The following is a 144179-nucleotide window of genomic DNA, read 5'->3' on the forward strand; positions in this document are numbered from 1 at the left end:
TTGTCACGATCGTCGTCAGAGAAATGACCGGACCAAGGTGCAGCGTGGTGAGCGTACATTTTTTTCTTTAAATGTCCCCAACAAAACAATAAACCACAAAAACCAACCGTGACGCTCCGTGAGACTATACATGCATCAAACGAAGACAACTACCCACAACTAAGGTGGCAAAACAGGCTGCCTAAGTATGATTCCCAATCAGAGACAACGATTGCCAGCTGCCTCTGATTGGGAACCACACTCGGCCAAACACACAGAAATAGAAAACATAGAATGCCCACCCCACATCACACCCTGACCTAACCAAATAGAGAAATAAAACGGCTCTCTAAGGTCAGGGCGTGACATGATTCCTAACTTTGGGTGCTGTTAAGCCATCTGTCTCCTGTGTGGTTGATTGTGGATATTTAGCACCACCAACACGTTGGGGCATTTTCTTGTACATCTCCCATACTGTACATCATATAAATGTATTATTCAGTAATAGATTGTGTCTTGATCTTTATTTTCTGTCAAATGTATTAATCTCTTTAGCCTGTCATTTTTAGCAGGCAATGGCCAGGGATCTACGCATATTTTGTTTTTATAGTTTTCAGAAGCTGTAAGCTTTGATGTATTACTTAATAGGTACAAGGAGATGCTGTTGAAAACCGACTGACCTCCGCTTAAGGTATTCAATTACCCTGTACATGTGTCCAGAGAGTGGTAAACCACCCACCAGACCAATACACTGTAAGACCTCTTTCTCATGAGCCAGTCCCCAGAGGAGGCCAAAACTCCATGCTGAAATCATCAAGTAAACATACAATTAATGGCATGCCTTGTTTTAAAGCAACAGTGCTAAAAACACTTTAAAGATGATTCACACAGTGAACTCTGTAATTCATGGCACTCCAAACAGTGCATGAAATAATACATTGTTTCTGCTGTTTCAAATGATATGATAGTACTGTTACACCAATCATAAATATATTTGATTTTGGTTTGTCAGTTAAAATCTCTTATAAAAAACAGGTTATGATACAACACTTTTCTAATCAGATTTTGTCTCTCAGCCCCTAGATGTCTGTAGCCTACATTATCCATTATTGATCATAATGGTGCCATGTGGGAGTCAGTTAGTTGCCTTGGTAACCTCTGTAGCTAGCGAGCCCTCTTGAGACTTGGCGGGAGGTACAGTTCTTAGACTCAAAAACCTGACTCTGAATTAAGACACAATGATGATGTGTAATTACCAGTGAATAGCTAATGAACTCCCTTAGAAAAATCTGAGACTTAAAGTTATTTTTGTGTCTTGCTTGGATTAATCACTTTTACACTTTCATTTAGTCTGTTTGAAGAGAAGATGCAAACAGCCAACTTCATAAGTACTACCCTCCACTGCTCTTTTAAAGAAGGGATTCAGAGTACGAAAAGACAAGCTCTGCTCACTTACACAAAGGCAAGAAGGTGCAATTACTCCACACAGCTTTCCAAATGTAGCTGGAAATATGATAATATATTAAATTAGGTTTTGAAGATTTAAACAAGATTTGCATGTGAATGTGTCATTCATTTAATATCTTATTTGGGGGAAATCAACAGAGATCAAGGAGCACAACTAATGTAATCAAATGTTCTACATTCAATTTGTTCCTGCAGCCTTTATCATCAGCTACCTCCACATATTCAGAAATTATGAGATGGCAGCAGTGACAGATAGCCTGCTGTTGGAGATGATGAATTTTACCTATGGGGGAAACTGTTGCCTTCAGCAAGGAAATCTAATTAATACTGATAATCAGTGTTGACGAGTCATTCAGGGCAGAGCCACAACGTTTTTTTTGTTGCCTATTTTGCATGTTAGTTTTACATTAATACGTGTCAATCCAGCATGACTTCCAGCATCCAAAAAAACCTGGAAACTCGGGAACTGGGAAGTCTCAGACTTCAGTGAGTTCAAGACAAGTGGGAACTCAGATAAAACTAGCTCCGACTGGGAAAATACGGAAAATGATTTTGAACAGTCATCCAATTCAGAATTTCAACTTGGGATTTCGCTGTAAATTTCAAAAGTGTGAACAAATAGTTATATTGACTATGTCCGTCCTAGCTCACTCATTAATATCTTGATCGAAATTACAGATTGCTTCTTATCTGCTCGCTGTCCCCTTATGCCATAGTTTGTACATCTCAGCTGTCAGTAGAAACCACATTTGTTTAGGCAAGTCAGCCATATCAGTTATGTTTTTTTTAAAGGCAGTAAATGAGGATGAATGAACTGTTTTGCTGCCAGACAAGGCTCCGCTGATAGACAGGTGGAGCAGTGGTAAGGTGTTGGGACTACTTTTGGGACTCTGCTGTTGGGACAGCTTTATGTAGGCCCTAACAGTTTGTGGGCACCGTTTGTCATCGATATAGTCCAATTCATGTATAGTTTAGTGTTGTGTAGTGGCTTTACTGGCATGCATCTAAAAAATATATATCTCAAGAGCATATGGCATGTTGACACTTTTCAGAAATAGAACAGTAAACACAGTCCATCATAGAGTTTGGAGCATCGCTCCATCGGGGTAGTGTATGACATAGCTCTAGTCTAGTGTAAACCCATCTTTCTGTCGAGTAGAGGGGAATGGGATGATGCTATCCTAATATCAATCAAGGCCAGGAAATTGCTGTGTCTGTCTTCTGTTGGCACACACAGAAGATGTGATGTTACAGGACTTTGATGGATGACATGATGATTCACAGCTATGGACAGGGTTAAGCAGCATGTTGTTTTTAGTCACTCATTTTACATTTAAGTCATTTAGCAGACACTTATCAAGAGCGACTTACAGGAGCAATTAGGGTTACGTGCCTTGCTCAAGGGCACATCGGCAGATTTTTTTGGTCAGCTCGGGGTTTCGAACCAACAACTTTTCTGGTTACTGGCCCAGGCTAACTGGAGAAATATCTCAGTGTTCAATATTTCTATACTAGAGGCATTGTACATGTAATTAAAAAGTTATTGGCTGTGTTGTGTTATTAGAGTCAGCTTTCCTGCAAGAGGATGATATTAAAGCAAGTCTCTGTGTATGGGATACTTAAGCAATAAGGCACAAGGAGGTGTGGTGTATGGCCAATATACCATGGCTAAGGGCTTTTCTTATGTATGTCGCAACGTGGAGTGCCTGGATACAGCCCTTATCCGAGGTATATTTGTCACGACTTCCGCCGAAGTTGGTGCCTCTCCTTGTTCGGGCGGCGTTCGGCTGTCGACGTCACCGGCTTTCTAGCCTCCACCGATCTACATCGTTTATGTGATTCTGGATTTTCGTTCTTCTTGTTGGAAGATTCTTTTTGAGTAAAGTTACTATTATTACTCATCTCTGTGTCCTGCACCTGACTCCGCCTTACCCACATCACCTAGACTCTGACAATATTGGACATATACCACAAATCCAAAGGTGCCTTATTACTATTATAAACTGGTTACCAACATAATTAGAGCAGTAAAAATACATATTGGTATACGGTCTGATATACCACGGTTGTTAGCCAATCAGTATTCAGGGCTCGAACCACCCAGTTTATAATAAACTTTCACCCTCTGGTATTGCACATACTGTGGCATCCTTCTTGACAAAGTTACTGCATTTGCATTGGCGCAAAAGTAATATCCTTTGACACCGCCCATGTTTAATTGATGATGGGTGCAGTGCACATGAAACAGGAATTGCATTGCATCTCAGTGAAGGTGTGCTGTATTCAACTGAAATGGATGGATTAGTGATTTGAAGGCAGCTCCTCCCCTCTGCTCAGCTTTCAACCAAGACCATTTTCCACACTGGAAAAATAACTAACAAAACATCAAAGAAGTGGATCATGACATCTACAGTTTGATAAAGGGATTGTAATGTTTTAGCTAAGCTACTTTATTGGACGTGCTTATTTTCAAGGAAACATTCATTTTGTTTGATTTCATGCATGGTTGGTTGTTTTTTTAATCTGAAAGAGAAAAAACAATACTGTTGTGCTTTGTGTTCCGTTGCGCTCTAAATTTAGAAGTGCGGTTGTATCCAATTTTGATTTCTAGTAAATCCATACACTGTTCCAGACACTTTTGGAAATTTTGTTTTTTTTATTATTCAGTCATTCAAAATGTATTAGCAGAGTTACTTATAAAGATGCAAAATCTCTTATATATATACACACACACACACACAGACAGACTGGGCTCAAATAGCTGGAGGGGCTTTTAGATGTGGCTCCAGGCTGTGCTGACAGGCTGTGGCCAAGTGGCAGTGTGCCACAGTACTCTGGGTATCAGGTCAGAAATCCTCTCCCCTGTACCCGCTAACACTGCCTGCTGGGCACTGATAAGCCTGCTCCAGCCTCCTAGCTGGTTCACCCAAGCTGTGCCCCATCATCCTACTGTGGGCAATGATTCCAGGGTTTGGACATCAATAGATCACTGTAGGACTTACCTCAGAGGTGAAGCGCTTTCGCAGAGTTATCTTTAACTGCTCCAACAAAACCACTTGTAACATTTATCACTTTTAACATTTAAGATAACATTTATCTTTTGTAGACTTTGGCTGTTTATGTTTCTTACTGAAATATATAGACTTTCTGGAAAAACATGGCACTGCAGAACAACAGGTACTGAGGAGTGTAAAAAGGAACTATGCTTGCTTTTATCATAGTGTAAAGATATCCACTGCCAGTTCTATTCTGACACCTTGGATAGTGGGGGTCACGGCCGTCCATTATCAACGGCGACCCTAGAGCAGTTAGGGTTAAGTCCCTTGCTCAAGGGGACATTAGCAAACTTTCAGTTACTGGCCCAATGCCCTAACCTCTAGGCTACCTGTCGCCCCTTCATCACAGAATGGAAGTGGAGGCCCGTCCATATCTTCCAGCATAGCATGATGAGGGATTGCTTATTGTAACGGCTTATCTCCCAGTAGGGAACAAGTGATTAGTCTTCAGTCTGAGGCAGTTTCATTCCTCTACGCAAGATTAAAGCCCAGCTATCACCCTCTGTATCTCATGATACTCATGCTTTCATTAACATGTAATTTTCGCTTTACCCTAATTGTAAGGCATTGTAGAGATACAGATGCAGGAAATGTAAAACTTGTAGTGTATTTGAGGCTTAAAAAGGCTTATAAAGTTTTTCATTTCCACTTCATTTTCCCCTTAATTGTCCACGTAAAATGTATCAACCCCTACAAAAATGTCCATTAATTATAATCCACATAATAATTCCCATTTGATATTGATGCAGGATTTTTTTCCTGTTGTAGCAAACTTGTTCAATTTACGATCTGTAGAAAAACATTTTAAACCTGAAATACAGTAGTTCAATGGTAGTGAATACCAAACAGCAAAAACCTGTCATGGCATAACCAGATTCTTCAGGGGAAATGAGCAGGTGGTACCAGGTATCTTCAATGTCAAGCATGAAATTGTGTATATAAATCAATTTATGCATATGGGTGGGTGCAGCTTTGTGTGGGTATGTGTGAATGCACTTGTGTCTCTGCATGGAGGCCTGCTCTTACTGTAAAGTCCAAATAACTAGCGGTGACTGTCACAAGTGGAAAGGCATGGCCTATCCAGCAACCATAAAGAGCCCTTTCACAATCTCAGCCCCTCTCCATCACACTCAAGTGCTAAAAGCAATTACAACAGCACTCTGTTTGATTGAGCTCTCTGTCGATAGCCTGTCAGTCACAATCAACCTTTCCATTTCTGACCCCACTTTTACTCCCCCGCATCACATCCAGACCTGTTCAGATTTGGACACACGAGCAGCCCCTCTCATATAAAGAGATAAGACTTTGCCCTGTAGCACCATTCACTTAAATCAGTTAACTTTAAATGCAAAGTCTGGCCTGTACGTGCTGCATTTATGCCATTAGTACTTTCAGAGGTGTTGGTGATAGGTCTCGCTGGATATAGGACTCAGGGACCAAGACTTTTATGAAACAGACCCCAATAGTGATTAGAAATGTTAAATTTGATGGCTCAGGACTGAATCTCCTCTGGTGTACAGATGGTGGAAAATGACAGTTGGCGTAATGAAACATCATCTGACATGACACATCTCATCATGCCTCCCCTGTGCTGGATCACAGAGATAACAGAGCATATTCACATGCTGCCAGACTGAAACACTTACATCTAAAATGTATTCAGAGAGCCTGGTAAACTCAAGGTCAGCCATGTGCATAAATGAATGTGGAACCAACTCTGGAGGTGGGAAACCAACATGGCCCACTCCAAAGGACTGTGGGCTCTCATTCTCCGTGGCCGACGTAAGTAAAACATTTAAGCGCGTTAACCCTCGCAAGGCTGCCAACCCAGACGGCTTCCCTAGCCGCGTCCTCAGAGCATGAGCAGACCAGCTGGCTGGAGTGTTATATTCAATCTCTCCCTATCCCAATCTGCTGTCTCCACTTGCTTCAAGATGTCCCCCATTGTTCATGTACACAAGAAAGCAAAGGTAACCGAACTAAATGACTATTGCCCCATAGCACTCACTTCAGTCATCATGAAGTGCTATGAGAGGCTAGTCAAGGATCATATCACCTCCACCTTACCTGACACCCTAGACCCACTTACACTTGCATACTGCCCCAATATGTCCACAGACGATGCAATCGCCATCGTACTGCACACTGCCTTATCCCATCTGGACAAGAGGAATACCTACGTAAGAATGCTGTTCATTGACGATAGCTCAGCCTTCAACACCATAGTACCCTCCAAGCTCATCATCAAGCTCGGAGCCCTGGTTCTGAACCCCGCCCTGTGCAACTGGGTCCTGGACTTCCTGACGGGCCACCCCCAGGTGGTGAAGGTAGGAAACAACACCTCCATTACACTGATCCTCAACACAGGGGCTCCACAATGGTGCGTGCTCAGCCCCCTCCTGTACTCCCTATTCATCCATGACTGCTTGGCCAAGCACGCCTCCAACTCAATCATCAACTTTGCAGACGACACAACAGTAGTAGGCCTGATTACCAACAATGACGAGACAGCCTGCAGCAAGGTGGTGAGGGCCCTGGCAGAGTGGTGCCAGGAAAATAACCTCTCCCTCAACGTCAACAAAACAAAGGAGCTGATCGTGGACTTCAGGAAAGAGCAGAGGGAGCACCCCCATTTCCACATCAACGGGACCACATTGGAGAAGGTGAAAAGCTTCAAGTTCCACGGAGTACACATCACTGACAATCTGAAATGGTCCACCCACACAGACAGAGTGTTGAAGAAGGCACCTCTTCAACCTCAGGAGGCTGAAGAAATGTGGCTTGGCCACTAAGACCCTCACAAACTTTTACAGATGCACTGAAAGCATCCTGTATCACGGCCTGGTACACCAAGTGCACCACCCGCAACCGCAGTGTTCTCCAGAGGGTGGTGCGGTCTGCCCAAAACATAACTGGGGGCACACTTCCTTTGTGTGTATTGTTGTGAATTGTTAGCTACTACTGCACTTTTGGAGCTAGGAACACAAGCATTTCGCTACACCCGCAATAACATCTGCTAAATATGTGTATGCCTACCCAGTAAAGGAAAGGAACCCTGTGTGAAAAATGTTTTCCTGTTTTTTTATGAGTTTTCCTATAGATATTTTAGATTTTTACTCTCAAAACCACACCTTTTTTTTACAGAAAAATACAAAACTTTGGTCTAAGTCCACAACAATGCTTAAACCACATCAATCTGATTGGGTGGGCTTGTCAGGGCATGGCTCCCCAGTGGGTGGGCCTCTGTCCACCCAGGCCCATCCTTGTCTATGCCCCTGATGCAAACAGCACATGATGACAATTGTGCTTCTCAAATAGCCTAGTAATCAAAACTCTGGACTTTTTAAAACCTGGTATGCACACCCATTGTCACCTTAGTTAGCATTTACTGGTAGATATCATGAATTGAAATGTTTTTCCTACCCTACTAGCTACTGACGTATGCCTCCCCTACACTACTTTGAAACGCATCAGCAGGGATTAGTGCTTCGAACACATTGACAGCGTTGTTGCATTTTGGTACACCACGTATGAACGTATGCATCAAACTGCATGTGTAGATGGCTTGACAGAAATGGTAGCAGAAAGTGAATGTTGAACTTTTGTTGCATACATATCCAGATGATATCCAGATGTACTATTTTGCACAATGATGCTCTCGGTGTGTTCGAAGCATAACGCTTTGAACACACTGACAGCATCATTGCATGTTGGTACACCAGAATTACATTAATTTCCAGTGAAACGCTGCGTTTGCCTTGCAGCATTGCATTGCAGAGGCAGTTGCAGTGCGTTTGCTGTGGTGCATATGTTGGATTTATCAAAAGTATGCGTCCAACTGTACGCGTAGACATAAAAGACAGAAAAGGTGAATGTTGAACTTTTGTTGGATATATATCCAGATGATGCTGCGCACTATTTTGCGCAATGATGCTGTCAGTGTGTTCGAAGCGTAAGAAGTGGGTATAGGCAATACTCACTGAAGAAAAGTATTTCCTCCACTACACCACTGGCCCATTGGGTTTTTCAAAAAATGCACTCTCATACATGAGGGAGCTAGTATTACGGTTGCTGTCCTTTCAGAATCACAAACCTGTCACACACTGAAGACCTATATGTTTGCCACTGTGCAAAAAAATTCTATAATAGATATAAAGGCTGCTAAGATATTGTACAGTGGCTTGCGAAAGTATTCAACCCCTTGGCATTTTTCCTATTTTGGTGCCTTACAACATGGAGCTAAAATAGATTTTGGGGGGGGGTTGTATCGATTGATTTACACAACATGCCTACTACTTTGAAGATGCAAAATATTTTTGATTGTGAAAAAAACAAGAAATAACTTCAGCGTGCATAACTATTCACCCAAAAGTCAATACATTGTAGAGACACCTTTTGCAGCAATTACAGGTGCAACTCTCTTGGGGTCTGTCTCTATAAGCTTGGCACATCTAGCCACTGGGATTTCTTCCCATTCGTCAGGGCAAAACTGTTCCAGCTCTTTCAAGCTGAATGGGTTCCGCTGTTGTACAGCAATCTTTAAGTCATGCCACAGATTCTCAATTGGATGTCTGAGCTTTGACTAGGCCATTCCAAGACATTTAAATGTTTCCCCTTAAACCACTCAAGTGTTGCTTTAGCAGTATGCTTAGGGTCATTGTCCTGCTGGAAGGTGAACCTCCGTCCCAGTCTCAAATCTCTGGGAGACTAAACAGGTTTCCCTCAAGAATTTCCCTGTATTTAGCAACATCCATCATTCCTTCAATTCTGACCAGTTTCCCAATCCCTGCCGATGGAAAAACATCCCCACAGCATGATCCTGCCACCACCAGGCTTCACTGTGGGGATGGTGGTCTTGGGGTGATGAGAGGTGTTGGGTTTGCACCAGACATAGCATTTTCCTTGATGGCCAAAAAGCTAAATATTTGTCTCATTTGACCAGAGTGCCTTCTTCCAAATGTCTGGGGTAAATCCCACATGCCTTTTGGCGAACACCATATGTGTTTGCTTATTTTTTTTCTTTAAGCAATGGCTTTTTCCTGGCCACTCTTCCATAAAGCCCAGCTCTGTGGAGTGTACATCCCCAAAACATCACTGCTCTAGAGGAGATCTGCATGGAGGAATGGGCCAAAATACCAGCAACAGTGTGTGAAAACCTTGTGAAGACTTACAGAAAACTTTTGACCCCTGTCATTGCCAACAAAGGGTATATAACAAAGTATTGAGATAAACTTTTGTTATTGACCAAATACTTATTTTCCACCATAATTTGCAAATAAATTCATTAAAAATCAACAATGTGATTTTCTGGATTTTTTTTCTCATTTTGTCTGTCATAGTTGAAGTGTACCTATGATGAAAATTACAGGCCTTTCTCATCTTTTTAAGTGGGAGAACTTGCACAATTGGTGGCTGACTAAATACTTTTTTGCCCCACTGTATATATATACTGAGATCATGTGACAGATCATGTGACACTTAGATTGCACACAGGTGGACTTTATTTAACTAATTATGTGATTTCTAAAGGTAATTGGTTGCACCAGATCTTATTTAGAGGCTTCATAGCAAAGGGGGCGAATACACATGCACACACCAGTTTTCCATTTTTTTTTTTCTTTTTTTTTTTTTTGCAACAAGTAATTATTTTCATTTCACTTCACCAATTTGGACTATTTTGTGTATGTCCAGTACATGAAATCCAAATAAAAATGCATTCAAATTACAGGTTGTAATGCAACAAAATAGGAAAAACGCCCATGGACTAATACTTTTGCAAGGCACTGTATTCGTGTTTCAAGAAAGAAGTGTATATATTTGGCCTGGCAAAGCGGTTTTATGCGCTGGCTGAATGGAAGCTTTTTAATCCGCTGGTCTCAGCTGGCCTCGGGAAGAAATTAGGAGTCCTCACTGTCCAAGACCGAGTCAAGACCTAGTACAAATGTATCCGATATCGAGACAAGACTGAGACACTCAATATGTGGTCTCGAAAACGGACTGTCTTGAGTACTACAACACCACTCTTATTTACAATAAAATAATTCAAAATGACACAATACACCATTTACCATTAATTTCTATTGGGCACAAAATCATCTGAAACACAACCAAAACAAACAGCAAATGCATCCAAATAGCATAAAATTAAAGCTGACAGTATGCACTTTAACCTCATAGCCATTGTATCATTTCAAATCCAAAGTGCTGGAGTACAGAGCCAAAACAACAACCTGTTTGCCACTGTCCCAATACTTTTGGAGCTCACTGTATGTATTGTATTGTCATAGAGTAAAATTGTAATGATTGCATTTGCCTAGGTACTCACTTGGTGAAAGCCACATGCCTTTAAAATGAAAGAATTCAATAACCTAACAAATCACTAACAAATACAGTCATGGGTAGTAACTCTACAATTCACTCAAATAAATATGCAAATTAGGCTTTACACCAAACAGTGTTAAAATCCAAAAATGATATACTGTAACAGTTGTTAATTTCTTACACTGAGAAAGTGTAACAGCATCAGCAAAGGGAGTCCAGTTTACTCCAAATCAGGGCTCTCTAACCCTTTTCCTGGAGAGCTACCCTCCTGTAGGTTTTCGCTCCAACCCCAGTTGTAACTAACCTGATTCATCTTCAAAATCGAGAGGACGGTAGGTGTCCAGGAACAGGGCTGGAAAGCCCTGCTCTAAACCAAGTATTATGTTTTACACTGTAGGTGTTGCTATTTTTCTACAATAGAGCTATGCAAACACCACAATCAAGTTCATTTGAACACTTTAAGAGTTGAATGGGGAGCACTGCAACAGTGTTACATCTTTAACACTTTCAAAAGTGTTAATTGACCACCAGTTCAGTGACACTCATATGTTCACTGAAAATAGTGTAAATTTTACATTTCATAGTTAAATGTACACCATTGATTTTGCTGTGCAGGTTTGTGAAGAGATGCCACTTCGTTTATACTAAATCCTTCAGTATCACAGACCACAAATCTCATTGTCTTAGACAATCTCTGTAGTGGATATGGTACATTCTATGGTTCTTCGTAGGGATATGTATCCTCCATACTTTGTGATGACTTGGTCTTGAGGTGCTTGAGATGTTGAAGGTTGGTGTTAAGATGCTTTTGAAATTCCTTGACCTTTAAAGGGACAGACAACAGAGTCTATAGCCTCAATCCAAAGGAACACAATCTTTGTGAAGAGGATTGTACAAGTGCTACAAGTTAAGGATCCCATGTCCCTTTGTAGACATCAGCTGGCCTGTACATGGTGTACCTCCTTTTGAGTGTGAGACCACCCTCAGTGTCGTGGAGGTTTGATCCAGTTCCTAATAGTCCACTTCTGACCAGAGCATCTCTGGACCACCAGGCGCAGGCCGAAGCTGGCCTCTCTGGACATCTCTGCTTCCAAACAACGACCAGTGTCTCTGCTGATTATTGGGCCATTCTACAGAGGGAAGAGGAACAAGCGGTGATTATTATTGCAGTATTAACAAGCAATATATATTTGGCAGGCAGGATTCCTTGTTTCCCCCCCACAAGCCATGACATTTTTTACCTGAGTAAAGTCCCAAAGCCTCTGTGATGAGCGTGACATTCCCTCACATTTATTTAGACTTGGCGTCCTCCCTCGTCCCTCATCCACCAGACACTTGGTGTTGGGCAGGAACGTTGTGGAGCCCAGGGGACCTAGCTGCAGAAGCCCCACTGAGGTGTAACGGGCCAGCTAAAAAAAAAATCACGTCAATGCCCGGTAAACGTCAATATGAAAGGTTGTACACAAATTCTTCCTATGCAAGCACCCATATAGTCGTTGGACACAATTGTGTACATAATACTTGAACTGTCTCATGAGAAAGATCATTCTTGACGCATTGAGTACAAAGGTAAGTAATAGTGCCTCTTGAAATATTTGCTGCGTAATTGGCTGAAATAATAGCTAATGATAATGTATCCTTGGTATCACAGGAATGTGTGCAGGTATCAACACCATATGTATTTGGACAGTAAAGCAAAATTATACTCCAGCATTTTGGATTGGATTTGAATCTGAGCCTCGACACAATCCTGTCTCGGAGCTCTACGGACAATTCCTTCAACCTCATGGCTTGGTTTTTGCTTTGACATGCACTGTCAACTGTGGAACCTTATATAGACAGGTGTGTGCCTTTTCAAATCATGTCTAATTAATTGAATTTACCACAGGTGGACCACAATCAAGTTTTAGAAACATGAAGGATGATCAATGGAAACAGGATGCACCTGAGCTCAATTTCGAGTCTCATAGCAGATCCTCATAGCAGGAATCATTGTTTCCCCACAAGCCATGACATTTTCAAGTTTTACCTGAGTAATGTCCCAAAGCCTCTGTGATGAGCGTGACACTCCCTCACATAGACTTGGTGTCCACCCTCCTCCCTCGTCCACCAGACAGGGTCTGAATACTTATGTAAATAAGGTATTTCCGTTTATTGCAAACATAAAAAAAAAAAACGATTTTCACTTTGTCATTATGGGGTATTGTGTGTAGATTAATGGGGGGGGGGGTATTTAATTCATTTTAGAATAAGGCTGTAATGTAACAAAAGGTGGAAAAAGTCAAGGGGTCTGAATACTTTCCGAATGCACTGTATATATGGCGTTGACTGTATGTTCCATGCAGGGGAAAGCTCAATTGTTTATGAGTTTAATGGACCACACATACCTTTGTTTTGAGTGCATGTTTGATAAATGACACCCAGTGATCCTATCTGCCGAGTTAATTTCACACAACTCCTAATATTTAATTTCATAAGCTACACGTTAGCTTCAATCCATTCACAGTGAAGGGCACAGGTGATTACAGAAGCCAGGGTTTAATTATTCATAGTGAACAACACTCAGGAAACTAGATGCCAGAGAGGATGTTAGAGCCCATCACAGGTGCTGCTGCACTATTCTGAGTAGAGGGAAAGCCTAACCTTACAGTGTATAATTGGCTTGTGTCAAGCATATTAATTTGGAATTCACAGAAATACCATGCTAAAGCAAGCGAGATAACATCACAAACAACCACTGTGAGATGAACAATGGAAGGGCTTGAAAGCGAAAGTGCAGGGATGGATGATGTATTGTGGTTTTGTGTGAGGGGGCAGGGTGTATGTGGAAGTGATTTATGTTTTCTAATGTAAGCGCTTCGCTTGTGTAAGAGAAAGCCAGAAGATCATATTTTCCCCCAGCTATATCTAAACAGGAAGAATCCTGGAATATACCCTACCTGTGTCACAGTAAAAAAAAAATTTAAAAAGGAATTTATAGTTAAACAGCATAAGATCCCCTGACCTGAGATGTCATGCCATGGCACGGGTAGAGAATTGGACTGCTGTCATCATCTGGTCCTTGGTCTAAGCAATAGCCACTGGCCTTGCTGTTCCGTACCTCACCGTAGGTGATGGTGTCGTTGTACACTCGCATCTCTGGATACACATTCTGCAAGTACCACTGGAAACTGCGACATTGCAATTTCTTCCTCAAGGCGATTCTCTCAGAAACATCTCCAAAATCAACCCCAGGGTTCTGATTTGTTAGAAAACAATTCACAGCACCAAAAACAATGACCAATTAAGATCAGAAGTTAGTAGACGCAATTGAGCTGTAAAATATTGTTCCCGTTTAGGGAACTACACTAGACTTACATTGATGGGGATATTCCAGGCCATGTATACATGGGATTTGTAGTCATCCATCCATACCTCGGCTGCCCTCAAGGCATTGCGCTTGGCATAGTAATCAATGTCGTTGTTGTAGGGTTTCTTGGTGCGTTCAATGTGTGCCACCCGAGCACACGGTAAAACCTCCATACTCCCTCCGCACTGCCATACCTAAGCAATAACATAGACAGTTCAAGAAAGAAAAAGAAGGAAAGACCAAAGCCTGCCCTGAGCACAATAGCAATATAGTTTTGTATTCTAAAAATGAATATTGTTGAGAGAGTTGCAGAGGCAACTGCCCACAATTGCTTGGACATTTTTCAGACAAAGGGTCACTTTATTGTGTGTATTATACTGTGCTGGTGGTGTTGCCAGAGAGTTGTTTTTTAGAGTACCTCTCCATACTCCAGCGCTGTGAGCACATCACAGAGAGTTGTTTTTTAGAGTACCTCTCCATACTCCAGCGCTGTGAGCACATCACAGAGAGTTGTTTTTTAGAGTACCTCTCCATACTCCAGAGCTGTGAGCACATCACAGAGAGTTGTTTTTTAGAGTACCTCTCCATACTCCAACGCTGTGAGCACATCACAGAGAGTTGTTTTTTGGAGTACCTCTCCATACTCCAGCACTGTGAGCACATCACTGAGAGTTGTTTTTTAGAGTACCTCTCCATACTCTGAGAGGTACCTCAAAATAGTATTATATGGCTTAAATCTATTTTGATACAATCAACTCTCTCTTATTTATTGTTGTGCTGTCTCCCTCTTCCACTCCCACTGTCTCTTCTACCTGGACCACATTTTTTGAATTTTATTCCCCGCTGACAGTAATAGGTGCAAACATGGGCTCTTCTCCTCCTCTCCGTACCCCTCCCTCTCTCCACATCCATCTCTCTCCTGCTGTCTCCTGTGTGTCCTCTCGTTTCCCACACAATGCCTCTCACGTCATAACGATCATGTCTGGGGCAATGAAGTGTAAAATATGCCAACGCACCAGCCTGTGTGCCAGTGGGACGCTGGTAGGTGACTGCAGAGTTCTGGATCACATTAAATTCTCACACTGGGACACAACTTCCACACCAATGTCACTGCATACTTTTTGACTGTCTACAAAAACCAAAATAGTCCTCTCCCAAAAACATTAAACTATCTCAGTAATATTATTGCAGAGTAAAGGAATCCAAATGGGTACAGGCCTTTTGTGAAATAAAGAATTCACAAATCACTTGACAAATGTTTTTGGTGTACTACAAGGGCATGTTTTTGTTATTCAGCAGAATCCCAGGTGCCACGGTGCAGGATAACTTTCATCCATATTCATGCCAACTGGTCTCCCTGTATGCTTAGAGCCTAATGACTACTTAATGATCTCAGCAGAGCCACACAGAAAACATGATTGCAACATGAAGGGAGAGAAATTAGTCAGAACAGCCCCATATGTTTCAATAACAAGACATTGATGTCAAATCACCGGAAACGATCAGAATTAAGTTATTTTTGGACCTCCTCGGGTCAATGATAGGATGGATTTTTCCATTGTGCTCACTAGTAAAACTGAACTTCTTTTGAATCATACTTCAGATAATGGCAGCTGATCCCGTTTAAAAAGATTTTGAAATCTATTTGGATCACTCAAATGAAAATGAGGCCAAAATCAATAGAATAATTTGCTGGAGTTTACGTTCAAATTAAATCACACCCACATCCTTTTTACTGTGACGGAGCTTAATTGAACTTCATTCATGACTTCCAGCACACAAACACTTAAACTCTCCAGTCACAAAGACCTAATGATTTTCTCGCTCTATAATATATGTGTACTAGGCTAACACATCATGGATCACAGGGATTGCATTTTACCAAGCTTAAACTAACGGATTACTTTACACAACATTTTCCTCACTTCTTAGTTTAAGCATGTACCACTTAGAAACTTACCCTCATGCCCAACTCAATGTTCTCTCCTCCATACACCTCCATGCCTGGGTCTAGAAGGCCAATCTCTCTAAAGTATTCTCTGTTCACCACAAAGGAACAGCCAATCATGGCAGGGGTCCTGAACAGGAGAAATCACATCTTGTATAACTGCCCAGTACAAAAGCGTGTTGTAAAATATTGCAAATTTTAAGAACATGTTTTTCAAGCCATCATTTACAGTAAAACAACATACATCAGAGTATTGCACCAGAGTGCCGCCAAAGCACCTGCCCCCTGTCACGCCCTGATCTGTTTCACCTGTCCTTGTGATTGTCTCCACCCCCTCCAGGTGTTGCTTATTTTCCCCGGTGTATTTATCCCTGCGTCCCGGCTCTGAACTGGTTTTGACCTTTTGCCTGTCCACGACCATGCTCTTGCCTACCCTTTTGGATCATAATAAATATCAAAGACTCAAACCATCTGCCTCCCGTGTCTGCATCTGGGTCTCGCCTTGTGCCCTTATAGCCCCCAATAATATCTAAGATATATATTTTTCCCCACACCTGATGGGGGCCGTCTGATCTCCTCTGTCCAGCCAGGCCTGAGGGGGTATGATGTACATACACCACAGGCCCCAGTTGTAGCCATGGGCTGCGTTAGCATACTGCTGCACCTCAAACGTGTTGTGCTTGATGTTGTCGATCGACGGCAGAATAATACGTGTTCTATCCTCCCTGATTCTTGTTAGGATTGGCTCTGACCTATCAAAGGAGGAAAGGAGACACATTTTAGTTACATGTTATACCTCTATAAATGTTGTAATATCAGGAGTGTGAGATGTTTACTGGTAACTGTACAATATCAACCATACTCAACAAGTAGCCCGGATCCAGACCCAGAACAGGGTCAATACAGATGTTTTTAGGAACTCAGTCGGGCTTTCAACTTACTGCTGTTGAGCGTTTTAATAGTATCATGAACAGGGTGCAATTTCACAATGTGGTAGGCATGGGCAGTTTTCCTCTTGTTATGTCATTCTCTGACAGACCTTAGAGAGCTATTTATAGCCTGTCAGAAATGTCCATTTAATCAACTAGCTCATGTTAGATAGGTAGGCCTAACTTATCTTCATCTTGTAGGCTATGTATCATAGCCACATTGGCCAGATTAATTGCCCAGGAGCCTTGCCAGGGGACCTCATTGATTTTGCTGAGTCAGCCAGGTATCATGTCAACACACAAGATACGCAACACGCAAAATATGTAGAATTGCAGGAAATTAGCTTTAAATCTGCAACATTTTAAAAGTGGGGGTTTCATGACAGTAAATCATGTTTCTGTCATCTCATCTGTTCCCAGATGGAAAACGGGACCACCGCAGTCCGTTCAAATATTTCATCATCATCAAAACATCCTGACGTCTCACTGCTAGCAGAGGGAGGTGCACTTCTCATCTTTCCTTACACTTGACACCTCCTTTCCCATTTCACGCCTGTTTCAGAGATCAAAACCAAATCAATATTAATGTATGTAGCTAGCAGTTCTCTGTATTACGGCTGTAGTGAAACGCTCAGGCTGATGGCCTCACATGGGACACATGGTTCTGTTTTTTAAGTGTCAAACTAATTAACTGATGCATTCAGAGAGAATTTTCCAATGCGGTCATAACATTAGCAAAGAGTGCAAATAAGGAGTCTACATTTCACAGCTGCAATATCATTTTAGAACAAATAGGGATAACCTCTGAGAGTTAGTGTAACCTTTCCTGAATGAATTGCTCTTTCCAAAGTGGCGTGGTGAAGATGGATTGCAGTGACTACTGTACCTCCTTGTCTTGTTCTGTCAGACTGTCTTAAGACTCAGACGCACAAACTCTATCAGCAGGTCTCAGTGTAATGAATTCCAGGCTTATAGTAGTACAGTATGTTGCTACATATTGGAGGACAAATGAGTGTTGCACCGCAATGTTGGGAAGAATCTGCATCTGATTGATTGATCATGCATGAGATTATTTTAAACTCCTTTTCAATCTGTGGGAAAATGAGAATCTCTTTCTCACCATGCTGTGTTGAACTCAACATGTGCGTCAAAGAAGCCAACAACTGGTGCAGTGGCTGCTTTCCATCCAAGGATTCTGGCCCGTATAAGTCCCTCTCGTCTGCTATTTCTGACAATCTTCACTAGGCCTGGATAATTCTTATTCACATACTGATCCAGGTTCAGCTTTAGGTCCACTGAAAAAACAAACAAAGAATCAAGTGTTGGAGCAAAAACTAGAAAACAATAATTTCAGGTAGGTCTCTCTCACTCACCCTCACGCTTACACACACACACACACACACACACACACACACACACACACACACACACACACACACACACACACACACACACACACACACACACACACACACACACACAGTCTTGTATAACTAACCTTGTGGGGACAACCCACAACCCACTAACCCCTAACCCTAAACATTACCATAACCCTAACCTTAACACCAAAACCTAACCTTAACCCAAACCCTAAATCTAAACCTAGCGCCTAACCCTAAAACTAACCCTAGCTCCTAACCCTAAACCTAATTCTAACACTAACACTAATTCTAACCTCAACCCTAAACCCCTTAGAAAAAGCATTTGACTTTGTGGGGACTACCAAAATCTCCCCAGATGGTCCAATTTTTTATTAGTTTACAATTCTTGTGGTCCCCACAAGTATAGTTAAACATGTCCACACACATATACACACACGCGCACTGGAAAAGCCCTTGAGTTACCACTGTCACTGTTGTCGTCCACCAGGATGATCTCCTTGAGGACGTATGCAGGTGTGTGATTGACCAGGCTGTTGACTGACCGTAGGATCACAGACAAGGCCTCGTTTACAAAGATGAATACCACCGTCATCTGAGGGAGGTCATCTGGGTAAGTCATCAGCTTGCACCTGTCAACACAATTTAGTGAGAAGCTGTCACATCAGTTCCCTAAACTCAAATGTTATCTTCTTTGTTTTCAAGCTGTGAGGGCAGGGTTTAGGACCTACTTTTTCGGCCTGTAGTCGGGAATGGATCTATCCAGAGGGATTTGATTGCTCAGCTGTGCATTGTAACCATAATCTTTGTATTTTCCCCCATCTGGGTCACGGACAGGGTTTCTCAGGGTTGCAGGGTTCCTGGCCTGCCCCTGTCTCAGACCCATTTGTCCCTCCAGCAATCCAACCGGCTTTCCCAGCCCTGTGGAAATTCAGAGGAAAATGTTAGACTCATTTTGCTGCCAGCAAGCTGTTACACCTTTCATCTCAATTCGTCAATCATTTGAGCCGTCTCTTTTCCGTTGAGAAACTAAACCAAATGTGAGCATCTAGATGAATTGGAGAGTTGGCAATAGAAGTGTAGACAGGGGAAATAATTGACATGTCTACTGACTGACTCCAGCACCTTCCCTGTTAAAGATAGGATGCCGTTGGATGAAATAATACTTAAAATCATCTTCAGAAACTCCCAGTCTGACTGACAAACAGGAGGGCCAGGTAGAAGGAAGCTCAAGGTTGTTATTATTATTCTTTATCTAGACTCTACTAGTGGAGAGGAATACACAACAAGGGGACAGGATGATTGACTTGTAATGTGAGTAGAATGTCTTATACTGTCAGTAGTACAGCAGGACCTGGCATCTTGCTAATCCAATTTCTGAACTGATTATGCATTTAAACGCTGATAATAAGTGTCAAAGTGACATAGTCAAATCTTAATTATTGAATTAATTAATTGATTCAATTAGCTTGTCCCTTGAGGTGGATTTTAGAAAGCAAATGGATCAGACACCACATTGGATACTGAAGATGAATCTGTAAATGTGGTATACAAATGTAGGATCTTAATTTGACCTATATTGTCACAGTAAAATAATCCTGCAGCAACAGGATTTAAACACTTAGTCCAGAATGTTACTTGACCGGTGGTTAGGCCATTAGCTGGCCAAAAGTAGGCTACATGAACAGTGCAATACTGTTAATATAACCGTGTGTTAGTGCGGGTTTTCAGAGAATTTATGTAAATCCCGAAGCTCATCTGCATATCCTGCAGTTCAGGAAAATTCTCAGCTGCAAAAGAGTGATCAAATTATGATCCTACATCCTTAATAGTCAAACCCTTTGGATCCCACGATGCAGTTAGCATCAGTTGCTGGGACTGCTAATCTCTGTTCAGTGATCCTTCCCATCAAGGACAGGTCTGATGAGCTATTTGGCATTGCAGCTATGTGTTGCAGCTAGCTAGTTGCATATTAAGCTAGCTGGGTTTTCTTGAGGGCTTGAACACAGCCCGCGACGCGATTAGCCATTGTGGCTGTGATCGTGGAAAGCCCGGGTTTTGTGGCTGCCTAGATCCCTGCTGTTTGTTGTTTTCAATCTTCCCTGTGACCTGCCCTGTCTGGAACTGCGAGGAGTAACAGCATAATCTACCTTGCTAGCTACCATGACAAAGACCAAAGCCGGCTGGAGTACTGTTGAGGTCAGTGGTGTCTCTCTGTCACAGGTGAAAGTGACAAGAATCCCAGGTGAAGGTGACAAAAATATAAATTAATTGATTAATGGACAGCTGAATGTACATATTTTTTTCTCTTACTTTGTTTGCTCTTTTCAGTATTATATGCTAACATCAGATAACATTCATATATTAGCCATTTCTGAGACTCACTTAGATAATTAATTTGATGATACAGCAGTAGCAATACAATGATATAACATCTACAGAAGAGACAGAAATGCTTATGGGGGAGATGTTGCTGTATATAGAGACATATCACTGTAATGCTTAGAGAAGATCTTATGTCAAGTGCTATTGAAGTGTTGTGGTTGCAGGTTCACTTGGCCCCTCTAAAGGATTTTATTTTGGGGTGTTGCTATAGGCCACCAAGTGTGAACAGTCAGTATCTAAATAATATGTGTGAAATGCTTGATAGTGTATGTGATGTAAACAGAGAGGTCTACTTTCTTGGGGACCTGAATATTGACTGGTTTTCATCAAGCTGTCCATTCAAGAGGAAGCTTCTTACTGTCACCAGATCCTGTAATCTGGTTCAGGTTATTAATCAACCTACCAGGGTGTTTACAAACACTACAGGAACAAGATCATCCACATGTATCGATCACATTTTTACTAATACTGTAGAACAGTGTTCTAAGCTGTATCCATACCCATTGGATGCAGTGATCACAATATAGTGGCTATATCCAGGAAAGCCAAAGTTCCAACAGCTGGTGCTAAAATAGTGTATAAGAGATCATACAAAAGATTTAGCTGTGACTCTTACAGTATGTGGATGATGTTAAAAATATGTGTTGGTCTGATGTAATTAATGAGGAGCATCCAGACGCTGCACTTGAATTTATGAAATTGCTTCTTTCAATTATTGATAAACACGCACCTGTTAAAAAACTGATTGTTAAAACTGTTAAGGCTCCATGGATTGATGAGGGATGTTAAACTGTATGGTTGAAAGAGATGGGGCAAAAGGAGTGGCTACTAAGTCTGGCTACACATCTGACTGGCTGACTTACTACAAATTGAGAAATTGTGTGACTAAACTCAACAAAAAGAAGAAGAAACTGTATTATGAAGCCACAATCAATGATATACAAATATTGGAGTACTTTAAATGAAATTATTGTCGGAAAGACAAATTCAACTCCATCTTTCATTGAATCAGATGGCTTATTCATCACAAAACCATTTGATGTTGCCAATTATTTTAAGGATTTCTTAATTGGCAAAGTGGGCAAACTTAGGCAGGAAATGCCAATAGCGAACTGTAAGCCATTGTATTCATGCATAAAAAAACAAGAAATGAAAGAAAATCATTGCAAGTTGGAATTTGCAAAGTTAGTGTAGGATAGTTGGAAAAATTGTTATCGATCAATAATGTCAAACCTCCTGGCATTGACAACTTAGATGGAAAGCTACTGAGGATGGTAGCTGACTCTATAGCCACATTTTTAAAAAATAATATGTTTATTATTTTCCAATAAAATAAAATAATTTTAAAAAGACAGCAATACAGACATTTACATTCATTGTACTGTTGAATGGGATGGCTAATTTAGAGGACAAAACAAAACTTAACTCACACATATGTCAAATAAAACAAAATCCTATGAGGTGGTACAGGTATAAGAAGACAGCATATAGTCATTACAAGCAGTGTAGTTAAGCCAAAAATAAATATTGTGTGGAGTACAGCATATCATCAACCCAATGACACCATACCACCCTGCATACCACTGCTGGCTTGCTTCTGAAGTTAAGCAGGGTTGGTCCTGGTCAGTCCCTGGATGGGAGACCAGATGCTGCTGAAAGTGGTGTTTGAGGGCCAGTAGGAGGCACCCTTTCCTCTGGTCTAAAAGAACATCCCAATTCCCCAGGGCAGTGATTGGGGACATTGCCCTGTGTAGGATGCTGTCTTTTGGATGGGATGTTAAACGGGTGTCCTGAGGTCATTGAAGATCCCATGGCACTTATTATAAGAGTAGAGGTGTTAACCCTGGTGTCCTGGCTAAATTTCCAATCTGGCCCTGATACCATCATGATCACCAAATAATCCCCAGTTTACAATTGGCTTGTTCATCCCCTTCCTCTCCCCTGTAACTATTCCCCAGGTTGTTGTTGTAAATGAGAATGTGTTCTCAGTCAACTTACCTGGTAAAGTAACAGATAAAAAATGTATCCAGTATCAGCTGCCATATTTTGTAAAACATTGGACTTCTATTGGAGGTATTGTATCAAATATTTTCCATATGTATTACATTCCCTAAATCCTGTAACCACATTTCAAAGGTAGGTACATTCTCCAATTTCCAACATTGCAATATGAGCCTTTTGGTTTGTAGAGTACAAAAAGAGACAGCCTTTCCCTCCTGGTTATTCCCATCAACTGTACCAACCAGAGCAATCAATGGGTCTGGGTCTATAACTCTATTGAAGATAAGTAATCAAAAATGAGAGCCCAGTAAGCATGTAACTTAGGACATGTCCAAAATAAGTGGGTCAACGTCCCGTCATTCTGCTTGCACCTCTCCCACAGTGGTGAGGTGTCCAGGAATATTTTATGCACTTTTACTTTTGAGTAATGTAACTTGTGTATCACCTTAAACTGTACAAGGTTGTGTCTGGTATTCACTGAACTGTGGTTAATATTCCTGAGAGCTTCTACCCAGTCCTCATCTGGGATTTCTAAACCAAGTTCTTGTTCCCAAGCCCTTTTAATAGTGTCTGTGGATACCTCTATGTGGGCTTGTAGCACATCATACAGTCTAGAGACAGACCCTTTTGAATGGGGTTTGACAAGGATCAAGCTATCTAATGTAGGACTATTTGGCTTCATGCCATACTGTGGGATATGTGTCCTGAAGACATTCCTGATTTGGAGGTATCTGAAAAAATGTGTTGTTGGTATGTTAAACTTACCCTGTAAGTTGTTGAAATGAAGCTAACTGACCATCGATGCATAAGTTACCAATTGTTGTGAGCCCCTTCTCCCTCCAACCCTTCTCCCTCATCCAATGCAGGGTAGAAAGCGTGATTCAGGCAAATCGGGCTGTCAATGTATACAGTGGGTATGTTAAGAAAATATTTAATCTGTTTCCAGATCCTAAGAGTATGACAAATGACTGGATTAGAGTCATAAGTGGCTTTTTTTCACATATGATGGACTAGTGCCAGAAGTGAGGAATGTTGACAGGAGGCCTGCTCAATCAAAAGCCATAAAGGCATATCATTCTGTCGCATTCCAGGTAAACTTTCCCTCCAGAAAGACACAATATTCAGATTAGCAGCCCAATAATACAGTTTGAAGTGAGGAAGGCCAAAGCCCCCCTCTATTTTGTACTTGCATAAATGCTTCTTTGAATTTCTGGCTGCCTTGTTATCCCATAAAAATGGAGTTACTATTGAATCCAGTGTCTTAAAATTTGTGGTATGAATTTGGGTAGACATTGGAAGAGGTAAAGAAACCTGGGTAGGACAACCATTTTAATAGCGTTTATACGACCAACCAAGGAGATAGGCAGAGTTTTCCAAAAATCTGTATTTTGTTTAAGCTGATACATTTTCATTTCCCAATTCGTTTTCAATAGCTGATCAAGGTCTCCTGTCACTACAATGCCAAGGCTTGTGAACTTGTCCATCAATGTTGTAAATGGGGTAGATTGCAAAAATTGCATATCCACAGGCCGGGATATCGGCATCAATTCACTTTTTTGCCTGTTTATCTTGTAGCCAGAGAGGGAGCCAAATGTATTTATCAAGTTAAGTAATAGGGGAATAGAAGTTTTAGGCTTGGATAAAAACAAAATAATATTGTCTGCCTATAGGGACATTTTGTGCTGCGTGCCTTTTATTTTAACCGGAGCTATATCGGCACATGCACGAATGCGTCGTAGCAAGGGGTTCCATGGCTATAGCGAAGAGAGCAGGCGAAATAGGACACCCCCTGTCGGCAGCCCTTGAACAGGCGGAATGACTGCGACATTTCCTGGGTGGTTACCACGGACGCCATTGGATGTGCATAAATAATTCTTATCCAATTAATAAAATTCCTTTCCAAACCCGAAATGCTCTAGAACCATCATCATATACTTCCAATCAATCTGATCAAACGCCTTCTCTGCATCAAGAGCTATTACCACTGCCTCAACCTTATGATCACGATACATTACATTGAAAAGGCGTCTCAAATTGTAGTATATATGTCGGCCCGGGATAAAACCTGTCTGGTCAGGGTGTATGATGTCAGAAATATACATTTTTAATCGGTTTGCCAATATCTTTGTCAACACCTTGTTTTCTATGGGGAGTAACGACACGGGGCGATAGGGATTCCATGGAGATGTCATCTTATCTTTTTTCAAGATCAGTGCTATTGTAGCCTCATACAGTGTTTGCGGGAGTTTGGCATTTTCTTTGGATTGTTTAAACATTCGCAAAATAAGTGGAGCTAGACTGGCGCAGTACTACTTGTAGAATTCTATTACATATCCATGGGCCCAGCGGCCTTGCTGTTTGTAAATTGTGCTATCGCTGTGTTAATTTCCTCCAAAGTTATCCCTGCATCGAGTGCAGCAGCTGCCCCCCTGTCTCGTTTAGGAAGTTCACATTCAGCGAGAAAGCGTTCCATAGTTTGTGGATCAGTAGCATCGCATTTTGATTGGTATAGCTCTGAGTAAAACTGCGCAAAGCATTTATTAATATCCTGCGGATCTGTTACTATTTTACCCTTCTTGTCTTTTATTTTGTGAATAGCTCTAGATGCCTGTACATGCCTTAGCTGTCTTGCTAATAATTTATGTGGTTTGTCACCCAGTTCAAAATAACTTTGTTGCGTTCTAGCAAGTAAAGAGCCCACCCATTTCGGAAGGATGGTATTGTATTCATATTTCAACTTTGTGATCTTCTCAAGGACTGCATTCGAGGAACCCGTCCTTAAAATGTTCTCCTGTTACCCTTATAGCCACATTTAAAATCTGAACATAGAGGAAAGTCTTTGTCCTCAGGCCTGGAGGGAAGCCAAAGTAATTCCGCTACCCAAGACTGGTAAAGCGGCCTTCACTGGTTCAAACAGCAGACCTATAATTTTTCTGCCAGCTCTTAGCAAACTGTTGGAATAAACAGAACTTGCTTTTTGGAGTGTGGTGTCAAAAAAGCAGAGTAGACATTGTTAATGTTGTAAATGACTATTGTAGCTGGAAACGGCAGATTTTTAATGGAATATCTACATAGGCGTGCAGAGGCCCATTATCAGCAACCATCACACCTGTGGTCCAATGGCATGTCGTGTTAGCTAATCCAAGTTTATCATTTTCAAAGGCTGAATGGTCAGGGCGTGAGTTGGGTGGGTTATGTTTGTTTTTCTATGATTTGCTATTTCTGTGTTTGGCCTGGTATGGTTCTCAATCAGAGGCAGCTGTCAATCGTTGTCCCTGATTGAGAACCATATTTAGGTAGCCTGTTTTCTATTGTGTTTCGTGGGTGATATTTTCTGTTCTGTGTTTGTATTTCACTGCTCAGGACTGTTTTCATTTCGTTCTCGTGTTTTGTTGTTTTTGTTCAAGTATTCGTTTTCATTAAAAGAGAATATGAATACTTACCATGCTGCACCTTGGTCCTCCTCTCTATCTCCCAACAACGAGCGTTACAAGAAAACTCTTTTGCAATTGTGTTAGCACAGCTGAAAACTGTTGTCCTGATTAAAGAAGCAATAAAACTGTCCTTCTTTAGACTAGTTTAGTATCTGGAGCATCAGCATTTGTGGGTTCCGTTACAGGCTCAAAATGGCCAGAAACAAATAACTTTCTTCTGAAACTCATCAGTCTACTCTTGTTCTGAGAAATGAAGGCTATTCCATGTGAGAAATTGTCAAGAAATTGAAGATTTCGTACAACGCTGTGTACTACTCTCTTCACAGAACACAGCAAACTGGCTCTAACCAGAATAGAAAGAGGAGTGGGAGGCCCCGGTGCACAACTGAGCAAGAGGACAAGTACATTTGTGTCTAGTTTGAGAAACACATGTTAGTTTAACACATGTTAGACTGAAGTCGAACAAAACAACCCCCACAATCTTTTTATCATCAATTTCTCTCAACCCATCATCAGTCATTTGTGTAAGTGCTGTGCTTGTTGAATGTCTTTCTCTATAAGCATGCTGAAAGTTTGTTGTCAATTTGTTTACTGCATTATATCTGGTCAAATTTTTTCCAAAAGTTTACTAAGGGTTGGTAACAGGCTGATTGGTCGGCTATTTGAGCCAGTATCTTTACGGAATTTAAAATTACAATGCTTGTCTTTCATCATTTGGTCAGATATACTTGGATGTGTAGTGTCAGCATTTGCTGCTAGCATGTTATGCCTAAGTTTGCTAATCTTGCCAATTAAAAAAATCATTAAAGTAGTTGGAAAAATCAGTTGTTTTTGTAATGAATGAGCAATCTGTTTCAATGAATGATGAAGCTGAGTTTGCCCTTTGATCCAGAATTTAATTTAAGGTACTCCAAAGCGTTTTACTATCATACTTTATTTCATTTATCTTGATTTCATAGTGTAGTTTCTTCTTCTTTTTATTTAGTTTAGTCACATGATTTCTCAATTTGCAACAAGTTTGCCAATCGGTTGGGCAGCCAGACTTATTTGCCATTCCTTTTGCCTCATCCCTCTCAACCATACAATTTTTCAGCTCCTAATCAATTAACAGTTTTGACATTGTAATCAGAGGGCTGTTATAAATACTATGCATGCCAGAGACTGAGAGACTGACTGCATCACTTCTTATTTTTATAAGAAACATGAATGTGTTGAAAATCCTAAATTGTTTGCATAGTCCACTTACACACAGCTCTGACACACACACTTACACCACCAGACATGCTACCTGGGGTCTTTTCACAGTCTCCAAATCCATAACAAATTCAATAAATTATATATAGAGCCATTATTGCATGGAACTCCGTTCCGCCTCATATTACTGAAATAAACAGCAAACCTGGTTTCAAAACACAGATAAACCAACACCTCACAGCACAACGCCTCTCCCCTATTTGACCTAGATAGTTTGTGTGTATGCATTGATATGTAGGCTATGTGTGCCTTTAAAAAAATGTATGTAGTTCTGTCGTTGAGCTGTCTATTAATGTTCTGTATTATGCTTCATATTTTGTGTACACCAGGTTGAGTAGCTGCTGCTTTTGCAACAGCTAATGGGGATCCTAATAAAATACCACAAATACCAAATACCAAACCTGCTGCAGAAATGTCACCATCTGGCTTGAATTTCATCACTGATATATCAACTTAATATCTAATACAGTTGAAGTCGGAAGTTTACATAAACTTAGGTTGGAGTCATTAAAACTTTTTTTTTCTCAACCGCTCCACAAATTTCTTGTTAACAAACTATAGTTTTGGCAAGTCGGTTATGACATCTACTTTGTGCATGACACAAGTCATTTGTCCAACAATTATTTACAGACAAATTATTTCACTTATAATTCACTGTATCACAATTCCAGTGGGTCAGAAGTTTACATACACTAAGCTGACTGTGCCTTTAAACAGCTTGGAAAATTCCAGAAAATTATGTCATTGCTTTAGAAGCTTCTGATAGGCTAATTGATATCATTTGAGTCAATTGGAGGTGTACCTGTTGATTTATTTCAAGGCCTACCTTCAAACTCAATGCCTCTTTGCTTGACATCATGGGAAAATCTAAAGAAATCAGCCAAGACCTCAGAAACAAATTTGTAGACCTCCACAAGCCTGGTTCATCCTTGGGAGCAATTTCCAAATGCCTGAAAGTACCACGTTCATCTGTACAAACAATAGTATGCAAGTACCATGGGACCATACCGCTCAGGAAGGAGACGCGTTCTGTCTCCTAGAGATGAACGTACTTTCGTGCAAAAAGTGCAAATCAATCCCAGAACAACAGCAAAGGACCTTGTGAAGATGCTGGAGGAAACCGGTACAAAAGTATCTATATCCACAGTAAAACGAGTCCTATATCGACATAACCTGAAAGGCCACTCAGCAAGGAAGAAGCCACTGCTCCAAAACCGCCATAAAAAAGCCAGACTACAGTTTGCAACTGCACATGGGGACAAAGATCGTACTTTTTGGAGAAATGTCCTCTGGTCTGATTAAGCAAAAATAGAACTGTTTGGCCATAATGACCATCGTTATGTTTGGAGGAAAAAGGGGGATGCTTGCAAGCCGAAGAACACCATCCCAACTGTGAATCACGGGGGTGGCAGCATCATGTTGAGGGGGTGCTTTGCTGCAGGAGGGACTGGTGCACTTCACAAAATAGATGGCATCATGAGGAAAGGAAAATTATGTGGATATATTGAAGCAATATCTCAAGACATCAATCAGGAAGATAAAGCTTGGTCGCAAATGGGTCTTCGAAATGGACAATGACCCCAAGCATACTTCCAAAGTTGTGGCAAAATGGCTTAAGGACAACAAAGTCAAGGTATTGGAGTGGCCATCACAAAGCCCTGACCTCAATCCTATAGACAATTTGTGGGCAGAACTGAAAAAGCGTGTGCGAGCAAGGAGGCCTACAAACCTGACTCAGTTACACCAGCCCTGTCAGGAGGAACGGAACAAAATTCACCCAACTTATTGTGGGAAGCTTGTGGATGGCTACCCGAAACGTTTGACCCAAGTTAAACAATTTAAAGGCAATGCTACCAAATACTAATTGAGTGTATGTAAACTTCTGACCCACTGGGAATGTGATGAAATAAATAAAAGCTGAAATAAATTATTCTCTCTACTATTATTCTGACATTTCACATTCTTAAAATAAAGTGGTGATCCTAACTGACCTAAGACAGATAATTTGTACGAGGATTAAATGTCAGGAATTGTGAAAAACTGAGGTTAAATGTATTTGGCTAATGTGTATGTAAACTTCTGACTTCAACTGTATATACGTAACTTGGCAGTCAAAACATAATTTGTCCATCTAAGAAACATTGCATGGTTTAAACCATCGCACTCCCAGCCAGATGCAGAGAAACTCATCCACACCTTCATCATCTCCTGGATCGACTATGGCAACACTCTGATCGAGGTTTTCCAGCTAAATCATTTCAGAGGCTACAACTTTCCAGAATAGTGCTGCCAGAGTGCTGACCAGGACCAAGAAGTCAGCCCACATCACCCCCATCCTTGCTGAACTCCACTGGCTACCGGTTAACTACAGGATTGACTTTAAAATCCTCCTCCTAGTGTTTAAAGCCTTGAATGGATTGACTCCCACCTTTATCAGCGACCTCATTTCTATAAATTAGCCACCTCGCCCTCTTCGCTCTAGCAACTCCCTACTTCTTCAAGTCCCCAAGACACATCTCCATATTATGGGGGACAGAGCCTTCTGCTCCCTTGCTCCTTGCCTATGGAATGCTCTCCCTGACCATCTGAGAGCTGCTTCATCAATTGGATCTTTTAAAACGGGCCTTAAAATCAGGGGCACATCTTTGGTTTTAGAAGTGGGGGGACATACATTATTATTATTGTTTTTTATCCAGCCGGATAAACATTCCAAACAGCCTACCTCGAGCGCTCTGAGGAGTCCACATGGTCCTAAAGTACACCGTTGCTTCATTTTGTATCACATTCCAATGATACAACTGGGCGGGACAAAAATGCAATTTCAGAATGTGGGGGGGACATGTCCCCCCGTCCCCAGTGAAAGTTGCACCCCTGCTTAAAACAACATATTTCTACTGACTTTCTATTTTATAGTCCTAATCTGTAAAGTCCTTTTAGGATTCAGAATTGCTATTTCCTGCTTTGATTCTAAATGTGTAATGTTTATATTGTTTAAAAAAAATACTATTCATTGTTTGTATTTTTGCCTATGTAGAGCTTTGAGATAACACTAATGAAAAGCAGTAAACAAATTAAATGTATTATTATTTATTTATTATTATATAACCTCAGGACAGTGGGGTATAGAGATTTCTTCTTGGGTGACTTTGTTATTCATTAATTTTAGTCCTTAGTCCTTGTGCAGTAAAAGAAGAGGTGATATTGTCCTTTACAATTGTTTGGAGCAAGATTGAAACCCATCTATTAAGGCTGACACACCACCCATCCTTCTAAACTGCTTTGTAATGGATTTTAATTATACTCCTCAAAGAGAATGTTATTAAATATTTTCGGTGCTAAAAAGAGGGACCATGGACATTAACTATGGAGAGCTACTGGATGTGCAGGCTTTTGTTTCCAGACAGTCCTCTAACACACATCTGATTCAGCTAATCAAGCTGCTGATGAGCACCTTATTAGTATCTTCCAGTAAGTATTGGCCACTCCTGATCTAATAAAAACTACATAATTATGGCCAGTCACACAGTCTATATACTGTAATAGTTTTAATGATCCACAATTAATTGTTATATAAAACAAACTATAACTCTCCATATGGATTAGACTTGTATAATTCTAGTATTTTGGAAGGAAAACCGCCCTTTGTCTAGGTTATTTTTGGATGATTGAAAAGCAGGGTAGACATGTGGGCTGAAAGTGATGCTGGGAATGGTACTGTAAATATGGATGAGGTAGATGCAGGCCAGGTTGATCAGTTATTCCAAGATAAGAAAAGTACGATACCCATTGGGTTGTATGGCACCTGAGATGAGGCAAATCCATGAAACACTGTCAAATGCATGATTTACTTGAAGCACTATACAATTCATGAATAAAGCCCTGACATGGGGTGAAATAAAGTTACACCAAGCTGACTCTTGATGTTCATGATCACATCAATCAATCATTTACCGTTTAATTGATGGTAGACCACGTCCTCAAGATGTTCGAGCCTTTGAAGAATTGCCTGCTTGTCTACAAAGTTAGTGATTTTTCCATTTCTACGGTTAGATCTTTGCTCAGTAGTCCTGCTGTTTTTCATGAATTCCTCTGAGCGATCCTGAATTCTGCAGTAAATCGAGAACAGTATAATGCCCACAAAAACGCAGATGTTTAAAGTCAACAAAGTTTTTATCCGCCGTGCCCCAGCCATGAAACCGAGAGGAATCCGTCAGCATCTACCCATGAAAGAATAACACGTGCACTCCAAGTTTAGTGGCCAATATTTGTGTATGTGTATTGGCACGTAGTCTCGTCATAGCCACCTCAGTGCTCCCGCGCATCAAAGGAGCTGTCCATTCAGCACCATCCTCGGCGCAGCGATAAGAGTGGGCAAGAAGGCTGTCAAAAACAATAAGCCAACGTAGAATCACATGTCCATTCTATTGCCCAGGGCATCCTCTCCAAATTAGTTCAAGAGAGAAGATATGTTCGGGCGAACTCCTGCCCCCCAACTGATTGCTTACTCAGCGACTGATTGCTTACTCCTTAGCAGCATGGCAGTAAATCTCGCTCCAGTGCGCTAAACGCGGGGCTTGTTTCCAGATGCCAGCAGTACAATCGAGGACAAAAGAAGCGAGTGTAGTCTAGGCTAAGACCCCATCTGGGTCTCCTCAGTCACCCCACTTGATATCATAACATAAAATCATGAACAAAACACCAAGGCGTTACTAATGAGAAGTTAATGTAATCCTTAATCGCATGTTACCTTGCTCGCTTGATGAAGACTGTTACGCAAAGATAAAAGGACTGACATAGGCTACCAGTAACCAAGGTATGTCTGATATCGCCCCGATACACTCTGTTTCTGTACAGAGAGATGGAAAGCATCCTTGTTACAGTTCTCTCTCTCTCTCTCTCTCTCTCTCTCTCTCTCTCTCGCTCTCTCTCTCTCTCTCTCTCTCTCTCTCTCTCTCTCTCTCTCTCTCTCTCAATTGCTAAAACACAATTTCTGAAGCCTTGCTCCATTTCCTGAAAACATTAAACACAAATCCTCATCTTCAAGCCTCTGAAAATGAAACATTCGCCTCAAAACAGTTTTACCTGTATTCAAAATCAAACAATGCTCTCAAATCATAAACAAAGTGATCAAAATAATATACACTCTCAAGCAGTCAGTAAACCATACACCGACAAATAGAAAACACATTGTTCAAAACATACAATTCTCAGGGAGAAGTAAAATTTTCATCTAAAAAAATATTCATATTTTTCCTTCATTGTCTTCTGATGAACGAAAACATGTTCTATCATAGTAGCTCAAAATTGATCAGAAATTACTACTCTGCTTTGCTCTTCGCAATTTTGTTTTTTGTTCTTCCTCCTCCTTGTACCCCTATTTTTACAGTACTATACCCTGCATCTCACAAACTTGTCCTTTGTCACTGTGATACTGTAATTCTTGTTCTTTGTTGATATGAACCTGCAACCAGTCAAAATCTATTGAGCAGTCAGTACTGTTAATAAATGGAAAGCACAATGTTCAGGGCCATACAATTTGTCCATTGTACAGTATACAGCCTACTGTACTACAGTATACAATACTAAAAGGGACAAAAATCAAAGGAGTAAACATGTGATCAATGTGCTTCTTCTTGTCTTTGGGCTGGGTCAGGCCAGAGCACTTTGTCGACATCACAAGCAATATTGTCCCTCCTGAGGCAACGGGGGAAGAAGCCTCTTGTTTGCCGTATCCAGCCCTGACATGATTCCTTACCTATACAGTATCACCACAGGCTAAATCCATGGCTTGCAGCAGATTTACTCTGGTGTAGGGTTGTCTATCATACACTTTCCATCTCCAAGAGGAGAAAAACTCCTCAATCGGATTCAGGAAAGGCAAGTATGGAGGGAGGTACAAGTTCATAAACTGCCCATTGATGTTAAACCATTCCCTTACCTGAGCAGCTCGGTCCCACACTATCACATAGGTGGGAAGGGGATTCTCATTTAGCTCTTGACCCTGCTGCTCTTGAACCTGCTGCTCAAATAAAATATCTCTTAGATTGGCAATACATCTTAGAAGGTGCTGGGTGTCATATGGCCCGAGTATAACATGGTGATGTAGAACACCATGGTTGCTGATAGCAGCACAGATTGTGACATTGCCACCTCGTTGACCAGGGACTTCAACAATGGCCTGCTGTCCAATCATGTTTCGGCCTCTCCTTTTTGTTAGATTGAAGCCTGCTTCATCAACAAAGATGCTCATGGGGTCTGTCCAAGCATTCCAAGTCAAATATTGTCTGTGTAGAAATACAATATACTGTATGTAAGATTTTGTAAGTCGTACAGATACAGTGTTATACTGTAGAGTACAATTAGGCTTCTAATTCACATACATTGTATGTACTGAAGAGTAATGTCATTCACATAGTATGTGTTAATACTGTAGACAATCTGGATTACAGTAAATGTTTCTGAATGTACACTTACTTGCACATACTGAGCTCGCAGTTCTTTCACCCTTGGTGAGTTGCGCTCAAAAGGTGCTCTGTATACTTGTTTCATTCACATCCTGTTACGATGGAGGACACGGTCAATTGTGGAAATGCTCACACTGTCGATTCCCTGGAAGTGTGTGTTGTCTTGTATCACTCGTTCCTGGATTTCTCTGAGTCGTATTGCATTATCTTGAAGGACCATGCCAACTATAACGGCCTCTTGCTCCCGAGTGAATATAGCTGTCCTTCCACCTGCATGTGGCAGCCTTGCAATTCTACAAAAAGTAGTTGTGCTCGTAACCGGTCGCGACCGGGAGGTCCGTGGGGTGACGCACAATTGGCCTAGCGTCGCCCGGGTTAGGGAGGGGTTGGCCGGTAGGGATATCCTTGTCTCATCGCGCACCAGCGACTCCTGTGGCGGGCCGGGCGAAGTGCCCGCTAACCAAGGTTTCCAGGTGCACGGTGTTTTAGCGATGAGACAAGATAGTAGCTACTAAACAATTGGATACCACGAAATTGGGGAGAAAAACGGGGTAAAATAAATCAAATAAAAAATTTAAAATTTAAAAAGTAGTTGTGCAGTTACAAAACATATTCATGCAGTACAATACATACAGTGGTTAACTTTACAAATGTCTATTGAAACAGCTGCATATAGTGTAGTACAGTAAATTTGCAATTACAAAAATACAGTAGTATACTGTACCTGTTCTCTTCTCTGAATGTCCTCACTATGGTGGACACAAAAAATCGTCTCAAATTGGGTTGCACTCTAAGTCCTGCTTCCCTCATTGTCAGTTCATGGACAAGAAAATGGTCTATAACTGTTGCTCAAATTTCATCAGATATTTCCACTCTTCCTCTTCCTCTTCGTCCTCCTCTTCCTCTTTCTTGCCCTCCTCCTCCTGGCTTATATTGGTTGTGTTGCATCATTTGAAACAGGTTAAATACATTTTGAGTGGTTGTGTTCAATCAATGACATGTGTTCTCTATTTGTATTTGATTGTTGCCACTTGTGTTTACCAGTATGGATGACATGTGCATTAGAGTGCAGAATGTGTTTTGAGAATGAGAATGTGTTTAGAGTTTTGCTGAAAAGTCTAAGTGAGATCTGCAAACTGTGTTTTACCATGTGAAATGGTTTAAGGTATTGACAACAGACTGCATAATTAGCTAAATGAGTCCAGGCAACTGAGCACTTTGTTCAGCCAATGGGTTTTAGTGTTTTAGCAATTGAGAAAAACTGTAATCTGGTGCAATTTTAAATTTTGCAGCTCGGACTATTTAAAACTGACAATTATATTTCTAGGAAACACCAAGAATAAAGCCAGGAAGGTACACAATGTCATTCTGGGGCGACAGGTAACCTAGTGGTTAGAGGTTACTGGATCGAATCCCCGAGCTTGACAAGGTAAAAAAAATAATACAAATCTGTCGTTCTGCCCCTGAACAAGGCAGTGAACCCACTGTTCCCTGGTAGGCCGTCACTGTAAATAAGAATTTGTTCTTAACTGACTTGCCTAGATAAATAAAAGTCAAATCTGTGTAGTGGTGTTGATTTTTGCTTTATACTAATTTCCCAGAGCACCCCACATAAAGCAGGCGGGTGCTGAATGTGCGTTGCTATAATTACACAATCCACCCAGAGGCCCAAACTGTTCCTCAGGGCAACAGTCAATAGTCTAGACAGGGGGTATGTGGGGCCTCAAATCATATAGAATAAATAAAGCTTGTCCCAGGATATCCAAAGATAATAACAAACATCCAAGGAGGGAAAATAAATATCCCCATGTGTAAAATTGCATAATGCTTTACATTATAAAATATGTCAGCTAGAAGTAAATGACATTGCAGTAATGAAGGACTGAAGCCATGTCCTGTTAAATAGTGCTACAGTAGCATTATGCATCGAAGAAATAGAGACATGGCATAGACATGGCAATACTTCTATTTACTTGACCAGAATTATCCAAGAACTGTCATGGTGTGAGTGCATTCATGTCATGGAGTACATTCATGTAATCTTTACATTCTGATAGGTGGATCTGGCAAATCCCTTATTTGCATCCATAAAGAATATTAATGTACAGCTTAACAACCAGCAGCATAAATCTGACTTCATACGATCTTTTACATGTTGGGTAAAAACTGCTGAGGGCAGCTTAATGTGTCTAACAAAAGTTGATTTGGGACCAAAGCAGTATTTATTTTAAGCAAAGTGATGAATGAAAATGTCTGCACAGAACAGAAATGCCAACTGTTGATATTTTCTTACAGAATCATGCGATGAAGGGCACAGGACAATAGGCTAAGGCAAAGAATCTTCCATTAAACTTGTTGTTGTAAAATTAAATATATAATACACTGACCTTTAGCAACATAAATTGTCCCTTAAGATATATTTCACACTAGCAAAAGGCAGCCTGTCTGCACATTTTAAAGTTGGTTTGGCATTTCTATCTTAAACCATTCAAGAACAATATCCCGGCCCTTCCATTTAGGAGCTATTCTGTAAACCAAACTACACTTCATTGCTGAAGAATACCCCATGGAAACTCACAACACCACCCTGAGTATATCTTAAAAAGCCACAGCGGAGGTGACACTGGCTATGGCTGCTCTCTCTCTCTCATTGGCCTTCCCACTGAATCCATCCAAACACATTTCCCAGGCAATCCTGCCTCTGTATTAGGAAATGTCCAAAGCCATCACATCCTATTCAGAGCCAGTGGCAGCCTGAGTGCCAGACATGCTCTCTTAGCCAGATTAACAGCTTCATGAGAGCCATCAGGCTGCAGCTGCTGTGGTCATACAGCACATTATACAGCACATTATACAGCACAGGCAGGAGAAAGATGGTGTGAATAACAATAAAACAGGTCCTTGCCTCATTGCAATAGGCAAACATTGTTTAGGAAGTCTGCCTAACATGTTTCAATTACATGTTTTCCTTTGAACTCTGAGAAGGGGGTGGGAGACAATTGATACAGACAATCTGAAGTTCTTTCTTTTCCTTGATCAGAGTTTTGTAATAAATCTATTGTTTTTTTGCTTAGAAAATATTTCTACCATATGGTAACATTCCATATCGTCCTTAAAGGCCCAGTGCAGTCAAAAATGATTTTGCTGTGTTTTACATACATTTCCACACTTTGAGGTTGAAATAATACTGTGAAATTGTGAAAATGAGGCCTGCAAATTCAGCCTGTTTTGGGTGGAATGGAGTTTTGGCCTGCCTAGCAGTAAATGAGTTATTAGGCTAATAAGAGAGTTCCAAACTGTTCTACTATTGACAGCTAGTTTTTCCCACTCCGACAGTCCTAGCAAATTTCTTGCTTGAGAAATTGCCCTTTATTAAGATGGCATTTTTGTTTATTTTTTACTGTTTTAATTGAACCCTTGTGTGGTGGTCTATGGGACCCATTTTCAATGTTTACTAAAAGAAAAGTGATACAATCAATATTGTTTTTAACCCAGTTTCATTAGCCTTGGCTCATTTTCTGTAAAGAACATTTAAAATAACACATTTTCATTGAATGCACACTGTGCACCCCCTACACATTTATAGTACATATGTGGTTGTAACGGCTCTCGTCGGTGGAAGGAAGAGTGGACCAAAGCGCAAAGTGTTCATGATATTTATTTTCAAGAAACACTCAAAAAATAACAAATCCCCCCAAAAAACGAAAGCGAACAGTTCCGTCAGGCACAGACACTAAACAGAAAATAACACCCCACAAAACCCAAACTGTAACGGCTGTTGGAAGGAGAGGACCAAAGCGCAGCGTTGTACGTGTTCATACTTTTATTAATGGAACTGAACACTGATTAACAAAACGCCGACCGACCATGTGGGAAAAAGCTACCTAAGTATGGTTCTCAATCAGAGACAACGATAGACAGCTGCCTCTGATTGAGAACCACACCCGGCCAAACAAAGAAATACAAAACATAGAAACTGAACATAGAATGCCCACCCTAGTCACACCCTGGCCTAACCAAAATAGAGAATAAAATCCTCTCTATGGCGTGACACAAACGGAAAATCACAACTTATATATGATCCTCAATCAGAGACAATGATAGACAGCTGCCTCTGATTGGGAACCACACTCCAAAAAAACAAAGAAATAGAAAGCATAGATTTTCCCTCCTGAGTCACACCCTGACCTAACATAGAGAATAAATAAGGATCTCTAAGGTCAGGGCATGACAGTGGTGTTCGGGTCCACTGTAACCGAGGGTAATAAAAGTGTGGAAAAATGTGTGTGTAGGTGAAAACATGTGAAAATTAAACAAAAAGGTTTGCTGTGTGCCTTGACTCTTTCTTCCTCCTCCCAGGGCCTGCTGTTTCAACATAGCCCCAAGAACCTGCCTGTCTCCCGCTTTTCTCGCGCTCTTTACCCTCTGTAGTATGTGAAACTACACAATATCTTGCAGGAACTGTCGTGGAGGGTCGTTACAAAATATAACACTTACAATAACTTGTGAATTCAATGTAGGCTTTTAATACAAACATATCAGAAGCCTAGATGGTCCGCGGAACACACACTTTTCAAGAGCACTGGCTCTGTTTTTATACACATGCAACATATGAGTCCATCCCACATGCAAATGAAGTTACTTCCCTCAGTCCATCTGCCACCATTATATCCCAATCTGTGCATCCTGCTTGTTCACGCCCAATAACGCCCATATCTGCTTTCAGTTAAGTTATAATGGTGGCAGGACCTCTTCATGTCCCAAAAATAATACATTCCCATCTTATCCTATGGGCCCCTTATGTTTAGCTTGGTGTGTTCTTTGGTATGTCTGTCCTTATTAGGACTAGTAGACTATGTGTCTCTTCTCTTCATGTCCTAAAAATATATGCCCTATGTCTATAGTCCATCCGTTGGTCATTTGGCTGACCCCCTCCTTTGTGTGTCCCTCTGACCTTGGTACATCCAGCTGTCCTATGCTCTCATGGCCTTACTTTGGTTTCCTGTCCTATACAATAGACAATGCATTTTACCAGAATGGCAAATGCACTCTAAGTGTATCTTCCTCTTGTGGTACAGTATTATGTTTGTCCCTATATGTACAGCTTGCTCCCACAGAACCTGCACAGTGTTATTATAATACATTGTTTCAATACATTATAAGAAAATTCAGTATTTTTCCACACTCTACCCCAGTGATGTACAAATTTGGGGAGGGACACAACAAATAAATAGCTTTGCATGTGTGGCTCCTTACCACAGTCAATCAGTATGGCAAAAATAATCTCTGCTCAGAGGACCTGAGAAATAATCTTTGTAGAGAGAGAAGCTAGTGTGGAAAGAAAGTCTTCCACTTTGGAAGATGAAGAATTTTCTGAATATGAGGATCTTGTCTCTGTCAATTCGGAGTCTGACTCTCCGTGAGCCCCAGGACCAGCCCATCAGCAACCAGCTCATCAGCAGCCTGCAGGAGGAGAAATATGGATGTCAAAAAATTTGGAGATTGAATGGTCTTCTTGTCCAAGGAATGAGCCACCCGCATGGCTGTCAATATGATAAGGATGCAACCAGGGCCGACGCGGATGGTGGTTACTCATGTGCAGGACATAAAGTCTATTTTTGAACTGTTCATCCCAGACACCATCCAGAAAATCATTCTGGACTGCACTAATATGGAGAAGGTGTGTTTTTGGAGAGAGATGGAAGGAGATGGACCAAACTCACTTTCATGCATACTTTGGGGTTCTTATCCTTGCTGGTGTTTTCAGATCCAGTGGGGAATCCACAGAATCCCTGTGGGATGCAGAAACTGACAGCACTTTTCCATGCAACAATGTCTCTGGAAAACCTCCACATTATTTCCAGGATTATCCGCTTCGATAACCGAGACACCAGACCAGCTCGGCGGCAGAGAGACAAGCTAGCTGCAATCAGGTCAGTGTGGGACAAGTGGGTGGACAGCCTTCCCCTGTTTTACAACCCTGGGCTACCATTACTGTTGATGAGCAGCTTAGCCTATGCCATTTAGGGGCCGCTGCCCCTTCAGGCAGTACATACCGTCTAAACCCACAAAATATGGAATCAAGATCTGGGCTGCCTGTTCATATGCATGGAACTTGCAAGTGTAGATGGGGAAGCCAGATGGAGGAGCCCATGAGAAGAACAAAGGGACGTGGGTTGTCCTGGACGTGACACAGGGACTCCGTCACGTGATAACTTTTTTACTTTGTATAAGCTGGGACAGGAGCTTCTCAAGAGGAAACTGACGATGGTAGGAACAGTACGAAAAAACAAGCCAGAGTTCCCACCTCAGCTGTTGAATACACGGGACAGGCCTATCAATTCCTCTAAATTTGTGTTCACGGCTGACACGTCCCTAGTGTCCTATGTGCAAAAGAAAGGCAAAACTGTGGTACTCATGAGTACGCTGCATAGGGATGGGATAATCTGTGGCCAGGAACATGAAAAACAGAAATCATAATGGATTACAATGCCACAAAAGGAGGGGTGGACAATTTACAGCTACAGCTTCAAAATAAGAACCCTATGCCACCCACTTGTGATATTCTTCAATGTCTTGGACATCTCGGCGTACAACACATTTGTCATCTGGATGGCGTTGAACCCTGATTGGAACAGAGGGCTCCAGAGGAGACGGCTCTTTCTTGAGGAGCTGGGCAAGGCATTGGTGAGACCTCCAATCCAGAGAAGGCAACATATCCCAAGAACCCCAGCTTCTGCAGCCATCATGAGGAGGATTCAGGAGGAGGATGCTGGTTCTCCATCCGCCCAACCCACAGAACCAACAACTTCAGTAATGGAAGAAAGTGTGTGATGTTGTTGCATGTGTGTGTCTTACTCTCCTACCTGGGCCGGCTGTAACAATTTATGTGAGTGAGTGAGATGTTGGTAAAATTCCTGAACTAATTGTTTTGATCATTCTAGATTGTAGCCAGTAGCAACAAGAAGAAGCGCTGTGATGTGTGTGGATCCAAGAAGGACAGGAAGACGCAGTACACGCATCAAGTGCAAGAAATACATTTGCAACACACAGAGTAAAACTCTGTCCCTCATGTCGTGTGTAGACCGGCCTTCATTTGTGTTCTATGTGGCATCATTTCCATAAAATACTGTATGTAAAATTTGTCATTCCAATTTGTTCAGTTCAAACTAAAAAACACCAGTAGTGATGAAAACCTTGTTTCATTCATATTTGTTCAAGATAAACATGATTTATTGCACCCATGTCTTAATTATAATAGATTTTTGTTTACAAAAATCACATTATTAAAAAAAACGAATAGCGGTTTTATTGGTCAACATGTATGCTGTCTATATTGCTTGTAACTGATATAAGTCAACATCTAAGTATCAAGAATTTTTATATAAATTGTTATGGCTGTAATGTTTTAAAAACCCAATACTGTTATGGGTCCATCAGCCCCGCAAACGTTGCGTGAATAACAAAAACATGAACATCACACAAGGGTTAAAACAATCACAGTAAGGTACCTAATTGTTACCCAGAAATGATTAGATATTGAGATAAAAACATCTGCAAAGAACCTGTAACTAAATATGACAACATTATTTAGATGAGAGCGTTTCTGTCAGGTATTTCTGATCGATGTTGTGCAATGTGCGCACAAACAAAGATTTATACAGGATAGCGTGGAGGCTGTGGTTAAACCATCCATCCCGAAGTAAAATGTACAATTTAAAGGTTGTACAATTTAAAGGTTGGACAACTTGATCCAACAGCACAATAAGTGACATGGGATAGACCTGTGCTGCCCTCTACTGATAGGCATGTTTCTGGTTACTCAAAGGGTTTTCAAAGAGCCAGCTATTACACCAGCAGAGGACAGTGTAACACAACATGAAATGGCTGTGGTGACTGGACCCTCTTAGTAATGGATAACGTTGAACAATAGCGTTGCACAAATGTGCCCTGTGATCCCTCAGGTGTGAAGTACGACAGAGAACACAAGGCCCACTCCAATGTTCCTTGATGTTTCTCACAAAAGGTGGTTTCAGCTCTGTCCCTGGTTTGTTCTGTGTTTCATATAATTTCACTGCAAATCATCAGTCAGATTGGATTAGAAAGTAGACAATTGATCTCATCACAAAGATTAATCTGGAGTATGTTTTTATTACTGGAGTGTGCTTTTATTACTGGAGTGTGTTTTTATTACTGGAGTGTGCTTTTATTACTGGAGTGTGCTTTTATTACTGGAGTGTGCTTTTATTACTGGAGTGTGCTTTTATTACTGGAGTGTGCTTTTAGTACTGGAGTGTGTTTTTATTACTGGAGTGTGCTTTTATTACTGGAGTGTGTTTTTATTACTGGAGTGTGCTTTTATTATTGGAGTGTGTTTTTATTACTGGAGTGTGCTTTTATTACTGGAGTGTGCTTTTATTACTGGAGTGTGCTTTTATTACTGGAGTGTGCTTTTATTACTGGAGTGTGCTTTTAGTACTGGAGTGTGCTTTTATTACTGGAGTGTGCTTTTATTACTGGAGTGTGCTTTTAGTACTGGAGTGTGCTTTTATTACTGGAGTGTGCTTTTATTACTGGAGTGTGCTTTTATTACTGGAGTGTGCTTTTATTACTGGAGTGTGCTTTTATTACTGGAGTGTGCTTTTATTACTGGAGTGTGCTTTTATTATTGGAGTGTGTTTTTATTACTGGAGTGTGCTTTTATTACTGGAGTGTGCTTTTATTACTGGAGTGTGCTTTTATTACTGGAGTGTGCTTTTATTACTGGAGTGTGCTTTTAGTACTGGAGTGTGCTTTTATTACTGGAGTGTGCTTTTATTACTGGAGTGTGCTTTTAGTACTGGAGTGTGCTTTTATTACTGGAGTGTGCTTTTATTACTGGAGTGTGCTTTTATTACTGGAGTGTGCTTTTATTACTGGAGTGTGCTTTTATTACTGGAGTGTGTTTTTATTACTGGAGTGTGCTTTTATTACTGGAGTGTGCTTTTATTACTGGAGTGTGTTTTTATTACTGGAGTGTGCTTTTATTACTGGAGTGTGTTTTTATTACTGGAGTGTGTTTTTATTACTGGAGTGTGTTTTTATTACTGGAGTGTGCTTTTATTACTGGAGTGTGCATTTAATACTGGAGTGTGCTTTTATTACTGGAGTGTGCTTTTATTACTAGAGTGTGTTTTTATTACTGGAGTGTGTTTTTATTACTGGAGTGTGTTTTTATTACTAGAGTGTGTTTTTATTACTGGAGTGTGTTTTTATTACTAGAGTGTGTTTTTATTACTGGAGTGTGTTTTTATTACTAGAGTGTGTTTTTATTACTGGAGTGTGTTTTTATTACTAGAGTGTGTTTTTATTACTGGAGTGTGTTTTTATTACTAGAGTGTGCTTTTATTACTGGAGTGTGCTTTTATTACTGGAGTGTGCTTTTAGTACTGGAGTGTGCTTTTAGTACTGGAGTGTGCTTTTAGTACTGGAGTGTGCTTTTATTACTGGAGTGTGTTTTTATTACTGGAGTGCGCTTTTATTACTGGAGTGTGTTTTTATTACTGGAGTGTGTTTTTATTACTGGAGTGCGCTTTTATTACTGGAGTGCGCTTTTATTACTAGAGTGTGCTTTTATTACTGGAGTGTGTTTTTATTACTGGAGTGTGTTTTTATTACTGGAGTGTGCTTTTATTACTAGAGTGTGCTTTTATTACTAGAGTGTGCTTTTATTACTGGAGTGTGTTTTTATTACTGGAGTGTGTTTTTATTACTGGAGTGTGTTTTTATTACTAGAGTGTGCTTTTATTACTGGAGTGTGCTTTTATTACTGGAGTGTGCTTTTATTACTGGAGTGTGCTTTTATTACTGGAGTGTGCTTTTAGTACTGGAGTGTGCTTTTATTACTGGAGTGTGCTTTTATTACTGGAGTGTGCTTTTAGTACTGGAGTGGGCTTTTATTACTGGAGTGTGCTTTTATTACTGGAGTGTGCTTTTATTACTGGAGTGTGCTTTTATTACTGGAGTGTGTTTTTATTACTGGAGTGTGCTTTTATTACTGGAGTGTGCTTTTATTACTGGAGTGTGTTTTTATTACTGGAGTGTGTTTTTATTACTGGAGTGTGTTTTTATTACTGGAGTGTGCTATTATTACTGGAGTGTGCATTTAATACTGGAGTGTGCTTTTATTACTGGAGTGTGCATTTATTACTAGAGTGTGTTTTTATTACTGGAGTGTGTTTTTATTACTGGAGTGTGTTTTTATTACTGGAGTGTGTTTTTATTACTAGAGTGTGTTTTTATTACTGGAGTGTGTTTTTATTACTATAGTGTGTTTTTATTACTGGAGTGTGTTTTTATTACTAGAGTGTGTTTTTATTACTGGAGTGTGTTTTTATTACTAGAGTGTGTTTTTATTACTGGAGTGTGTTTTTATTACTAGAGTGTGCTTTTATTACTGGAGTGTGCTTTTATTACTGGAGTGTGCTTTTAGTACTGGAGTGTGCTTTTAGTACTGGAGTGTGCTTTTATTACTGGAGTGTGCTTTTATTACTGGAGTGTGTTTTTATTACTGGAGTGTGCTTTTATTACTGGAGTGTGTTTTTATTACTGGAGTGTGTTTTTATTACTGGAGTGCGCTTTTATTACTGGAGTGCGCTTTTATTACTAGAGTGTGCTTTTATTACTAGAGTGTGCTTTTATTACTGGAGTGTGTTTTTATTACTGGAGTGTGTTTTTATTACTGGAGTGTGTTTTTATTACTGGAGTGCGCTTTTATTACTGGAGTGTGTTTTTATTACTGGAGTGTGTTTTTATTACTGGAGTGCGCTTTTATTACTGGAGTGCGCTTTTATTACTAGAGTGTGCTTTTATTACTAGAGTGTGCTTTTATTACTGGAGTGTGTTTTTATTACTGGAGTGTGTTTTTATTACTAGAGTGTGCTTTTATTACTGGAGTGTGCTTTTATTACTGGAGTGTGCTTTTATTACTGGAGTGTGCTTTTAGTACTGGAGTGTGCTTTTAGTACTGGAGTGTGCTTTTATTACTGGAGTGTGCTTTTATTACTGGAGTGTGTTTTTATTACTGGAGTGCGCTTTTATTACTGGAGTGTGTTTTTATTACTGGAGTGTGTTTTTATTACTGGAGTGCGCTTTTATTACTGGAGTGCGCTTTTATTACTAGAGTGTGCTTTTATTACTAGAGTGTGCTTTTATTACTGGAGTGTGTTTTTATTACTGGAGTGTGTTTTTATTACTGGAGTGTGTTTTTATTACTGGAGTGCGCTTTTATTACTGGAGTGTGTTTTTATTACTGGAGTGTGTTTTTATTACTGGAGTGCGCTTTTATTACTGGAGTGCGCTTTTATTACTAGAGTGTGCTTTTATTACTAGAGTGTGCTTTTATTACTGGAGTGTGTTTTTATTACTGGAGTGTGTTTTTATTACTAGAGTGTGCTTTTATTACTGGAGTGTGCTTTTATTACTGGAGTGTGCTTTTATTACTGGAGTGTGCTTTTATTACTGGAGTGTGCTTTTAGTACTGGAGTGTGCTTTTATTACTGGAGTGTGCTTTTATTACTGGAGTGTGCTTTTAGTACTGGAGTGGGCTTTTATTACTGGAGTGTGCTTTTATTACTGGAGTGTGCTTTTATTACTGGAGTGTGCTTTTATTACTGGAGTGTGTTTTTATTACTGGAGTGTGCTTTTATTACTGGAGTGTGCTTTTATTACTGGAGTGTGTTTTTATTACTGGAGTGTGTTTTTATTACTGGAGTGTGTTTTTATTACTGGAGTGTGCTTTTATTACTGGAGTGTGCATTTAATACTGGAGTGTGCTTTTATTACTGGAGTGTGCTTTTATTACTAGAGTGTGTTTTTATTACTGGAGTGTGTTTTTATTACTGGAGTGTGTTTTTATTACTGGAGTGTGTTTTTATTACTAGAGTGTGTTTTTATTACTGGAGTGTGTTTTTATTACTATAGTGTGTTTTTATTACTGGAGTGTGTTTTTATTACTAGAGTGTGTTTTTATTACTGGAGTGTGTTTTTATTACTGGAGTGTGCTTTTATTACTGGAGTGTGCTTTTATTACTGGAGTGTGTTTTTATTACTGGAGTGTGCTTTTATTACTGGAGTGTGCTTTTATTACTGGAGTGTGTTTTTATTACTGGAGTGTGTTTTTATTACTGGAGTGTGTTTTTATTACTGGAGTGTGCTTTTATTACTGGAGTGTGCATTTAATACTGGAGTGTGCTTTTATTACTGGAGTGTGCTTTTATTACTAGAGTGTGTTTTTATTACTGGAGTGTGTTTTTATTACTGGAGTGTGTTTTTATTACTGGAGTGTGTTTTTATTACTAGAGTGTGTTTTTATTACTGGAGTGTGTTTTTATTACTATAGTGTGTTTTTATTACTGGAGTGTGTTTTTATTACTAGAGTGTGTTTTTATTACTGGAGTGTGTTTTTATTACTAGAGTGTGTTTTTATTACTGGAGTGTGTTTTTATTACTAGAGTGTGCTTTTATTACTGGAGTGTGCTTTTATTACTGGAGTGTGCTTTTAGTACTGGAGTGTGCTTTTAGTACTGGAGTGTGCTTTTATTACTGGAGTGTGCTTTTATTACTGGAGTGTGTTTTTATTACTGGAGTGCGCTTTTATTACTGGAGTGTGTTTTTATTACTGGAGTGTGTTTTTATTACTGGAGTGCGCTTTTATTACTGGAGTGCGCTTTTATTACTAGAGTGTGCTTTTATTACTAGAGTGTGCTTTTATTACTGGAGTGTGTTTTTATTACTGGAGTGTGTTTTTATTACTGGAGTGTGTTTTTATTACTGGAGTGCGCTTTTATTACTGGAGTGTGTTTTTATTACTGGAGTGTGTTTTTATTACTGGAGTGCGCTTTTATTACTGGAGTGCGCTTTTATTACTAGAGTGTGCTTTTATTACTAGAGTGTGCTTTTATTACTGGAGTGTGTTTTTATTACTGGAGTGTGTTTTTATTACTAGAGTGTGCTTTTATTACTGGAGTGTGCTTTTATTACTGGAGTGTGCTTTTATTACTGGAGTGTGCTTTTAGTACTGGAGTGTGCTTTTATTACTGGAGTGTGCTTTTATTACTGGAGTGTGCTTTTAGTACTGGAGTGGGCTTTTATTACTGGAGTGTGCTTTTATTACTGGAGTGTGCTTTTATTACTGGAGTGTGCTTTTATTACTGGAGTGTGTTTTTATTACTGGAGTGTGCTTTTATTACTGGAGTGTGCTTTTATTACTGGAGTGTGTTTTTATTACTGGAGTGTGTTTTTATTACTGGAGTGTGTTTTTATTACTGGAGTGTGCTTTTATTACTGGAGTGTGCATTTAATACTGGAGTGTGCTTTTATTACTGGAGTGTGCTTTTATTACTAGAGTGTGTTTTTATTACTGGAGTGTGTTTTTATTACTGGAGTGTGTTTTTATTACTGGAGTGTGTTTTTATTACTAGAGTGTGTTTTTATTACTGGAGTGTGTTTTTATTACTATAGTGTGTTTTTATTACTGGAGTGTGTTTTTATTACTAGAGTGTGTTTTTATTACTGGAGTGTGTTTTTATTACTAGAGTGTGTTTTTATTACTGGAGTGTGTTTTTATTACTAGAGTGTGCTTTTATTACTGGAGTGTGCTTTTATTACTGGAGTGTGCTTTTAGTACTGGAGTGTGCTTTTAGTACTGGAGTGTGCTTTTATTACTGGAGTGTGCTTTTATTACTGGAGTGTGTTTTTATTACTGGAGTGCGCTTTTATTACTGGAGTGTGTTTTTATTACTGGAGTGTGTTTTTATTACTGGAGTGCGCTTTTATTACTGGAGTGCGCTTTTATTACTAGAGAGTGCTTTTATTACTAGAGTGTGCTTTTATTACTGGAGTGTGTTTTTATTACTGGAGTGTGTTTTTATTACTGGAGTGCGCTTTTATTACTAGAGTGTGCTTTTATTACTAGAGTGTGCTTTTATTACTGGAGTGTGTTTTTATTACTGGAGTGTGTTTTTATTACTGGAGTGTGTTTTTATTACTAGAGTGTGCTTTTATTACTGGAGTGTGTTTTTATTACTGGAGTGTGCTTTTATTGCTTTCACATTGCATTGGCATCTGGGAATGACAACAAGAAAAGGAGACCCTCGGTTGATTAAAAAAAAACATATATGTAAAAGACCATAAACAGTTAGCATCACCATTGCATCCAATTCAATAGAAGGATGGAAAGAAGAGTACAAGGAAGCAAATTGACATTAAAAGCCCAGTGCAGTCAAAAAAGTGATTTTCCTATATTTTATATACAGTGCCGGTCAAAAGTTTGGATACACCTACTCATTCAAGGGTTTTTCTTTATTTGTACTATTTTCTGCATTGTAAAATAATAGTGAAGACATCAAAACTTTGAAAAAACACATATGGAATCATGTAGTAACCAAAAAAGTGTTAAATCAATCAAATGTATTTATAAAGCCCTTTTTACATTCGGCGATGTCACAAAGTGCTGTATAGAGACCCAGCCTAAAACCCCAAACAAGCAATGTAGATCTAGATGCACGTTGGCTAGGAAAAACTCCCTAGAATGGCCAGAACCTAGGAAGAAACCTAGAGAGGAACCATGCTCTGAGGGGTGGCCTGTCCTCTTCTGGCCGTGCCGGGTGGAGATTATAACAGAACATGGCCAAGATGCTCAAACGTTCATAAATGACCTGCAAGGTCAAATAATAATAATCACAGTGGTTGTAGAGGGTGCAACAGGTCAGCACCTCAGGAGTAAATGTCAGTTGGCTTTTCATAGCCGATCACTCAGAGTTAGAGACAGCAGGTGCGGTAGAGAGAGGGTGCAAAACAGCAGGTTCGGGACAAGGTAGCACGTCCAGTGAACAGGTCAGGGTTCCATAGCCGCAGGCAGAACAGTTGAAACTGGAGCAGCAGCATGACCAGGTGGACTGGGGACAACAAGGAGTCATCAGGCCAGGTAGTCCTGAGGCATGGTCCTAGGGCATAGGTCCTCTGAGAGGAAGAGAGAAAGAGAGGGAGCATACTAAAATTCGCACAGAACACCGGATGAGACAGGAGAAATACTCCAGATATAACAGACTGACCCTATCCCCCCGACACATAAACTATTGCAGCATAACAACTGGAGGCTGAGACAGGAGGGGTCGGGAGACACTGCGGCCCTGTCCGACAATACCCCTGTGACAGGGCCAAACAGGCAGGATATAACCCCACCCACTTTTCCAAAGCACAGCCCCCACACCACTAGAGGGATATCTTCAACCACCAACCTACTACCCTGACACCAGGCCGAGTATAGCCCATGAAGATCTCCCCCACGGCACAAACCCGAGTGAGGCACCAATCTTGACAGGAAGACCACGTCAGTGACTCAACCAACTCAAGTGACGCACCCCTCCTAGGGACGGCTTGGAAGAGCACCAGTAAGCCAGTGACTCAGCCCCTGTAATAGGGTTAGAGGCAGAGAATCCCAGTGGAGAGAAGGGAACCGGCAAGGCAGAGACAGCAAGGGCGGTTCGTCGCTCCAGAGCCTTTCCGTTCACCTTCACACCCCTGGGCCAGGCGACACTCAATCATAGGACCTACTGAAGTGATGAGTCTTCAATAAAGACTTAAAGTTTGAGACCGAGTCTGCGTCTCTCACATGGATAGGCAGACCATTCCATAAAAATGGAGCTCTATAGGAGAAAGCCCTGCTGCCAACTGTTTGCTTAGAAATTCTAGGGACAGTAAGGTGGCCTGCGTCTTGTGACCGTAGCGTACGTGTAGGTATGTACAGCAGGACCAAATCAGAAAGATGGATAGGAGCAAGCCCATGTAATGCTTTGTAGGTCAGCAGTAAAACATTGAAATCAGCCGTAGCCTTAACAGGAAGCCAGTGTAGAGAGGCTAGCACTGGAGTAATATGATCACATTTTTTGGTTCTAATCAAGATTCTAGCAGCCGTGTTTCTGTACTAACTGAAGTTAATTTAGTGCATTATCCGGGTAGCCGGAAAGTAGAGCATTGCAGTAGTCTAATCTAGAAGTGACAAAAGCATGGATACATTTTTCTGCATAATTTTTGGACAGAAAATTTCTGATTTTTGCAATGTTATGAAGATGGAAAAAAACTGTCCTTGAAATATACTTGATATGTTTGTCAAAAGAGAGATCAGGGTCCAGAGTAACGCCAAGGTCCTTCACAGTTTTATTTGAGATGAATGTACAACCATCAATATTAATTGTCAGATTCAACAAAAGATCTCTTTGTTTCTTGGGACCTAGAACTCTCTTTTGTCTGAGTTTAAAAGTTTAAAAAAATCTGCCATCCACGTCCTTCTGTCTGAAACACAGGCTTCCAGGGAGAGCAATCATAGCAGTGAAAGTTAACATTATGTTTCTGAATGACATCACCAAGAGGTAAAATATATAGTGAAAACAATAGTGGTTATAGTGATTTGTCAGAAGATAAACCATCCACAGAGACCAACTGATATCTTTCCGACAGAAAATATCTAAACCAGGCCAGAACTTAAACAAATCAAAATATATTTTAGATTTTAGATTCTTTAAAGTAGCCACCCTTTGCCTTGATGACAGCTTTACACACCCTTGGCATTCTCTCAACCAGCTTCACCTAGAATGCTTTTCCAACAGGAGTTCCCACATATGCTGAGCACTTGTTGGCTGCTTTTCCTTAACTCTGTGGTCCAACTCATCCCAAACCATCTCAATTGGATTTAGGTTGGGTGATTGTGGAGGCCAGGTCATCTGATGCAGCACTCCATCACTCTCCTTCTTGGTCAAACAGCCCTTACTCAGCCTGGAGGTGTGTTGGGTCATTGTCCTGTTGAAAAACAAACGATAGTCCCAGTCCCACTAATATATGCGTATCACTGCATAATGCTGTGGGGACCATGCTGGTTAAGTGTGCCTTGAATTCTAAATAAATCACTGACAGTGTCACCAGCAAAGCACCCCCACACCATCACACCTCCTCCTCCATGCTTCACGCTGGGAACCACACATGCGGAGGTCATCCGTTCCACTACTCTGCGTCTCACAAAGACACGCCGGTTGGAACCAAAAATCTCAAATTTGGACTCATCAGACCAAAGGACAGATTTCCACCAGTCTAATGTCCATTGCTCTATTTCTTGGCCCAAGCAAGTCTCTTCTTATTGTTGGTGTCCTTTAGTAGTGGTTTCTTTGCAGCAACTCAACCATGAAGGTCTGATTCACGCAGTCACCTCTGAACAGTTGATGTTGTGATGTGTCTGTTACTTGAACTCTGTGAAGCATTATTTGAGCTGCAATCTGAGGTGCAGTTAACTATAATGAACTTGTCCTCTGCAGCAGAGGTAACTCTGGGTCTTCCTTTCCTGTGGCGGTCCTCATTAAAGCCAGTTTCATCATAGCGTGTGATGGTTTTTGCGACTGCACATGAAGAAACTTTGAAAGTTCTTGACATTTTCTGGATTGACTGACCGTCATGTCTTAAAGTAATGATGGACTGTAGTTTCTCTTTGCTTATTTGAGCTGTTCTTCCCATAATATGGACTTGGCCTTTTACCAAATAGGGCTATCTTCTGTATACCAACCCTACCTTGTAGGATTGACTCAAACGCACTAAGAAGGAAAGAAATTCTGCAAATGAACTTTTACCAAGGCACACCTGTACATTGAAATGCATTCTAGGTGACTACCTCATGAAGCTGGTTGAGAGAATGCCAAGAGAGTGTAAAGTTGTCGTCAAGGCAAAGGGTGGCTACTTTGAAGAATCTTACTACATGATTCCATATGTGTTATTTCATAGTTTGATGTCTTCACTATTGTTCTACAATGTAGAACATTTAAAAAATAAAGAACAATCCTGGAATGAGTAGGTGTCCAAATATTTCACTGATACTGTATATTTCCACACTATGGGTTTTGGAATAATAATGTGAAATTGTGAAAATGATGATAATGCCCTTTTAGTGTAAGAGCTGTTTGAAAAGACCGCCTGACAATTCTGCCTGTTTTGGTGAGATCGAGTTTTGGCCTGTCTGGTGACATCACCAGGCAGTAAATTAGTTAATAGGCCAATAAGAAAGAGAGTTACAAACCTCTGCCAATTACAGCTAGTTTTTTTCTGACCATTTTAATTGAAAACAATCACAGTAAGGTACTTAACTGTTTCCCAGAAATGATTTGATATTTAGATAAAAAATAGCTGCATTGGGCCTTTAATAAGTATTGAATGGACTCCTGGTGCCCTGGGGAGGTTAGAACCTACTGTTCCAGAGCATACATGTCTCATTTGTCAATGCTCTCGAGCAGCCTAGTGGTGCACTCAACTTACAGGACCTTTCTAAATGGAGCACTTCATCAGGGAAAATCCACAGAATCTGTCAGTGCACCACTAGAGACCTAAGACACTTGGGAATGTAGTAACTATTGCACTATACTATACAAATACAAATATATATCACTATACAAATATAGGAAATCAAAAAGGTTTACTTACACTCAGAGTTTGAAGGGCGTTATGTGATAACAGAGCATCATGTAGAACCGCAATCATAAAGCTGTTATCTGATCAACGTTGTTCAGAAAGAGGACAACCAAGAGGATGATGAGAGCATATCCATGCTTCATGCATCTTTCAGCATTATGGTAAGGTTCCTAAAGGAGTGATTCAAACCACAATAAAGGCTGGATGTTACCGATAATGGCAACCTGGGGAAGCTTTTCTACTATTTCCTATTCCCAAGGCAATTGTAGCAGGACACTTTGAACACTACTTTCCAGTGAATATGTACTGTAGGTCCTACAGCTATGGGGGGTTGATTTGTTTTCTTGGCACGGGAAGGCCAAGCATGCTTGTGCATTAGGATTAAGTCTACATCATATAAAGAATATTAATTTAACTCTGCCTTTTAACACACACCTTAGGCTCCATTTTTCCCATTAGCAATAGGCTATTATGCAACATCAATAATGCATATAGAAAAACAGTTTTGTTTGCATTTATTCGTAACGAATTATGAAATATATGATTCACATTTCCTCAAAACCCTTTGTTTCACCATCATGAACAGATTTTTCCAAGAATCAATCTGTATGCTATTCTCAGCATAGGCTATACTCAGTTGTAATAACCTGGTAGTCATGATAACTTCTATGTAATACTGTATCAAGAACAGAACGAACTTTTTTAAGCAGTTAATATGGTAGAAGTAGAGTTCCATTACTCATCTCCTCCCGTCAGTGTCAAGTCGATGATCATTTCAGACACTTCCGTGCAGAGGTGGCGGAAATACGTCAGTTGTTCAGGGTATTGGGATTTACTCTAGACTACAAACGAAAATGCAATGTAGAGCGAAGTGGGGAGTGGGCTTTAAATCTAACGTGTCTCTGTAACACCATTTACCCAACGATTTACACAAGCTCAACGGGACATTTGAACCAAGGAACCAATCATATCAACTAAGGAACCACTGAAAGAAGAATTCGAGGCTGGATCTATTATGAAGACCGAACCAGGATAAAGGCGAATCGTTTTCAGGCTGAGGTTTGGTCACTTTGGCGTGAAGATTGACAAGCTTTAAACAAATAGCCTGCGCATGGATGGTTTTATCTGTCAATGGATGGACAATTATTCACTTCACGGAATTGATTGCGTTGTGTGGATTATTAATGTGGGATCTCGTTTGCATTTCAAAGCACATAAGTAACAATCAATCAGGCAATCAAAATTAAAAAGAGGAGTTATTTGGGCTATTTATATTTTAATTGGATTGACTGGATCCGTCTAGCCAAGCACAACCGTTTTGGGGGGAGGCTATGGCAGTGGACTGACCATGGATTGGGCGGTGATGGAAGTAGAAGAACCGTCGGACATGATACAGCGTCATAGCTTTGTCTGGCAGCTCGCTCTGTAGCAGCCAGACAACAATTGTAACAAAGTTGCAGAACAAGTCAATATTATTGTGACTCTTGGTGATGCCATTAGAAGGGCAGCCGCTGTTCGCATTCTAATCGAAACCATCCTTCGAGAATGTTCTTGTCTGTTTTTGTTATTGTTGGATAGATGATTCTCTCAGATCGTTGTCTGAATTGTTTATTTGATATTTGATTTGTAAAACAAAGCAAGGGCTCTTCTGCGCACTGTTACTTTCCATGGACATAGAACACATTTCGCACTGTCTTGTGGTATTCGCCTCGTCTCGGAGTTATAAAATGGACGGGGAAATAAAGCGCAGCCGGAGGTCCAGATCGCAACGAGACCGCGTGCGGAGAAGGGATGCGATTGACAGGAATGATCAAAACCGGAGTCCATCATCTGGCACCGACCGGGGGCAAAGTCCGTTCAGAAAAAATGTCCTGTGTAATTATGGAAAAATGACCAACTTGCATTATGTCCGACCCAAGCGTCCCTCTCGGAGAAAGAGACGGGGGTCAGTGTCTCAGGAGGAAGACATTATTGATGGCTTTGCCATAGCCAGCTTTATCAATCTGGAATCTTTAGAGGTAAGAACGTAGGGCTATGTGTGTGTGTGTATATATATATATATATATATATATATATATATATATATATATATATATATATATATATATATTGGCACATGTTTGTTTATTTGGACATGATTCATAAGTAAATACGTCTCTTAAATCACCCTGTGTGGGCCTCATGGCTCATGGTCTCTGACAGGTTCATGTGCAGTTTACCCAGTTGTCTCCATTGTGAGTTAATTTGCAAATCTTGTGTAAAGATGTATAATAACCATTGTAACAATGTGTTGGCTATCTACACTGTAATTACCTACCTGCCTATGTAACACGGTTTTAGGGACCTTGGATATTGCTGTCAACATACTGGTTTGCAGGGTCAATATGCTGTGAGGGTGACAGTTGATAATATGCTGTTAGGTTACTGTTGATTTATCCCAACATCAACCAGTATGATGCTATGAGGTGTCACTCAGTCCATGTGTTTCTAGAAATCAGACTCACTTTCATTCCAGCAGATGTGTTTCTGGAATACAGATAATTATGGATGCACACTGGCTGGTTTGGTCAATGTCATGATAATTGCTAGTGTTTTTCAGAGAAAAACTGGTCGATTTTGAATATGTTCTGATTTGCTGGTTGTACACACATGGACAACCAAATAACTCTAGGCCTACGCTTGACCCATTATAAAGAAAGCTGCTCTCTTGCTCTTAAACGCTCCCAGGTGCAGTATTCATCAGCTGGTTTTAGTTTTAGTGTGCCCCCTCCTGCCTCACGGCATGTCCACACACAGGGACATGTGTTTTGAAAATAGATGCAAAAGAAGCAATGATAAAAGCATCAGAGGCTTCTATGTTCAAGCAAACCAAGTGTGTGGAATGATTGAAAATGACCTTTTCTCTCAGTGCTTTCCGCCAGATGGTGACTACCAGTAAACATGATTAATGGTAGTTAAGTGACACTGTGTAAAAGACAAACTGGCAGTAAAAAGCCAGAGCTGACTCAAAGTGAATGGTGCATATGTACCAGACAGAAGACTCATTATCATTATGATACTGTCTGAATCCTGTTATGACATTCACATTCTAGAAAGAGAAACCTATTGTTATACCAAATGTCACGGGCGCACCACAAAACATAACACAATACAATTAACTCTCATTGATGGTGATGACGATCATTATCTATTACCGTCAACCCTTGCTTCTCGGAGTTGTAAACTCAAGGATTTGCTTTGCTACGTGACTACACTAGAGCATGCCAGTAGAGGAAATGAATGTAGAAAGAATGGAGTTTGGTATAGATGCCGGAAATTTGGTCTGAGGTTAAAACAAGTTTAGGTCTTATACATTTTGTTTTATGAGATAATATCAGTCAGTTAATAGTACCTTCATGAATTATGAAGGCTTTATGTGCTCTATGTGCTTGTTCCTCTGTGTCCAAATCACTAAACACTTAAAATGGTCCAAACACACACGCACAGTCGTGAAGAAGGCGCGAGCGACAGTGTTCATTCTCCCTCAGGAGGTTGAAAAGGTTTGGCATGGGCCCTCAAATCCTGGAAAGGTTCTACAGCTGTACCACTGAGAGCATATTGACTGGTTGCATCACTGCTTGGTATGGCAATAGCACCGCCCTTGATCGCATGGCGCTACAGAGGGTTGTGCGGACAGCCCAGTACATCACTGGGACCGAGCCGCCTGCCATCCAGGACCTCTATATCAGGCGGTGTGAAAAGAAGGCCCAAAAATCATCAAAGACCCCAACCAGCCAAGCCATAGACTATTTTCTGTGCGGCGCACAGCAAGAAGTACCGGTGCATCAAGTCTGACACCAACCAGCATTTGAACACCTTCTAACTCCAAGCAATACGACTGATAAACAGCTAAACAAAATAGCTACACGGACCGAGTTTACCTTGTATCTTTATTGACCTTTTATTTCAGTATTTGCACTGTTGCCTAGCCCCCTTATCCCTATACATATCTACCTATAAAAAAACTCATTCATTTCCCTGTGGTGGCAAACGAGCCATGGCAGAGTTAGTGCGTACAAACAGATGCCATTGCTATTACACTCACACTGTAGTGTAGTCACTGTAGCCATGATGGACCAGCTCACCGTACATGAATCACTGTAGAAACAGCTGCTGCATACAGCTGTTGCATATTGCCAACATGATTCCCACAACATTCTGGATGAGGATGACTGTAGACTTATGACTCCAGCTCAAAATGACCCTGACCTGGATTGTAATAGAGGAGGCTTACATAATTGTATAATGATTGTTGCAGTGACTGAGTGCTGTAACCTAGACGGTGTAACTCACCAGGGAGGGATTCTTGGATGTGCTGGCCCACTGTATGTTTGTTTGACTTCATTAGCTTTATGTATGAACGGGTGTCGCCTGCAAAAAGCTCTACCCTTTAAACTGTGAAACATTTCTTTGTCACACAGTCTGTTCCCTTTAATAAGGCACGCTTCTCTTCTCTAGCTCTGCTAACAGAGCGACTCTCTCCCTACTCTCCCACTTTTATGATGATTGAGCTTCTAGGATTCCACCAGATAGAATTTCATTAATACTAAATCTAGGATTAGTCATTTATAGTGTGAGCTGTCAGACTGTTACAAGTTTGTAATATCCTACTGCATTAAAGCCCCAGTAGACATTTTGACACCCTATTTGCGTAAGTAGAATGATATGTTTGATGTTCTCTCGGAGTCCGTCCTTCCGGTCAGGTGTGTACTTTACTGTACACCCCAGAGGTGATGTCCTCTAAGTAGCTGTTTGATAAGCACTACCAGTGTGTCAAAGGCTAAAGGTTAATTTAATAGGCTGCAACAGGTGAGAAACACTGTCAGAGAGCATTCTGCGCCCATAGCTCTAAGTTAATAAAAAAAATGTTTGTCTGTTTTGCTGTATTCAAGATTACGGCTAAACTTGTACAGGCAGTGGCACAGTGGTCTAATTTTCTCAAGAAGCATATAATTAAAATATTACAGCGGTTGATAGGTAAGTGCTTCTTTATGACAGCCAGGGCCCTGCTGCATAGTTAATGTGCTCCAGCCTCCCAGTCCTCTGGCCCAGCTCTTCAGGCAGTCAAGAGGGGGAAAGGCTGCTGCTCCACAGCTCCTTGTCTCTTTGTGGTGTTTGTCTGTCTGTTTGGATAACACTCTTTAAAAGCTTGTGTGGACAAGATTGAGGAAGGGATTGGCTTTCAGGGGCCCTACCAGGACTTTTAAACAAGTAGGTGTCACTTGTCTGTGTATGTGAAAGTGTTCACTTGGAGCTGATAATAGGCTGTGCTTTTGCTTTCATCCCTTTTTTCAAGTAGAATCAATGTTCAATGTTCTAGTTCTAGGAACACTGAAATGACCTCTCCATGGCCATATTCAGTGTGCCTGAATGTGCACTCATTGACATACCCTCTATGTTATCTGGCCTGCCATCCCCCTAGTCTCCACAACAGCTAGCCTCTTATGTCCAAGGATTACCCTCTCCTCTCTTAAGCATGGTGGTAGCACAATGACTTCATTCAGCCAGCTAATGCTGAACGTTTCATGTTTTACCCCTGTTCGCTGCAGTTCCACATAATGGGAAAACCCACCGTTGTAAAAGTGAATGCGTGTGCGTGTGTAAGACAGAAAACAGGCTGGCTCGGACTCAGACTCTTCCTGCCATAAAACCCCTCTCCTAGCCTTTGTTCTGCTGCTTGTCCGCTTCTGCTGTAAATAAACCACCAGTCGCCCTAAACAGCCTGGAAATGACATGGAACACCATAATGTCTGTCTGTTGCAGTGTGCTGACAGACAGAGAGGCAGCAAGTTTGATTTAGAAAGTGAATATGTAGAACAGGGCTGGCCCCAGGCATATCTTTTTTATATATATAAAAAATAGGAACTCAATCGGGGTCTCAACTTACTGTTGAGTTTAAGAATAGTATACACCAAGTGCAATTTTGAAATCAGCAGTTTTTCTCTTGTTATGTCAGTCACTGACAGTCACTCAATTAGACATGTCAACTACCAATGTTTTGATTCAGCTAAACTTATAGTAATCATGGCCGAATACCAACCCTGGCACATAGCGCACGTGCCCAGGGGCCCTGACCTCCCGGGAGCCCCCATTGTTTTTGTTAGTCATTCTCACTCAGATATTATATTAACATGGTAGAAGTCATGGCAAACTTTGTGGAATTGTTTGTTATATATTGCTAAATTTTCTCGCCGCCTCATGGCAAAATGTGTAGAATTGACAAAAACTTCAATTCAAAAACCTGCAGCATTTTCTCTATGCCCCATGGCAAAAATATGTAGAAGTGCAGGAAATTAGCTTTAAAACTGCAAAATGTCTCTCCACCAAATGGCAAAATGAGTCGAATTGTATGAAATTTGTTATACAATTATTACATTTTCTCTCCACCCCATGGCACAATGTGTAGAATTGCAGGAAATGAACTTAAACATTTTCGCACCGCCGTCAAAAGGGAGGCCACTAAAATGTTTTGCAGCGAGGTGGGGGGCTCCCGAACCAAATCTCACTTAGGGTCCCCAAAAGGCTAGGTCCGGCCCTGATGTAGACTGCTGCTACTTACTGCATGACCTCAATCCACTGGCTAAATAATGACTGTTGGCCCCATTTTGTGGATAGATACTATTTAGCCCTGATAAGTAGGGCTATCTGCTGAATATGGTACAGTTCCAAATGTAGTTTAGTTCCAATTCAGGGGCAGTGCAAACAACACTCTTTTGTTTTACACTGTCTTTCTATCTCTGTCCCTCTGTTTTTGGCCTCCCCTTTGTGTCTGTTGGATGTTGAGCTCTACTGCTTTGTAGTTAGGTTAGGGTTCCACTACAATGCCCATAGCTGAGGAGATTATCCCAGTATAATGTCTGGAGGCCACTGTGAATAGGCTCTCTGAGGAAAAGGCCTGATTAGTTACTGATGGTGTGTAATCTAATTGTCTTAGTACCTGGCAGGCGAGGAGAGCAGAGGCATTAATCAAGCTACTATATACAGCTGTCAAGGTTAGTCATGTTTTATTACATGTCCTTTTCACCCAAATATACACTGAGTGTACAAAACATTAGGAACACCTTCCTAATATTGAGTTTCGCCCCTTTTGCCCTAAGAACAGCCTCAGTTTGTCGGGGCATAGACTGCAAGGTGTCAAAAGCGTTCTACAGGAAGGTTGGCCCACGTTGACTCCAATGCATCCCACATTTGTGTCAAGTTGGATGTCCTTTGGGTGATGGACCCTTCTTAATACACATGGGAAAAACCCAGCAGCCTTACAGTTCTTGGCACACTCGTACCAGTGCCCCTTACTATGCCCCGTTCAAAGGCACTTAGATATTTTGTCTTGCCCACTCACCCTCTGAATGGCACACATACACAATCCATGTCTCAGTTGTCTCAAGGCTGAAAAGTCCTTCTTTAACCCGTCTCCTCCCCTTCATCTACACTGATTGAAGTGGATTTGTGACATCAATAGGGATCATAGCTTTCACCTGGATTCACCTGGTCAATCTACATTATGTCATGGAAAGAGCTGTTCCTAATGTTTTGTACACTCTGTGCATGTTGTTGCCCAGATTTACCCTCTACCACAGTAGCATGTGATAAGTACTTTGAGGTAAGATATGAAAATAATTTTTTCTCAATAATCTTGTCTGAAGAGTGAGTGTAATGAGGCTCTCAAGAATTCCTGATGTTATGTCGTTGCTTTTGTCAGCTGAACATCTAGTCAAGCTTCTGATCATAATCACTTGTCAGACTGTCTCCATCTCATTTTCCTGGGCTGCCAGTGCAAATAACATATTGAGTTGATGAACAGTAAGTCAGACAGGATTCTGATGACGAATGATATTGACCGATTTAGCGTACCTCACTCTTATGAATGGCAACATCAGTCTATAAAATCAGTGAGTGTGCTTGAATGGGTCTATACTGGGATGAAGAGTTGTAGCTGTGCTGTACTACACAGAGAAAGAGAAGCTCCACGATGAAATCACTAATCGCTTCACACAGGTATGTGGGGAATTTCTTCCTCTGAGAATGGAACACAGCAGCTGTCCAGGGACTGTAGATAGTCTAGATACTGTGCTATGTGGACAGAATGTACTGTAGTGTTTACAAATGAATCTAGGTGATAATAAACTGGATCCATTTCAGCCCCCTCGTCTTTATCATTACTGTAGGTTGAGACAAGAAAAGTGACATTTATGTTCTATTACAATTTCATAATGTTTATATTTTTGGCCACCAGTACCTCCTTTAAATATGTTTGACATTTATGTGACAAAGTACACATTTAGACTTGTACGGCAGAGCCATGGCAGTGTGAATTTATTCATGACATAAGTCCATTACTGGTAAATAGATTGCCCGACTCCCATAATTCAGTGGCAGGACCTGCTGTGACCTCAGGCTGTTGGACAGGCAGAACCTGTCGTGGGAATAGAGTGTTAAGTGTCTAATTACCTCTACCACTTATTTGTGTGTCACACACATTGTGGGAAATGACACGCCAACTCTATTTCAGCATTCAAATAATCCAGTCATTATGAACCTATTGTATCTGCAACCTCTCTACAGAAGTCAGGGCCATTTAAAGTGAATCATGTACCAGAAGATGGTGGCCTATAGTTGCTTGTGATTGAACAGTTCCGAATGACAGAAAGAGGTCTAGCTGGGAATGGATGGAGTGCTTGATCTATGGATAGGCTGTTTGCAGTATTATCTCTGTTGTGGTCAGGAGGATAAAGACATAAATAATCATGCATATCAATTCAGATTATCTACAGCCATGACTGTATCTCCTCATGCCTCTATAGGACTTACGCTGTTTAACAGCTAAGCAGCACCGGTGATATCTGTTGACCTGTAGCTTTACACACAGCTTAGAAATCCATCATGTACTGTATCTAATGGAGCAACGCCCATGAACATCAGATCTGCTGAGTCCACATTCATGCACTGTAGTGCTTTAATAAATAAACATAGGAAGGAATATATTTCACTATAACAGATCTATTACTCTAAAAAAGGCATGTTAGCCGATGCTATTAACTTTATACAATTAACTGACGGACTCTCTGTTGTACCCCTGCATGTGTTGCACCTTTGCAGAGCAGTTAATGGAGGCTGAAGCAGCACTTATTGTGCCATTAGCTGATTGTATGCCCTTTGCACTGTCTTCCCGCAGACACAAATTGGATTTGAATAGCATAACATCCCCCTTGTTTCTCTGGCCTCTTGTATCTCATGTCCTTTGTGGAACATTTGCAGGCCAGGGTTTGTTCAGATGCCTAGTGAGAGCTCTGACTGCAGAGGCTGTGGAACATGAGCTGTTAATAGCTTGATTCTCATGAATTCTGTTAATTGAGGATAGACTGTGTTATAACATGCATGTTACTGCTATATTCACTGGTGGCTTCATAGATGGTAAGAGTGAATGGATGGAGGTACAGCTGTGATAGTGGAACTTGATGAGAGCCTTCCATCCACTGAATCCTTTGTAAGCCACTGGACTTTACCTGGGATTTAGATCCAGTGTTCTTTCTCAAAGCCATTCACACCCCAAACCCTAACCTGGATTTAGCTGGATTCATCCTATTGTATTCAGTGTAGCTGGCAAAACGTATCTACACCAGATTATTTTCACCCACACTCTCTCATCCTCCCCTTGTTTGGTATTTGGTTTTTGGATATTTCTCTCTCCCTCCTTTCTCCCCCTATCCCCCTGCCTCTCCACAGATGTGTACACCTGATGCTAATTCAGAGTCAAGCTAACAGTGATTGTTTTTATCAGAGTCTTGGTAACAGTCCAGGGAGCTGGAGAAACAGAATAAGACATAATTTACCTCACGCCGCTAGTCTTTCAGCAGCATGAATATTAATATCACTATGGCAATGGTTCTGGAGATTAGCTCAAGGTAGGGCTTTACACTTGTACCATTAGATCAGTTGTTTTCATGGATAGCTGAAGCTGCAGGCAGGGGGGACGCTCAGCGGGGAATGCTCACAGTTCACACTTGATGATTAGTTCGTTTCCATTGAACAATAATACCTAAAAAGCCACCAGCGTAGGGGTTAATTTTAGGGGTTAATTTATAGCATCGCTCCATTCAAAGTTTTTTATTTTTTTATTTCACCTTTATTTAACCAGGTAGGCAAGTTGAGAACAAGTTGTCATTTACAACTGTGACCTGGCCAAGATAAAGCAAAGCAGTGCGACACAGACAACAACACAGAGTTACTCATGGAATAAACAAACATACAGTCAATAACACAATAGAAAAAGTATATATACAGTGTGTGCAAATGAGGTAAGATAAGGGAGGTAAGGCAATAAATCGGCCATTGTGGCAAAATAATTACAATGTATCAATAAAACACTGGCGTGATAGATATGCAGAAGATGAATGTGCAAGTAGAGATACTGGGGTGCAAAGGAGCAAAAAAATAAACAACAGTATGGGGATGAGGTAGTTGGATGGGCTATTTACAGATGGGCTATGTACAGGTGCAGTGATCTGTGAGCTGCTCTGACAGCTTGTGCTTAAAGTTAGTGAGGGAGATATGAGTCTCCAGCTTCAGTGATTTTTGCAATTAGTTCCAGTCATTTGCAGCAGAGAACTGGAAGGAGAGGCGGCCAAAGGAGGAATTGGCTTTGGGGGTGACCAGTGAAATATACCTGCTGGAGGGCGTGCTACGGGTGGGTGCTGCTATGGTAACCATTGACCTGAGATAAGGCGGGGCTTTACCTAGCAAAGACTTATAGATGACCTGGAGCCAGTGGGTTTGGTGACAAATATGAAGCGAGGGCCAGCCAACGAGAGCATACAGGTCGCAGTGGTGGGTAGTATATGGGGCTTTGGTGACAAAACGGATGGCACTGTGATAGACTGCATCCAATTTGCTGAGTAGAGTGTTGGAGGCTATTTTGTAAATGACATCGCAGAAATCAAGGATCGGTAGGATAGTCAGTTTTACGAGGGTATGTTAGGGAGCATTGTTGAATGATGCTCTGTTGCGAAATAGGAAGCCGATTCTAGATTTCATTTTGGATTGGAGATGCTTAATGTGAGTCTGGAAGGAGAGTTTACAGTCTAATCAGACACCTAGGTATTTGTATTTGTCCACATATTCTAAGTCAGAACCGTCCAGAGTAGTGATGCTGGACGGGCGGGCAGGTGCGGGCAGCGATCGGTTGAAGAGCATGCATTTAGTTTTACTTGCATTTAAGAGCAGTTGGTGGCCACGGAAGGAGAGTTGTATGGCATTGAAGCTCGTCTGGAGATTTGTTAACACAGAAGTACAAAGTACAAAGAAGGGCCAGAAGTATACAGAATGGTGTTGTCTGCATAGAAGTGGATCAGAGAATCACGAACAGCAAGAGCAACATCATTGATGTATACAGAATAATATACATTTGTGTCTTAGATTACCTGTAACTGATTTTTGTTCGTGTTTATTGCTTGCCTCCACTGTGCTTGATGACATGTGTATCAACACCAATGGTAAACCCCCTGCAGGTCACTGGTGTTATTCCGGGCACGGGGCATTTAGCTCAGACTGCCAGACCCCACATCCACAGCCTGACAATGGGCAGCAGCTGGCCGCCCACATTCTAGTCTCACAGGCCTGCCTCATAGGATATGAAAGCCTGCTCTCATATACTAGACATAACATAGTAAACATAAATCTGGGACACTCAAATTAGTATGATATGTTACATTTGGTGTGGTTACATAAGACAGATGGTTACTTAAGGCAAAACACAAAAGTAGAGTGGTTAGTCGGGGTGGAGGGGTGGGTGTATAGCACGTACGTCTAGCAACCTAAAGGTTGCGAGTTAGAATTTTATCATCGACAACTTTATCATTTTAGCTAACTTTTCAACTACTTAGCATGCTAGCTAACCCTTCCCCTAACTCCTAAACTTAACCCTAACCCCTAGCCTAGCTAACATTAGCCAGCTAGCCACCTACTGTAGCTAGAATTCATTAACATATCATACATTTCGCAAGTTCGTAACATATAATATGATTTGCAAATACGTAACATATTGTATGTTTTGCGAATCATAATGTATAATACAAATAGTAATTCTTAACATGGCATACAAAATGGGTAATGGAAATCCACAAATTAATACATACCATACAAAACTTAACATATAATACTAAATGGAGTGTCTCGGATTTCCGTACAACATAATACGAAATGCTCTGAGACCAGGTTGGATATGACCTCAATACACAGAGCCATGCCCAGAAGCATCATGAGTATGGTTTTATTTCCATTTTTTTGTCTTTAAGATTGGTTTTTATTTAATTCTGAGAGGTTTCAGCAAGGATTCCCTTGCCGCCTTGTCATATTGACTCATTCTAAGCATTATCATCATCCACACCAAGGTCTCTCTCTTTCTGTGCTGTAGATATTAAGCCTCTTTTGTGTTTGTTCTTTCGTAGGTGGCTCTGAGGAAGACCTCAAAGAGCCTGAGGTTGCAGGAGGGTAAGGAGAAGTGGGAGAGCCAGATGCTGAAGAAACGAAAGGCTTCGGAAAGGGCTGAGATCCCTGTGAATGTATTCACTGACAATGGAGCTGACTTTGAACATGAGCAGTATGGAGAGAAGGAGCAGGGGAAGGTGAAAAACAACTCAAAGAAGAACAAGCAGGTAGCCTATGGATCTGTGGTATTAACCTTCATTATATTTCGAATGAATACGCTCTACTACAAACCAAAACCTGTCTACCTGGTAATGTGTGTGTCCACATGTGTAAGGGTTTTGCCCAGTGAAGTAATGAGGTCTTACAGTTGAGGTATTATTTTTGGTTGTTTGTGTAGCTTAGAGTCTAGGCTTGTTTATTTTGAGTTCTTTCTTTCTGTTGCAAGTCATCCACTTTCAATCCCACAGTTCTATTTTTCTAATGGTGATCCTGTTTCAATCAGTTGTAAACAAACTGTCTCCATTATTAGGTGTTCATTGTTGGCACCAGCCAGTCAATGAACTCTATCAGGTTAATTCCCGAAGCTTCCCATCCTGGTCTAGTAATTGCCTTGCACAAGCCTGTCTGTTGTGCATGAAGTCAGGAGGGAGCCACACAGGAAACGAGGGCCAATAAAGAGCTATGATGAGATAAGGTGCTTTGTGAAGAGCTTCCTCCTCAGCCCAGGATGTGTCTGTGTTTGTAACAGAGAGCACACCAGGTACACACACACTTAGGCTCGCTTCCATATCAGTCTCTGGCCTAGCCAATTCCCCTACCCTTATCTCTGTGTGTAGACCAGATACTACTTGTTGTAAGGTATCGCCTTGTAAGGTATCACCTAGATGGCCCCTGGCTTGTGGATGTTTCCTCTACTGAACAGTATGCAAAACAGTATGTTGGATAGTAGCCTCCTTTGCAATAGAGGAGAGATCTATGATCATGTTTGTTTCAAAGAGTCCTTTGTTCCTTGAATTGATTGTTTATCTAAGCACATTGTAAGTAGATGGAATCTACTTTACGAAATGGATGAAACTTACGCACACTTGATTCAATCAAGAGCAGTTCAATTGTGTCATTGAAGAAACCTCTAAAGTGTTCTCTAGAAAGTAGAGGGACTTAAGATAACATCATCTCTTCTGTTTCACCTCATCACCAGAAAGATAGTGCATTTTACTGCAGCTCATTGCACATTGACACAGCACACTGTCTGTGTCAAATCAAGTCAGGACTTTTGCTGAAGGATGCTAGTTTGACATATTCGCAGCCACTGTGAAACATCATCTATGCTATTTAAATAAATCGGTTTCACACGAACACCCACACACAGAAATAGACAGTGTCCTGGGCTGGACAATCAAGGCAGGGAAGTGTAGCAGCCAGCAGAACACTACAGGAACGGGCTGAATGCTACAGTAGCAGTAGCTTTAAACCAGGGCTGCCCAACCCTCTTCCTGGAGATCTACCGTCCTGTGGGTTTTCAGTCCAACCCTAATTTAACACACCTGGTTCTACTTATTAGCTGCTGCTCAACAAGACCTTAACTAGCTGAATCAGATATTCTAAATTAGGGTTGGACTGAAAACCTACAGGACAGTAGATCTCCAGGAAGAGGGTTGGGCAGCCCTGCTTTAAACCATCAAACCTCAGATCAATACCACATTATTATACTGTTCCTGTGTCATCATCACCACGTGCTAAGCTTTCAGTCAATATCATTTGTCTAGTTTTGTACAGAAACAATTCGTTCTTTCCTGAATCAATGTTTGAATATGCATTATGCTTCATGGATCTGTCATTTAAGGTTTCCATTGCAACACAATTGTGTGTGTGTGTGTGTGTGTGTGTGTGTGTGTGTGTGTGTGTGTGTGTGTGTGTGTGTGTGTGTGTGTGTGTGTGTGTGTGTGTGTGTGTGTGTGTGTGTGTGTATTTGTGCATGTGTGTGTGTGTTTATGTGTGCTTATGTGTGCATGCGCCCATTTATGCATGCGCTGTGTACCTGCACCCATGTTGCCGTCGGCTCTCAGATGGGCCAGAGCATGGCCTAGTGCTAATTGCCCATCACGGGCAGTCAATGAGTCTGGGCATCAACTCTGCTTGTTTTAAATCAGGTTAACTGTGTCATTGAAATGGATGTCCTCACTGACGTGTAATCACTCACTGATGTCTGTAATACGATAGTGCCCTCTGGTGGTCCAGATTCTCTTCTGGGCTGATAAATGTACTGTCTACCAATTCAATGTAATATAGATAACCATGGACTCAAAGAACGGAAGATAATTAGTCTATCATGTTCCTCAGGTGAAGGGGCTTCTAGGAAGGCAAGACAGAGCTGAAGTCACCAAAACACAGGGCACACATCAGAGAAGCAACTCCAAAGGACACCATAGTGAGGTATGAGCAGTGTTGTCTGGATAAAGAGATGTTTGTGTGCAACAACATCCTATTGAGTGATTACAGAAGGCCTTTATCAGAATCTATCATAAGCCCTTGCTCATTAACATTATCCTTCCTTTCCACAGAGTTCATTCTCTGGTCGGGGATATTCGGTGAGTGACTTCAATTCTTTCTGACAGAATTAATGTCCAGGATCTGCCTATAGTCATTCTCAGAGTATGAGGGCAAAACCGGGTCAGTGATTATCTTTACCATTTTGAGAACAAGAACAGTCTGTGACAAAATGTTCTCAAAAGCTAACAGGCTGATCTTTAGTAATGTAGCTAAACAGGTGTCATGTCAACATGGATTAGTGATTTGTGGATCTGAGTAACCTTGACATGTTGACAGTGAGCAGGGCTTGAGTCAGTAGGGGAGTGAGGCAGAGAGACACGTGTTGTCAGTGGTTTCAGTATAAATTGACTGGCTGATACAGTAGCTCACAGTTGTGCTGCTGTGTCGTTTGGCATGATGAATCCCTTAGAGCAGACAGATCAGTTCCCACAGCAGTTAAACACATGCCTGTCACTAGGAACGAGGTAACAGACATAATGTATAATAATATCCTTGATTTGTAAACAGACTGTTTTTGTGATATTACTACTAGACATAACCACAGCTTTTAGTCCTAATCTAACCAGGATTATTAGTTGATCTCAATGTTTCTTTAATGCATTATTTGTAAATACAGCACATATTTATCAAGATTTCATTGAACATACTAAATTAAATGATTGGAGTCAAGTTTCTTAATCCACAATCTTGTTTTCATGGAATAGGATATTGTAATGAAAGCTTACTGTAAACACCCATCAGTCACTCTTATGACTACTGCCTCTAGTCTCGCGGTATCCTCTGCTGTTCTCTCCCTGCCAATAGAGTAGGAGTAAACACGGCATGGTCACTCAAAACACAGGTCATGACCTTGAATCAAGGTCTCCTTATAATCTCTAGACAAATAATAACACTTTTGTTCCTGTGGGTAATATTGATATGACTGTGGGGGCAGATAGCAGAAATGTGAACAACTCACTTCCAGTTTGAGTGTTTGTGATTGATGAAGGTGTTGATACATTCTCATGAATTAATGCAGTGTTTTACATCCTTTCTCTCGCAGTGTGACAGTGAGAGTGACATTGATGACAAGGCAAGATAAACATTCTCACTTTTCACAACTATTATCACTGATAATAAGGTATCAGTGCTCTACTATTCTGTCATTCAGCCATGTGTAACAGCTTCTGTCCCTCTCCTCACCCCAACCTGGGCTTCAACCAGAAATCCTCTGCACATCGACAACAGTAACCCTGAAGCATCGTTACCTATCGCTCCACAAAAGCCGCGTCCCTTGCAGAGCAATGGGAACAACTACTTCAAGGTCTCAGAGCGAGTGACGTCACTGATTGAAACGCTACTAGCGCGCACCGCTAACTAGCTAGCTATTTCACACCGGTTACACATGTATTCCCATCTGCGCTGTCAGCTGGCCAGGCTTTATTGTACTGAGAGGAAGGGGGTCCTCTAAATGCCAGGCAGGGTTGTGATGGGAGTCAGGTCTTTTGGCTGACCTTTTTATTTACATCAGGGCAGCGTAAACAGTGTGTGTGATGTCTTTAGTCTTGTGTTTTATTACTGCTTTGTGAGTGTTAGGTTCAGTCTGTGTGTCCCGACGACATTATACTCATTTAAACTTGTTATAGATATCTATATGTTAATAATACCAGCACTCTTTGATTTCATTATTGGATTTGATCTAAGGAATTTGCGGAAGTTAACTTGATTACACTGTGAACATCATTAGGCCTTTTTACGAAAGTCAAGATGTTCTGATAATAACAACTAGTCTCTGTTATTTCCTCCATATGATCTATTTACTTTGTCAACAACCTCAAATTAAATCTGGAGGCTCCAAAACTGAAATTGAACTCATGAGGTCATATGAAGCAGATTACAGTATTGTGGCATTTTGCTAGGTTGTTAATCAACTGAGGGATTCCAGGAATAGCTGTAAATAAGGTCTTTACATTTGCAACACCAAAGGAACCTCATGATGGTTTACCACAGCTGAATTTCAGCTGAGTTCAGACCCAGTAAATCAACAATTTGATGTAGCAATTGAGTCTGCTCGTTTTGATTCGTCTTTATTTGATGCCATTAGTCCATAATCAGGTGGTTTCACAGCGTCCATATGACTTTGCAAAGAACATAAAGTTTAAAGATGAGAAATACACAGAATATCATATATTCTCACCACATATATTATTTAAATGAAAATGGCTGATTAGTCTAGTTTGTGTGTGCGTGTCTGCGTGTGTGCGCGTATGTGTATGTGTCCTTTGCTGCCTGTTATTAGAATCTGGCCAATATTCAGCAATTTAATCAGAAACATACGGTTGGTAATGTAATTTATTGATTGTAATAAGATACTCACTAACTTAATTTGTCTCATCCACTTTCTAATTAGTTTTTCACAAGGTAAATGTCATGGACATTTATGTATATTTCTAGTGAGTGCTCTTACAGGGAAGATATGACTGATTACATGAATTACCTCTTAATATGTAATCTATGTTGAGATGCTTTTTACTATCCTGTCAAAAATATACTTGCATTGAGCTGTCACGTAATACATTAAATTATTTAAGAATGGTTTCGATTGAATCTCATTCAGTTTCATTTCGAAACTTTCCCTCGTGTCATTGGACTGGGTTCACCAAGATGTATGTCTCACCTTTTGTCCCTCTGTTCTCATTTACATTCATTGGGAACTTGAACACACCCCCTTGAGTGACGAAGTGCACATCGAGTCTGGGAGTGGAACAAGAGCCAGTATACCGAACAGTCCTGTTGATAGAGTGCTGATAAAGATGGAAAAGCAACCACTTTTCTGGACAGTTCCACTACCGGCACCTTCAGAATCCTAATTTAGCCTCTAGCTAGGCTAACATATTTGTTATTTCCTTTCTTTTCTCATTCTAACTCAGGTTTCAGGGATTGTGTCTGATAAACTCTTCACACTAAGGAAAACTACTGGTAAGAATATTTCCTCTGGTTTCTGGGGTATTCAGCGTGTATGCTTTTGACTCTCTGTCCTCGTTTAGCTGTTGCTATTTACAGAATAGATATGTGCCTCTCTTAGTGACAAGATTTTGACATGCTTTTTATGGCATTCCATTTCTGTTCACTCGAATAAGGGAATAATCCTCTTTAAAGCCACACAGTGGTCAAGTTGTTGGCAAAGTGTTATGGCCTTTGTCATTTTAGGATCCTCACACACTTGCTCTTAATTACACAATGTGGGTATAACATCGAATGTTACTCTACCCTGTGGAAAGTCTCTGCTCTAGAGGGATTTATTATATTTAAAGTAAAAACAAATAATGATGCAATGTTTTGTCAGATATATTTGTGCAATTGAGTTGAGTGATTTGAAATAGTTGATAAATGTTTTCTACAAAACATTTTAGCTATGAATTGGATTGAACCTCTACTCCCAGTGGCTTAGATGCTTTGTTGGGGCTAGGAACTGGTTAGTCACACATTGGCTCAAGCAATTTTGTAATCTACTGCAATGTTCCCTATTATCATCCTTACCATCGCCATCAATTCCAGATTGTGATCTAACTATAGCTGAAATTCACAAGAGGTTGGTGGCACCTTAATTGGGGAGAACGGGATGTCGTAATGACTGGAATTAGTGGAATGGTATCAAATACATCAAACACATGGTTTCTAGGTGTTTGATGCCATTCCATTTTCTCCGTTCCGGCCATTATTATGAGCCGTTCCCCTCTGCAGCCTCCTGTGCTGAAATTCAACAATGAAATACAATTTTCACCTAAAAGAATGGTGCTGAAAGCAACATCACTGAATGGTATTGTTCCCATTCAGCAATCTTTACCCGACTGAGGTGTTGGCCGTATAGGGGCAGCTTGATAGATTGTGTTCCCTTCAAAACCCACGATTTCTCAAACTAAAACTCATTTGGCCTGTAAAAGCCAAGAGGAGACGCACATCCAGGGTCAGGCAGCATAAAACCTGTTCTAATCCCACTGGCTGGCTGGCTGTGAGAACCTTTTAGAGCTGAGCTAGGGGTTTAATATGTCTTGTGTGAACGTGATTAGGAGCTCCCCGTTTAACTCTCACTACCTCCAAGCTGCTTGTGGTGGGCTTTAGAGAGGGCATTTGTTGTTTGCTTTGGAGGTCTCTTCAGTCTCCCAATAAGCCGCCTGGAGTTCAGCCTATTGAACGTTATGATTACAAATAATGGTAAACACACCACTAGTCTCTCCCCAGGGCCCTCAGCTCTTGTCAGAGCTCAAAGACTGCAGGGAATAGAGACTAAGGTTGTGTTTGGTGCTGGGAAAAAGGCAGTTTGTTGAATTTAATGATCATTTTCTGGCAGTGAATGGAAGATCTATTGGTGCGACTAACAAATTGTAAGCACTTTGTAGTATGAACATGCTAATTTTTCCAAGACACACTGGCTGTTACGAAGCTGCTCGTTGTTGCCTCATTGTTGTTTCTAGATGTAGGCCTAGTACAGCAGAGATTAGAAGCTATTCACCACTCTGACTGAAGGTTGTTTCAGCTAAGTATGGACACATCAATGTCAGTATTTATCTGAAGTGGGAAAGAACATTAAATGACTGAGTTCTGTCAAACTGTGGTTGGTAGCCTATGTTCTCTGGTTGCTAATAGACATAGGTGTTGACCAGAGGGATGAAGCAAAAGTGTGCAGCTCTGCCAGAGTGTCAGGTCTAAAACGCAGCCAAGAGCAGAGCAGCGACACGCCCCTCGATCTGCCCGCTGCCAGCCCCGCCCCTGGCGCTCTGCCCGATGCCAGCCCTGTCCCTGCAGCCCCTCTCACCACCACCCCACCTCCTGCTGTGTGTGTGAAGAAGGAGAGGACGTCCCCTCACAACCCTACCATGTCAACTCTGCCAGGGCAAGGCCTATCCCAGGTCAAGAGAGAACCATTGTCACATCACCAGGGTCGTCCCCTGTACATTGGTCTCCACAACAGGTAGGACATGGCATTGACCGAACTTGTTCAAACCATTTAATAATACTATATCCTAGAGGAGGTTGATATTTATTTACAACTTTTCCTTCCTCCTCTCCACAGCAGCATAGAGGGGTCCCACAAGCGAACCCTCCCCCCATCCCCCCACTTCGGGCGCCATTCTTCTCCCTTGCCAGCCCTCCCCCTGTCCATCTCAGAGCTGTCCGCACCCCACTTCTTCCTGCCAGGCCACGGGCATCGCCGCCCTGCCATGTTCACTAGTCCTGCGGGATTAGCAACCAGCGGTATTGTAGGACGGTCCACTCGAGCAGGCTGCTCAGGTAAGAGGCATGAACAGTAAATTAGATTTAATGTACAACAGGTGTAGGTTGTGAGAAAGGGTGAGAAAAGAGCAGTAGTCATCATAGAGTATGACCTTTAACCTCGCCTCTCTCCCCCCACAACAGAGCACGACCTGCTTCGCCAGGAACTGAATAACCATTTCCTGGCACAGACTGCAGTTAGAGGGGCAGGCTCTGAGCCACCTCTACTGAGGGCAGAATTCCACCAGCACACACACCAGCACCAACATCAGCACCAACACCAGCTCACCTTCTCACCCTACCCCAACGGGTTGCCTCCTCCACCAGGCATCGTCTCTACACCCCCAAATATGGGTCGCACAGCTGCCCTAAATGTAAGTCCATTACATGGCCATTACAAACCTCTTCATATGAGTTCATGTTATTATCAAATCCCACATTCATTGTAAAGAACATTTTAGGTCACCCAGAAACCAGAGAGTTTACAGAGTGCTTTGTTTTTGCTGTTTTCCAAACTCATCTTTTTAATAGTGTAGCCTCAGGCTCAGCATCTGCCTCCTGTACTCTGGGGAAAACCCTGTGTGTGTGTTAGTTTCACATCTCAAATATCACACACAAATATCAGATACAGTCCCCAAGAGATACATTTTTGCTTTACACTCCACTAATACGTTTTTTACACCCACCAGGGAACATTTTGAAATATTTCAGCATAGAAAAAAAATAATGTATGATCCCTGAAATGGTTGGCTGTTCCACTGGCAGTTGGTAAAGGCAGTGTAAATGGATCTCATGGCTGTTTTGACACACCAAAGCCCTGCTGTCAGGACAAATGACTGTGCCGCAGCAGAAGGAATGAGGTCATTAGTGCTTTTGATCGTGGGTAATTGCTCATGGATGCTTGTGCCGGGCATTGGCAGGGCTTCAGTTAAGGCTTAAGCAGCTGAGATATGGAAACTCTGAACATAGCCATCTGAAGTGTGTACGTGCATCTGTTAAACAGTCAATGAGCTGAGATGAATGCACCATGCTGTGCAGTCGTTGGCATGCATAGCTTCCTGGCACTTTGTGTAATGTGAGGTGTAGAACAGGACGGTCATGGTTAATGTTTTATATTTTTTATAATAATTTGTAGCATTTTTACATGTGTTTCTTCTTTGTGTATGCTTATATTATTGTCTATTATTGTCTAATATTGTTCATATTACTGACATGTTCTCAAAAAATGGTCTTTCAGTTGGAAAAGTACTCAGCAAAACTGGAAAACCCTTACCTAAGACATCAACATGTAAGTTAAAGTACTGTTTTCAGAAAGATGGCAATAAGTTCCTTTGGATTACCATCATAGGCATTATTCTGTATCATATTATGGTTCTCAAAGAAATGAAGTTATATGCCATTTACTCACAGATCTACTCTGGGCGTACGAAGTGTTTGTTTAATCTTTTGTTTGCCCTGACGTTCCACTTCATTCATTCTCATCTTAACCTGTGTGTGGTCTTGCCCAGTTCTACCCCTCCTACCCCCCAGTGATGCCAGGCATGCCAGCCCTGCACCCCCACTCAGGACCCCCAGGACCTTTCAGCTCTCTGCAAGGAGCCTTCCAGCCTAAGGTCCATACCACATCACTCCCTCTGTCTGTGTGTCTGTCTGACTGTCTGTCTGTCTCCTTTATGGCCTTGTGTTAACCACATAATTGTCAATCTAATCATGTGACTTACCATCCCTCCCTAGTCAATGGATGTAGTGACACGGCCAGAAGTCCCTCTACTACCAAAGGACCCACGGGTAGGCCTCTTCTCTATCCATTAAGTTATGAATAAAACACTGTAGTAAAGGTTCAGATATTAACCCTCTGTTCTCCCTCTGTTCACAGATAGCTGATCCATTCAGATCATCAGCTAGGGTAAGAATATGCCATTCGCCGTCATTCTGTAAGCTTGTCGACAGAATTCTAGCCCTTGGGTTTAAGACTAATCAAATGATTGTCCTTCTATTCTTGCAGAAGGCTGGCAAATGGTGTCTAATGCATGGCCAGATCGCATGGCAGATTCATCACCACCAGCAGAGAATGAAGGTGCACAAGATGCATTCATTAATTTACAAAATGCATTAATTATTTTCCAAAACCGGTAATCAGTAAAGTAATGCTTTCTGTGTCCTCCCATCTCAGCAACCCCTTCACCTCTCAATCTCTATTAATATTTTAATCCCTCTCTCTGTCCATCACTCTCCTCCCCACTTTATCTATCTATCTTTAGCAGAACATGCACTTTGATCCACATCAGCTGAATATGAGCAGGGTGAAGCTGGACCTGTTTAGTCGGCCAGCCGCACCAGGTCTTCCTCCTGGACTATCCTATGGCCATGACATGGCCCGACCTTTCCTGTCCTCCTCAGGTTAGCCAGCCTACTCCATGTCCTATTCATTACTATGTTAAATGAGGAAGTACGTGCAGTTATGATGATATTGTACAGTTATGGTTATATTGTACAGTTATGGTTATATTGTACAGTTATGGTTATATTGTACAGTTATGGTTATATTGTACAGTTATGGTTATATTGTATGGTTATGGTTATATTGTACAGTTATGATGATATTGTACAGTTATGGTTATATTGTACAGTTATGGTGATATTGTACAGTTGTGGTTATATTGTACAGTTATGGTTATATTGTACAGTTATGATGATATTGTACAGTTATGGTTATATTGTACAGTTATGGTTATATTGTACAGTTATGGTGATATTGTACAGTTATGGTTATATTGTACAGTTATGGTGATATTGTACAGTTATGGTTATATTGTACGGTTATGATGATATTGTATGATTATGGTTAAATTGTACAGTTATGGTTATATTGTACAGTTATGGTGATATTGTACAGTTATGGTTATATTGTACGGTTATGATGATATTGTATGATTATGGTTAAATTGTACAGTTATGGTGATATTGTACGGTTATGGTGAAATTGTACGATTGTGGTTATATTGTACAGTCATGGTTATATTGTACGGTTATGGTTATATTGTACAGTTATGGTTATATTGTACGGTTATGGTTATATTGTACGGTTATGGTTATATTGTACAGTTATGGTGATATTGTACGGTTATGGTGAAATTGTACGGTTATGATATTGTACAATTATGGTGATATTGTACAGTGATGATGATATTGTTACGGTCATGGGAACAACGGCTTTTATTGGTTCCCTCTCCCTCTACAGGTCATTTGTCTGCATCACCATTCAATGCCCCCACGCATCACGGCCACTATCAACATGCTAGCCACCTTACTGGTAAGAGCCATAGGCTGCTGGTGCAACGTCAAAATAATGATGTATAGGGCCTCACGGGTGGCGCAGTGGTTAAGGGCAGCACCAGCTGTGCCACCAGAGACTCTGGGTTCGCGCCCAGGCTCTGTCGTAACTGGCCGCGACCGGGAGGTCCGTGGGGCGACACACAATTGGCCTAGCGTTGTCAGGGAGGGTTAGGGAGGGCTTGGCCGGTAGGGATATCCTTGTCTCATCGCGCACCAGCGGCTCCTGTGGCGGGCCGGGCGCAGTGCGCGCCAACCAAGGTTGCCAGGTGCTCAGTGTTTCCTCCGACACATTGGTGCGGCTGGCTTCCAGGTTGGATGCGCGCTGTGTTAAGAAGCAGTGCGGCTTGGTTGGGTTGTGTATCGGAGGACGCATGACCTTCAACCTTCGTCTCTCCCGAGCCCGTACGGGAGTTGTAGCGATGAGACAATTGGATACCACGGAATTGGGGAGAAAAAGGTGTAAAAATAAATAAATAAAAATAAATAATGATGTACAGCCATTAAGAGGTCTGTGATGCTCCTCAGATCCATTTGATCGAGCCAGTCACTATGGAAACCTTGGACAACTGGCAACTAATGCATTTGGCGGCCTGGGTGCCCCATCTCTTGGTAGGTTTTCGCTCTCCAATAGTTGACCTCAACATAATGCAACCTACTGTTTCAACTCAATTGGTGACCTGATTGATTTTATTGAAATTACATAAATATTTTAGGCCCAGGCAGCCCGTTTGGTGACAGGCAGGGCCATGGGTTGCCAGGTTTTGTCAGCCACCCTCAGGAAGCCTGGAACCGCCTGCAACGAATGCCCCCCTCCTTCCCCACGCCTCCAGCACAGTCCAGGCCTGCTGATGTGGCCCGCAAGCTCACAGTCCAGAGCAGTGAGAGGGAAAGGGAAGCTAAGAAAAGGGATCACTCTGCTACCAAGGAGGAGTCAGAGAGAGACGGGTCAGTGACAGCCCTAGCGCAGAGATGGCATTTCCCAACCTGAAAGGCCTTCAAAAGTTGTGATTTAATATTTTGAAACAGCATCTAACATTCAAAGAATTGCCTATTTTTCCAACCACATAGAGGCTAGATATCATATTTCCCAGCTGTTAACCTCCGCACCTCTGTCCTCTCCATAGAAATTCTCTGGAAAGAAGCCATCAATCCACCCACACATCCTCAGGCTTTCAGATTAGTAATCTGATTGGCAGCAGCAGCCCAGAAAGGAAGAGGAGTAGCCCAGATCAGGGTCGTCGTCAGGCTGAGAGGGACGGCACCTCGCTGGGGAGAGTCCAGGTGAAGCAGAGCTCCTCTCCAGCGCTGGAGGTGCAGGAAAGGGGATCCTCAAACCCTTATAACACAGTGAAGAATCACCAATCCAGCGAGAGCACACAAACCCTGAAGGGACCTTTAAACATAAAGCAGGAGCACAGAGATGAGCCAGAGGTTAAGGCTGGGCCACTAGAAATGACCCTCTTACTCCCACCAGGCCACTCTCAGGCTCCACACCCCTCATCAAGGCACAGCCACTTCCCCGTCGCAGGCATGCTTCAGAGCAGCCATCTACCTCACTCTCTACCACTCTCAATGAGCCCCATGCACCCAGTGAGCAGCCTCAGTGCAATGGAGCGAGCCCGTGTCCAGCCCTTCATGGGGGTCAGTCCACTAGCCACAGGTCGAGACCACCATGTGCCCCTTCACCTCTCGGGCCCCTGGGATCCACTACGAGACCCCTACAGAGGTCTGTACCTGCAGAGCCAGCAGGTACATACGACCTATGACCCTGAGAGAGGCCACAGACAGCGGGAGCAACACCCCCACCCACAGCCGCACCTACAGGACAGTCACCGGCAGACAGAGGAGAGGGCCAGGTTGCACCAGCTCCAGGGGTCTCCCATGGAGGGCCACCTAGCACACACACCCACCTTTACGTCCTCCCTGGGTGGGGTGATGTACCCCAGGCTCAGCCCCTCAGCTCCACACAGTGGCCATCTGAACAGGACTCCTCCCACTGCTACTCTCAGTGCCCCACCTCCTCTGGTGCCCACTTCCACCACATCCCCTGGCATACCTTCCACTCCTCGAAAGACCACACCCACCAGTGCCCCACCCTCTGGGGACGCAACCCCATCCTGCAATCCTAAAGAGGTCGAGGCACAGTAGCATGGAAGTCTCTCAGATATAAGAGACAAGACTCTATACAGTACACACTCAACTTGACGACTTTATGTAAAAATAGTATATTGTAGATTATATGTTAATAAATAACAAGTTTAAGTAGTGAGTCTTCATAGAAACTGTTGAATAAGTTGAATAACTATTGTTGGATAATGTTATTTGATAGTAATATATGAGTATTTTGTAAGATTTATATTCCCTCTCTGTGTACAGAAATAGATTTTATGAATTTGTACATTTGTGTAATTAATGCATTACCTTTGTTTAATACACATTTATTACACATTATTTATCAATAGGTAAAACTGACAAAATATGTTCTCCTCTTGATTGATAGTTTTTAGGTTAATGTAACTATGTTTCTTACCTGAAAATGTTTGACTTTCACTTTGTGGAAATATTCACATAACCTGTTATTTGTTTCTATAAAGAATGTCTATTTAAACAAAAATGTAATTACTTGGCAATTCATTGTCTTATTTTCACTTGCATTTGCAGTAGTCCTTAAATTATCATAATTGTTCTATTTTTTTGTATTATAGTATAATTTATCATAGCATGGGCTTGTATGTACAGTGGGGTCCGAATTTATTGACACCCTTGATAAAGATAAGCAAAAATGACTGTATAAAATAAATATTAATTGATATTTAGGTATTGAGTTATTTTCTGCTTATGCATTCTAATTTCTACGCCAAACCCACCAATGGTGTGCGTGGCCAAACTGCTCCATTTTCATGTCATCTGACCAAAGCACGGGTTCCAATCCAAGTGCCAATGCCGTTTAGCAAACTCCGGGCATTTACATTTGTTGGACAGCATGAAAATAGAGCTCTTTGGCCACGCACTCCAGTGGAGGGTTTGGCGCCGAAATGAGAATGCATGAACAGAAAAGAACCCCATACCTACTGCAAAACATAGTGGTGGATCTTTGATTTTATGGGGCATTTTTGCTTCCACTGTCCTGGGGTCGTTGTTAAGGTCAACTGCATCATAAACTTTACCCTGTACCAGGACATTTTAGCCAAAAACATGGTTGCCTCTGCCAGGAGGCTGAAACTTGGCACAAGTAGATGGCCATCTCAATCTCCAGACTTGAAACACATTGAAAATCTGTAGTTTTAATTAAGGCCAGGCACCACAGACAAAAATTGTGATTTTGCTTCCATCTGTCAATTTTCATATTTTGCAACCTTAACTTCCATACTTTAATAAAATGTACAAATAAATCGGCAATAATGTATATAAATAACTCCGTCAACACCTACCATAAATGTCTTTCTTGATAGCATGTTTTATGTAGAATTTCAACCGCTATTTTCAAAACTTTCCATGTTGAATCATATACAGTGGGGCAAAAAAGTATTTAGTCAGCCACCAATTGTGCAAGTTCTCCCACTTAAAAAGATGAGAGGCCTGTAATTTTCATCATAGGTACACTTCAACTATGACAGCCAAATGAGAAAAGAAATCCAGAAAATCACATTGTAGGATTTTTAATGAATTTATTTGCAAATTATGGTGGAAAATAAGTATTTTTAAACTTTGATTCATTACATATGCTGTTGCTTACTCACTTTGTCCCTACCTATATACAGCGCTTTCGGAAAGTATTCACACCGCTTGACTTTTTCCACATTTTGTTACCTTAAAGCCTTATTCTAAAATTGATTAAATTGTTTTCCTCCCCTTCATCAATCTCAAATTAAATGCGATTAGTCACATGAGCAATCAGTGACGTATTTAAAGGGCAGTAGCCATGCTGAGCAGCGTTTCTCAACCGGTCATTCTGTACGGTTTACGTTTAATTGAACGTTCCAGACGTTAAAAACGTACTCAACACAGCTATTCCTGGTCGTGCAGAACAACACCGTTTCACACATTTGTTTTAGTACTGAGCCGTTCATTAATATGCTCAGTGTCCTAATGAACCGTTTTTTGCCACAATTTCGTGAAAGCGACCGAAGCCTTCAGAAAGCCTCGGTTTCCCAAGCACTACTAACTAGGTTCTCTCAACCATACATAATAGTGTGCTGAAAATTCGAGATTACATTCCTCTACCGTGTGGCTCTACGCCCCGAGCCATCTTTCCGCTTGTTGCTAAGGAGACATACCAAGGGGTGTGTTCGTAAAGTAACGCTGGACGTTCGTAAATTCATAGCGTTTCGCTCTCGGAACGTTCTGACCTCACAAAAGCAATCAAGCTACTTCCAGACAAAAATGAGAGAACTCCTCACTCTGACCATTTTACTCGCCCTAGCAGAGCTGGTTAGGCTGTTTTCATGTTATCTAGATCGTTGGTGACAGTAACATGTCATATTCAACTGATATTGCGCGATCGTAAATTCCTTATTCTGCGCTCTGGTATAATGACAACCAGTTAGAAAGTAAGACATTTTCAAGTTTTCTAAATCCGACTCGAACATGACCGCGGCATTATATGGTTGTGTCACGTCCGAAGCGTCATACGTCATTACGTGGTATTGTTACGTCGACACGTTGTGTCGAATCGAAGTGTCGCACCAGACAGTGAATATTAATTTCAGGGTTAGCCAACACACCATTTTGAATCTGTGCTCAAAAGCCAGCTAGCTAGCTTACATTAGCATTTACAGTGTGCTAGTAGTGCTGCTAGAGAGAAGAAATCAAGCTCCAGCAATGTCAATGTGGAAGGGACTGCACATGACAGCGCGTGCCGCTCATGGAATTCATGTTTCCTCGCGATTTATCCATAAACACACGCGACTCTGCACCCGAAACATCAGCACTAGTAGACCTGTGCAAAATGATTTCTTCAAAGGTGAGATTATCAACTTTGTTTTCACTGTTGCGTTTGTGTCCTACCCAGTAGCGATTTTAGCATGGCATTTTTGGTGGGGCTACAAAAAAATGGTTGGATGCATTCCGGAAAAGCCACAACACAACATTAAACAATACATTAATTGCACTATAACGGCGACAGACGGTGCCCACAAACTGTTGGGCCTATATAAAGCTGTCCCAACAGCAGTTCCAACATCTTACCACCGCTACACCTGGCTCTCAGCGAAACAGTTAATTCAGACTAAAAAAAATCAGAGCTGACTTGCGTAAACAAATGTGGTTTCTACTGACAATCGAGATGTACAGACGATGGGGTAAGGGGGGCGATAAGAGGCAGTCCGTCATTTCGATTAAGACATTAATGAGCGGGCGACTACTGACGTAGTCATAACTTTGTACAGCGATAGAATTCAGAACATGGGCCGTTCTTAGTGTACCCCCGTACAACAAGTCAGAACCACAGGATAAATAAAGGGGGCATATAAACAGACAATGAATTTCTTTAAAACAGGTTATAGGCTACACGTGCAACACCAAGTTAGAACACATGCATTGCTTGCTGTTTGGGGTTTTAGGCTGGGTTTCTGTACTACATTTTGTGACATCAGCTGATGTAAGAAGGGCTTTATAAATACATTTGATTGAACAGTAGGTGAAAATAGACCCAAAGGCACATTGAACACAGTTTGGGTCTTTGTGTGTCAAAAAAAGATATGTCATGTAACACTTTGATGCATTAAATAAACTTGTTTAATTTGACACGTCAAATAACACTATTCCATTATAGAATGTTGTGTATTATGAGGGGGAGGGGGAGGGGGGGGGGGGGAGCCACTCCATTGAATAGCAGGCTATCATTGTTGAATTTGCAATTTCCAACTTGTTGTGTAATCTTTACGGCTGATGAGCACCGATACATTATATCTATAATTTCTCTTAATTATTTCTCTTCATATGACAAGGATTAAAAAGGATTTGCCAGTAGATTGTTGACTTGATTCATGATGACTGCTAGCTAAGACTTTGAAAGTAAGTTGTTGACATCAGTTCAATCAAAGCTACTGTACATATAATGTGATTTGGTGTCATTTTATCTGAGGCCAATGACCTTGAGCCTTCTTGGAAGGGCACTTGTAATATAACTCTGGACCCAAAGGGCTGACATTTTGGATATCTACCCTTACTAAGGACTTAAACTTGGCAATGACGTACAGTCCCCATGAGTGACGGAACAGTGAGCCAATCACGGCGCAATGCTCCTATTTTCTGCTGGCTTGCCCCACCACAGAAAACACTGAGCTAGGCTGAAACACCTGCATTTTGGAGCTGCTTTACTCAAGAAAACAAAAAGAGACCATGTGTGTATGCAACTTTATTAACGTCTTGTGGATCAGTGGGACACTAGCGTCCCATTTCAACAACTTCCGGTGAAATTGCAGTGCCAAATTCAAATTAAATTACTATAAATATTAAACTTTCATGAAATCACAAGTGCAATACATCAAAATAAAGCTTAACTTGTTGGTAATCCAGCCGCCGTGTCAGATTTCAAAAATCATTTTTTTTTTTTTTTTTTGCTTTACGGCAAAAGCAAACCATGCGATTATCTGAGGACAGCTCCCAGCACACAAATGCATAAATCATTTTCAACCAGGGAGTTAAGACACGAAAGTTAGAAATAGCGATATAATATATGCCTTGCCTTTGAAGGTCTTCTTCTGTTGGCACTTCAAAAGGTCCCAGTTACATTACAAATGGTCCTTTTGTTCGATCAAGTCCTTCATAAAAACTCAGTCGTGCTTCAGTCAAAAATCCACTCGGTTTCCCTCCTTCAAAATGCATACAAAATGAATCCCAAACGTTACCAATAAACTTATCCAAACAAGTCAATCAATGTTTATAATCAAACCTTAGGTACCCTAATATGCAAATAAACTATAACATTTAAGACGAGAATCATTATTGTCTTTACCTGAGAAAAATAACAAAGAACGCGCTCTCATTCACACGCTTGGAAATATTACAGCCAAAATGGGAGCCACCTAGAAAAACTACAATTTCTGGCTCATTTTTCCAAATACCAGCCTAAAACTCTTTCTAAAGACTGTTGACATCTAGTGGAAGCCCTAGGAACTGCAATCGGGCATGATTTTGCCCTATTATAAAAGTGCCAGCCATTGAAATCAGTGATAGGATGAATATTTTTTGGGGGGGGGTGGCTTGACCTCAGGGTTTCGCCTGCCATTTCAGTTCTGTTATACTCACAGACATTATTTTAACAGTTTTAGTGTTTTCTATCCAAATCTACCAATTATATGCATATCCTAGCTTATGGGCCTGAGTAGCTGATATGTGACACAGATTAAAACAGGAAAGCCCCCCAAAATTATTAAATATATATGGGGCTCAAAACAGGTGGGACTCAATGACGGTTTGCCACGGGTCCTACCTAGTTAGCTAACTTACAGTGGGGAGAACAAGTATTTTATACACTGCCGATTTAGCAGGTTTTCCTACGTACAAAGCATGTAGAGGTCTGTCATTTTTATCATGGGTACACTTCAACTGTGAGAGATGGAATCTAAAACAGAAATCCAGAAAATCACATTGTATGATTTTTAAGTAATTCATTTGCATTTTATTGCATGACATAAGTATTTGATCACCTACCAACCAGTAAGAATTCCGGCTCTCACAGACCTGTTAGTTTTACTTTAAGAAGCCCGCCTGTTCTCCACTCATTACCTGTATTAACTGCACCTGTTTGAACTCGTTACCTGTATAAAAGACACCTGTCCACACACTCAATCAAACAGACTCCAACCTCTCCACAATGGCCAAGACCAGAGAGCTGTGTAAGGACATCAGGGATAAAATTGTAGACCTGCACAAGGCAGGGATGGGCTACAGGACTGTAGGCAAGCAGCTTGGTGAGAAGGCAACAACTGTTGGCGCAATTATTAGAAAATGGAAGAAGTTCAAGATGACGGTCAATCACCCTCGGTCTGGGCATTTCATATTCCTCTATAGAAGTTGAACTACTACATGCATTTTGATTGTTGAAATTTTGTGCAGTTTGCTATAATATACTTTTTTGTTGACATTGTGTTGATGTGACTCCCTTACATAAATTTTGTATGGTAAACCCTGAATTTGAAATTACACTGCTCAAAAAAATAAAGGGAAGACTTAAACAACACAATGTAACTCCAAGTCAATCACACTTCTGTGAAATCAAACTGTCCACTTAGGAAGCAACACTGGTTGACAATACATTTCACATTCTGTTGTGCAAATAGAATAGACAACAGGTGGAAATTCTAGGCAATTAGCAAGACACCCCCAATAAAGGAGTGGTTCTGCAGGTGGTGACCACAGACCACTTCTCAGTTCCTATGCTTCCTGGCTGATGTTTTGGTCACTTTTGAATGCTGGCGGTGCTTTCACTCTAGTGGTAGCATGAGACGGAGTCTACAACCCACACAAGTGGCTCAGGTAGTGCAGATCATCCAGGATGGCACATCAATGTGAGCTGTGGCAAGAAGGTTTGCTGTGTCTGTCGGCGTAGTGTCCAGAGCATGGAGGCGCTACCAGGAGACAGGCCAGTACATCATGAGACGTGGAGGAGGCCGTAGGAGGGCAACAACCCAGCAGCAGGACCGCTACCTCCGCCTTTGTGCAGGAGGAGCACTGCCAGAGCCCTGCAAAATGACCTCCAGTAGGCCACAAATGTGCATGTGTCTGCTCAAACGGTCAGAAACAGACTCCATGAGGGTGGTATGGTGGCCCGACGTCCACAGGTGGGGGTTGTGCTTACAGCCCAACACCGTGCAGGACGTTTGGCATTTGCCAGAGAACACCAAGATTGGCAAATTCGCCACTGGCGCCCTGTGCTCTTCACAGATGAAAGCAGGTTCACACTGAGCACGTGACAGACGTGACAAAGTCTGGAGACGCCGTGGAGAATGTTCTGCTGCCTGCAACATCCTCCAGCATGACCGGTTTGGTGGTGGGTCAGTCATGGTGTGGGGTGGCATTTCTTTGGGGGGCCGCACAGCCCTCCATGTGCTCGCCAGAGGTAGCCTGACTGCCATTAGGTACCGAGATGAGATCCTCAGACCCCTTGTGAGACCATATGCTGGTGCGGTTGGCCCTGGGTTCCTCCTAATGCAAGACAATGCTAGACCTCATGTGGCTGGAGTGTGTCAGCAGTTCCTGCAAGAGGAAGGCATTGATGCTATGGACTGGCCCGCCCGTTCCCCAGACCTGAATCCAATTGAGCACATCTGGGACATCATGTCTCGCTCCATCCACCAACGCCATGTTGCACCACAGAATGTCCAGGAGTTGGCGGATGCTTTAGTCCAGGTCTGGGAGGAGATCCCTCAGGAGACCATCCGCCACCTCATCAGGAGCATGCCCAGGCGTTGTAGGGAGGTCATACAGGCACGTGGAGGCCACACACACTACTGAGCCTTGACTTGTTTTAAGGACATTACATCAAAGTTGGAACAGCCAGTAGTGTGGTTTTCCACTTTTAATTTTGAGTGTGACTCCAAATCCAGACCTCCATAGGTTGATAAATTTGATTTCCATTGATCATTTTTGTGTGATTTTGTTGTCAGCACATTCAACTATGTAAAGAAAAAAATATTTAATAAGAATATTTCATTCATTCAGATCTAGGATGTGTTATTTTAGTGTTCCCTTTATTTTTTTGAGCAGTGTATATCTGAAAGGTAAAAATAACTGTCTGTAACATGTTGAAATTCTTCTTGTAGTTGGTGTGAATGTCATGTATTACCATAAAGTACCTCTGCGGCCAGATATGAGAATTAAGTCACTTTCGTAGTAACAACCAGATAACTAGAATGACAAATTTAGAGTGCCTTACGTCCTAATAGAAATAACAATATATTTCTTAACACAGATCTCGAGAACCAGTTCAAAGCGTTCAGGGAGAAAGCGGCAGACGCCATGCCTGGCAGTGACTGGACTCCGTTTGAGAAGAACTCCTCACTCCCCCCTGAGAGGGCAGACATCGTGATCGTAGGAGGTGGCGTGGTGGGCTGGTCCATTGCCTATTGGCTGAAGCAGAAAGAGATGATTCGGGACGGGGTGCGGGTGCTGGTGGTTGAGAGGGACCCCACTGTGAGTGGCCTAGGCTGTGTCACGTGACCTCACTCACGTCCACTGAATACATTTGAAGCTCAAGCAATGTTCCATTAATCTCTCCTGTCTCTGTGTGCACTTGTTCACTTCCCTTCACTGGTTTTAAAGGAAATGACTGGCATAAGAATATGGTGGAAACTCCCTGTACCCATGCCTCTATCAATCCAATGCTTTTAGATTTGTGGGAAGTAGTAAACAAGTGCACATTTCAGTAGAAAATGACATTATTGGGATGCACCCTCAGGCTTGGGGCTGTCCTAATGGTCTCTGAAACTTTCCTTTCCATATCACCTTTCCTTGATGACCAAGTAAAAGGAAACGAAGAGACTGGACTCTTAAGTCATCTTAGATCAGATGCTCGTCAAATCATTAAAGGACTGCTACACTAACACAGTAGTGCACAGACTGAATCTAGGTGTTAATCTGTATCTTCTATCTCCCTGTCTCCAGTACTCCCAGGCCTCCACGGTGCTGTCTGCTGGGGGGATTCGACAGCAGTTCTCCTTGCCAGAGAACATCCACCTGTCCATGGCCTCGGCTGACTTCATGAGGAACATCAATGTAGGTCACTGACACTGACCACCAGCTAGTGTCAGCCATTGGGTCACTGTGACCACCAGCTAGTATCAGCCATTGGGTCACTGTGACCACCAGCTAGTATCAGCCATTGGGTCACTGTGACCACCAGCTAGTATCAGCCATTGGGTCACTGTGCCCACCAGCTAGTATCAGCCATTGGGTCACTGTGACCACCAGCTAGTATCAGCCATTAGGTCACTGTGACCACCAGCTAGTATCAGCCATTAGGTCACTGTGACCACCAGCTAGTGTCAGGTTATTTACTCATAATACAGTTGACCATTTCCCTGTCAATATATGGCCAAGCTGCAGTCAACATGTACAATTTTGTATCTATTATTGGATCCCTATTAGCTGCTTCCTGAATACACAAAAATGTGTTTTTTGTTCTTCATTTAAGGTTTGGGTTTTTAAGCATAAGGTTAGGGATAGTTAAGAAAAATTAGGGCGATATTGTGGTACTTCTGTCTTTGCAGCTTGGCATGATGGTGACAACTATACATTTGTTTATGGCATTCCTTAGACCTGTTGAAGTGTTTTATTTATTGTTTCAGTGTAAAGTGATTGACAGTTTGTTGTGCCTTCTCAGGAACACTTGAGTGTGCTGAATGACGACCCCGTGGACCTGCAGTTTAACCACTCCGGATATCTTTTTCTGGCCAGTGAAAAAGTGGCTCATATCATGGAAGAAAACTACAGCACCCAAAGGTAAACACTTGTACCCTACACTTATGCACCATACACACAAATATCTCATCATGCAAATACTTAAATGGAACCTGATGCCGTTTTTTGACAAATGCTATTAATTTTAATTCCAAATCAGGTATGCTGGAGCAAAAGTCTCTCTTCTTTCACCTACACAACTAAAGGAGAAATGTCCATGGATCAACACTGATGGAGTAGTGCTGGCTTCATATGGTGAGTACAGATCTTCGTTATTCTGAGTGACGGACGAGATAGTATTACCTGAAATGATTGAAGTGGCATAATCTGGGTCCATGCAACAATAAGACAATGAACATTGTCTTCTTTAAAGCAAATGGAGCATATGCAGTCTTGGTACAATGACAGATCCAATAAGCAATATATTCAACATTTCTGAACAGTTGTAATATACACGCAGTGGCCAGCTTAATAGTTACACCCAACTAGTACTATGTCGGATCCCCCTTTGCCTCCAGAACAGCCAGCATTCTCTGGGGCATGGATTCTAGAAGGTGTCGGAAACGTTCAAACTTTGCTCAGTTATCAAGTAACCTAACGTGTGCCAGGAAAACATTCCCCACACCATTATACCACCTCCACCAGCCTATACCGTTGACAGCAGACAGGTAGGGACTCTGCCATCAGCATGACGCAACAGGAACCAGGATTCGTCAGACCAGGCAATGTTTTTCCACTCCTCAATTGTCCATTGTTGGTGGAGCCGCTTCTTCTTGTTTTTAGCTGATAGGAGTTTATCCCGGGTGTTGGTTGTCTGCTGCTGTGGCCCATCTGTGACAAGGACCGACAAGTTGTGCGTTCACAAGATGCCTTTCTGCACACCACTGTTGTACATAGCTGTTATTTCCCTGTTAGCTTGCACGATTCTTGCCATTCTCCTTCGACCTCTCATCAACACAGTCCCCCACAGGACTGCCGCTGACTGGATGTTAATTGTTTGTCGTGCCATTATTGGTAAACCCTGGACACAGTCGTGCATGAGAAGCCCAGGAGGCCCAGCTGTTTGAGATACTGGAACCGGTGTGCATGGCACGACGATCACGCCACGCTCAAAGTTGCTTAGGTCACTCGTGTTTCCCATTCTAATGTTCAATCAAACAGTAACTGAATGCCTCTGTCTGCTTTATATAGCAAACCACGGCCATGTGACTCGGGGCCCCTGAGTGTATAGCCAGTGTTGTACGCCCTGTCTTCGTCAATGTCTTCATCAATGTATCTCTAAATTCAGTACTGTTACCCAGTGAAGCATGCTTTCAGTGCATCAGTCCAGACACATATCTGTCAAATAATTCACTGATGAACCTTTTACACTCATACCTGTATATGTGTTGAAAATGTCAGATTTGGACACTGATAAGTGCGTAACTTGGAATGCAGTGGGCAGAGCTCAGGGTCTCTGCTTCACAGCTCTGTATGGGTTTTGACTGAGTCATTCTGAACTTGAGCACTGCTAGCAACAAGAAGTTGCCCCCATGCAAATTTTTTGTCTGAGTGAGGAAATGTTGTAAATTACAAGGACTCTATGTATTTTGAAAGATGAGACGTTGAGGATTATTAAATACAGCTTTGATGTCATACAAGCAAGACAACCACCCGAGTCCAAATTACACATTTCCATATCATCAAACTCATGTAATATAGTGTCAACGTTTACAATCACTATGTTTGATGTTCAGTTACAAGATGACATGACGTTATACCCTGGGTTGTCCTGAACATAATGAGCCTGTTGTATTGTGAAGGACATTTGCTGTGGATCACAGGCGGGGATGCATAACTGTGTTCCAAACAAAACAACCACAATGGCACAGCTAGGAGACCAACAAAAAACACCTTTATAGTTTGCTGCGAAAAGTACAGTAAATGTAAAATGCACATCAAATCAAGTGTCATGTTTGGATTCAGTCTTGTCAAATGTTGTCCTGACTTTTAGTCTAATTTTAGTCTAATTGTTCCCTTTAAATTGCTAATATGGTTATGCATATGCCTTCCATATTTCTAATGCAAGAAACATTTCAATTTATCCCTATCCATATAGGCCAATTCCCACGAGTGTAATGGGGTAAGCTACTGGAACACTAGGGAGTATGTATTGCATAACTTTTCCAGTAATGTTGATCTTATCAGTTGAACAATATCATTTTTATTTAACTAGGTAGGCCAGTTGAGAACAAGTTCTCATTTACAACTGCGACCTGGCCAAGATAAAGCAAAGCAGTGCGACAAAAACAACAGAGTTACACATGGGATAAACAAACATACAGTCAATAACACAATAGAAATCTGTATACAGTGTGCAAATTAAGGAGATAAGGCAATAAATAGGCCATAGTGGCAAAGTAATTACAATTTAGCAATTAACACTGGAGTGATAGATGTGCAGATGAGGATGTGCAAGTAGACATACTGGTGTGCAAAAGAGCAGGAAAAACAAATATGGGGATAAGGCAGGTAGTTGGTTGGATGGGCTATTTACTGATGGGCTGTGTACAGCTGCAGCGATCAGCAAGCTGCTCTGACAGCTGATGCATATAGTTAGTGAGGGAGGTATGTCTCCAACTTCAGTGATTTTTTTTTTTTTTTTTTTTTTTTTTTTTTTTTTTTTTTTTTTTTTTGCGACTCGTTCCAGTCATTGGCAGCAGAGAACTGGAAGGAAAGGTGGCCAAAGGGAGTGTTGGCTTTGGGGAAGACCAGTGAAATATACCTGCTGGAGCGCTTGCTACTGGTGGGTGTTGCTATGGTGACCAGTGAGCTGAGATAAGGCGGAGCTTTACCTAGCAAAGACTTATAGGTGACCTGGAGCCAGTGGGTTTGGTGACGAATATGTAGCGAGGACCAGCCAACCAGAGCATACAGGTCGCAGGGGTGGGTAGTATATGGTGCTTTGGTGACAAAACGGATGGCACTGTGATAGACGGCATCCAATTTTCTGAGTATAGTGTTGGAGGCTATTTTGTAAATGACATCGCAGAAATCAAGGATCGGTAGGATAGTCAGTTTTACGAGGGTATGTTTGGCAGCATGAGTGAAGGATGCTTTGTTGCAAAATAGGAAGCAGATTCTAGATACAATTTTGGATTGGAGATGCTTAATGTGAGTCTGGAAGGAGAGTTTACAGTCTAGCCAGACACCTAGCTATTTACAGTTGTCCACATATTCTAAGTCAGAACCGTCCAGAGTAGTGATGCTGGGCAGGCGGGTGCGGGCAGCGATCGGTTAAAGAGCATGCATTTTGTTTTACTAGCATTTAAGAGCAGTTGGAAGCCACAGAAGGAGGGTTGTATGGCATTGAAGCTCGTCTGGAGGTTAGTTAACAGTGTCCAAAGAGGGGCCAGAAGTATACAGAATGGTGTTGTCTGCGTAGAGGTGGATCAAAGAAGCACCCGCAGCAAGAGCAACATCGTTGATATATACAGAGAAAAGAGTCGGCCTGAGAATTGAACCCTGTGGCACCCCCATAGACTGCCAGAGGTCCGAACAACAGGCCCTCCGATTTGACACACTGAACTCTATCTGAGCAGTAGTTGGTGAACCAGGCGAAGCAGTCAGTTGAGAAACCAAGGCTGTTGAATCTGCCGATAAGAATGCGGTGATTGACAGAGTCGAAAGCCTTGGCCAGGTCGATGATGACTGCTGCACAGTACTGTCTTTTATCGGTGGCGGTTGTATCGTTTAGGACCTTGAGCGTGGCTGAGGTGCGCCCGTGACAAGCTCCGAAACCAGATTGTTTAGCAGAGAAGGTACGGTGGGATTCGAAATGGTCGGTGATCTGTTTGTTCACTTGGCTTTCGAAGACTTTAGAAAGGCATGGCAGGATGGATATAGGTCTGTAACAGTTTGGGTCTAGAGTGCCTCCCCCTTTTTGAAGAGCGCTTTCCAATCTTTAGGAATCTCAGACGATACGAAAGAGAGGTTGAGCAGACTAGTAATAGGGGTTGCAACAATGGCGGCGGATAATTTTCGGAAGAGAGTGTCCAGATTGTCTAGTCCAGCTGATTTGTAGGGATCCAGATTTTGCAGCTCTATCAGAATATCAGCTGTCTGGATTTGGGGGACGGAGAAGCGGGGGGACTTGGGCCAGTTGCTGCGAGGGGTGCAGAGCTGTTGGTTGGGGTAGTCAAGTGGAAAGCATGGCCAGCCGTTGAGAAATGCTTTCCTAACTGACTGTGTATATTGGTTCCTGACTTCCCTGAAAAGATGCATATCGCAGGGACTATTTGACGCTAGTGCAGTACGCCACAGGATGTTTTTGTGCTGGTCAAGGGCAGTCAAGCCTGGAGTGAACAGGGGCTATATCTGTTCTTAGTTCTAAAATGTTTTGAAAGGGGCATGCTTATTTAAGATGGAGAGGAAAACACTTAAAGGACAACCAGGCATCCTCTACTGATGGGATGAGGTCAATATCCTTTCAGGATACCTGGGCCAAGTCGATTAGAAAGGCCTGCTCGCAGAAGTGTTTTAGGGAGCTTTTGACAGTGATGAGGGGTGGTCGTTTGACCGCGGACCCATAACGGACGCAGGCAATGAGGCGGTGATCACTGAGATCCTGGTTGAAAACAGCAGAGGTGTATTTAGAGGGCAAGTTGGTCAGGATGATATCTATGAGGGTGCCCATGGTTACGGATTTCGGGTTGTACCTGGTAGGTTCCTTGATAATTTGTGAGATTGGGGGCATCTAGCTTAGATTGTAGGACGGCTGGGGTGTTAAGCATATCCCAGTTTAGGTCACCGAACAGTATGAACTCTGAAGATGGATGGGGGGGGTAATCAATTCACATTTTTTTTTTATTTATTTTTTTTACCTTTATTTAACCAGGCAAGTCAGTTAAGAACAAATTCTTATTTTCAATGACGGCCTGGGAACAGTGGGTTAACTGCCTGTTCAGGGGCAGAACGACGACCTTGTCAGCTCGGGGGTTTTGTCCAACGCTCTAACCACTAGGCTACCCTGCCGCCCTGGACACATATGGTGTCCAGGGCACAGCTGGGAGCTGAGGGGGATCTATAACAAACGGCAACAGTGATGGACTTTTAAAAGTAGAAGCTCAAACTGTTTGGACATAGACCTGGATATAATGACAGGGGGGCTAGGGGCTATGCAGTAAAATAAAACAATGAGAGCTACCCTAAACAACAGTATAAAAGGCATATTGACATTAGAGAGAGGCATAAAGCAATCACAGGTGTTGCTTGAGAGAGCTAAGACAACAACGGGTAAATGGCGATGAATGGGCAGAGAGGGTCAGTTAGCTACACACAGGGCCTGAGTTCGAGGCTGGGGCCGGCCGATAAACAAGATAATAAACAAGATAATCCTGTAAGTGTCCTCACACACTGCTTGTGGAAAAAAGCAATCCATCAATAAATTGCAACCTTGCACAGACACGCCCCATAATTTTGCTGGCTAGAACCAATTAAATGACTTCCTTTCTGGGTTAAGCATAAACTGTCTCTTCTCCCAAATGACCTCTACTTTGACAACGTCACCTCATCCCTTTGCCCTTTTTACACCCAGGGCTGGAGAACGAGGGCTGGTTCGACCCCTGGATGCTGTTGAACGCTTTCAGACGGAAGGCCATCTCCATGGGGGTCTACCAGTGCTTTGGAGAAGTCACAGGTTTGTGCTTGTACCAATATCACAGCATTGTGGAACAGACAAGCCATGTACACACTGGTTTAGCTTGGCTCTGTAATCTATCCAAGCTGTATATTGATGATTTTGGCGATGCTGTGTTTCAGGTTTTAGTTACACCACAAACACAATGACTACTGCAGAAGGAGACAAGGTGGATTTCAGGAGAATCAAATATGCTAATGTAAGTATGACTCCTGATTTGTGCAAGGACATGTTTCACTAAACATGAACTCTAATTCAGTTGCTGCGTTTCCCTTGATCTCCTGTGTTTTGAGGGAAAACGAATTGTGTGCAGATCAGAAACTCATTTCTGAATCAACATCTTAAGATTAACACCCAGATCCTCACTTCAGTTAATCAACACAGGGTTGAAAGGGAAAAACATTCTGCAACAGTAAACATCATCCCCCACGAATTATGCCGGGTCTCTCTGGCAAGACACATCATTCACCCAAGTTTGTGACTAATGGACAAACAGAGACTGATCCACAGTCCCCTCCCCAATTTCATCATAGGGGACAACAATCTGTATTTTACAGTAATTTGGACGTGTTCAAGTAATTCCGCCCCATTTCAAAACGTCCCTACTGAACGCAACTCAGCTCACAGTAGCTAGGACCTCTCTACCGTTATGGTCCCTTCCTAATTGTCTGTCCCTGGTGTCTTGAGTAGGTCCAGATGCCCAACAGTCTGGAGTACCAGCCTGTGGAGTGTGCCATCGTGGTGAACGCTGCAGGGGCACTCTCCGGTAAGGTGGCAGAGATGATGGGCATCGGGCTCGGCCCGAAAGACACCATCGCTGGAATCCCGCTACCCGTGGAGCCCAGGAAAAGGTGCGTTGGGATAGAGGACCACCCCCCGATGTACTGCATTTGTCAGAACAAATCATTTACACCATGTTGCTGACAGCTAGCTTTCTTTCAGCCCTTATTGGTATCGGTCATAACACTGATATAATATTCACAGGTTACTCCGGGGAGAAATGCTAACTGTATTAGGTCTCTGTGTATTATGTGTTTGTGGTACTGTCTAATATATCAGTGTATTTGTTGTGGGTCTTCGTCTAGGTTCATCTATGTGGTCCACTGTCCAAACGGGCCAGGGCTGGACACTCCCTTCCTCGTAGACTACTCTGGAGTGTACTTCAGACGAGAGGGGCTGGGAGGAAACTACATTGCTGGGATGTCACCAGAAGAGGTGAGGAAGAGGATTGCCCTATTCCTCTAACTTAATTTTGGAACCCTGAGTCACCTGACGAGGTCGCTTTTCCAAAAATTATCTAGATTTTAAATTATGGTAACCTTGAACAATGGTTAAATAAACAGCATTCAGTAAGCTCAAATGGGAGAAAATGTTTTGAGTCAGAACTCAACCAATTTAGTTTTTGGTTGAGGGGATTTCTCCTTTCTCCCGTCTTTGCTCTGAACTCGCCCCAAGAGTCTGGGAAGTGGTCTTCATTATTTGCAACCCCATCAGGAAGAGGAGCCAGAGACCAATAACCTGGAGGTGGACCACCAGTTCTTCCAGAACATCTGGCCTCACCTGGCCCACCGGGTCCCTGCCTTTGAGTGCCTCAAGGTAAATTGATGTGACATTGCAACCATAGAATTACATAGTAATATGGGTCATAATGGTTGCAACCTTCCTCGCCTCTGAAAACTAGGTTGTGTTCAGTAGGCACCAAATGTTATATACAGGGTGGGACAATTCATATGCTCTAAATTAACTTTCCCTTTTCATTGGGAAAGTCAGTTGATAAATCTATTGCTAATGTTTCTGCTTTTGTCCTTTGTGCTGCTTTCGAATTAGCTCCATATCGTTGCCAATAACGTCTATCCCTCAAATTTTAACATTCGTCTCGCTTCACTCCTTTCAGGTGAAGAGCGCATGGGCCGGCTTCTACGACTACAACACCTTTGACCAGAACGGCATCGTGGGCATGCACCCGCTGGTCAACAACATGTTCTTTGCCACAGGCTTCAGTGGGCACGGGCTGCAGCACTCGCCGGCAGTAGGTCGCGCCATGGCCGAACTCATCCTGGACGGGGGCTTCAAGACCCTGGACCTGAGCGCCTTCAGCTTCAAACGCATCATGACCAAGGAACCCATATTAGAGAGGAACATTGTCTGAGAGGGAGAGTCTGACATTTTTACGAAGGAAAGAGGAATGCCTTGTCCCATTCTACAGTCTTGTGGGAAATATGGTCTCGAAATAAGAGTTTCTGGTAAGGTGAATGGTGTCCTATTAATTTCTTCACTAAAGTGCATGAGGGAGTAACTGCACATTTCACAAGCTCAATTCTGTGGTCTACCGGTGAGACCACATGGCAGCGGCCTCAGCCAAAGTGCTTTGCACTTAAACACAGTCACCCATTGCTTTGGGAGTGCTCAGAACTCCGACCGCAAGACTGAATGGGAAAAAATGGGATGTGTCAGAAATGCATCTCAGGAACGAGTGAGGGACTTTGTGGGATGAGGAAGAGAAGAGGGTAGAAGAAAGAGCCTTGACAGCAAACATGGACTTCTGAAGTAAGCATGGAATTTAGGATGCCTAATATCTAACCTACTGTACAAAGAATAAGATACTGACATACTATGCGTTAGCACAATTAGAAAGGCTTTTAGTTGGATATTGGAGTAATTTCCATTCCTCCGATGGTAAACCTGTATTGAATGGCTTGATTATGCATCTTTTTTATTTTATTTAACCATTTAACCTAGACATGTCACTTTACTCTTGATCACGTAAGCATTCAACTGTATTTGTATAAGAAAAAGTGAAGTTGGAAGTTTACATACACCTTAGCCAAATACATTTAATCCTTGTAAAAATTCCCTGTTTTAGGTCAGTTAGAATCACCACTTTATTTTAAGAATGTGAACTGTCAGAATAATAGGAGAGTGACTTACTTCAGCTTTTATTTCTTTCATCACATTCCCAGTGGGTCAGAAGTTTACTGAATTAGTATTTGGTAGCGTTGCCTTTTTAAATTGTTTAACTTGGGTCAAACATTTTGGATAGCCTTTCACAATAAGTTGGGTAAATTTTGTCCCATTCCTCCTGACAGAGCTGGTGTAACTGAGTCAGGTTTGTAGGCCTCCTTGCTCGCACATGCTTTTTCAGTTCTGCCCACAAATTTTCTATAGGATTGAGGTCAGGGCTTTGTGATGGCCACTCCAATACCTTGACTTTGTTGTCCTTAAGCCATTTTGCCACAACTTTGGATGTAGGCTTGGGGTCATTGTCCATTTGGAAGACCCATTTGCGACCAAGCTTTAACTTCCTGACTGATGTCTTGATGTTGCTTCAATATATCCACATAATTTTCCTTTCCTCATGATGCCATCTATTTTGTGAAGTGCACCAGTCCCTCATGCAGCAAAGCACCCCCACAACATGATGCTGCCACCCCCGTGCTTCACGGTTGGGTTGGTGTTCTTCGGCTTGCAAGCCACCCCTCCCCTTTTTCCTCCAAACATAACGATGGTTATTATGGCTAAACAGTTATATTTTTGTTTCATCAGACCAGAGGACTTTTCTCAAAAAAAAGTTTTATTTGTCCCCATGTGTAGTTGCAAAACGTAATCTGGCTTTTTTATGGCGGTTTTGGAGCAGTGGCTTCTTCCTTGCTGAGCGGCCAGACAGGTTATGTCTATATAGGACTGGTTTTACTGTGGATATCGATAATTATGTACCTGTTTCCTCCAGCATCTTCACAAGGTCCTTTGCTGTTGTTCTGGGATTGATTTGCGCTTTTTCGCACCAAACTACGTTCATCTCTAGGAGACCGAACGCGTCTCCTTCCTGAGCGGTATGACGGCTGTGTGGTCCCATGGTGTTTATACTTGCGTACTATTGTTTGTACAGATGAACGTGATACCTTCAGGCATTTGGAAATTGTTCCCAAGGATGAACCAGACTTGTGGAGGTCTCCCCAAAAAATTCTGAGGTCTTTGCTGATTTTCCCATGATGTCAAGCAAAGAGGCACTGAGATTGACGGTAGGCCTTGAAATACATCCACAGGTACACCTTCAATTGACTCAAATTATGTAAATTAGCCTGTCAGAAGCTTCTAAAGCCATGACATAATTTTCTGGAATTTTCCAAGCTGTTTAAAGGCACAGGCACCTTAGTGTATGTAAACTTCTGACCCACTGGAATTGTAATACAGTGAAATAATCTGTCTAAACAATTGTTGGGAAAATTACTTGTCATGCAAAGTAGATGTCCTAACCGACTTGCCAAAACTATAGTTTGTTAACAAGAAATTTGTGGAGCGGTTGAAAAATCAGTTTTAGAGTCTCCAACATAAGTATGTAAACTTCCGACTTCAACTGTACATGTGATGCAGTAAAGACGTCAATCTATTGACGTCTTTATCGCATGTGTTTGTATAAAAAAAGTTAACACTTGTGATCAATAGTAAAATGAACTAGTTTAGACACCCATGGCTTCAATTTCAAAATCTATGTGCAATGGCACATCAATTTACCTCATTGCCGCCCACCAAAATGAGCCTACATTTAGGCTATTGTTTGTATTTCACACTGTTGGGGTAAAAATGTGTAATGCTTGTATAGATGTCAACCCCAGTTCATGTTATCGTCACCAATCAACTGCATTACAGTTAAACAACTACCACCCCCGATTTCTATATGCTAGTTATTCTACCAGCTTATACGAACAGGAAATGGCATTTAACAGACAGTTTTGTAAACCTGAAACAGACAACTTCTAAATATATTTGGCTGTTTTCACTGCACAATATCCAAATCAGATTTTAGTAACCACCTTGTGGGCCTGTTTATAACATAATCATGATGGATTTGACAAATATCCACTTTGTTAGATCAGCTTTTTGAATGTGCGACCCATCATCCCCCACGGTCTGCGTCCTATGTATGGTTGTTTTCTTCAGTGTGTGAATCTCCTATGATGTGCATTGCTTATTTTACAGGCCAAATTTCACATTTATTTCCTTAATATGTAAAATGACTGCCTTGTTTGAATGTTTAGCCAAATAGTTTTTATTTTCAGCACATACTGGGGGAAAAGCCCACCAATTCCCATACATTGAAAGTCATAATGTAAATGTGACATGTAAACCGAGACAAAATGTAACATGGCAGCTTCCACTCAAGCTCTAATTGGAGTAGATGAATGTCTCCAAAACAATATCATTTCTTCTTTATCAGCATATCCAATACAGATGGCGCTTTGCGTTTTTTACCTTCAAAAAGCAAGAGAAAGAGTTAGTCCATTTCTATAAATTCAAACCATAGCAAATAGGGGTGTGATGTTTTAAATGAATTTGGGATTGTCAACGTTTTGATTTTTTTGTGTGCAAATAATGCTACAACAATACTGTAAATAGAAGATGACATGCATCTTTCTAATTATTTGCCACTGATAAAGCGCTCCACACCTCATTGTCATTATTAGTTGGGAAAATGGCAGTGAGACATGAAAGCGACAGCAGCTAAGTCCTGTATGGTGATGAAATGGACACTGAGGGGGAATTGAGCTACAGTAGCAGTACTGGTGCAATGGTGAAAGGGAGGCACTGAGACCCATGCCGTTGCTGGCAGCAGTGGGATAAGGGACAGAGTGAAAAAAAATCAATGGTAGAGGATGTCTACTTCAATACCCTAATGGCATATCTAGAACCAGACCAAGATGCCATGTCGAAAAACCACCACGGACCTGATGGAGAAATTGACAACGATTGCTCTCAAACACCATTGTTGGACGTCTATGAACACTCTGCAACGAGTCATCATATTGATGAGAAGTGTGACATGAAGTCCCATGGACTGAGAACATGGAGGAGAGGCACAAATAGAACCTAAAACTGCATTTATACCATCATTACTGAGTGAATGGGGGACAGCAGTAAGGGGAGTGCCGTTGGGTAGGTAGCCAGGACTGCGTTTAGATTATTTATTTGTTTTAATTTATGAAACGCTTTAATGATAAATGGCAGTTTAAACGCTAACAAAATGTGTACATTTGTCACATCCCTAATTGCAAAAAAATGAGCTCCAATGAATCATTCCATCAAGGATATAGCAGTACATGTTTATTAGGACAAGGAACAGCTAATCTGCAGTCCCTGTCCTAAATACCGACAATTAATCCTTTCATCAACAGTAACGTTAGTTGTCAGTACTAGTGATTAAGTAGTAATTTGTAAGGCATTCAGGGTGATATTCTGACTTGGTCCATGTGAACAACTTGGACTTTCGCATATCATTTATTGATATCAATGGGAGATTTGCATGCAAGTTTGAGCATGCAGATCCAAAGTCAGAATATGGAGCTCTGTGTTATCCTATACTATGGTTAAGGTTAGGGGAAGCTGATCCTATAGCTGTACCTAGGGGAAACAAACCTTTCTCCTTGCTGGGTGACTCATCACTGGAATGTGGGGATCTCTTTGCGTAGGCTGCCTTCATCCTCTGGATGTTCTTCTTGCTGATCACCTCGTGCTCCACTATGGGCCGCGGGTAGTCCTTACCTACGATGCACCCTGCTGCCTCCTGGATGCTGCGGGGAGCCTTCCACGGTTCGTAGATGTACTGAGCTGGGTACTTCTTCAAGTGGGGCAGGTATTTCCTACAACACAGATGATTGTGATTGGTTAGAACTTGAAGGGGGGGGGGGGGGGGGGTGCCCTTCTTACAATGCACAGGTTCATGATTGGTTGTGGTTAATCATCAATTAACATATCATAAATCGCACTCACAGCTTTCCAATCATTTTTTTAAATGTATGGTCTGTTTACATATTTTAGGGTTAAGGTTGGAATAAATGGGTATAACCTGTAAATTATGTATAATGACTTTTAGGGTGACTATAATTCCATTACACTTTGATAAATAAAAAGGCATGTGATGTTTCTGCATAAGTAAAAGCAGGAAATGTATCATCTATGCCTTTACTCTCATTCATTCCAATTAGACTGGTTTTGGATTTCTCCCTGACCAAGGTGGCTGCCATTTTTGCCCCATTATAGAACTGAGAGCTTATGACAGCCCCTTTTATTAATTGAAAAATATCTTACCAGTTTAGGATTCAGATTAGAGGTTGGCCGATTAATTAGGGCCGGTTTTGAGTTTTCATAATCGGCATTTTTGGACACCGATCATGGACATTGCAGGCTGACTGCCTGTTATGCGAGTGCAGCAAGGAGCCAGCTAGCATTAAACGTGTCTTATAAAAAACAATCTTAACATAATCACTAGTTAACTACACATGGTTGATATCACTAGTTTATCTAGCTTGTCCTGTGTTGCATATAATCGATGTGGTGCCTGTTAATTTATCATTGAATCACAGCTTACTTCACCAAACGGGTGATTTAACAAGCTCATTTGCGAAAAAAGCACTGTCGTTGCGCCAATGTGTACTTAACCATAAACACCTTTCTTAAAATCAATAGACAAGTATATATTTTTAAACCTGCATATTTAGTTAATATTGCCTGCTAACATGAATTTATTTTAACTAGGGAAATTGTCAATTGTCTTGCAATCTGTTCGACAGAGTCAGGGTATATGCAGCAGTTTGGGGCCGCCTGGCTCGTAGCAAAACAATTGGATGCTATGGTATTACAAGGTAATAAATCTAACATTCTGGCTTTGGTAAGGGTTAATGTTCTTACTTGATGTAGTCTCCGTTTTTGTCAGTTTTCTTCCCAAAGACGATGGGCGAGTAGACCCTGAAGAACTGGTGAAAGAAAGTACTAGCAGAGAGCCACTGCCAGTTCCCAGCATTCAGGGACCAGTCTCCATCCAATAAGAGTTCCTCAAATACCTGTGAGGCAAACAAGGTCCAATGAGAATCAACTCAATAATACAGTGGTCAGAACTAAATTCATCTAAATATTCTGAAATGGTGTCAAAACCTTGTATCAGGCCTATTGATGCCAACATTTTCAGATCAATGCATTCAAAAGAGGATGAGAGACAGACTCTACTTTCAAGTATTGAGTTGCTCCTCTAATCTCAGCATTTAGCCTCATTCTTACCAAACATTACCATTTTGATTTGGTTATTGTGCTTTTCATTAGACTTATGAGGAATGGTTGAGCATATATAGGGATTATGCCCCAAATGGCACCATATACCCTACATAGTGCACTATTGACCAGGGCCCTGGTCAAAAGTAGTGCACTATTTACATTTTAGTAATTTAGCAGACGCTCTTATCCAAAGCAATTTACAGAAGCAATTAGGGTTAAGTGCCTTGCTCAAGGGCACATCAGATTTGTCACCTAGTCAGCTCGGGGATTTGAACCAGCAACCACTCAGTTACTGGCCCAACGCTCTTAACCGCTAGGCAAGGGAATAGGAGACTACTTAATTTATGGCAACATCTGAAAATGGTTGTCTAACAATGATCAACAACCAACTTGACAGAGCTTGAACATTTTCTTTTTTTTAAAGAATAATGTGCAAATGTTGCACAATTCATACCCAAAGTCGAGGGGTATGAATACTTTTTGAAGGCACTGTATCTGAGGTATGGTGAACTTGGGTGTCGATATTTATGTGTAAATCTGGCTTTAACAGCCCGTGCTTACCCAGCCACTGCTGTCACTGAATTGCACCTAATAGCCTACAGTAAGTTTCAAACTCTACAAAACAGGTCTGCCAAATAACTGTTGAATTATCAATTGAAAGTTAAAACCATTTGAGACACACACTGGTAACATGTTGCTTGGCAGTAAAAACTACAGTTACAGCTTTCAGACGGCAGTGTGAACTTTAAAACCAATTATTAAAAGGTTTTCTATATTAAGATTTCACTGTAATAACCTTGTCCTTACAGAGCATAACAAAGAGAGCGTACTTGAATTGGATGGTTGTGCTGAGATTAATGGATGGGGCAGGAGCCAGGTTTAAAAATCGATCCTCTATGGAGCAGGACTAATCGCGTCACGTTATTCCATTAAACCATTCAACTCGGTACGAGACACGAGAGAGAAAAGTCCCTCACCTTGAAAAGTTGGAGTGGTAGTACTAACACGTAACAGACTAGGCACAAATCGGCTCTCTTAGTGAGACAGGATAACTTCTGCAAGGTTTCATGTTCTGAATTATAATGTAAGCAATGCATGATTGTTAAAGCTCTTGTTTGAGCAGAACATCTGACGACATGGCCATCAGGCCCTAACTGTAGATACACTTCGGTTTCACAAAGGTTCTTAGACTGTACAGTACATATGCCTATTCACTGTGTTTTTTTTCTTCTATGCAAATTAGACTCCAGAAGAGAGAAATGCTGTATTTCATAGATTGACAAATGATACCATCTAACTCATTATTGGAATAATTATTTGCGGTACACTAATGTGTTTTCAACAACCACAGTGGGCAATATGCTCAATATTTCATATGGCCTACATCATTTCAGACCAAGTGTCCTACAGTAACGATGAATTAATTAAAGATGGATGAAGAATGTGTTGCCCCTGGTGATACATTTCAATTAACAGTAGCTGGATATGTATGACACTTACTGCAGTGCCAGGCCATATTCATGTCATCCAAACAGGAAGTGAATGATTATATCCATGAAAAATAATATTATTTAAAGATGGAATGGATGTGGTGGTTTCACCATTAAGGATTCCAGCTTTAATGTTCAGGTTTGACAAATATCAATGATTGGTGGGCTAGGCTGGGACATTCAACTACATCAGCCATGCTCTGCAGTGAGGACCTTGTCAATAAAGGGGTCAGACTTGTTGATCAATCTTTTTAAATGTCATTACACAACTTGAACATTGTAAATGTACTAACAGCAATAAGAGTAGATAGTATTTTTTTCTTTCTTGTGAGGTACTGTATTTGCCTCACTGAAAAGAATGTTAAATGATCAGATGTCTTGTATTTACAGCATACATAATGGGGGTTAAATTATTATTTATTGTATTGCAGTACAGTTGTGATTGCTAAAGCCATGCTAAAGAATGCAGCTAAAACCCACTTGGGGTTATATACCGTAGACGTTAATAAATAACAATAATCCATAACGGCAGGGTATGGTAGTCCATACCTTCTGGCCCTCCTCCCAGCTGATCCACAGGTCTCCTCTGGTCAGGAAGCAGGCCACGGCGTGCCGGGCCAGGTGGTGGATCCAGCCCTCTTGCCTCAGCTGGGTCATGATGGCATCGATGAAGGGGAAACCAGTCCTAGCCTGCAGAGCAACACACGCACACACTGAGTGGATTGATAAACAACAAATGTCATGCTTTACTATAGCATCAGATTAAGTGAAATTCTATTCTTCAGAGGTTTATGGTCTGGTTCCCAGACACAGATTGAACCTATTCCCCTGGACCAGGAGTAGACTTAATCTCTGACTGGAAAACTGGCCCTATGTGTTAGGAGCTCTACAGGCCTACCTCTGCCCATGCAGCCAGATACTCGGGGTTGCTGTCCCAGTCCACCTGTGTACACACCGGGTTTCCCTCCATCTTGTCAAAGTTGGGGATGCCCAGGCCGGCTGTGTAGAAGAACTCTCTCCACAGCAGCTGGCCATGCAGCGAGACGGGAGGCTTGGAGTGCTTCTTCTACAAATCCCACAAAGGTAAGATGTCAGACATTACTTTCCATTTTCCACAATATGACTTCCCATTCTTGTGCATGACCAAACTCTGCAAAACACTTACCCATCAATGGAAGTTGATTGATAGGCTTGAAGAGACTCACCCCTTGGTAGACGTCGGTTAGACTCCACCAGAAGGTGCGTACTGACAGGCAGCCAAATGTCATATAAGGGCTGAGGACGGTGGTGCTGGGGCTCAAGGAGTTTGGGGACGTCTGTGGTTTCTCAAAGCCACACACCCATTCCTGGGTGACACCAAATAACGAAAAGAAATTAAACAAGGAATTCCATTTAACCAACTCCCCCATTGACCTCAATGAATGATTTACATGAAAGTCTGGGATAAGCGTGTGAACCTTAAGTCTAAATACTGACCAATGTGTTGGAAGGAAAATGGGTTTTTCCATCTTCCACCCACTTGTCATTGCTCATGTACCAGTAATCAAGATGGCTGCCAAAAGACATGAGTACCTTTTTCTCCATGTGTTGGTCCAGTCTCAGCAGAGCCTCTTGCTCTCCACCGGGGAACAGCTCCTCAGTCAAAGACTCTGGATCCTGATACAACTTCTCTAACGTGGAGATGCCATAGTTTTCCTCATGTTTCTCTGAGCACGGAGTCTTTACATCTAGTTGAATGTGAGGAAGAAAGGCAAAAGTTAGGCCAATTCCCACAAGTGTAAAGGGTTATCTGTATAGGGCTAAAATAATGTATGTTTCTTACAGAAATCTGAAAAGAATTTGCATAAGCATGGTAGCAATTGAAAGTGAAGAGTTTGGAGATCATGGGGAAATTATTAGACCAAAGTGGATGACAACAGTTGACCTAATACAAGACTAAATCCAAACATTACACTGTTGAATTTATGAGCATTTTACATTTAATGTACTTTTTGCCACATTTGTTGATAACGAAATCTGAAATACTCTGGATACATTCAGTAACATGATAAAAATATTCCTTAAATGTGGGGTAGGTGCAACATAAAAATAATTACACAGGTTTGAGTGAGGATGAACTGATGTCCACAAGTGGCCACACACCTCTCCAAAGTGTAAACAGTTCCTAAGTCATTTCAATGCACTTTTATGACTCAAAGAAGTCTTCAACTATAAAGATGTTTTTATTTTTTAGCTCTCCTAGCTGTGCCGTTGAGGGATTAGAGCAAGTATACTTGTAGTTAACACAACCCTGTATCCCCGCTATATCACACAATTACTGTTGTTTACACAATCCAAAAACAGCCCATTATAAATTGCAATCTGGGTCAGGTGAGCATCATTTGAAAGCTTGTTCTAATGCCATCATGACTAAAAGGCTTTCACAAGGAAATTCTTAGAAACCGATCATAATTTGTGCGCATTGAAAGGAGTCGAGTGCATGTTCCGCAGCACATTTTCTTCACAAAAGACAAACAGGCTCATTCTGTTCAGAACAACCCAGGGTATTTTTTTTCTTCCTTTATTTAACTAGGCAAGTCAGTTAAGAACAAATTCTTATTTTCATTGACAGCCTAGGAACAGTGGGTTAACTGCCTTGTTCAGGGGCAGAACGACAGATTTTTACTTTGTCAGCTCGGGCATTCAACATTTCGGTTACTAGTCCAACGCTCTAACCACTAGGCTATGACACCATGTCATCTTGTAACTATACATCAAACAGTGATCATAATTGTTGACACTGTATATGACATGAGCTTTATGATATGGAAATGTGAAGTGCACATTTGGACTTGCTTGTATGACATCAAAGCGGTATTTAATATAATCCTCAAGGTCATCTTTCAAAATGCATAGAGTCTTTTTAGTTAAAGCATTTCCCTCACTCAGACAAACAAATGAGCAAATGTTGCCCAATTAGCGGGAAGGATGGGGGCAACTTCTTGCCGCTTATCAGTGCCCAAATTTGGAATTTTCAACCCTTATACACTCTTCCTCACAAAGTTAAAAGCGTTGGATTGGTTTTGGCCTAAGCATGGGCTAGAGGAAGTTTCCACCATATTTCTTACACATTTTAAATCCATGAAGGGAAGTGAACAAGTGCACGCTTAGGTTGTAAAGGTAGAGAATCGGGACATGGCAAATATATTCACATGGGAGAACCATTCCAAAAGACCTTTTGGTCTTACCCTTCATGTCATCACTGGTTGGAGCGGGGATAGGCCTTTTGGGGGGACCGATACTACTGACAAGGGTCTGCAGCCGATTGTAGGTCAGGGGAGCCTTCCCGTTGTTCTCTTCAATTATCCTACAAGAATGACAGGGCAGGGATACAGATCATTAGTGTTGCATCCAAGATAGTCTTGCAACTTGAGTGATGGTGTTCATTTTATGTATTCAGACATTTTTAAGACAGTGTCATCATGCATTTTTTTCTAAGATGTCTGTCTCCATATAAAAATAATCACATTTAATTGTATTCTTATTGTGTTTCATTAATTTCTAAGTTGGCAATAAGCTTTCTCTGCACAGAGTAAACACTCGTTAAGGATCGCTCACCTGTCTATGTTGTAGAGTGTGTGGGAGACTTTGTAGATGATTTCTACTCCGTGCTCTTCAGCTAGCCGGACCACCTCCTTGTCCCGGCGGAGGCTGAAGGGCTCTGTGTCATACTCATATGTCAACCGCGTCACCTTCCACTTCTGGAACAGCTTAGGAAAGACCTCCTCTGGCTTACCTCTCACCACAAACAGCCTGGAGAATGGAGACCCCACCAGCACGTTTTACTTCACGAACTGTAGATTTTTTTAGAAGCACACAACAATAGAATACCAGTAGGGATCCATCTGGGATCGCCACACAACAAACAGCCAAGAAGAGACACCATATCTCATTTCTTTATCCACTCCTTACATTAACTAACCAAAACAATACATGCATCTTTATTGATCCATTACCAAACAAATATTGTTTTGCTTCAACAGTACCCAGTCCCATCAACACATATCCACTAAGCAACTGAAATAGCATTAGACATCATGCTTTTGAGTTGTCCTTTTATTCATACCTAGAATTGAGTTTCCTCAGGCTGCAATCCAAGTCTTTAAGGGCTCCTATGAGGAACTTCCATCGGTTGATGCCAATTTTGACGTTGTTGGGGGCACAGGGGTCCAGAACAAACAAAGGGTAGATCTCCTTGCAGTCCCGCAATGCAGCCACAAGTGCTGGATTGTCGTGCAGTCGGAGCCCCTTGCGGAACCAGTGAATGCAAGTATGAGCCATGCCTGTTTGGTGACCTACCTTTTAAGAATAAACGAATCAAGGAGGCAGGATTGTTAGTTCAAGCTCTGCTCCAGTGGTTCCCTCTGTCCTTACATGTCTGTCAGAAGTAGTTCTAAAGTGAGGGGGAGTAGCCTAGCTGGACATTTATGGCAGTTGGTAGTCCTCTAATTCGGTTACTTTCAATGTCTTGATGGGATGTAATGGACTTCAAAAGGTAAACACTGTGTCCAGCATAGGTTACCTATCTAGGCTTTAAAATATTTTAATAAAAGTAGCCTACTGAATGTCTCTGTATGGGTTCGATTATGCCTACATAGTTTCTATTGTAAACGAATTGAGATACAATTTATCGGTTTTAACATTTCAATTTTCTCATGTAAACAAATGGCACAACAGTCCGTTTTCAAATAACTATTTTGTGCCTTTGAAACTAGTTTTAAAAACTAGACTTACCTTTATACAGTCTTGCCTGCACCAGTAGAAAATATTGACAATTTGTTTTGTAATCAATCGTAAAGAGAGTTACAAAACCCAACACAACACGTGTTACCCGTGAGCAGCCAATCAGAAGTAGGTCTAATAAATGGATGCCTGTTTCTGGCCAATAAGATCATTGAGACAGTCCGTGTTGTGTGGTGCACTGCCAAGCTGTGTAGTTGCTACTTCTCCATTAGTTAGCGCCGTTGCAGCTACATAGCAGCGAGCCATTGCAACACGAAATTGACATTGCATAAGGTGAACGAAGTGCTAAGGAAGTGCACACTTCTGGAGAAGGGTAGAAAATCGGAAGCAGACCTTATAAATGGACTCAGTGATAGGGCCTTAACTTAAGTGTTTACTGGTAAGCATCCCATGGTCATCAAAGAGCCATCCTCTGTCTAGTTCTGGGACTTTATTTTTATTTAATTTTTTTACTAACAACAAATCAATACATGAAGTACAAGTTGGAACACAAGTGTATATATAAATAATATACTAAGGACAATTGGGCTAGGGGGTACAATATCACATTACACAAGGACCTTAAGGGAATTCTAACAGCTTTTTTGTTAGTAGAGTATTTAATTGTCTTAAAATATAGTTACATTTCTTTTTGTAAGGTAAGAAAATGTGGTGTTTTGTTTGTAAATTTACATTTGTGAATATGAAATCTGGCCAAAATAATAATTTTATTAATTACATAAAATTGTTTCAGCTTATTTCTATCATAGGTAAAGAATCCAAGCAGTACATCTCTCCACAATAGTGTAAAATCTTCATAAATGTGTTCAATTATAAATCTACTGATGTCTTGACACAGTTTTCAATGCCAGAAAAATAATACAATGCCAGAAAAAGATGCAACGCCATTTCTGGGTGGTCATTACAAAAGGTACAATTTGAGTAACCTCAGCAGCAGGGAATAACAGCCTCAGCAGTCAGCTGGCTCAGGCACCAGGACAACAGGAATAAGAGGGATCAGACGAGCAGAAGCATCAGCAGTAGTGCCACATACGTCTGCTGTTTGGATGCTGTTTGATGAGAGAGCAACTGGGGATGCAGCAAAAAGGAATCCCTCAGCAGATGCCATAATGGAGGAGCCCCTCCTCCAAAGATCTGCAGATCCTCTGAGCTTGTGGAAGAACAAGGCCTCTGTCTACCCACTGCTTACTAAAGTCATGACAGGGAGACTACATAGTGGCCACATCCATTCCATCTGAGAGGGTCTTCTCAAAAACGGGACAAATAAACTGTCTGTTACATGCAATATGCTTTGTGGACTGAACCGGACAGAGGTTGCTATCCAGTTTTGTGGCCTGAACCGGACAGAGGTTGCTATCCAGTTTTGTGGCAAAACAAAGATGTGGTTGAATTTATTCTGCCAAGGTCTTACTGTCTCGGCCTTAGGCCTATATATCACTGTCGCAGGGCATATGAATTAACAGGATTTATAGAGCAACCACATTTATCACAACACAGATAGTAATATGGCTTTTTTTCTGGCTTCCTCTGTGATTTTTACCCACGCATCACTACTGCAGCAGTCTAAAAATTGAACAGAAAAGGGAATAGTCTAAAATTGGAGTGTGGGATACGTTTATAAATGATAATACATCGTTTCTTGGTGGGATGCGTTTATTGGGTAATGATGCATATGTAGGAGACCCGTTTGAGGTGTTGGAAAATGTGAAGTATGCGCTGGGAAAAGTTGTCTATCAGAGTGACCAGGCGTGGTCTTATTTTGATTAATGATATTTCTGAAGAAAAGAGGAAGATTGCAGTGGGCATCACAAGAATCCGAACAACAGAAGTATAGTGCTTTAAACAGAGCACCCATCAAAGGCGTCTTTTCAGGAGTAACGACGGATGCTCAGGTTGAATACCTGAAGAGGATTCTTGTTGTGGTTGGTGCCCGGCGTCTGACCCGCTGGGTGAATGGAGACAAATAAGTCTGTCGGCCCTGTTTTTTAAATGTTTTATAAAGAGCACCTACCTACGCAAAGATTGGTTATGTATACAGCTTTGTAAAAATGTTTAAGGATTTGGCCATGTTTTAAGTGTGTGCAGACGGACGGAGTATGCTGAAGAATGGTGTATAGATGGACGATCGATGTTGGGGATCATGTTCCTGGTGAAGGAGATTGAGGTGGCATACATTAGAGCGTTCAATCGAATGCGGATGGAATTGATAGTGTTGAGAATACAAGCGACGTTAGTGGAGATATCGTAATGGATGTAGCACAGCCTGTAGTAAATATTTTCTGACAGGCTTGGATTTTGTGGCGTTCATTGGCACAATTATAAACTGTACGGCTCCAGTCTCAAAGAAGTCAAACAACTGGACATTATTGTGGCTGCGGCAGAAACGTTTTTTAAGAAACGACTATTTAAGACTTGAAAGTGGTAGACTACTGGCGACGGAAGACGGGCCACCCTCCCATCTCAGATTCGTTTTTATTTTTTAACAGAAAGTTGTATGATTCGTTTTTTTTTTTGGTAGTTCAGTTTTTGGGTGATCCTGTTTCCATCCCGATTAGTAAAATGTGCGAACGTCAATATAACGTTACCATAGAAGTCTGTATTTAACACGATCTAGCCAGCAAACTTTGTTTCCAGGCTGACTGACCGGGTCCTATGGTACGTTTTTTTGTTGTATTTTTATATCCGGCTAACTAACGTTAACTAGTAACTGGGCGATTCGACAATTAAGATAATGTTAAAGTACACACACGACTAGATAGCTATGTAACGGTTAATCTACAGGATGTAGCTAGCTAGGCTTTTGTCTAGGGGAATTCTTGACAACCTGGAACCACAGATAGTAACGATGTAATTTAGCAAGCTAGCTAGCTAGCTGTGTAGCTAACTGTTAGCTAGCTAGCCAACCGTCTTGGTAAAACAATGGATTTGCTAGCGGAGGTCCCTAAAAAATGAGCTTTCAAGGCTAGCTAGCATTCACAAAGTCAGCTAGCCAGACCAGAGTTAGCAAGTTAGATCCAGATAAATGGCTAGATAACTATTCAGTAGCTGTAGTGTAAATATTGCTTTTTGTGTTTAACTAGTAGTTAGATTCCGCTTGCTAGCTAACGTTAACATGAAACGGCTTTGAACTTTTGATGACAAGCTAACGTTAGCAGGTTCGACTTGTCATTGGCCCCATATTATTGTTGGCTAACTATTTACCCTAGTTTAAGAACCGTGTTTGTTCTGTATTTTTTGGCTTGTTATAAACTGAGTTTCAAACAAACTAGCTAGCTAGTTATGATGGCACCCATATGTATGGGTTTTGAAGTCTAACCTGCTAGCCTGTCATCAAAAGTTCGAAATCAAATTGTATTAGTCACCTGCGCCGAATACAACAGGTGTAGTAGACCTTCCAGTGAAATGCTTACTTATGAGCCCCTAACAAACAGTGCTGTTTAAAAAAAATACGGATAAAAGTAACAAGTAATTAAAGAGCAGCAGTAAATATATATACACAGGGGGGTGCTGGTACAGAGTCAATGAGCGAGGGCACCGATTAATTTAATTAACAGTGAGGGAAAATAGTATTTGATCCCCTACTGATTTTGTACGTTTGCCCACTGACAAAGAAATTATCAGTCTAATTTATGGCATGTCAACAAAGTTATAAATTGATTTGCATTTTAATGAGGGAAATAATTATTTGACCCCTCTGCAAAACATGACTTAGTGGCAAAACCCTTGTTGGCAATCAGAGGTCAGACATATCTTGTAGTCAGCCACCAGGTTTGCACACATCTCAGGAGGGATTTTGTCCCACTCCTCTTTGCAGCTCTTCTCCAAGTCATTAAGGTTGAGAGGCTGACGTTTGGCAACTCGAACCTTCTGCTCCCTACACAGATTTTCTATGGGATTAAGGTCTGAAGACTGGCTAGGCCACTCCAGGTCCTTAATGTGCTTCTTCTTGAGCCACTCCTTTGTTGCCTTGGCCGTGTGTTTTGGGTCATTGTCATGCTGGAATACCCATCCACGACCCATTGTCAATGCCCTGGCTGAGGGAAGGAGGTTCTCACCCAATAATTGACGGTACATGGCCCCATCCATCGTCCCTTTGATGCGGTGAGGTTGTCCTGTCCCCTTAGCAGAAAAACACCCCCAAAGCATAATGTTTCCACCTCCATGTTTGACGGTGAGGATGGTGTTCTTGGGGTCATAGGCAGCATTCCTCCTCCTCCAAACACGGCGAGAGCTCCATTTTGGTCTCATCTGACCACAACACTTTCACCCAGTTGTCCTCTGAATCATTCAGATGTTAATTGGCAAACTTCAGACGGGCATGTATATGTGCTTTCTTGAGCAAGGGGACCTTGCGGGCGCTGCAGGATTTCAGTCCTTCACGGCGTAGTGTGTTACCAATTGTTTTCTTGGTGACTATGGTCCCCGCTGCCTTCAGATCATTGACAAGGTCCTCCCGTGTAGTTCTGGGCTGATTCCTCACCGTTCATGATCATTGCAACTCCACGAGGTGAGATCTTGCATGGAGCCCCAGGCCGAGGGAGATTGACAGTTCTTTTGTGTTTCTTCCATTTGTAAATAATCACACCAACTGTTGTCACCTTCTCATCAAGCTGCTTGGCGATGGTCTTGTAGCCCATTCCAGCCTTGTGTAGGTCTACAATCTTGTCCCTGACATCCTTGGAGAGCTCTTTGGTCTTGGCCATGGTGGAGAGTTTGGAATCTGATTGATTGATTGCTTCTGTGGCTCCCTTTAAGAGTGTGCTCCTAATCACAGCTCGTTACTTGTATAAAAGACACCTGGGAGCCAGAGATCTTTCTGATTGAGAGGGGGTCAAATACTTATTTCCCCTCCATTAAAATGCAAATCAATTTATAACATTTTTGACATGAGTTTTTCTGGATTTTTTTGTTCTCTCTCTCACTGTTCAAATAAACCTACCATTTAAAATTATAGACGGATCATTTCTTTGTCAGTGGGCAAACGTACAAAATCTGCAGGGGATCAAATACTTTTTTCCCTCACTGTAGGTAGATTTAATTAAAGTGACTATGCATAGATGACAACAGAGTGGTGTAGAGAGGGGAGGGGGAGGTCAATGCAAATAGTTTAGGTAGCCATTTGACTAGATGTTCAGGAGTCTTATGGTTTGGGTGTAGAAGCTGTTTAGAAGCCTCTTGGACCTAGACTTGGCGCTCCGGTACCGCTTGCCGTGTGGTAGCAGAGAGAACAGTCTATGACTAGGGTGGGAGGGAGTCTTGACAATTATTAGGGCCTTCCTCTGACACCGCCTGGTATAGAGGTCCTGGATGGCAGGAAGCTTGGACCCAGCGATGTACTGGGCCGTTCGCACTACCCTCTGTAGTGCCTTGCGGTCGGAGGCTGAGCAGTTGCCATACCAGGCAGTGATGCAACAAGTCAGGATCCTCTCGATGGTGCAGCTGTAGCACCTTTTGAGGATCTGAGGACCCGTGCCAAATCTTTTCAGTCTCCTGAGGGGGAATAGATTTTGTCGTGCCCGCTTCACGACCGTCATGGTGTGCTTTGGCAAGGCATTATGTTGGTCTGCTTAAAACATGTTGCTATTCCACACTCGGACAGGGAGAAGTTGAAAATGTCAGTGAAGACACTTGCTAGTTGGTCAGCGCATGCTCGCAGTACACGTCCTGATAATCCGTCTGGCCCTGCGGCCTTGTGAATGTTGACCTGTCTAAAGGTCTTACTCACATCGGCTCTGGAGAGCATGATCACGCTCGTGTCGTGTCACTGGGCAGCTCTCGGTTGTGCTTCCCTTTGTAGTCTGTAATGGTTTGCAGGCCCTGCCACATCCGAAGAGCGTCAGAGCCGGTGTAGTACAACTCGATCTTAGTCCTGTATTGATGCTTTGCCTGTTTAATGGTTTGTCAGAGGGCATAGCGGGATTTCTTATAAGCTTCCGGGTTAGAGTCCCGCTCCTTGAAAGCGGCAGCTCTACCCTTTAGCTCAGTGTGGATGCTGCCTGTAATCCATGGTTTCTGGTTGGGGTATGTACTGTGGGGACGACGTCATCGATGCACTTATTGATGAAGTCAATGACAGATGTAGTGTACTCCTCAATGCCATTGGAGGAATCCCAGTACATATTCCAGTCTGTGCTAGAAAAACAGTCCTGTAGCTTAGCATCTGCTTCATCTGACCACTTTTTTGTTGTTGATCTAGTCACGGGTGCTTCCTGCTTTAATTTTTGCTTGCTAACAGGATTGAGGAGAATGGAATTATGGTCAGATTTGCCAAATGGAGGGCGAGGGAGAGCTTTGTATGTGGAGTATAGGTGGTCTAGAGTTATTTTCCCTCTGGTTGCACATTTAACATGCTGGTAAAAAATTTGGTTTCCCTGCATTAAAGTCCTCGGCTACTAGGAGCACCGCCTCTGGGTGAGCGTTTTCTTGTTTACTTATGGCAGTTTCATGTTAACTAGCTAGCTAACGGAGTCTAACTACTAACGTTAGTTAAACACAGAAAGCATACTTGCAATTTATTTGGGGTGCCTGATTAATATCAGCTGTGAAGTCCATCATTGTAGCTAATGACTGTTTTGACTCACAGGAAGAGATGTCAGGAGTAAGTGCGGTGAGCTCGGCGTTGCCTGCGGCTACAACCCGTACCACCTCATTCAAGGGCTCCTGCCCCAGCTCGAAGTATGTGAAGCTGAACGTGGGCGGGGCGCTCTACTACACCACCATGCAGACACTCACCAAGCAGGACACCATGCTCAAGGCCATGTTCAGCGGTAGGATGGAGGTTCTCACAGACAGCGAAGGTATTGATGATGACATGGGTTGACTGCACCAAGGGTTTCCCAAACCTTTGTCCACTGCCAAGTCTTGGCACTTCATGTTCCTTCATGCTGCATAGGATACGATTCTCCCAAGCTAGCTGCCCTTGCATGCCTCCCATCATGTCTTCTGAGATGACGCTATATGAAGACGCACAGACTACTATCTCAAATCAAAATCAAATCAAATGTATTTATATAGCCCTTCGTACATCAGCTGATATCTCAAAGTGCTGTACAGAAACCCAGCCTAAAACCCCATCTCCACTCTGTTGTCCCTGCCACTTCTCAATGTAATGAGCCCTGTCCTCTGCTGCAGGCTGGATCCTTATTGACAGGTGTGGGAAGCACTTTGGGACCATTCTGAACTACCTGCGTGATGGTGCTGTACCTCTGCCTGAGATCCGGAGAGAGGTGGAAGAGCTCCTGGCAGAGGCCAAATATTACCTGGTGCAGGGGTTAGCTGACGAGTGCCATGCTGCCTTACAGGTATTGTGTATCACCTTAACATACTGTAAACACTTACCTGTAATTAATCTCTCTCTTGGTGTCTCTCCTTCTCTGTGTGCTTGTGTGGCCCATCATGCCATCATTGAATTATTTGTGTCCTGTTTTCCTCCATGCGTTCAGAACAAAGATATGTATGAGCCCTTCTGTAAAGTGCCCTTGGTCACTTCATCAAAGGAAGAACAGAGACTCATATCTACCTCCAACAAGGTTAAAAGAAAAATCACAATTTACATGTATGATTAGACAGACATGTCACAATATTGTATTCTGTTTGTTTCTCAACACTGACTGCCTCTGTGTCTTTTAATTTTGTATTACAGCCCACAGTCAAGCTGTTATACAACAGGAGCAACAACAAGTACTCTTACACCAGGCAAGCTAAACATTGCATATGATTGTGGGGAAAATACTTATAATGAGCACATCACTGTGTTTCTTAAATGTATGTGTGAAGGGGATTGTATCAATTATTTAACTTGTATAGCACTTTTCATTACAGAAAATAATATCAAAGTGCATAAAAAGTGAAACAAATCAACTTAAATTGATGGAGATTAAATGTTTCTATTTGGCTTTGGCTAAATGGCTGGGAGTTGAGGTACTTTGGATTGGAAAGACAGTGTAGCTCCAGCGGAGGGAGCGTCAATGTTTCTCACTGGCTGTACCAAAGACAGTCTGACAAACGGGCCCGGAGCTCTTCATCAGTGCACCACATTTGCTTCTCCGACGGTCAGATTTTTACCACCAGTAAGCCAACCAACATTATCACCACCAGTAACTATACCAGCCAACCAACATTATCACCACCAGTAACTATACCAGCCAACCAACATTATCACCACCAGTAACTATACCAGCCAACCAACATTATCACCACCAGTAACTATACCAGCCAACCAACATTATCAGTATCCTCCATAGGACCCGGTCCTCCATTGAGGAACATGTAGCACCCACCTGGGTGATGCAACAGCTGCTGAAAAGAGCACGAAAAGCCACCACATCTTGGCAGTGGTTAAGAACAGTCCCTGAGCCTCTTCTGCCATCTCTAGACACAGCATGCGGTACTTGTTGTAATTCTTCCCAACAGATGAAACAGTTAAGCCGGGCCGCATTATATGAATCCAAACAGCTAATGAAGTTAAACTTTTCATCCCAATTCTGAAAATCAGAGTCAAGACCACGAGATGTAAGTGATCAACCCCCAGAGCAGTCGTGTATAGCGATTTAAACCGATTGACAACCATACATTAACATCTGGTGTCATTACCTTTTCACAGCAACTCCGATGACAACATGCTGAAAAACATAGAGCTGTTTGACAAGCTCTCTCTGCGGTTCAACGGCCGTGTGCTCTTCATCAAGGACGTGATCGGGGATGAGATCTGCTGCTGGTCATTCTATGGGCAGGGCCGTAAGATCGCTGAGGTGTGCTGTACCTCCATAGTCTACGCCACAGAGAAGAAGCAAACCAAGGTAATTGGTTTCCCACAGCAAGAACACAGAAAATGTATGATATGAATGTTGCTTGCTCTGGCAAAAGCATAGACTAGTCTCCTGTCAGTGAGAAACCTTGTATTTGTACCTAGTGTGGTCGAAGCAGTATAGTCTTTCCTCAGGTGGAGTTCCCAGAGGCTCGTATCTATGAGGAGACACTCAACATCCTGCTGTATGAGTCTCAGGACGGGCGTGGTCCAGACAACGCTCTACTGGAGGCTACAGGGGGCGCTGCAGGCCGATCCCATCACCTGGATGAGGACGAGGAACGGGAACTCATCGAGAGGGTGCGACGCATTCACATCAAACGCCCTGATGACCGCACCCACCACCACCAGTAACTATACCAGCCAACCAACATTATCACCACCACTAACTATACCAGCCAACCAACATTATCGCCACAACTAACTATACCAGCCAACCAACATTATCGCCACCAGTAAGCCAACCAACATTATCACCACCTCTAACTATACCAGCCAACCAACATTATCACCACCAGTAAGCCAACCAACATTGTCAGTATCTGCAGTGACTTACCCATCACTGACAGAGAACAAGTGCAATCACACAATACCCACAAGTAATCTCATATCCTTGACATTGACCACAAGTGACCTCTGTGCTTCTGCATCACAGCCACTTATGAACTTTTGCCAGTCTCTAATCATGATTATAAACTGGGTGGTTCGAGCCCTGAATGCTGATTGGCTGACAGCCGTGGTATATCAAACCGTATACCACGGGTATGACAAAACATTTATTTTTACTCTAATTACGTTGGCAACCAGTTTATAATAGCAATAAAGCACATCAGGGGTTTGTGGTATATGGCCATATACCACACCTCCTCATGCCTTATTGCTTAAGTAGAGCATGGTTTGGGTGTTAGTTTGTGTGTTGTCCCAAATGGCTGTATCAGTGTTTTCTAAACCCTCCATAAGAGCTGTTCTTTTTATCAGTGGTCAAAGAAGACTTATTTGACCCCCTGTATTTCCAAATGTTTTGTATGTCTCATCTTTGTATGAATGTTGACATGTCCAGTAGGAGATCTGGTGCCTTAAATCTGTGGTCTTGTGCCTTAAGTCAACATTGCTTGGAAGTTCATGTATTGTCACAGAGTAGCTAGTTCAGGTCAATTGTATTTCAGTGATTATAGTAATACACTGTGTAACAATACCTTTTCCTACCACTTCAGTTTAGAGATGTTTTGTGAGAGAGAAAAGAAACCTGCACGCTGCTCTTGGTAGTGTGACTGTTCTTTATTAATCTTTATGTATTGTCCTCAAGGCCCTTTGTCAGAGCTTTTGTGAGTTTTTAATTTGCACCCTTATGTAGACAGTGCTCCACCCACAGCCGTTCAATGCATTGACTGGGGTTGGAGTGAAGGACAAATATATTCATTCGCTTGAATTGGTGATATGCAAACTGTATCTAGAGGCAAAATAAATGTACCTATTTAGACGAGGTGCTGGCTAGCAGAGTAGAACATTGTCTGTCCAAACGTTGGATATTAGGTTATTAAATTATTGCATCTGAGCTCCTAGAGTGTGCGGCTCTCCTTTAATTTTTCAAATATGCAAACTGCATTTTATCATGTTTTAGAAATTTGGTTCTTCTATTTTCTGTATGTTCTCATTTCATCCAGCAGAGGGTGTTGTGTACAAAGACACTGAAAGTGTGCTAAGTTGTTGAAGTTACCCCTAGATGCTGATCTTGGGTCAGTTTTGTTTTTCCCCCACTAATGGATAAGGGTTGGGAAGCTGACCCTAGATATTTGCCTAGGGGAACTTTACCCCAGAGCAATATGTTACAACCCACCCCTGAATTGTAAGTGGTGTGAATACACCCACCTTTTTATACTGTAGTCATGGATTAATGATTTTTTTTGGCATCCTAAAGAACCTTTTGAGATGCTGGATGTGTAATTAAATGGATGTTATTGCTTCCTGTTGCAAAAATTATTTGAGGGCGACGTTACAACACAACTTGTTTGGAAGACCGATGGCAAGAGATTAAACCAAGCACATCCAGACAGCAAATAATGTCACAATTTAACACAATTTTACCTGGGAAAGGATTGTCTTTTGCACTGTATTTAACATTTCTTACAATAAAGATTTTTATGAATACATTAGTTGGTTTTAATGTAAATATGGTACAGCATCTTTGTGAGAAAGTATACAAATGATGACACAGCCTATTGCTTCAAAATCAATTTTGGACTATTTTAGCCATATTGTTTATCTCTACAAAATGTAGTGAAAATATCCCAAATAATGAACCATATTTTACAAATGAGCCCTAATACAGTAATCACAACTGAGCCCATGTAGGTGATGTGTAGCTTAATAACAGGTGAAGTTTTTGACAGAGTCGAACACCCGTAATTCCTTTGGGATTTTCTCCCCAGTATGAACCATTTGTTGAGATTTCAGTTAATGTGAAGGGATTGTGAAATGGTCTTGGAGTTTTGGTAATATGTCAAACCCTTCTCATTTATGATATAAGTCCCAAGATGCCTCAAACCTTGTAGAATCAGATTATTTTCCCAGTCCGTTACTTTGATAAGTGCAAGGGATCCAGTTCAATGTTTAATCATTGGACAGGACTTTGAGTTGATTCCTGAGTAAATATAAGAGAAGTGTTCATGTCGTAGCCTACTGTTTACCAATAGTTTACAAAACATATTTGTTAATTTGAGAATTGAATGGCCACACAGTCTTTCAGTTTCATACTCGCCTCCGTCAGATGGCCATTCTTTGCTCTGTAAATCATTGGTCTCCTGGCCACTCTCGAAGTCAACAATCCCCTCTCTGCCAGGCTGGATGTCAAACTTAACACTGCAAACGACCACAACATTAAATAACATTACCTACAATTTTGGCAACAATTAGCATTTTCTTTAGACTACAGTAGTATTGAGTTGAACACTGGTCTTACCTGACCTGGACTACTTTAATACAGTGCTTTTTGTTGACCAGCAGACAACTTGGTCAAGGCCTCAAACAGGTAGCAAGCCATTCCTGTTGTATTTCACCACAGGAACACTGTACTGTGGGAAGGTATGGAGTTTACTTTAATTTGACCTTAAGGTAAAAAATAAAAAAAAGTTTAACTTTAACATAGCTTACTTAACTCCATTTGTTTACCTTGATGCGTTCTTGCCAAATCATCTGATAGGCTTTTATGTGGATCACCTGACCAGAAAAGGCAACTGGTCAAACATGCTGGTCATTGTCACCATGGCTGTATGTAAGAGGCGCACAATTGGGCACATAATTCATCAGCACAAGGTCTCCGCCTCACTTATCCTGGTGTCCACAAATGGTTTACACACATTGTGAGGGTAAGTTCTCCTTTCTTCCTTTGAATAGGGAACTGGTTAATCCCTTGATTTGTAACTGGAAATGGGGTAAGCAAACAACTGAGATGTATAGTGTGATTGAGGTGAGCCCTATAGTCAAATAGGGTACACATCTGCATTAAATGCCTTGTAGGGTAGGCTTACCTGTGATTCCTTGCACGTACTTCCGTAAAATGTGCTGGGTGTAGAGTTTCCTCGACATCTGTGAGGCCTACAAGTACAAATGTATGTAATGGGTGTACAGTATACTCATTACAGAGGAGGCTGGTGGGAGAAATTATAGGAGGACGGGCTCATTGTAATGGCTGGAAAATAAATGGAACGGAAAATCAAACCATGTGTTTGATATCGTTCCATTTATTCCATTACAATGAGCCCATCCTCCTATAGCTCCTCACACCATCCTCCTCTGACTCATACCATGACACACAGTTGTGTAAAATAAGTTTAGAGAAAGTATTAAAGCACAGTCAATTCCTTATTGAGACTCACTTCCTGCATAATAGGGGGAGGGGTTACCCAGTGTTCTTATCCAGAACTGTTTTGGGTAGATTCTCCTTGAGCTGCGTGAGGTAGGTTTGCCTGACTAACGCCAAATACTCTGTGTTGTCAACACAGGCTGGCTGATTTCTGGGCATGAAGTCCTTGATGAACCTACAAATTATGATCACAAAGTACAACTGATTTTGTGGAGTATTTGTGGTAGATGTTGACCCTTTGTCTTTTGAGATATCTTCTGATCTTTGTCTCTTAATGACCTTGACAGCCCAGGCTCTCTTCTCCCTCTCTCTCCTGGCCTTCATGCCTCTCCAGCATGTCTCAATCCTAGTAGCTAATGAGACAACAAGACAGCTGATTAAGTCATAGTCTTGTATATCATATTATGCTAGTTCTAAGAAAGTCAAAGTAGAGACCTGCTTCTCTCTGTCTCATGTAGTCTCCCTTCACGCTGTAGCCTTTGTACTTTGCCTGGATCCTTGTAGCTGTAACATGAAGTGACATGTAAAACCTGACTTCTTTCCAATTCAATGCCATTTAACAATCAAATTCCAGAATTGAGTGGCCTGTCATCTGTTGTTAGAAAAGCTAGAGCCAGTACCCACCCAGCTTATGCTTGCAGACCTCAAAGGCATCTTCGGTGGCGAACAGAGTTCTGGGGTGACGTGTGAAGATCTTGGTCCTTTTGTATCATAAATGAAAGACAAGCCAGTGAGAAACAGCCAGACTGTGTTACCAGGTGAACCCAAACCCATAATCCTGGAGACCACCTCACCTGCCCATCTTGTATTAATCAGGCTTGTAGCCCAGGTGCTTGATCAGGCACTCCACCCCCTCTGCGTCTGTATCTTTCCAGCTAGGCCAGGTGTCTGAACACAGGGGCTTGTACCTGACAGAGACAACAGGAAACACCAGAGTGTTCAACAAACTAATGCAGCTATGTATCATAGCAGTTTATGCTGGACAGAGAGCAACTGCACACTATCTACAGAACTGTGAAGTGCAGGTTGTGTTGACCTCTGCAGGAAGATCTTATATTTCCTGCAGGAAGCGAAGCCAGCCCATCTGACCCTCAGGTGCTCCATCAGCCCCAGGTACTTCACCTGGTGTCTCACCAACACGTCAAAGCGCCCTGCAGGAGGCGAGAGAGGTCACAAGGCTACAGGCATCAGGCCATGCACTATGAATGAATGCACCAAGTAACACTTTGTAGGCCATGCATGGGTCAGGTTCTGTTTGGTGTAATGGCCTCTACTGAGTATGTATGTGTGTTGGGTTTAGGCTAGTAGACTGTGGTTGGTAGTTAAGGTGATGAGGCCTCACCTGGCTCCTTGCCTTCGTTGGGCTTCATACAGCAGACGTACCAGGGCTTCTTAGACATAAGCATCTCCGTTAGGCTGCTCTTAAACTGAGTGGCCACTTGAGAAGACAGCCATGATGATAAATATAGAAACTCATGGCAAGACCGGATCACTTTGGTGGCTCGTGTTATCAGAAAGTCTCTTTTTACTGTTTCAGGTCTCTTCTTGCTGTCTGGCTCAGTGGTGGGAAAGCAGTGTTTGATGATGGCATTCTTAGACTGACGCATGACCTAGTGGAAAGGTGGAAACATCCCCCAGCTAACAAATGGATAAACATCAACGCATCGTTCAACACTACAACATTTTAACAACAATTAAGCTCAACTAAGACTCTGGCACACTTAGGCAGTGTAAAATATGCAGGATGAACGATAAAGAACGGTCTTTTCAAAACCAAGAGGCAGTAGAACAAACACTCCCATAGTCCTCCCCCTTAACAGTCATGTCAGTCTATCCCAAAGCAATGCCTAACAATCAGCTCTTCTATAGTTCACAGGTGGGCTTAACAATGAATAATATAGCAGTCGGCAGGAAGCAGATTCCTGACCGCAGCAGTGCCAGTGAGAGCCCTGGACACACCTCTTAAATGTTCCTGTACAAGAGAGGATTCTTTTTGATAATTCATGATAAATTATATGATCTGATAGAGAGATTAGGACTCACCTCTATATTGCTCTCACTGAACTCTATGACACTGAGGTCTTTCCGTACCGTCTTCCAGTCACTCTTTTCATTGATTGAGCTGACTTTGGCACATTCCACCTGGATGAGACAGGAGATAACTGTCTTGATGATGACGGCCCACTCCATGGAAACGTTGATTGTTTGTCTCTTTTATACATATTCATACTGTTCAATTGTAAAGGTCCTCACCTGTACCAGGTAGCTGTAGCGTTGATAGGTTACCTCTCCCACCTGTACCAGGTAGCTGTAGCATTGATAAGTTACCTCTCCCACCTGTACCAGGTAGCTGTAGCATTGATAAGTTACCTCTCCCACCTGTACCAGGTAGCTGTAGCGTTGATAGGTTACCTCTCCCACCTGTACCAGGTAGCTGTAGCATTGATAAGTTACCTCTCCCACCTGTACCAAGTAGCTGTAGCGTTGATAAGTTACCTCTCCCACCTGTACCAGGTAGCTGTAGCGTTGATAGGTTACCTCTCCCACCTGTACCAGGTAGCTGTAGCGTTGATAGGTTACCTCTCCCACCTGTACCAGGTAGCTGTAGCGTTGATAAGTTACCTCTCCCACCTGTACCAGGTAGCTGTAGCGTTGATAAGTTACCTCTCCCACCTGTACCAGGTAGCTGTAGCATTGATAAGTTACCTCTCCCACCTGTACCAGGTAGCTGTAGCGTTGATAGGTTACCTCTCCCACCTGTACCAGGTAGCTGTAGCGTTGATAGGTTACCTCTCCCACCTGTACCAGGTAGCTGTAGCGTTGATAGGTTACCTCTCCCACCTGTACCAGGTAGCTGTAGCATTGATAAGTTACCTCTCCCACCTGTACCAAGTAGCTGTAGCATTGATAAGTTACCTCTCCCACCTGTACCAGGTAGCTGTAGCGTTGATAGGTTACCTCTCCCACCTGTACCAGGTAGCTGTAGCGTTGATAGGTTACCTCTCCCACCTGTACCAGGTAGCTGTAGCGTTGATAAGTTACCTCTCCCACCTGTACCAGGTAGCTGTAGCGTTGATAAGTTACCTCTCCCACCTGTACCAGGTAGCTGTAGCATTGATAAGTTACCTCTCCCACCTGTACCAGGTAGCTGTAGCGTTGATAGGTTACCTCTCCCACCTGTACCAGGTAGCTGTAGCGTTGATAGGTTACCTCTCCCACCTGTACCAGGTAGCTGTAGCGTTGATAGGTTACCTCTCCCACCTGTACCAGGTAGCTGTAGCGTTGATAGGTTACCTCTCCCACCTGTACCAGGTAGCTGTAGCATTGATAAGTTACCTCTCCCACCTGTACCAGGTAGCTGTAGCGTTGATAAGTTACCTCTCCCACCTGTACCAGGTAGCTGTAGCATTGATAAGTTACCTCTCCCACCTGTACCAGGTAGCTGTAGCGTTGATAAGTTACCTCTCCCACCTGCACCAGGTAGATGTAGCGTTGATAGGTTACCTCTCCCACCTGTACCAGGTAGCTGTAGCGTTGATAAGTTACCTCTCCCACCTGTACCAGGTAACTGTAGCATTGACAATTCCTCTCCCACCTGTACCAGGTAGCTGTAGCATTGATAAGTTACCTCTCCCATCTGTACCAGGTAGCTGTAGGGAGGGGAGGGAGGGCAATGAAGTAGAGGTTCAATTACATTGCTGATGAATATACTGTAGATACATAGGCAGCACTGTATAGCATATCTTGTGGCGCACACATACAAGCAAACACATATGTTATACATGTACACATGCAACTTACATATGGGGTGGAAGCACAAAAAAGTACACTCCCATGTAAATGTCCATCTACTTCTTGGTGCAGATTCCCAGATCTTTGTAGGGATTGACTGACACTAGGAGCATACCAACGTAGGTCTGTGGGAAATGTATTAGAATGAACATTATGAGAGATGGATGCCTGTCTGCATGGGTGCAACAAGAATGTAGTGTGCTTGTTATCTACATGACCTTACAGAAAGTAAGGTAGCTCACCCTGTAGGTACAGCACAGCAGAGCAAAGTGCCAGTTCAATTAGGGGAGAAACACTGTTTTTCCCTGGCGTGTTGTGGTCTTGAGTTAGGGTGGCTTTCTGGCTGAGAGGAAGGCAATGGGATATCTCCGGAGTGTGTGTGTAGGCGATAGACTCACGGAAATTAGGTTCTGGTGAAAGTGTTTCCTCAAGTTGTCCAGGAAGGCACTCTCACTGGTGTAGGCATTCAGCATAACAAAATCCTGGATGTCCACGCGATCCCAGGCCGTAAGGGAGCCCTCCACGTCTCGAAGGTTACAGTGCTCCTCCAGGCTCTGACCAATCAGAGACAGGGTCCAGGACAGTTGCGTTGATATCTTATATACAAATGCCCCCAAAGCACAACATAAAAATACTGTCACAAATCCCATCAGGGCATGACAGTTGTAAACTAGTAACGACAACCAGATGGCAAATCATTTATCTGCTGTATTCTTTTCAGACAAAAAAAATACACAGTTTTTTATATTAGTGGCATGTTTTCACAGCAATAACTCAAGGAACCTTTCACTGCCAAAAGACTCATGTCCTGTCCCTCTGTGTTCTGTTTTCCTTGGAGTTATCTGCATCTGTCAGGTCTGAGGCCGTGCCACTCAGTGCTCATTGACACACAGATACAGGCAATCTTGCCTTAAACCAGTTAATTTCCTCTCAACGTGTCCTCCTCTCTTAGCCTCGCAAAGACGTCTGATCCCGCAAGTTTACATTAAACGCTACGCTTGCGGGATCAGGCGGCTTTGCGTAGCTACTCATCACTGGCGTGCGTGGGGGCCTTGACCACATCCCCTGCACATGACAGATAGGAGTTCAGTTCAGGCATTCCTATCTAATCTGCTTCCATGTTCCTCAAGGAGCAATCAGTCTCTTGTCACTGTTAACAGAGGATACAGACGTCCCCCTCCCCACACAAATATAGTGCAAACTCCACCCATTTACCCCAAAAGCAGGGTCAAAACACAGACCAACTCCAAAGCTGTTGCACTGAAATCAACTCTTAGAAATGCTAATAATGTTATCCCTATGACAGCATTAATAATGTGTAATTTACAATACTTTTGTGCTTCCATAATTTATATTCTGAACAGAAGCCACACTTTACTGTTATGAAAATCCAATTGTTGCTGAAGTTTCGTACCCCAAACAAATGAGCCCTTGGACCACAATATGCAGATCTGTTCTCCCTAATTACAGTGCTATTCCTATTTTATTTTAACAAAGGTGTTCAAAGTAATGCATTTCAAAGTCCCTACCGTGAATGGAAATCGTTGGTCTCAGACTGCTGTGAGCTCCAATCCCCTTTTATACTGAACTTCTGGGTTTATTTAAGAGAAAGGACCATATAGAAGGAAACATTGACATATTGCCCCCTCCATTTCCACCAATAGGAAGCCATCAATACACAAAAAAATGAGAGCGAAAGGAAGCAGACATGGTCTGTGTGTGTATAGGTGTGGAGTCATGTATTTATTAATGACTAAGTCTTACTTATGACATAAAGGTGAGAAACTGCTACATGTAACGTTACAGTAAAGACAATGATTACACTGTTCTATGGCTACTCTCCCTCTCCAAATACCTTTACACCAAATGACCCCTTTCTTGTCCTGTTCAGCAAAGCACTATATGGCAATCTCCCTCTGGACTCTTATTTTTTAGTGGAAACAGGGCTATTTTCAGCCTCTCTTACAGGAAAGCAACACTACCAGTCCCAGTTACCAGGTGGAAGATGGCCCAAGGGCACCAACACACAAGGCAATTCATCAATTTAGTTATTTACATTGTGCCTTCCTGATGCCATTTCCCTAGGGAAAGAATGAAGGACATGCTTCCCGCTGGGCAGACATGGGTTGAATCAACGTTGTTGCAACGTCATTTGTCAACCTATTGTAATGTGGAATCTACCTGGAAAAACCTTTGGATTTGAAAAAAATTATCAACCAGTTTTCATCTAATTTCAACCAGCATTGTAAACATTGAAATTAGGGTAAAAATACACTGACTTAATCTGACTAACAGGTTATTATATCAATCTAATTTCAACAATCATTTTTATTTTCTTTATATAACCTTTATTTAACTAGGCAATCATCAGAACTATGTAGAAGGCCAGCATCCCGGAGTCGCCGGGGTGTTTTGCGGGTACGATTAAATGAAGCTGCCAGTTAAGGACTTGTGAGGCGTCTGTTTCTCAAACTAGACACTCTAATGTACTTGTCCTCAACTTAACCCGATAAAAAGATGTACTCTCTCAGAGCTAAACTAAGCAAAAAAAGAAACGTCCTCTCACTGTCAACTGCGTTTATTTTCAGCAAACTTAACATGTGTAAATATTTGTATGAACATAACAATATTCAACAACTGAGACATGAACTGAACAAGTTCCACAGACGTGACTAACAGAAATGGAATAATGTGTCCCTGAACAAAATCAAAAGTAACACTCAGTATCTGGTGTGGCCACCAGCTGCATTAAGTACTGCAGTGCATCTCCTCCTCATGGACTACACCAGATTTGCCTGTTCTTGCTGTGAGATGTTACCCCACTCTTCCACCAAGGCACCTGCAACTTCCTGGACATTTCTGGGGGGAATGGGCCCAGCCCTCACCCTCCGATCCAACAGGTCCCAGGCGTGCTCAATGAGATTGAGATCCGGGCTCTTCGCTGACCATGGCAGAACACTGACATTCCTGCCTTGCAGGAAATCACACACAGAACGAGCAGTTTGGCTGGTGGCATTGTCATGCTGGAGGGTCATGTCAAGATGAGACTGTAGGAAGGGTGCCACATGAGGGAGGAGGATGTCTTCCCTGTAACGCACAGCGTTGAGATTGCATGCATTGACAAGAAGCTCAGTCTGATGATGCTGTGACACACTGCCTCAGACCAAGACAGACCCTCCACCTCCAAATCGATCCCGCTCCAGAGTGCAGGCCTCGGTGTAACGCTCATTCCTTTGTTGATAAACACAAATCCGACCATCACCCCCGGTGAGATAAAACCGCTACTCGTCAGCGAAGAGCACTTTTTGCCAGTCCTGTCTGGTCCAGCAACGGTGGGTTTGTGCCCATAGGCGAAGTTGTTGCCGGTGATGTCTGGTGAGGACCTGCCTTACAACAGGCCTACAAGTCCAGCGTCTCTCAGCCTAATGTGGACAGTCTGAGCACTGATGGAGGGATTGTGCGTTCCTGGTGTAACTCGGGCTGTTGTTGCCATCCTGTACTTGTCCCGCAGGAGTGATGTTCGGATGTACCGATCCTGTGCAGGTGTTGTTACACGTGGTCTGCCACTGCGAGGACGATCGGCTGTCCGCGCTGTCTCCCTGTAGCGCTGTCTTAGGCGTCTCACAGTACAGACATTGCAATTTATTGCTCTGGCCACATCTGCAGTCCTCATGCCTCCTTGCAGCATGCATAAGGCACGTTCACGCAGATGAGCAGGGACCCTGGGCATCTTTCTTTTGGTGTTTTTCAGAGTCAGTAGAAAGGCCTCTTTAGTGTCCTAAGTTTTCATAACTGTGACCTTAAGACAGTAACAGCTTACAGACGGTAGGAAATTAACAACCGTTCCACCGGTGCATGTTCATTAATTGTTTATGGTTCATTGAACAAGCATTGGAAACAGTGTTTAAACCTTTTACAGTGCAGATCTGTGAAGTTATTTGGATTTTTACAAATTATCTTTGAAAGACAGGGTCCTGAACATTTCTTTTTTTGCTGAGTTTATATGTATCTTCTAAGCTACAGTGAATAGTTTACTATAGGAGCTGTGTGGTAAACGTAGGGGCATGATTTGAAAGCTCATGGTCCCAAGGCTCACACCCAGACCTCCACCATGCTACCAGAAGACATAGAATTCTAAAGCTGCTTAAAACACTGGCCCTCCAGGATGTATTTCTGAGAACACAGGGGGGCAGAGAAGTGCAAAAAAACGTTTTCAATCCACCACTCTAAGAAAAAAAAAAACCTTCCTCTTCCAACCCCCATTCTCCCACCCTCTACCTGGCACAGCAACCTGTCACATCTTACATGGTTGCCAGCTCTGCAACACTGAAAACCTATTTTATTCAATTCTATAGTACTTTTTCCCCTGAACTGCAAGAAAGGCTCTTTCAATGTTCTGTAATGTTGAGAAAACATCCATTAAAAGATGCCCCTCCAATCCATCTTGTATGTGAAAAGCATTTTTGGTCATGTGAATAAGAAGATGGAAACCTTTTTAAAGAGCAGTCTACAATCCAGTTCACACATTCAGCCAGTATGTCTATTCAGTAATTATTCATTAGAAAACATTCAACGCCACAGTCAATTTCACACTCAGCAGTCAAAACACAAAAGAGTTTTGGCCTACTTACTGCAAGCAGGGTAATGCTGAGGGGAACGACAGAGCAAGAGAAAGCACAACAGGGGGTGTGGGTGACGGTTGGGTGATGGGGGGGGGTGTAATCTTCTAATATGTGAACCCCAAAAGCAAGTATTTATATGTCAAGGAACAGACTATAAAGGAGAAGTAATGGTCTCAGACTTACTGAGCTATGACACCTATAGTTATCATGAGGAACAAAACAATATAACATATTTTTTAGTCTTCTGATTTCATTACTACTGAATTGTTATTCCGATCCTCAAGGAATGTGGGTAACTGGGTTAGGGATGTGGAAGAGGTGGGGGGTTGATTTCTCCCACCTTTGAGCTACTATTTATTTTGCACTCCCCTCCCCTCCAGAATCCCTCCCTCCGATCTCCTCCCAGCCCAGCATCATGTTAAACCAATGAGACAGGTGAACAACATCACTGAAGGCACCCCATTTCAGATGTCAGAATCAATCTGACAAAACAGGAGGCGATGGGGATCAAACCTCCCTTTCTCCCTTCCTAAGCATAAACAAGGGAACTGGACCCTTCTTATCCACATTGAAAGTGAAAATGTCTTGAAATTCCATTCTCTCGCTCTGTGCGCGAGTACACGCATACATGCTTGTGTGAGATAAAGTTTCTCTTTGCACTTGTGTTTGACACACTCTTAATTGCTGTAAATGGAAGGACCATTAAATTATACACATTAATGGAACCTAATGGTAATGGCAAACAGGAGAGAGTGACATCTTTTCAAAAAGTCTGAAACAGGTGATAACTCACACAAAGAATAGAGAGAGAGAGAGAGATGTAGAGAGAGAGAGAGAGAGGGATGTGGAGAGAGAAATAGAGAGAGAGAGAGAGAGGGATGTGGAGAAGTGTGTATATATATATATATATATCTGCTAGGATACCATGGCCAAATGCATACAGCTGATGGCAATACAATAACATGATTCTAAAACGCAATCATTTAGGTTAAATGCAATTTCACTGAGCTATAGTATTGAAATGCAGCTTGGTTTGTTTATCTGAAAAAGTGTTATTTTTGTGTATAAAATGTGGCTGTTTGATATAGAAATTTCATTAAAAAGTATGACAATGCACTGATAGAGCATTTCATTGGAGGAGTCAAATAATTTCAAAAGTTTGGTAACACTCAAATGTAGAGATAGTGGAGAAGGTTATTGGAGATATTGAAAAATAGACCAACATGCATTGAAAGTCAAATGACATACCTTTGAGTACATGTACAGTTGAAGTCTTAAGCTTACATACACTTAGGTTGGGATCATTAAAACTCGTTTTTCAACCACTCCACAAATTTCTTGTTAACAAACTATAGTTTTGGCAAGTCGGCTAGGACATCTACTTTGTACATGACACAAGTAATTTTTCCAACAATTGTTTACAGAGATTATTTCACTTATAATTCACTGTATCACAATTCTAGTGGGTCAGAAGTTTACATACACTAAATTGACTCTGCTTTAAACAGTTTGGAAAATTCCAGAAAATTATGTCATGGCTTTAGAAGCATCTGATAGGCTAATTGACATCATTTGAGTCAATTGGAGGTGTACCTGTGGATGTATTTCAACGACTATCTTCAAACTCAGTGCCTCTTCGCTTGACATCATGGTTAAATCAAAAGAAATCAGCCAAGACCTCAGAAAAGAAATTGTAGACCTCCACAAGTCTGGTTCATCCTTAGGAGCAATTTCCAAACGCCTGAAGGTACCACGTTCATCTGTACAAACAATAGTACGCAAGTATAAACACCATGGGACCACGCAGCCGTCATACCACTCAGGAAGGAGACGCGTTCTGTCTCCTAGAGATGAACGTACTTTGGTGCGAAAAGTGCAAATCAATCCTAGAACAACAGCAAAGGACCTTGTGAAGATGCTGGAGGAAATAGGTACAAATGTATCTATATCCACAGTAAAACAAGTCCTTTTATATAGACATAACCTGAAAGTCCGCTCAGCAAGGAAGAAGCCACTGCTCCAAAACCGCCATAAAAAAAGCCAGACTACGGTTTGCAACTGCACATGGGGACAAAAATCTTACTTTTTGGAGAAATGTCCTCTGGTCTGATGAAACAAAAATAGAACTGTTTGTTTCATAATGACCATCATTATGTTTGGAGGAAAAAGGGGGAAAACACCCTCCCAAGCTGAAGAACACCATCCCAACCGTGAAGCATGGGGGTGGCAGCATCATGTTATTGGGGTGCTTTGCTGCAGGAGGGACTGGTGCACTTCACAAAATAGATGACATCATGAGGAATGGAAATTATGTGGATATATTGAAGCAACATCTCAAGACATCAGTCAGGAAGTTAAAGCTTGGTTGCAAATGGGTCTTCGAAATGGACAATGACCCCAAGCATACTTCCAAAGTTGTGGCAAAATTGCTTAAGGACAACAAAGTCAAGGTATTGGAGTGGCCATCACAAAGCCCTGACCTCAATCTTTTAGAAAATGTGTGGGCAGAACTGAAAAAGCATGTGCGACCCAGGAGACCTACAAACCTTACTCAGTTACACCAGCCCTGTCAGGAGGAATGGGCTAAAATGAACCCAACGTATTGCTCGAAGCTTGTGGAAGGCTACCCAAAACGTTTGACCCAAGTTACACTAATTAAAGGCAATGCTACCAAATACTAATTGAGTGCATGTAAACTTCTGACCGACTGGGAATGTGATGAAAGAAATAAAAGCTGAAATAAATGATTCCTTCTACTATTATTTTGACATTTCACATTCTTAAAATAAAGTGGTGACTGGCCTAAAACAGGGATTTTTTACTAGGATTAAATGTCAGGAATTGTGAAAAAGTTTAAATGTATTTGGCTAAGGTGTATGTAAACTTCCGACTTCAACTGTACATGGTTTTATATAATGTGAGCATTCTTCTGGTCAGGTTGTTCTGACCAGTCCAGTCCAGGTCGATAGAAGCTGAATCAGATCTGGATAGACCAGAGAAGGAGAAGGGCAGCTCAGCTGTGTGTTAAGGGATGCTTGCTGAGAAGTGGGAGCCTGATACAAGGGCGAGAGCAGCTCCATAAATGTTACATTAGGACACACATCCTTACCTATAGCACCTGGATTTATGGACATCCCATAATGCAACAGCCCTTGCAAACTGGCTGTCATGGTGTCCTAATTTTCTTCTTCTGTTTTTTCGCCTGTAATGTTCTGCAGAGAGAACTAGACAGAATGCCTAGCAGACAGACAAATCCCCAATGTGATAAAATATTATTGCAATATACATATAATCATACTCTGGGTAGTAAAAAGGCATAAACTGTCATTCTAACACTTCTCTGGCTGGAACTATTGAAAGTAAGCTTAAGGTTATCATATAGGCTACATCAGAATGATAATAATCCACACAATATACAGTTGCCTAATCATGTTCTGCTGTCAGGTGGAGGGGAGGGGCAAGTTGCACAACTGTGTTGGAGTGTGTTGGCATTATTCATTTATGGGAAATGCTTGTTCTGATGTACTTGTAAGAGTTGTTTGGAAGGGGGAGAATGCGCATTCCATTAATTGACAATGCACAAAGTATTCAAATACGGGGATTCGAGAGGAGGGCCTAGGCCAGGGTTCCCCAACTGAATTTGGCTAGCGGGTGGTTTTATTTGCCCCCCCAAATTTTCTCGGCAAAAAAAAAAAAAAACACACCAGGAAATCAGCTACAATTGAAATCTGTTCCCAAGTATTCCCAATCCCATCCATAATAGAGAGACAGGTGATCAAAAACAAACGTAAGCAATGTTTGAAAGTATTATGTTTTAGTCCAACGTGATATCTGTTTGGGCTTTTTGCGGTCAATTTGCAGTCTACAAACTGTTTAACGCCCTTCCCTTAAAATGACCATAATTCCCACATGTCTATGTTGTTGTCTGCTTTCACTGGTGTTTATTTCACTGCTATCATTGAGCCTGGAAACTGACGTTACTGCCTCTCCTCTCTGCGCCTCCTCGACCACCTTCCCGCTGCAGCTCATCAAATCGCGCGGGCAAGCGCGCCGGATCAAAATTGGAACCAGACAGTGGTGCTGATGAACAGCTCCTTGCCAGAGTGGACAAACTGGACAGGCAGTCGGTGACAGAAGAGAGAGTTTTAAAACGGGTTGGAAGGTTAATGAAAGGACTCAAACTCAGCGTTGATTCGTTCAGAACAGGTTAGCAAGGGGTTGTTTACATAGTTGTTTTTACATTTCATATAACGTGTCTGATATCTAGCTAGCTAAGTTAGCTGTCAAAGTAAATACATGTCTCATACTAGCATTGGGAGCTAGATTGAAACGAGCTACTGTAGCTAGCTAGTTAGACAGTCAGGTATGGGTCTGGTAACTAACGTTAGTTGAAACAGCTACGTAGCTACTTGTGTAAATGTAAAGCTAGCATTGTCACTGTGGTTAGCTACCTAGCTGTTGGCTGGCAGTGTGCTAGGTTTGTCAACTAAGGTTAGCTAACTGACTATTTATTTTGTAGGAGATGATACCATCGCGCCAGATGATACCACCGCGCCAGCATGACAGCGATTTTCAGAAATTCAGAAAGTAACGTTAACGTTAATCATTCATCACACCTCATCACAGGATGTCATGTAAAGCTAGATAATGATACTTCACCAGGTTGTCACGGGTCTGAATTAACTCTGAAAAGCTTGGCAGGCAAACCTTCAAGTTATGGTTTGCAAGGGGTCTCTCTCTCTCTTTCTCTCATATATATATATATATATCTTTAACTTTCACACTCTCTCACTCCGCCCTTCTCTCTCTCTCTCTCTCTCTCTCTCTCTCTCTCTCTCTCTCTATCTCTCTCTCTCTCTCTGTGTCTACAAATATGCACACACAAAAAAGCATTACAATTAATCATTTTAGGTCTGAATAGATATGTCAGAGCCCATCAGCTCTGTTTTCTGTCCCACTATTGGGGCAAGGGGAGGGGGGTCTATCCCTGGGTGTCTGGTGCTGGGGACTTGGGAGGGGTGGCCTCAAAATAGATAACAAGGGGACACTGCTTGTAGAAACCCTTGGGGGAGGACTTGCTTGACTGCCTGTCTAATTTGTACTGGTAAGCAAAGGTGGTGGACACATCTTTCACACGTCGAACACTTCTTCCAACAGCGGAGAAAGTAAAGAGAGTAAAGAACAACTTTTCTCCTCGTCAATCAGAGCTTAGCTACCTCAGCGACATAATTGCTCAGTGAACTGGACCTGCTTGTCTATAGCCTTCTCATTGTGTTTATTTGGAGTTCCCCTAGCGACATTGTTGACAGTGAAGAAGGGATTTTTACTTCAGAAGGAATCATTTTTTTGTGCTTATCTGAATTGAGGGGTATTCTTTGTGACACTGTTACATGGATGTTTCCCTCAAAAAGGTTTGTGTTTTTTCAGATTTTATGTGAAGTTACCTTTGAAGCAACCAAGTTTGGAGATTTCTTTCAGCCAAATTGTAATTGAATTAACTACAGTAATATTTTTCATGCTGGATACTCTGTTCCCACAGTAATGTAACTTTATTGTGATGTTCTCACTGTAGGCTAATTTCTTATGTTTCTTAACTAGTTTCTTATCTTATAGCCTATGACTCATTGATTGAAAACCAGAACAGCTCTTCAGTCTACTTACAATGGAGTTAATTCAAGACATTGGCTAAAACCTGACTGTAAAATGAACCACAATCAAACTTGTAATTGTATTACTACTACAGCTTATAGACTGGGTTTTTACATTATAGAACTTATAGTTAACCATTCCCTTTCTGGTTTGTGGGCATGACATTGACCACACAGGGTCTCCAAGCAACACTTTGTTTTTATCATCTGACGAAACATAAGAATGGGCCAGTTCATTTTTGCACTGCCAAGTTCACCAGGTGGGTGGAGATCTCATTTAAGGACCAATGGAATGGTCTAAAATGTGTAAACTCCACCCACCCGGGGCACCAAGCCATGCAAAATGAATTCACCCAATCTGCCTACTGATAACAATGTGTGGGTGGAGCTGAAATGCTATGTTTGTAACTGTGAGAAAGAAGATTGCCAGTAAAATACTAACTATTGTCATCTAAGCTAACCAAATGTAAGGTCAGACTGAAATATGCTTTAGAAAGGCAGGAGCATGCATGTTATTTTAATGTCTGTTTAGAAGAGTCAACAGCATTAAGCCGGCTTTCCAGGCTCTCCTGCACTAGAGCGGTTGGCTGTAGTGCAGAGGGTCTGGTGTTGACAGAGAGGCAGATGGTTCTCGTTTAACTCCCTTGTCAATTAGCTGTCACTCAATCAGATTAATGCAGGCTCTGGTCATCTTGGGGGTGGAGTGTAGGGAACAGCCCTCTGGAAACAATAGAGCCAGGTGCCACAGGGCTGGGGACTGTCATTTGAATAACTAATCATTATTCAATGGCCAGACCAACTGTTGCAGACAATGTGCACAGTGTACCCGACCCTACTCCACACTTTGGATATTGTGGGGGTGCCCCTGTGTATTTGTGATTCAGCCCAGTCCACCTGGTCATGCTGCTGCTCCAGTTTCAACTGTTCTGCCTGCGGCTATGGAACCCTGACCTGTTCACCAGCCCTGCTGTTTTTGACTCTCTCTCTCTACCGCACCTGCTGTCTCTAACTCTGAATGATCGGCTATGAAAAGTCAACTGATATTTACTCCTGAGGTGCTGACCTGTTGCACCGTCTACAACCACTGTGATTATTATTATTTGATTCTGCTCGTCATCTATGATCGTTTGAACATCTTGGCCATGTTCTGTTATAATCTCCACCCGGCACAGCCAGAAGAGGACTTGCCACCCCTCAGAGCCTGGTTCCTCTCTAGGTTTCTTCTTGGGATCCTGCCTTTCTAGGGAGTTTTTCCTAGCCACTGTGCTTCAACATCTGCATTGCTTGCTGTTTGGGGTTTTAGGCTGGGTTTCTGTACAGCTTTTTGTGACATCGGCTGATGTAAAAAGCGCTTGATAAATACATTTAATTTATTAAATGGAGATGTGGCCACCGGATGTAACATTGCATTATTTTTTTGAGTATCTGGAACTGGAAAGTAACAGTCATTGAAATAAAAGGGTCAGTTGTGCAAATAGAGTTTGTAAAACTCTGTCCAAAAAGAAACTGAATCAGATTAGACATGCTATTCATGGGTTGCACCTTCGTCACTCGTCCGTGTCAACATTCTACCGATGCCGCAGCATATTGATGTCCGACGGAAGGTTAATGCTCAGTCTTTCTGAACGGGGGCTAGTGAATGTTTCGTCAAAATTACACTATAGTGGACTGGAAATACAATGACATTGCTAAAGTAGACACATAATTAGTAGAAAACAACATTGCCATCATTATGTTGTCATCAAGTTTACTTCAGAGAGATGGCAATGTTGCTGGCCGTGAGCTAGCAAGGTTTGACAGAAATAGCTAACAATGGTAACATTAGCTAGCTCAAATGTTGGTGCTCTCCCCTCAATCTTAGATAGCTAATTAAAGTTATACTGCATCTAAAGTAAATCTGGTGACGTAGCAAAGATGACAAAAGCTTGTCCTACTAAATAATCTTGACTCCTTTTCTAATGCCATCGTGCTTCCAAGACATGGTAATGCACTTTAGACAGTCTTCATCAGCACCTATTGTCACTGCATTGAGTAGAATGCTCAGCTGGGCATCAGTCCTAAAATTAACATTCAAAACAATTTTGTGATGAAACATGGAATCCATGAATTCAGTTTCAGTAACTCAGGTCCCTTACAGTAGATGTTGAGCAGCTCCTTTGTCTGTCGCTCAGGCTGCTGACCACTGAGCTGTCCCAGCAGAGTGAGGAGCTGCCAGGGGACCTGCAGTCTCTATCCTGGCTCACCACCGTGGACGTACACAGGCTGCAGCAGATGGCCACAGGCAGACTGGCCTTCAACAACACAGAACCCCAGAGCAACCCACTGGAGCTTCACCCAGGTTCAGACCAGCACAGAAACATGAATACAGCACTAGGACATGACACCATTGTCCCTCCCCATAGCAACATGCAGAACAGTTATATTGGAATGAACTACATCAACAATCAAAATGGAAATGTAAGTACTCCAAAACCTTTCGTTTTTTTTGTTTTGTATTTGTGTTTGTCTTTGTTATTTTTAATCATCCATGTTCTTCCCTTCATATGAGTCTTTATCTTTCAGATGACAGGAGGGTACCCAGGAAGTGGTATGCCTGCCTCAGAATACCAGTCCTCCCCAGCCCACTACTACCACTCCCCCCAGCAGGCCTATAGCCCAGCTCAGGCTGTCCAACAGGTAACATCCACAGAAATGTTAAGAAATGTTTCTGAACTCTAATGAACATAAGAGTTTATGACAGAGTGATGCATATAGTATTTCTCTGTATCTCTCTATAATTCGTGATTAATGCAAGGAGGGCCTAATAAGTTTATTGGTTTCATTTTTCCCAGCATTCCCCCAGGAGCCTGTATAACAGCCCCTCCTACCATAGCCAAAACCTGTATGAGCAGCAAGCAGCAGGCATGAGCATCACCAACCCCCACAGCAACCAGGATCTCCTACAAGAACCTAATTCCTTCCCCAAACCTATCTACTCCTACAGGTAGGACACACTAGCACATTAACTTGGTCAGTTTACATGACATTTAATCGGTACAGTTTTAACACAGTTCGTAAAGGACCTATCAAAAAAGAAGACACAATTAGAACTGAGCAAAAATGAAAATGGATGATATTTGACTGTTTTTGCCAGCTGCCTGATTGCTATGGCTCTGAAGAACAGCCGGACAGGCAGCCTCCCTGTCAGTGAGATCTACGGCTTCATGAAGGAGCACTTCCCTTACTTCAAGGTGAGGAGCAGGGAGATGCCTCTTTACACACATGAGATTATCTGGGCTCATGGAAGTTTGGGAACATCGGCAACAATGTTTTTATCAGTATGTGTTTAACTGATGGTCTACCTTACAGACGGCGCCTGACGGCTGGAAGAACTCTGTGAGACACAACCTGTCTCTGAACAAGTGCTTTCAAAAGGAAGAGAACAAGCAGGGAGGCTCCTCCTCCACTCGTAAGGGCTGTCTGTGGGCCCTCAACCCAGCCAAGATCAACAAGATGGAGGAAGAGATGCAGAAGTGGAAACGCAAGGACCTGACTGCCATCCGCCGCAGCATGGCCAACCCAGGTGAGGATGGTAGAGCAGATGAGAAAAGACTAGCCATATTGTGGCAATTAGCCATTCTAATGAAAAAACAGCACATAATGTGTCACGCCCTGACCATAGTTTACTTTGTATTTTCTATGTTTTGATTGGTCAGGGTGTGATCTGAGTGGGCATTCTATGTTTCATGTCTTGTTTGTCTATTTCTATGTTCAGCCTGATATGGTTCTCAGTCAGAGGCAGGTGTTCGTCATTGTCTCTGATTGGGAACCATATTTAGGTAGCCTGGGGTTCACTGTGTGTTTGTGGGTGATTGTTCCTGTCTATGTGTTTTTTCACCAGATAGGCTGTTTTAGGTTTTCGTTACGTTCATCACGTTCTTTATTTTGTAGTGTTTGCATTGATTCGTGTTTTACGTTTGTTCATTAAAACATGAATCGCAATCGACACGCTGCATTTTGGTCCGACTCTCCTTCTCACGAAGAAGACCGTTACAGAATCACCCACCACCAACGGACCAAGCAGCGTGTCAACAGGCAGGAGCAGCGCGAGGAGAAGCGCAATAAGGATTTCTGGACATGGGAGGAAATCCTCGACGGGAGAGGACCCTGGGCTAAACCAGGGGAGTGTAGCCGCACTAAGGTGCAGCGGGAGAAGAAACAACAGGAACAGCCCAAGGAGGAGTACAGTATGGAGTATACTACTTGGGAGGAGATCGACAGGTGGGCGGCCGACCCAGGGAGAGTGCCGGAGCCCGCCTGGGATTCGCTGGAGCAGTGCGAGGAAGGTTACCGAAGAATGGAGGCGGTGAAAGCAGAGAGGCGCTGGTATGAGAAGGCAGCACGGCGACGCGGATGGAAGCCTGAGAGGCAGCCCCAAAAATGTCTTGGGGGGGGGCTAACAGGGAGTATGGCTATGCCAGGTAGGAGACCTGGGCAGACTCCCTGTGCTTACCGGGGGGCTAGAGAGACCGGACAGGCACCGTGTTATGCAGTGGTGCGCACGGTGTCTCCAGTGCGGGTGCATAGCCCGGTGCGGTATATTCCAGCTCCACGTGTCTGCCGGGCTAGATTGAGCGTCGAGCCTAATGCCATGAAGCCGGCTCTACGCAGCTGGTCCCCAGTGCGTCTCCTTGGGCCGGTTTACATGGCACCAGCCTTGCGCTCGGTGTCTCCGGTTCGCCTGCATAGTCCAGTGCGGGCTATTCCACCTCGCCGCACTGGCAGGGCGACCGTGAGTATTCAACCAGGTAAGGTTGGGCAGGCTCGGTGCTCAAGAGCTCCAGTGCGCCTGCACGGTCCGGTTTTTCCAGTACCACCTCCACACCCCAGCCCTCCGGTAGCAGCTCACCGCACCAGGCTTCCTGTGCGTGTCCTCGGCCCAGTACCACCAGTGCCAGCACCACGCATCAGGCCTACAGTGCGCCTCGCCTGTCCAGTGCTGTCGGAGCCCTCCTCCTCTCCAGCGCTGTCGGAGTCTCCCGCCTGTTTAGCGCTGTTAGAGCCTTCCTTCTCTACAGCGCTGCCGGAGTCTCCCGCCTGTTCAGAACTGCCAGTTAGCATAGAGCTGCCAGTTAGCATAGAGCTGCCAGTTAGCATAGAGCTGCCAGTTAGCATAGAGCTGCCAGTTAGCATAGAGCTGCCAGTCTGCAAGGAGCTGCCAGTCTGCAAGGAGCTGCCAGTCTGCATAGAGCTGCCAGTCTGCAAGGAGCTGCCAGTCTGCAAGGAGCCGCCAGAGCTGCCAGTCTGCAGGATGCCGCCAAAGCTGCCAGTCTGCAAGGAGCCGCCAGAGCTGCCAGTCTGCAAGGAGCCGCCAGAGCTGCCAGTCTGCAAGGAGCCGCCAGAGCTGCCAGTCTGCATGGAGCAGCCAGGGCCGCCAGTCAGCATGGAGCAGCCAGGGCCGCCAGTCAGCATGGAGCAGCCAGGGCCGCCAGTCAGCATGGAGCAGCCAGGGCCGCCAGTCAGCATGGAGCAGCCAGTCAGCATGGAGCAGCCAGTCAGCATGGAGCAGCCAGTCAGCATGGAGCAGCCAGAGCAGCCAGTCAGCATGGAGCAGCCAGAGCAGCCAGTCAGCATGGAGCAGCCAGAGCAGCCAGTCAGCATGGAGCAGCCAGAGCTGCCAGTCAGCATGGAGCAGCCAGTCAGCATGGAGCAGCCAGAGCTGCCAGTCATCATGGAGCAGCCAGTCAGCATGGAGCAGCCAGAGCTGCCAGTCGACCAGACTCTCCCAGATCTGCCAGTCGACCAGACTCTCCCAGATCTGCCAGTCGACCAGACTCTTCCAGATCTGCCAGTCGACCAGACTCTTCTAGATCTGCCAGTCGACCAGACTCTCCCAGATCTGCCAGTCGACCAGACTCTTCCAGATCTGCCAGTCGACCAGACTCTTCCAGATCTGCCAGTCGACCAGACTCTTCCAGATCTGCCAGTCGACCAGACTCTTCCAGATCTGCCAGTCGACCAGACTCTTCCGGATCTGCCAGTCGACCAGACTCTTCCGGATCTGCCAGTCGACCAGACTCTTCCGGATCTGCCAGTCGACCAGACTCTTCCGGATCTGCCAGTCGACCAGACTCTTCCGGATCTGCCAGTCGACCAGACTCTTCCGGATCTGCCAGTCGACCAGACTCTTCCGGATCCGCCAGTCGACCAGACTCTTCCGGATCCGCCAGTCAGCCAGGATCTTCCGGATCCGCCAGTCAGCCAGGATCTTCCGGATCCGCCAGTCAGCCAGGATCTTCCGGATCCGCCAGTCAGCCAGGATCTTCCAGAACCGCCAGCCAGCCAGGATCTGCCGGATCCAACCACCTGCCTGAGCTTCCTCTCAGTGCTGAGCTTCTTCTCAGTGCTGAGCTTCCTCTCAGGGCTGAGCTACCCATCTGTCCCGAGTTACCTCTGTCCCGAGCTGTCCCTCTGTCCCATGTTATCATTGTGGTGGGTAACCTATTTAGGGACGTTTAGGAGGGGGATTAAAACTGTCATGGAGTGGGGTCCACGTCCAGCGCCAGAGCCGCCACCGCGGACAGATGCCCACCCAGACCCTCCCCTATAGGTTCAGGTTTTGCGGCCGGAGTCCGCACCTTGGGGGGGGGGTACTGTCACGCCCTGACCATAGTTTACTTTGTATTTTCTATGTTTTGATTGGTCAGGGTGTGATCTGAGTGGGCATTCTATGTTTCATGTCTTGTTTGTCTATTTCTATGTTCAGCCTGATATGGTTCTCAGTCAGAGGCAGGTGTTCGTCATTGTCTCTGATTGGGAACCATATTTAGGTAGCCTGGGGTTCACTGTGTGTTTGTGGGTGATTGTTCCTGTCTATGTGTTTTTTCACCAGATAGGCTGTTTTAGGTTTTCGTTACGTTCATCACGTTCTTTATTTTGTAGTGTTTGCATTGATTCGTGTTTTACGTTTGTTCATTAAAACATGAATCGCAATCGACACGCTGCATTTTGGTCCGACTCTCCTTCTCACGAAGAAGACCGTTACATAATGCTTATGTACACTGAGTGTACAAAACATTAATGACACCTTCCTAATATTGAGTTGCACCCCCTTTTTCCCTAAGAGCAGCCTCAATTCGACGGGGCATGGACTCTACATGGTGTGAAAAGAAACCCACAGGGATGCTGGCCCATGTTGACTCCAGTGCTTCCCACAGTTCTGTCAAGTTGGCTGGATGTCCTTTGGGTGGTGGACCATTCTTGATACACACGGGAAACTGCTGAGCGTGTAAAACCCAGCTGCGTTGCACTTTTTGACACACGCCTGTGCACCTGGCACCTACTACCATTCCCCATTCAAAGGCACTAAAATATTTTGTTTAGCCCATTCACCCTCTGAATGTCACACATACACAAGATTTGTCTCAATTGTCTCAAGGCTTAAAAATCCTTCTTTAACCTGTCTCATCGCCTTCATCTACACTGATTGAAGTGGATTTAACAAGTGACATCAATAAGGGATCATATCTTTCACCGGGATTCAGCTGGTCAGTCTATGTCATGTAAAGAGCAGGTGTTCCTAATGTTTTGTACACTCAGTGTAAGCTCATTGTTTACTGCTAATGTTCATGTCTCTCAGATGAGCTGGACAGGCTGATCACAGACCGACCGGACGGCTGTCGGAGGAACCCTTGTGACCCCAGGATGACGTGTCTCCCTTCTAGCCCCTGTGGTTCCCCTCTGTCTGGGCTTCTGCAGACATCCCTCCCCTTCCATCTCCAGGCCCAGAATCCCACCATGCTAGGAGACCCCAGCTCCCCTGTTCCCGCCCGGACCCCTCCCCTCCACGCGGTCCCAGACTACTCCCACACCCCCTTCATCCAGCAGCAGCCCTACAGACAAGCCAACAGCCACAGTCTGTACAGCCTCCACCCTGACGTCACAGCAGATGTGGACGCTCTGGACCCTAGTATCATGGAGTTTGCCGGTGGGTTATTATGAATATCGGAGGGATATTACTGTATGTTTAAAATGAATAATGGCATATTTGTTGAACACCTTTATCAAAACAGATAGTCTTGAACATAACTGTTTTAATCCAAGGATGATTTGGTTAATGATCTGTTTTAACGGGTTATAATGTGTTTGTTTCTGTCTCTCAGGGAGCCTATGGGAGGGGGTGAGAGAGGAGGGCTTCAGCCTGGAGAGTATGTTTAACCACTCTCCTCTGTGCCTGTCTGACTCTGAGCTGCCTGGCCACACCACTGGACAGCCCCTGGTGGACCTACAGGTTTCAGGGCTGTACACCACCCTGGACCCGGCACCTGCTGTCCCCTTCTAGTACATCACCACCACAGAGGCCGCCCTGCTCTGACTGACTGTGAAACACTGATATATAGTGTATTAAACACTGATATACACCAAGACAGACCACTACTGTTGAACCTGCATGTCCCCACACCTACTGTATGAGAATCCTGAACATTATCCCACCTGACAGGATGTCTTGCCTCTTTCATGTCAATCAGAGATTTTTTTTTTTTTACTGATTCCTGTTTCTCCACCAAAGCACTTAAGAAGCACCCAAATCAGCTAGCATAGACGTGTTTGATTGGGCCTGTCAGAGTTTTAGAGTGATGAGGATACAGTGTTTTTGTGTGTGTAATGGTTTAGAGGTAAAATGCAATGCCACTTTATTTTTACAAGAGCTGGAGTCAATGTTGTGACGGTTGTCTTCTGTGAAGATATGTAAAAGATTGTCGGGGAAACTCATCTGTCATCTATTTCTTGTGGAGGAAAAGTCTTTACTAGCTTGTGCAAACAATCATTTTTTTGTTACCAGATTTGATTGTGGTTTTTTAGCTCAATAGTTTCTTTGTAGTACTAAAGTCCTGCTAGGCAGGCATTATCTCAAGAGTTTTCTGTTTTGTTCATTTGTATTTATTTACTTTGCTCTGTGTAAACTGTCTAACATGACTCTTAAAGCCATGCCTTACAACAATAATTGTATATTGTAATATAGAGGACTTTAACATGTTAATGTATTTTAGAAATACTAAACATTTTTAACTTAAGATTATTTATGTAAAGGTATTACAGACATGTTAAAAGCCTTAGCAGATTCACCTGTTTTAAACTGACAATAGACTCCTGTGCCTACAAGGTGTTTCTCTAACTGTAAACATTTTCAGAATAAATATTTTCAGATGCCAGATTTCTTGTAGGTTTTTCAGTGTTATTCACACAATGCACACCGTGCTGCTGAACTAGAATTAAACGTGTGACACGAGCACCGTTTACTGTCAGTCTAGGGTATTACAACAAAGTGTTTATATTCATAGCCGTACTGTACCAGTGGTGACTGGTGGCACTTTAAATCAGAGGACGGGCTCTTAGTAATAGGCTGGCAAGGATTGGAATAATTGGGACAGTATCAAACACACCCAGCACATTTCCATGTTTGATACCATTCAATTCCATTGACTCCATTCCAGCCATTATTATGAGCCGTCCTCCCCTCACCAGCCTCCTCTGTACTGTACATATCCTAAGTACCATTTGTAAAAGGTGTAATCCTAGCCTCAAATTTGTCCCGCACATTGAATATACACTGCTCAAAAAAGTTAAGGGAACACTTAAACAACACAATGTAACTCCAAATCAATCACACTTTTGTGAAATCAAACTGTCCACTTAGGAAGCAACACTGATTGACAATAAATTTCACATGCTGTTGTGCAAATGGAATAGACAACGTGTGGAAATTATAGGCAATTAGCAAGACACCCCCAATAAAGGAGTGGTTCTGCAGGTGGGGACCACAGACCACTTCTCAGTTCCTATGCTTCCTGGCTGATGTTTTGGTGACTTTTGAATGCTGGCGGTGCTTTCACTCTAGTAGTACATGAGACGGAGTCTACAACCCACACAAGTGGCTCAGGTAGTGCAGCTCATCCAGGATGGCACATCAATGCGAGCTGTGGCAAGAAGGTTTGCTGTGTCTGTCAGCGTAGTGTCCAGAG

General features: G+C 42.3%; 6 protein-coding genes and 1 long non-coding RNA gene across 13 annotated transcripts; 4 read left to right on the top strand and 3 right to left on the bottom strand.

The window, feature by feature from the left end:
• Positions 1-10561: 10561 nt before the first annotated feature.
• LOC110536817 (polypeptide N-acetylgalactosaminyltransferase 9-like) lies at positions 10562-31788 on the bottom strand. The gene is made up of 10 exons (XM_036937185.2): positions 31454-31788; positions 19160-19349; positions 18894-19060; positions 18170-18344; positions 16675-16872; positions 16133-16250; positions 14181-14366; positions 13828-14061; positions 12065-12232; positions 10562-11953 (listed from the first exon to the last, which is right to left on the bottom strand). Exons 1-10 carry the CDS (start codon positions 31692-31694, stop codon positions 11807-11809), a joined length of 1824 nt encoding a protein of 607 aa, XP_036793080.2. The 5' UTR covers positions 31695-31788; the 3' UTR covers positions 10562-11806.
• Positions 31789-37606: 5818 nt separating this feature from the next.
• LOC149979099 (uncharacterized) lies at positions 37607-53229 on the bottom strand. The gene is made up of 3 exons (XR_016484936.1): positions 53151-53229; positions 52465-52622; positions 37607-39429 (listed from the first exon to the last, which is right to left on the bottom strand). It is a non-coding gene; the product is annotated as an uncharacterized LOC149979099 (long non-coding RNA).
• Positions 53230-53233: 4 nt separating this feature from the next.
• Positions 53234-78672, top strand: LOC110537179 (autism susceptibility gene 2 protein homolog). Of its 3 annotated transcripts, none has more exons than XM_021623019.3 (19): positions 53234-54470; positions 64935-65141; positions 67255-67347; positions 67476-67502; positions 68507-68536; positions 70374-70422; positions 72091-72415; positions 72518-72735; positions 72862-73091; positions 73955-74005; positions 74226-74330; positions 74452-74505; positions 74594-74623; positions 74723-74794; positions 74982-75117; positions 75959-76030; positions 76579-76662; positions 76767-76998; positions 77178-78672. In XM_021623019.3, the coding sequence occupies exons 1-19, from the start codon at positions 54120-54122 to the stop codon at positions 78199-78201; spliced, it is 3390 nt and encodes a 1129-aa protein (XP_021478694.3). In that variant the 5' UTR covers positions 53234-54119; the 3' UTR covers positions 78202-78672. The 3 variants fall into 3 exon arrangements, with proteins under 3 accessions (XP_021478694.3, XP_021478693.3, XP_090048115.1); XM_021623018.3 differs by having other exon boundaries at positions 53242-54470; positions 74979-75117; XM_090191989.1 differs by lacking the exon at positions 68507-68536 and having other exon boundaries at positions 53242-54470; positions 74979-75117.
• A 1727-nt stretch (positions 78673-80399) lies between these two features.
• Positions 80400-97799, top strand: foxred1 (FAD dependent oxidoreductase domain containing 1). The gene is made up of 11 exons (XM_021623022.3): positions 80400-81016; positions 85970-86190; positions 86662-86772; positions 87380-87498; positions 87617-87711; positions 93032-93133; positions 93256-93332; positions 93824-93984; positions 94219-94348; positions 94628-94729; positions 95028-97799. The coding sequence occupies exons 1-11, from the start codon at positions 80875-80877 to the stop codon at positions 95280-95282; spliced, it is 1515 nt and encodes a 504-aa protein (XP_021478697.1). The 5' UTR covers positions 80400-80874; the 3' UTR covers positions 95283-97799.
• Positions 97800-98156: 357 nt separating this feature from the next.
• Positions 98157-107714, bottom strand: cry5 (cryptochrome circadian regulator 5). 2 transcript variants are annotated; one of them, XM_021623024.3, is made up of 11 exons: positions 107440-107714; positions 106772-107004; positions 106264-106458; positions 105894-106012; positions 104239-104393; positions 103872-104012; positions 103565-103732; positions 103216-103356; positions 100817-100968; positions 99545-99768; positions 98157-98383 (listed from the first exon to the last, which is right to left on the bottom strand). In XM_021623024.3, the coding sequence occupies exons 2-11, from the start codon at positions 106984-106986 to the stop codon at positions 98331-98333; spliced, it is 1563 nt and encodes a 520-aa protein (XP_021478699.3). In that variant the 5' UTR covers positions 106987-107004; positions 107440-107714; the 3' UTR covers positions 98157-98330. The 2 variants fall into 2 exon arrangements, with proteins under 2 accessions (XP_021478699.3, XP_021478698.3); XM_021623023.3 differs by lacking the exon at positions 98157-98383 and having other exon boundaries at positions 99362-99768; positions 107440-107556.
• Positions 107715-109156: 1442 nt separating this feature from the next.
• Positions 109157-118404, top strand: LOC110537183 (BTB/POZ domain-containing adapter for CUL3-mediated RhoA degradation protein 3). 3 transcript variants are annotated; one of them, XM_021623025.3, is made up of 7 exons: positions 109157-110103; positions 114032-114245; positions 114580-114749; positions 114891-114977; positions 115091-115143; positions 116051-116246; positions 116390-118404. In XM_021623025.3, exons 1-7 carry the CDS (start codon positions 110101-110103, stop codon positions 116606-116608), a joined length of 942 nt encoding a protein of 313 aa, XP_021478700.1. In that variant the 5' UTR covers positions 109157-110100; the 3' UTR covers positions 116609-118404. The 3 variants fall into 3 exon arrangements, 2 of the variants coding, with proteins under 2 accessions (XP_021478700.1, XP_090048116.1); XR_016484937.1 differs by having other exon boundaries at positions 109240-110103; positions 115091-115959; XM_090191990.1 differs by lacking the exon at positions 109157-110103 and adding an exon at positions 110121-113859.
• Positions 118405-132525: 14121 nt separating this feature from the next.
• On the top strand, positions 132526-143369 carry LOC110537185 (forkhead box protein N4). 2 transcript variants are annotated; one of them, XM_021623029.3, is made up of 9 exons: positions 132526-132736; positions 133050-133117; positions 136350-136635; positions 136741-136854; positions 137010-137161; positions 137312-137408; positions 137527-137740; positions 141797-142144; positions 142320-143369. In XM_021623029.3, exons 2-9 carry the CDS (start codon positions 133053-133055, stop codon positions 142496-142498), a joined length of 1455 nt encoding a protein of 484 aa, XP_021478704.3. In that variant the 5' UTR covers positions 132526-132736; positions 133050-133052; the 3' UTR covers positions 142499-143369. The 2 variants fall into 2 exon arrangements, with proteins under 2 accessions (XP_021478704.3, XP_021478705.3); XM_021623030.3 differs by lacking the exons at positions 132526-132736; positions 133050-133117 and adding an exon at positions 133571-133941.
• Positions 143370-144179: the final 810 nt, after the last annotated feature.

The sequence above is a fragment of the Oncorhynchus mykiss genome, chromosome 12, assembly GCF_057628025.1.
Source record: "Oncorhynchus mykiss isolate SJ-2025 chromosome 12, ASM5762802v1, whole genome shotgun sequence".
NCBI classification, from domain to species: domain Eukaryota; kingdom Metazoa; phylum Chordata; class Actinopteri; order Salmoniformes; family Salmonidae; genus Oncorhynchus; species Oncorhynchus mykiss.

Coding starts and splice junctions, on each gene's coding strand:
- LOC110536817 (XM_036937185.2), bottom strand. CDS start 31,694: ATGGCTGGGGCACGGCGGATAAAAACTTTGTTGACTTTAAACATCTGC. Junction 19,061..19,159: donor CCCGACTACAGGCCGAAAAA/GTAGGTCCTAAA, acceptor TTGTGTTGACAG/GTGCAAGCTGATGACTTACC. Junction 16,873..18,169: donor GTTGAGTTCAACACAGCATG/GTGAGAAAGAGA, acceptor CTCCTTTGATAG/GTCAGAGCCAATCCTAACAA.
- LOC110537185 (XM_021623029.3), top strand. CDS start 133,053: ATGATACCATCGCGCCAGATGATACCACCGCGCCAGCATGACAGCGAT. Junction 136,636..136,740: donor TCAACAATCAAAATGGAAAT/GTAAGTACTCCA, acceptor TTTATCTTTCAG/ATGACAGGAGGGTACCCAGG. Junction 137,741..141,796: donor CCGCAGCATGGCCAACCCAG/GTGAGGATGGTA, acceptor CATGTCTCTCAG/ATGAGCTGGACAGGCTGATC.
- LOC110537179 (XM_021623018.3), top strand. CDS start 54,120: ATGGACATAGAACACATTTCGCACTGTCTTGTGGTATTCGCCTCGTCT. Junction 67,503..68,506: donor TCTCTGGTCGGGGATATTCG/GTGAGTGACTTC, acceptor TTTCTCTCGCAG/TGTGACAGTGAGAGTGACAT. Junction 74,624..74,722: donor CATTCAGATCATCAGCTAGG/GTAAGAATATGC, acceptor CTATTCTTGCAG/AAGGCTGGCAAATGGTGTCT.
- cry5 (XM_021623023.3), bottom strand. CDS start 106,986: ATGGCTCATACTTGCATTCACTGGTTCCGCAAGGGGCTCCGACTGCAC. Junction 106,459..106,771: donor CTGAGGAAACTCAATTCTAG/GTATGAATAAAA, acceptor TCCATTCTCCAG/GCTGTTTGTGGTGAGAGGTA. Junction 100,969..103,215: donor GCTGGGAGGAGGGCCAGAAG/GTATGGACTACC, acceptor TTTGCCTCACAG/GTATTTGAGGAACTCTTATT.
- foxred1 (XM_021623022.3), top strand. CDS start 80,875: ATGTCAATGTGGAAGGGACTGCACATGACAGCGCGTGCCGCTCATGGA. Junction 87,712..93,031: donor AGTAGTGCTGGCTTCATATG/GTGAGTACAGAT, acceptor TTTTACACCCAG/GGCTGGAGAACGAGGGCTGG. Junction 94,730..95,027: donor CTGCCTTTGAGTGCCTCAAG/GTAAATTGATGT, acceptor CACTCCTTTCAG/GTGAAGAGCGCATGGGCCGG.
- LOC110537183 (XM_021623025.3), top strand. Junction 114,246..114,579: donor GGTTCTCACAGACAGCGAAG/GTATTGATGATG, acceptor CCTCTGCTGCAG/GCTGGATCCTTATTGACAGG. Junction 114,978..115,090: donor TCATATCTACCTCCAACAAG/GTTAAAAGAAAA, acceptor TTTGTATTACAG/CCCACAGTCAAGCTGTTATA.